Below are 144179 nucleotides of genomic sequence, written 5' to 3'. Positions count from 1 at the left end.
TGTAGACTTACTAACAGCTTTAGCTGAAACAACCAATTCCCACTCTTATTACTAAAACGATAAAAGCGAATTAAAATGCAAATTTAAGTACTCAGCCTTTGTTTGACAAACGAGGAAGAGGTGACTCGCAAATTTATCGAGAGTTTTTTTGCACCTAGACCCGTTCCGACAAAGAGCAATGATAAATTGTGAAAGGGCTCCGTTCGGAATTTTTCGATTATGCCAGAATACTGCTTATTTATCAAAAGATTAATATTTTAAAGCTATTTTTGAAGTTGGATTTTAAGCTTGGTAAATGGTTGAATTATTCAAATTATTGGTATTTTCAGTGACGTATTTCATTTCTATAAAATTCGTTATAAGTATCTACTTATGTATTTCCAAGTGATATAAGTTGTAATTACAACATATAACTACAAGTTATTTAATAAAACATATAATCTTTAAATGTATTTATTAAATTCATTAATTCAAATATAATCGCATATATTAAGTTGTTTGTGAATGTTTATGTGTCAAGACCTCAGTTGATCTGAACAGTCAAGAAAGTCAACCAATGTTAAATATACTGCTTTGGCTAAGATAAAGTAATAAAGGATCTTTGGAAATATATTATTCAAAGATAATTCTCGCCTTTTGCAATGAATTAAACGATTTAACTGTCTTACTTTTACATAGCTTTTACGCAATACATTTTTTTTTTGTAGAACGGGGTGCAATCGGGCAGGAGGCTCACCTGATGTTAAGTGATACCGCCGCCCATGGACACTCGCAATGCCAGAGGGCTCGCGAGTGCTTTGCCGGCCTTTTAAGAATTGGTACGCTCTTTTCTTGAAGGACCCTAAGTCGTACATACATATTTTATACATATTTATATATATTTTATACATATTTTAATTGTACTTATCTACAGAGACCGATTGATTTATTATATATAAGGCTGTACGTAAGTAGTGTGAATGAATAAGAAAATAATGTGTATAATAAATATGTCATACGTGTAATAATCATGAATTTTATGCATGCGATAGTAAATGTGGAAAATTTTAATTAGGTGTCCGACTGCGTTGGTCCTAATTTCAAAAATCCAAACCATTTCGGTAAAGCAATATCCAGAAATGAGAGAATTCTGTAAAGGTGCTCAAAACTAGATAACACGAAGTATAAATTAGGCTACATTAGTTGTGCAGCGAATAATAGTCCGTATTATTCGGATTTAAGGACTATTATCATATAGATCTGTTAGGGAATATGTTGATTTCTGGGTTTTAAGTGAGTTTCGTGGAATTCTTTACTAGTGTGAATATTTGTGGCTTTATTAAAGTAATTAATGAAAACGCAAATCCTTGCTAATCTTTTACATATGATGTATAATGTTAATTAAGCGTGAGGATGAATAAAATGGAATTTAAAGTGCGTAGATAATGGGTCTTTTTCGAAGCAAGATTAACTGACAAATTTTATTTAATACCTCCCAACTGAGCATGTAAATCTATTCAAACCAGAAACAACGATTTTTTTTCCTTTTTGGGGCTATGGCGGGTTTCCTCACTATGTTTTCCTTCACCGTTTGAACGAGTGTGTATGACGCACATAGAAAGTCCATTGGTACACTGACGGGAATCGAACCTACGACCTCAGGGATGAGAGTCGCACTAGTGAACGTCACTAGATCTATACTGCTCCACCGTTTTTATCTACTTTGGTTCGTTTCCATACTCCTCCGAAACAGCTCGACCGATTCTTATGAGTTTTTATATGCATATTCAGAAAGTCTGAGTCTGAGTGATACTATCTATCTTTCAAACCCCTAAGTGAAAAGGGGTGTCCACATCAAAAATTTTGTTTTGTTTTACAATATACATATACAAAATACATACAACCCTTAATTTTAATCTACGGTCTACGATCAACCCCTATTTTTTATTTGTTAGATAAGAAATTATATTTAGAACTCTGAGGTTTATATATACGTAGAGAAAAATTACAGAAAAACCTAAAAAGTTTTCATTCCGGAAAACCGAACAGTCCCGGGGGTAGCATAGCAAAATGTTCCATGTTGGTATGTACTAAAAAGGTAGGCTTGGCATTTAAGAGAAACGAAGTTCGCGGGGCCATCTAGTTATATCTAATAATAGATGTGCTCTTGTTCTTGTTCAGATATTTTTTTCTTACTTAACGGCCGATCGATATAGTATAAATAAGTGATCCTTTTAGCTTTCCTTAATGGATCCGAATGAAAGGATTCATTATTATTCAAATGTTTACTTAAATACTTAAGTACATTCATCCCATGAGTCTGAGCATGGCTGTATATATCTCTTAATTTAAGGGTCCTTTGGAAATGAACTTTAAAATAAAAAAGGTCGTTCCTAAACAATAATCAAGGAAAATTGGTACCCATATCAAGTCGTAAGACAGAATATCTAAAATTAACAGGGGTTTTCACGTAATTTAGGAAGGGTTTATGTACATCACTGTACAATAGTCCCTTTATTAACTTAGCCTCTGGATTATACGAAGGTCTTCGCAGCTATAAACTTAAGATGGAGTGTTGCTATTGATTTAATACTAAGTTGTACTATACAGAATTGCAAATTCGTGAGAACTTGTTACTAACTTTTGGTATATGTATTGGAGCATAATGGGAAAGTTGAAGGATTATATTACGTTCATAATTGATAAATAATGGAGAGCTTCATATTATGTTCTAAATAAGTTAAAGACCCGCTTTATCGTTTGCACATATTTGTTTGCGTGGAAATTTTAATGATGGGGTTGAAAAGAATTATGCGTTCAGCGGCTATCGCGAAATGCGCACCTACTCGTCACGGAGGTAGTAAATTATTATGTTATTTTTAAACTTCCACTAATAATATTTACTGCCCGAAGTAAGTACTAATACAAATAGTGGGTTTTACGAGCCATTAAACTGCGAAATAATACGGTTTTGAAGCTCAGTAAAATTATAATAAAGCCATTACTTTTATCTCGGAAATTCTAAATTATAACCCCTATTGTTGGTTTATTGTAATAAGTCCACTCCCCTTTATAACGGTCATTATGGCCATCGAAAAGTGTCGAGTCAGCACGTTTCTATTTAACTAACTCACACGCAAGTGTCTTGAAGATCGATTGCTGGGCATTTTTTGTGAACAGGCTTGGAAACAAAGGAGCGTTATAATACATTCGAAAGATATTTTGCGTAGTATTACGTTATCTTGTTACTTTTATTTACTTATCAAGGTGTTCATTAAACACTTTGTTGTAATAAAAGAACACTAGTAACTTAGATTAGAAAGTCAATTTTCAGGTACACTCCAGGCCTGTAATTAAATTAAAATCATAGTTATGTTTAATCGTAAGAAACACTATGTATACTAACTAACAGCTATGCTACTACTACTAACTGTGTTTTTTCATTTAGCCTGCCTTTTTAGTAGCTACATACCAACATTTTGTTATGCTACCCCATAGAAACTGTCTCCTTTTCCAGAATAAAAACCTTAAAACTAAATACAACTGTCTTCGAGTTCTGGGCTTAGCAACATAATTTGTTAATTCATATTTATATAGAACTGCCGTGTCAATTTATTGTAGTCAAAGCAAAATTAATTACAGACTTTTTACACTTTTTTTCATTAAATAAGAAATACATATACATAAACAAATGAGATGTCATAGATATGATACCGAAGTTTTAGGTGAAGATAAGCGGATTCTAAACAAATGTTTTCCACATCCAAATTGGTGTCTCCACCAAGCATCAATTTTCACATCAAATATACATCCATAGACAACCTATTATAATGGCAATCGTTAGCAGGTCTTCTACGACGACGCAAAACTGTTCAACAAACAATAGCTATTTATATATTAACAAGAATTAGACAAAGCAGTAATTAAGTTCAAACGAAGTATAGGGACGCTAAACAAATGATTTCACATCCAAATTGGTGTCTCCACCAAGCATGAATTTTGACTTGCTCAAAACTACATCCATAGACAACCTATTATAACGACAATCGTTAGCAGCTCTACTACGACGACGCAAAACTGTTGAACAAACAATAGCTTTTTTTTGTATTAACAAGAATTAGACAAAGCAATAATTAACGAAACATACTCAAGGTAACATGTAACCGATGTTAACAACAAAAGAACCGCTAAAGTCCATCAAAAGCGAACTGAAAACAATTTATTATCTGTGGAAATGCTACAACAGTTTACGCTGGTCACACCTGTCGTCTCGAGTTCGGCTTAGTCCGCACGGTACCCAATTTGCTTATGTAAATACAGTGTTTCCCGTTTTACCTTGAATTATTCATCGCCCAAAGCGGACGTTTGTCCTCCAGTTTTTTTCAAAATCAACAAAACTTCGATATAAACGCAATCAAGCGGGTATAATTGACCTGGAAATATGACTCTTGGAGGGTACTTATAATTTAAAGAAGTATTTCGTGTTTACGTTCAATTTTTTTATTAAATTTGTCATGGGAAAATTCGTGATTTAGTAGTCTTGAGATCGGAATAATCACGATCACTCGTTCTTAGTCTATTTTTTTTGTACCAGTTTATTCTATGGAGTAGATAGTTGATCGAATTGATCGATACACGAAGACCATATTATAAGAATAACTTTATAAAAATAAAAGTTTTAAAAATCAAATAAAAAACCCAGTAGCGTTACAACCTTTTACGTCTGGACCTCACATTTCTGCATCTATTTCGTGATCATTTATTTTTCTTAATGGACAAGTTGGTGATCAGCCTTGTGTGCCTGACACACGTTGTCGGCTTTTTTGGGTTTCCTCACGATAATTATCAACGCACATGCGAGTTATAAATGTATTACTTCACATAGATAGTGAAGTTCATTGGTGCATAGCCGGGAATCGAGCCTATGATTTCAGGGATGAAATTGCATCTTGGAACCACAAGCCTAACACTGCTCAAATATTCATCTGTGAACCTGAATTTGAGACCACCAAGATTTCGTATAAAACACGTTGATAATAATAATCTAAATATTTACGATACAAATAAACTTAATAATGTATCAAATTTAATATCCAATATTTCATATGTTATGAGAAAACTTAAATTGTACAATATGTAAGAAAACCACCCGCTGACACAAATGTACCCACAATTGAAATACTCGATTCCAAATTCTCCTAAGTTAGGAAACTTTCGAGAACATTCCAGATCACGTAGAACGATTTTGTTTGTTCCATTATACCACAAAATCTACTTCAGAATAGAAGTGAAATCTATGGTATGATGCACCAGCACACGGTCAAAGGTCAAACCTTTTTTGCAATGATAAAAGCATGAGATACTTTATTTGCGTTCTTAGAGGTCGGTCTAAGATGGTTTATCATATTAATACCATTGGAAATAGATTGTGGTTATTTTATTTGTTGAATTTTAATTTGAAAATCCCCTGACCAAACGAAAATAAATGTAACAGAGAAGTAATTAAATAAAGTCGGATATCAAAAGATTCTTTGTTTTGCTTGATTGTGATTGGCCTAGAGTATAAGAGACTCCAAAGTTTTGCAATTAACAGCACATTCGAAAGCCCCTACATTATTATCCAAGCAAATAACAGACACTGCTAAATCATTTTAGTCAAGGCGTAACTCTTTTGCATATGAGAATCTTGGAGAAAAGGCAAGGACTCTTTTCTTTCCCTAACTAAAAGTACAATAAAGATACATTACCGATACAGATTGGCAACATTCGCTCCAAATGTTCACACGTACGAAACCCTTTTGGGAAATAGCAATATGCTATACTGAAACGGAGGAAAATAAAATCGCTATAATATCCCTAGACGGTCCGACGTACCAAGGTGCCTCAAGTAAATAGGGATCCGAGGGCCGATGTTAATCGACTTTTTAACGCTACATTGTGGTTTAAGAATTTGACCTATAATAATATAATATATGATTGGATAATTCACACCAATTGACCTAGTCCCATGGTAAGCTGGTGAAGCTTGTGTTATGGGTACTAGGCAACAAATATAAATACATATTTAAACATCCAAGACCTAAGCACAACACCAAATGCTCATCACATCGATGTTTGTCTCAGCCGGGGATCGAACCCGGGACCCATGGATTCGCAGTCAGGGGTACTAACCACTAGACCAATGAGCCATTGAACCTATGTGTTGACAGTCAGTCCAGTTTCAAATTAGGCTAATATAATGGCTTCTATGCCGGCCGGTATGGGTAATTTGTTCTTAAATAAATTGTTCGTCATTGTTAAACTTTGGAATGAAGTCTTGCTTCGATATTTTTGTGGTTCTGTTTGATCTTAACAGCTGTTTAAATTGTAACATGGAAAGGTTTAAGAGGTCTGCGAACTTGGGGCTAAATAAAGTAACCGTTAGAATGCGGTGTACGAGCTCCTCTTAAATTGAATTTAGCTCTATTTCTTTCTAAAACTTTGATTTGTTTCGAATTTGTAGCAAAATAAAAAGTTATAGTAGAATTCTAATGGAATGGAATTTTAAGCGCTAAGTTTCGTGACCATTTTTGTCTGAGATACTAATAGAATTTTCCTATAAAATTTAAAATTTACAAATTAAAAAATATATATTCCAACTACGTCGACTTCACCAAATCCTGCTCTACCATTAGTATGAGACAGTTTTAAAGAAGCCAAAAATATAAAAAAAACGTGTACACGCCTTAGAAGTTATACTTCTTTGGGGCAACAAGATAAAAAAATTATTCTACTTTTGAAAAACTACACTAACAATAGAAAAAAACTAAAATGTTGACTATAGATAACTTCAGGGTGTCGGTTTTTTGTAACGGTGTGCGCGCGCCGAAAAATTTAGGCTCATCATTTTTCCTAACGCGTCGAAAGATGTATAACTTCAATATATAGATAGGAAAAATTTCGAATTCCCCTTTTTTTAATCGCTGACATAAAAGCTTTGACATTTTGCGACTGATTGTATCAATCAACTAAAATGTTGATTATGTACACAACAGTCTACACTGTATCTTGCTACGTAATGCTACGTGACTCCAAAGTGTGACGAGGTATCTACGAAAACACTGTTGACTACACTGCTACTAAAAGCGCTGTGTTTGATTGTCCTGTAACTGTTGGGCATAATTTTTGCATTTGTTTCATATGGGTTTGTATGTTAATTTTTCTTGCTCGTTGCTGTTTTATTTTACCGTATGAGGAACCATAACTATTTGTGCACAACTACTTCTTCCCGACTTATAAGTCTTGATAAATACTGTGTATACAAACTCAAACTCAAAATATCTTTATTCAAGTGGGTAACCAAGTACACTTTTGAATCGTCAAGTTAAATTAATCGTAAATTTACATTTACTACCAGTTCGCAAGTCAAGGGCGTAGAGCGGGTAAGAAGAACTGGCAAGAAACTTTCCGCCACTCTTTTTAATCGCCAAGTATTGTCATACAAATTGTTTGAACTGGAGCAATTCAATCCCAAGGATTAGGATCATTTAAGTAGTCCTCAAATTTATAAAAAGCTTTGTTGATTAATTTTCGTTTAACGAGGGCTTTGAATTTATTTAGTGATAATTCTCTAATTTCGCTTGGGAGTTTGTTGTAAAAACGAATACAATTTCCATATAAGATAGTGGTTTATCTGTTGGAGCCTGGTTGGTCGTACACTCAAATTAGCTCTATTTCGCGTATTATATAGAATAGATGTGGTCACTGCGGTATTTTCCTACGTTGGGTCGCAAAGGGCGTTATGAATCATGAATGGTACGTAACCCTTAACATTTTTCACTCGTTTTTTATGTGAACCCTTTGAAACATTAAAATTTGTCACCTTTTCGGTGAGAAAGCTTTGCATTTGTAACATGTCTTTATGCCAAAAAACTTTAACCTGTAACAGATTTTCTTTCTTCATTTCAGCCTGACACACATGAAATATATTAATCAAATCAGAGTCTAAAAATTAAAATAATACACTTTTTTAAAAAAAAAGTGTATTATTTTACTTTTATGTGTCTAAGTAGCTTTTAAATCTAAGCACAATTTACACAAGCTTTGTTTTCCTTTTACAGTTTTAGCTATTAGTTTATGTATATTTTAGATTATAAATTTTATTAAATTTTAATTTTATTTTGTTTTATTTTAGCCCATTAGTAGACCATTTTTAATAAGTAAGGATCATTGAGTTACCATAAAACATGTATATGTATAATGTATATACTTTACTTAGACTAAAGTACAAGCGAGGCAGCGATTAACTGCTTATAAGCTAACATTTTTTTAAGTAAAGTTCAACTCAGTCACATTATGACCATATTATTTACTTCCACTTTCCTGAATAATAAAAGAACAAATGAAATCCGATCAGTATACGAGTCACGCATAATAGAAATACATTATTGATAGTGTTGAAATGTGTAAATGTATACTTTGTTATTAAATAATTAAGCTGAACATTAATAGAATAATGGCTTTATTCATAGACAACTAATTTAACACGCCTTTTATCAGAAATTTCAGCATCAGATGTTTGTACAGCTTCATGTTTGAAATTCTCAGAATACGTTCCGAATTTTCAAATATTTCTAGTGTTAGACACGAATAAATTTGGAATGTCAAGTAAATTAATTGGGGAATGAGACAATTCGTTGTGTTGATAATATTCCTTAGCAGATCAGTCATCCAAGAATACTTGAATATATAAAGAAGCGGAGAAGTTATAGTCTTGTGGCCTACACGTGCGACTGCGTTCCCACATTCGTGTTACGGCTGAACTCTATTGAATATTTCTATCATGTATGCATTAACCGTTGCTACTGAAGTTACAACCATCGGTATGTGTTAAACTCTAAAATTTACTGCATCTGACACTTGTCAATTTGTCCTCAAAAATATCAAAGTAGTCAATCAGAGTACTCCGGTCAATTTAGACATTTGAAGTTACATAAAGTCCCAACAAGCTGAATTTCTGTGAAATTGTTCAAAACATAATTATAAACAATGTCTAGAAGTTCCCCATCATTCCCGTGTAAGGAAAAAATTTTATTCAGGGGCAAAGGTCAAAAAAATGAGTTTTACGCGATTTTCAGCAAAACGGTAAGTTTTATAATAAAAGTACCTTAGACAAAAATTGTAGATCATAAAATTATCTATAAAAAATGTATCAATACTTTTTTTCTTACGAGCCAACGTTTCTGAGATATAACGATTCAAAAAGTTATAAAAGTTGTTATCGTCATAATATGCACACGTCCACGCCACCTATGAGGTAGTGTATTTAGCGCGTTTTTTGCATGCTATGAATACAGTTTGTGACAAATTAGAAGATATCGCTAATGTTAGGATGGATACGACCGAGCAGCATGTTGATGCAAGTGATTCACGAGTAAAAAAAGATGCTAGACATACGAAGAGGTACACTCATAAAAATAACAAACCGTAACGCTTTTTACTTACTACTACTTAATATTGTTTTCCCAAAAGGATATTCTATGTTCTTTATTGCCGGGCGAAGCATTTTATTATATCGGCTATCATTGTTTGCACAGAACCTATAATGTTTGCGTTGCTCTTTTTAGATTAAACAGTTTATGAGACCGTTTCTGTGAAATATTATTGGAAACTATTTATCGGACATTTATTATGAAAATGTTACAGATGTCCTCTCTATTACAATAGAAATGTCAGGATAAATTTGAAGTTTATTTTAGCATTAACCCGTTGTTCAATAGTTCAAAACATAAAAATGCGACAAGATACACAAAATTGTTCCATGTGCCTCGTACGAACTCGAATTACCAGCATAATTCGTCAATGTTTCGGGTTTTATTCAACTATGACACCAATTATGAGGATATTGATATTTTCCACCTATCCAAAGATGTGAGAAAGTATTTGAAGAGGCGGGAAGACTCTGATTTTGTTTAAGCAGTAATTTGAAATATTAAATATTATTTGTTGTTTCAAATGTATATTTCAGTTTTCTTTAGTTTTTTTTAAACATATATGCAAGTGTTTTGTTTTATAATATGTATGTTAGCTGTAAGATTACTATATATATTAATAAATAAAACCTATATTAGGAGAAGATTATCAACTTTAAATCGTTGAAGTAAGACAAAAAGCAGATAAAGAATAAAACGTCCAAAAACAGAAGACAAATTAATATGACAATTTTTTTTATAACTTATGAAAACTTTCAGCGTAAGAAAGGCATCATGTAGTATTAAACACTTAATACTGAAAAACACACACTCAAGTAGGAGATTTCACACTTAGGGCTATAACTGTTCAGCTCATATAATATATATAGCTCATTAGTATAATATCATTGACTATTTCGTTGTATTAGTGTGCAAACCGATCAGGATTTATTTTCGATTCCGATTTATTCATTAATGGGGGAAAAAAGGCGGGGCAAGTGAAAACAATACGAAATATATTAAATAATAACAATAGTATACAGTAACGTATACGATACAAAATTAAGTAAGAACGTTATGTTTTGGTTATATTGTATTAATTGTTTGTATGTTGCAGTTTCTTGCTGTGTAGAATAAAATCGATGGATTTCCTTGAGATTGTATAAGGTAGGTATCGAGTCGATAAGTATTTTAGATTTCCATAACACTTAACTCAGGCATTAACCCTAGAAAGATAATCATATTTTGTAATACGGAAAAGATAATCATGCGTAAAATTTACGCAAGAATTTGAATTAGTTGTAGGTCTAGGTTTAATAGTTTATTTTAATGAACTGTATGTTATTATATATACACATATATTAGAATAATTAATACTGCAGATAATTTTTTAAACTCCTTTATTTTTACTTAAAAAAAAAGAAAACTTTAAACGTGGTCCGCTACTTCACTGTCGGTGTCCTCACACGGAAGCTCGTCATCACTTTGCATAAGAGCGGCCAGGATTTCATGTTGGTTTCAATTGATACTCCCCATTGTGATATATATTTGCCTCAATATCTTTAAAAATGAAATTATAATATTAGTTATAATATAAAGTATTAAAACAGTACTAAAACTGTCATATAAGCCAAAATCATAAAAGTCACGATAAAGATAATCATGCGTAATTTTGACTCACGCGGTCGTTATATTTCAAAATCGGTGGCACTTACCTTATTGACACTTACGTCACGCGGCAGCTCCCAACGACGAATGAGATGTCCTAAACGCACAGCTATGGATTCGCGCTAATTAGAAAGATAGAGCAATTATTCGAAAACGCATGCGTAAATTTTACGCAGACTATCTTTCCAGGGTTAAGGTTGACTTCTTGCTCTTTATGCTTTCATAACAGATTTAGACACAAGTATGCAAAAAAATCATTTCATTTAATTTTTTCAAAGAATAAACGTGTCTTATATCTTATTTTAAACATTTTTTAATTTTCAGAACATTTAAACACATTTATCAGTTGTAAACATGTAAACAGCGTTTCTGTTACAGACTTGTGTTATCAGCTTCAGTATTAAAATCAAGGAAATTTGATGTGAATTAAATAATTGGGTCACGACTCACGTGTAAGGTCGAAGTGTACGTAAGACACAAAGCACCCTAGCGTAATGATATAAAAGTAATTAATCAAGTGCACAGCCGCTAATTAAAGATTTAAGTTTGTGCCTGGTAGATAGTACAGGTAACCCCAGAGCTGGTCCTTTCCTCTATCAACGTATAAGTATCACAATACCTACTGCGAAATACTGCCTAGGGCATGAGATGATATGACCTTTTATGACAAAGCGAGCGACAAAATATTGATTTTTACTTTTGTAATTGATATGATATCTATTCCCTCCTATAGATATTTTCAATATACATAAAGTAAAAGAATTTGAATAGCGATATGAGGTTTATAGAAAAATAGATCCATTGTTCTTGTGAATCATTTCCGAGTCAACAAGAAGGCTGTGCATACTAAATTTTTGGGATCGTAAAGTTCGCGATGCGGCGGAATGAGAAATGAGACATGAGGGGAGCTTGCCATATTTTGATAACAACTTTATTTTTTAACAAAGGTACAAAGTTGGAGAAAAGCAAGAATTTACATTCTTCAAAATATCATAGATGATAATGACATGTATTTTGCATTTCGTTTATTGAATATAATAAGTTAGATAATAACCAAACATTTTGAGATCTTCAATGAAATCTAATTAACCTATTTAACATCTAAATTAATAATGCATTCTTACTCTGAGTTTTTATAATGATTAATGATAATAATCCAATATAGGCCACTATTGGGGCCAAAGCCAAATGTCATTGGATCGTAAATGCATCTTTTTTAATTTTTTTTTTTACAAGTAGGTGATCAGTCTTCTTTTCCTAGTACAAATCATAAACGGGTCTTCGTCGTAAGGTAAATTTTATGAGCTCACATAGAAGATGATGAACAGCTGGGATTAGAATACACCACCTATGAGGCGATGACGCTTAAGCTACTAAACCAACATTGCCCTTGTTGTTAATAGTTCTAGAAATATGTTCTTATAATTTTGATTAATGTTTTCCATTAAACAATAATTCTTATCGACCTCGGTCACTTCAAATCGACTTCCTAAAATAGCTTTGGCAACAATATTTCAGGTGAGAGTCTTTAACACGTTGGGATATTGGATTGAGAGAAAATCACGCTCCAATGAATCGCGTGGCTTGCGGAAATCCATATCAACGGAGACAGTCTATTGCGGATTTAGTGTTTCTTCAACTAATTCGAACAATAAAGGTATTGCTGGAGTGAATTTTCTTCGTTCTAGTGACGTGATAAGGAAAAAACATTATTTTCAAGATTAAACTTGTGTTACAGAAAGTAAACTTAAAATTATTTTGAACAAATATACTCGTATATGACAGAAACAGACTAGACTGAGAATTTGAAACCAAAGATCAAGCGTGACAAAGATAGGCATTGGTAAATCAAACAAACTTCCTGGTTTTAAAATTATTTATGAAAATCGTCTTATTACAATATGCGCCGGTCCTTCAATACGAGTGTTATGAGTGAATAATGAAACAGATATTGAATTGACGATTTGACAATGACATCTAAGATAATTTTGACATCAGCCCTGCGATTCTGTAACTCACTTCACGAACTCACACAGCGGTTTTCGCATCGGCGGTCTCTCTCAAATCAGTCGTGAAGCAGTCATTTTATAATTTGGCATTCTGATAAACAATAAAGTACAAGCTCCCACCTTTTCAGAATGACAAATCATAAAATGACTGCTTCACGACTGATTTGAGAGAGACCGCCGATGCGAAAACCGCTGTGTGAGTTCGTGAAGTGAGTTACAGAATCGCAGGGCTGACAGGTTTTTTTTTTTAAATGGCTCTGGCACGGTTTGTGCATTAGCCAGCGTCAAGTATAAGATTTTTATAATTCGTGCTTTTTGCCTTAGAAATTTGACCATGTCCTCCATGTACGGTTTTAGGCACACGCCCGGTACCGCACAACCCTCCCAAAGGCCGAGAACAAATTATAAATTAAATTAAAACTTGCTCTCGAACCGGGAATCGAACCCGGTACCCCTCACGTAGCTGCCACGTAATAAGACCGCTAGGCTATGAGGCCCCTGACAGGTTTGTTTAAGATTATTTAAGATGTTTAGGGCCTGTTTCACAATGTATGGATAAAGTACCAAATAGCTATGCAACACATAAATTATTTGGAAGATAAATTGTGCTATTTCACATTCACCGGACTCATAACCTTTGATGGACTTTATGTGACGAATAGCGCTATCTGACAGTCGTGAAACGCAACAATAGTATTTATCCTACCAATAAGTAATAAATAGCTAATTTGGAACTTATGTAGAACGTAGGTATGCGTACATTGTGAAACAGACCCATACTCTATATAATTACTTCGTTCTCTTCTACCTACATATTGATAAACTGATGCCATTTTTATTACATTTAAACATCTCGGGCTATAGAGAGCAAAATATGATTTTCTAATAATGCAAAAGTATTGCATGAAATGTAAAGTAATGAAATCCATAAATAACCGTCACCTTTATATTATTCTTAGAGGAAATAACGTTTTCTGAAATTGCGGAAATTAGTTTCGTAATTAATATTCATTTCTTTCTAATGGATGTGAATAAAATAAAATATTAGTTAAGTTATTATGAAATGAAGTCCGTGTCAACTCAAAAGGTAGACCTTTGTTATGCGGTTTTCATTCGTAGATAGTGTGAATGAATAAGGTGTATTTTATAGTTTTATGTGAACTGACTGAAATATAAAGGTTAATTTTACAAAACATCCTGCCAAAATCTGCGCGGTAAGCTAGTTTAAAAATAAGCTTTGACATACATTTTATAAAAGTTTTTCTTTGTTATAATATGGCAAAAATTTTATTATCAAAGAGTTTATGTTACAAATTATTTACAAATAAATTCGATAATATTGACCTTTTGAACTACAGAGAGTTTAACCTGAATAGCCAATATTTATTCTTGCATTTCCAAAACTCACTGAGCGATAACCGGGTTTAGAATGGATTTAAGCATTTCACAAACGACGTTAAAATCGGTAACTTTGTAAACTAAATTTTAACTCGACCACATTCTACACAATTCTTTGCTATGTAAAGCGAAAAAGAAAAATATGTCCAAAGCAAAACATATATAAACAAACCTACACTCCCATATTTTCAAATATGTAATAATTAAAAGCCACTCTTTCGTATCAACGGGTACAATACATATAGAACACGTACTATGTCGGACTTAAAAATCATTTTTATTTTAAATAATTTAATAAAATAAGCATGTATATGTCGAGCATACTTGTAATTCATACATGTTTCTGGGGTAATATTTGTGAGCGTCTGTAGCGTCGGCAAATAATAACACTGCTCTCAAAGACAAAAATATGTATATCATTCGCGTCGATCAAAAGCCTTACCCTTCATTAAATCGACAGATGGCGCTACATTTATAGTAAAGTGAGTTTGAAACTGCACTTCACGTCTGAATGGAGCGATGCAAGTTTGGCGGAAGTAAGTTAGTTATATGGAAACGGATATAAATAGGTTACTCTGCATAATGTATGTGTGAATAGATTTTGCTCAGCATTTATATAGAGGCAATACAACCGTATTATTAATCTCTAGTCCGGTTTGGTCGCAGTGGATAATTTCTGGCATATTACAGCTCATGTGTGTGCGCAGAGCCATATGTGGTTTATGTGCTCATCCGAGGTACGGCAACATATTATCTTACTTTCCTTAACGGTCTGTGAAGGCGACATCAGGAGTAAGGATCATAATCGTAACCAAAATATACCTATGGTAATGATTATATTCACAATTTTTTTGTCATTTACGTTTGATTTATTTTCCGATATCTCCTAGGTGCTTCGCCTCGTACCTCGGCCGCAATGAAGAGGATAAGAATGACTTTTACAGCATTCTGCAACCTATAAAATTTTATTCATAATTCATATATTATATTAATACATTTAAATCTATATAAATCAGCTTAATGTTTGTTTATAATAAAAAAAAACTTTAGAGGTGTCACGGGACACCCGGATGGAACGAAATTCCTTTCGATTAATTTATATGTTAATTGGTATCATAACAGTATGATAGATTTTCTCGACACCAATCTTACGACGAAAAAAAAAGCCAACATCACGAGGTGTTCTCAGGCGGTCACCCATCCAAGTACTGACCTCGCCCGACGTTGCTTAACTTCGGTGATCGGACGAGAACCGGTGTATTACAATAGCAAATAGCAAAAAATGTCGTGACAACTTTTCGTAAGAATTTTTTCCGTCTAGCCACCTTTCATAACGCGCGATAAGGAACTTCGTTCCAATAACGTTAATAATTTCTTTAGAATAAATAACTTAAATAAGAAAATATCTTGAGATTATTTTAATGTGACGGTAGTTTTAGAACGACTATTTGTTCGAGTAAATATGCATATTAAATATAAATAACATTGAAAAAATTTGCACATAAAATAATCCAATATGAAAAATCTAAATTTAATTTTATGCGCCTGTAAAATTATTCGCAGAATGAATTTTCTAATAAAACGTTATTTTCAAGAATGTTATAATGCTTCCATTAGCATTTCATCGTCTTGGGATTCGAAGTTTCTCTATAATGTTTGATGCTAGAGCCTGCTAATAAAGTATATGGCAAGTTTTATAAGCTGCCCAAGTGGAGTTTACTGTCGTTCTGTGACTTGTACATTAATAGCTTAATTACTCTACGTTAAGATAATATAAAGTACGTCATCTATGCTGCCATGACTGCCCTGCGATTCTGTAACTCACTTTTCGAACTCACACAGCGGTTTTCGCATCGGCGGTCGCTCTCAAATCAGTCGTGAAGCAGTCATTTTATGATTTGGCATTCTGATAAACTATAAACTACAAGCTCCTACCTTTTCAGAATGCCAAATCATAAAATGACTGCTTCACGACTGATTTGAGAGCGACCGCCGATGCGAAAACCGCTGTGTGAGTTCGAAAAGTGAGTTACAGAATCGCAGGGCTGAGTGGTAAACACAGAAATCTGAGTTCGATTTCTTAATACGGGTTTGTTACGATCACTTGCTTCAGAAAATGGTTAAAGAAACAGACGCACTTATTTGTCTGTACTGTATGATATGGAAGGCCAACGCTGATAGAGCAGTGTTGGCCTAGTGGCTTCAGCGTGTGACTCTCATCACTGAGGTCGTAGGTTCGATCCCCGGCTGTGCACCAATGGACTTTCTTTCTATGTGCGCATTTAGGTCTTAGGTCGTGCGTTATTATTATTATATTGTTAGTTATTTCGACTACGTATTTGCGTGTTGTTCCCACGAGAATGTAAGTGCGTGCTCCTATTTCACCATGCCTACTGCTGATAGAGGACAAATATTTGTTTCTATTTTTTTTTAATATTAATTACTTAAGATGTCACGTGGAACTCCTTACAAACATTCTGTATAACAAAAAAACTTGCCGATTAAAAAGAGTGGCGGAGAGTTCGTCCGTTCTACGCCCTTGATTTGAGAACTGGCAGTAAATGTAAAATTAGAAGCGTTTAGCATTTAATACGTATTTCTTAATTGACGTTCATAACTGTTCATTGTGTTAAAATAAATAAATGAATAAAATATTTTGACTTTTATTATGTTTAGAACGGTATATAATATAATACTGGCTACTACTGGCCAAACAAAAAATTAAAAGCCAGAAGGCTTATATATCTAGAAACAGCCTGGTGACTCGAACCCAACAGTTAAAGTTTATAAATGTCGTCTTCGACACTAATTTCCTTTCCAAATCGATAATAGCCCAAAGTCCACGCTCAATATCTACCTGTGCATATGAAGCGCATAGTTTCCCGATATTTGACATCACATACCACGTCAGGCTCGATAGAGTGTAACATAATCGGTATGCCTTGACGTCTTCCCTTATGGGTTCAATGAATTTATATTGTACATACCGAACGTGAATTCTGAAAGATTTTAAGTTCTGATTGAGATGCGCAAAATGTATTTAATGATTTTCCTTATGAGTTATGTATATGAGAATTTACATTTACTACAAGTTACCAAATCAAGAGCGTAGAGCGGGCTAGAAGAACTGGCAAAAAACTCTACGCCATTAATCTTTTTGGTGTATTACAAAATTGTAAGGGACTGCAACCATTACGCCATGCTTCATAAAAAAAAATCCGTTATTTGTAAACGTTAAAAATTAACCTCTTATTTCCGATCCGTTATATTAGTTAAATAATAGAAGTAATAATTATATTTATGCGGGTAATTTAATGTTATGTAATTTATAAAAATTATTGTATATAAGTCTGCATAATTGCTAATTATATGTAATAGTGTTTTTTCAAGCAGCGAGCAAAGCAGCGGCGCAGCGTGCGTGGCGCAGATTCGTAAAGGTGATATTCTTTAGGTAAAAAAGTATCTAACCTCGTCATGCCTCAATAACAAGAAACATTAATTCAAGGCTCAATGCCACAAACATTAATATGACAAATAATTTTCATTATCAGCGAAACAATATTCCATTAACATAAATGGTACATTAAACTCACCTGCATAGCTCGAAACGCATGTAACTTTCATAATTTCAATGGTGGAGATTAATGGACGAACCGAAATGCTGGCATTTAATTGAAACTACTGTCACTTTGTGGTCATCATTGTCCGTCTGTGAATAAATTTGTAATGTTACGTGAACGCTTTTACATTGTGTTTCAACAATTTTGTTTGTTTCTATTTGTTAATTTAAAGTTCGAATAACTTAATAGTATATGGTCATAAATTTTTGAAATCGTACAGAATTTTATTTTATTATTGTCTAAAAAGGTTTTATATTTACTGTCCTCCTTCCAATTGAAAAAGCATTAAGCTGGGGCCTCATAGCCTAGCGGTCTTATTAAGTGGCAGCTAGGTACCGGGTTCGATTCCCGGTTCAAGGGCAAGTTTTAATTTAATTAAAAAAATTTCTCGGCCTTTGGGAGGGTTGTGCGGTACCGGGTGAGTGCCTAAACTGTACATGGAGGACACGGTCGAATTTCTAAAGACAAGCACGATTTATAAAAAAATCCTATACTTGACGCTGGCCAATCGTGCCAGAGCCATAAAAAAAAAGAAAAAAGCATTAAGCTATTATGGGTGTTACTAAAATAAATAAAGAGTATTTATGGTAGATTACAGTTATTTGTGTTTTTTAAAACACAAGTAACTTTTTTTCACATTGAAATTAGATTTTCAATTGCTATTAGATCGAATTTTATAGAATTATTAAAGAAATTTTTAGAATTTATCAATAAGAAAGAAAAATAAACACTATACAGGAACAATAGGAAAGGTCAGATTGATAATATTATATATTCTTTCCCTTTAGCACAAATTCAAAAATTTACAGCACGCACAAAATACTGCTGAAATTATATAATATTGAAAAGGCTGGCAGCATTAAAAATATTAGTTTGAAAAATAATTTACTTACTGAAGCAATATCACGTATAGAGTTTTCCATTTAATAAAGAAACGTCATACCTTTCCGCAAAAAGGAAATAAGAGTTAATTTATTTCCGTAAAAGTGATTAATCATGAATATGTGAGATGATTTATTACGCTAACAGCTGTTCTTATAACTCTTTCTTTTACCAAGTTTCAGTACCTATTACAAGTTATAAGGGAAATATCGAAAGCGAAATTATTCTTTGTATAACCCTTAGTTAATATGTTGCACTATATTTTGTATTGGTATGTCCTTCTATGGTACTCAGTACACACCTATTTAATATCAATGTTGGTACAATACTCAATATGATATAAAGCTATTGTCATATAAATCAGCTGTAATCACATAAAATATAAATAAATAAATATAGCCTTTATTGACAATCTTGTAAGTTACATTTTATTTTATTTCTACTTAGTTATTAACGAAATTTAGTATAAGTAAATGTAAGTATTATCATATTATTTCCTATAAGACACCGGTTTCGTGATCGTTCTGTTTTTCAGAATAGGCCTCCCCAAGGAATAGGAGTGTATATTATAAGTGAGTAATAATAAGAATTTTAAAGAATGGTAAACATAAGTTTACCCATATTGGAAAAAAAATATGTTTATTATGAAACATAAGATACAGGCATCATTTATTCCACGTCATTAAATTTGAATTTGTAGGCATCCCTACTCACCGGCAAAGAATACAGAGTTTGTATTCAACTACATCAACCCACTTTAAATACTTAACAGACGCAAAATATGTATATGACGAACTATCACTTGTTGGTTAGGCCTATTTTATTTTCTTTTTTGTAGATGTTTCCTATGGTTATTAATATTATGTAGTTGTATGCACTGCACTGTGCTGTTAAAATTTAAGGTCATCAACCCCTTATTTTGTATATTGCAGGCGTTGTTTAATGGCAAAAAAGTTTTCTCTAGATCCGCCTAACGTCGTTATCGTAGCAAAGCCAGGGCGCTACGATAAAACAACTTGTCCATTAACATGATTGCGGCTAATTTTCCAACTAAGTTTGAATTTAATAAAACCAGCGTCACAGAAGCTGATTCGTGTCAAAAGTGATTTATTACGAGACTTTATTAAACCTAACATGTTATATCTATTTGTAATTTTCTGGCTAGTGTGTTTACTAACACTTACTGAATATATTTTTATTTAATTTATCGTCCAAAAATAAAATTAGAATTTGTAATTACGAATTTACGAATAAATTTCCTACGTTTCAAATTGATTTTTAAAGATTAAGATGGTTTTGACAAACCATTAAATTAATTTATATTAAGTTTGTTTCTAACATATACTTTTTACATATCACGTTGGAAAGTCTTTAAGAGTTTTGATTAGTGGAAATAAATGCTAGGTAAATTTTTATATTTAGAGATATTAAATTTAATAAGAATAATTAAAAAAAAGTATACGAAAATTATTATATTATCATACATGGTTTTACCCATCAAAATGGTCCTGTAAGGCAGGGCGTTTAATTGAAAAGTATTTTGGCCTTAAGTCGGTGTAGTAGTTTGACATTCCATGGACGGTTATATAACTTTACATCCTCCCTTCGGCGTTTATTTAATAATTGAAGCTCAAACGAAGCCACAAACAAAACGATTAAAACAGAACCCACAAAGATAAAGCTTATGCGAATACTAAGCCGGCGAAATCGCGGTAATTCGATCACTATATTAGTCACTAACAATCGAACAATGCTCCTATTATCTTAATAGAGCTCTATTTACCTCGGGCGAGGGTAACAAACACAATGCTATACGTAATTCAGTGACACGATGATTACAAAGCATAATTGTGTAGCGAAATGACTAGAATGTATAAAGATTTTAAAAGATCCTATTACGGATAGCGCATTTGAAGTGCTTGACTATATGAAGATTTTTGGAATACAGTTAATTACGTAAATAACTCCTTCCCCACATCAACTGCGTAGTATTTTTGGAGGTGAGTGATGACTCAGCTGCAACTAGAAGTGAATTTATATAGTGATATATTCGAAATCATTTATTCATACAGGTATATAGGCTATATAGGTATACACAATGTACACTTATGAACGTCAAAAAAGAAATACATATTAAATGCTTCTAATTTTACATTTACTGCCAGTTCTCAAATCAAGGGCGTAGAACGGACGAGAAGAACTGGCAATAAACTCTACGCCAGTCTTTTTAATCGCCAAGTTTGTTGTTTTACAAAATGTTTAAGTAATAATAAGTAACATGACATCTTTAAGTAATTAATAATGAAAAAAACAAAGATTTGTCCTCCATCAGCAGTAGGCATGGTGAAATAGGAGCACGCACTTACATTCTCGTCGTAAAATTTTTGTGTTAGCTTGCGTTACCAACAGATACAAATATTTATCACCACATTCATATAGTCATTAAAAGAATTTAAATAGAAATTGACAATTAATGTTAATATAACATTCGCTCGAACGGTGAAAGAAAACAACGTTACGAAACCGGCTTGCCTTAGTCCTAAAAAGTCAAGGGCGTGCGTCAGGCACAGGAGCTTGATCACCTACTTGCGTATTAGATTAACAAATGATAATAATGAAACACATACAGAAATCTTAGGCCCAGACCTAAAAAGGTTGTAGCGCCACTGATTTTTTTTTTTTAGAATAATTTTTAACGACCACGTTAAATACGGTAGATAGAATAAGCCATTCCGGTGAGCATAGCAGAAGGAAGGATTCTATATCATAAAATACACTTAGTTAAATATTAAAACTGTGGCGGTACATTCTTGGTTTTTGCACAGATAGTTAAGTTTATAAGTTCAACCTACGGCTGTCCATCCATGTGCAATTTAATATAAATTAATTTAATAATTATGTTGTGAAATGTAACACACTATATTTTTCTTTTGATTATACACTTTAACTTTACAGTATAACATAGTGTGTAATAATTTTAAATTTAACTAAACTAGTTTAAAAACAGGTTTAGACTTTTTTATATTTAAAAATAATCTCATTAAAAATATCTCATATAGAACTTCTATAATTGAAGAAATTTAAGTAATTTTGTCAACACATTTCGGATTAAAGAAAAGCGATTTGTTCGATAAAATTTGCTTATCCCTATTAAAACTTTTGCAGGTAGTAATTGGCGAAAGAATTTTTCACCTTCAAACAGATGGCTTTATTCGGTATAATTAAAAGTTGAACAAATTAGCCGAGAGGCTTTTAGGAACAGATTAAAATGTAAAAGCTTCGTTCCCAAATAAATTGTATTAACAGATACGAAATAATATAAATTCGCGTTATATTCACTTCCGTTCCCCCTTCCGTGCCCCGCGGCTTATCGCACGTCATAAATGCGCGTGTGGAATTTGCCAGTAATTTTATGGGTAATAATTATAACAATCTTCTAAGATTGCAGTAATCAAATGATTTCGAGGGCATTTATTTCAAAATTCAAAACTTGTGTTGAATAGCGTATTTATTTAGATAAGTTTAATATCATGTGACATCAGATAAGTTTATTTGTGATGACATTGTAGAACTAGCGTGGGGAAACTGGATGAATGTTGCTCAAGACAAAGAGAAATGGAAAAATATGGAGGAGGCTTTAAAAACTAGACCACTAAAAAATTAAATTAAATCAAACTTAAATTTTGTTTAAAACTCATACTAACTTAACTAATACTAATATTAAGGAATGTAAACTAACCAATTGTTGTATGGATTAATAAAGCTTTAATAATAATAATAATATCATGTTTATAAAAACATCTACCAAATTGATTACCCATAAGAAGGGTAAAGTAAGTAAGATAGAAAAAATTACCTTAACATTACAAATAAATACTTGTTGTTGAGTGATTGTCAATTGGAATCAATAGAATCTGAGATTCCGCATTCAAATTAATAAACAAATTGTTCAGCTTTATTAGGATTTAAAAAAAAAATTTAATACAAAAAAACACGTTGATCTACATTCAAAAAAAATAGAATGATTTAAGGACGAATGTTAAAATAATTTAAAATTTATTTCGGGGTCACTAATATAGCAAAGAAGAACGAATATAAAGGATTTACACAATTCTAGTAACAAAAAGGAATCTACGAATTTATGTAAACAATACAATTGATTGGTTTGTACCCGAGAGTTACGCAGTCAAATTTGATAGGCACTAGACCGATTTGGAGAATAGATATAAACTAACTTAGAACAAGACGAAATTAAACCACTATAATTAGGACAATATCGACTTGCACTTATTTTGTTAATTACTTATTCAAGATAAAAAAGCAGTGAGGTTTTGGAATTCACTTCCTGTCCCTATTCACTTAGCTCCTTCTCTATCTTCCTTTTAATCTCTATTGTACAAACATTACCTGTCCACATCGTATTCCTAACTTTCGTACTAACTGACGTGAGACTGATTTAGAATTGTCGTGATTCTCATGTGCACTTTTTATTTTTCATGTGTCCTTTTTTAGTTTAGTTTTTTTTTGTTCCTGTATTAGTTTTGAGTAAATAACTATATGTATTATGTATTTCGCACTTCTTGCTTACCTTATCTAATTTAATATATTTTCTTTTTTTTTCAACAGTGGTTGAGATTGCCGAAAGCAATAAGGCTGCCAGTTGCTCTCCTTTTCATTTAATTTTGTCAATTTTATTATTTTATTTCAACGAAGTGTTAATAAATAAAAAACTTTATAATCGTAAAGTGAAATTATAAAAAAACACGTTTTTGTTTGCAGTGTTAAACATTGCTGAAACATAAATATATTTCATTTAATTGTAAACGAGAAACACGAGGGTACTAAAACAATAAAACTTTACTATTTAAAACTGTTATAACACCCAAGAGTTGTAGAACGAAGTGTGTCGTTAGAAAATACAAACTTAAACGTAAAATCATTTATTTGTAGAGTGAAACCAATTTCGAATTCTTTCACTTGTTCCAACTCCCGATCGCAATTTTGCCTGAGATGTTTTAATAATCTTACAAAGGTAAAGGGCTCTTTTACCTTTAAAAGTGGATTTCAAATCATTCATCATTTCATCCCTTGATAAAAGCCTTTTAGAAGTCACTGATCGAAGTAATTGATTGATTATAATAATTTTCTCTTGAGGATTAAACTGGAGGCCGTGACTTTAGGTGTAGGATAAAATTTGATTACTTTTCTACTGGTAATTGATGATCTTCATATGTTTTTCTATTGAATACTAATTTACATAAGCATGACATTCAAGAAAGTAGAGATATCTGTTTTTTTATTTATTATCTTTTTACCCTAAAATATAATGCATGGTGGTATTTTAGGTCCAAATATGTTGATAGAAAAAATTACAAGTCGCTAAGGAACTTCCCAAGGAACAGCCCTGCGATTCTGTAACTCACTTTTCGAACTCACACGGCGGTTTTCGCATCGGCGGTCGCTGTGAAATCAGTCGTGAAGCAGTCATTTTATGATTTGGCATTCTAATAAACAATAAACTACAAGCTCCCACCTTTTCAGAATACCAAATCATAAAATGACTGCTTCACGACTGATTTGAGAGCGACCGCCGATGCGAAAACCGCTGTGTGAGTTCGAAAAGTGAGTTACAGAATCGCAGGGCAGATCACTTCTTGGTAAGGTGTCAAAGAGATTTTATACATTATACTACAATCAATTTAATTAATTGGAACGTAATAACATAGTAAAATTAATGCTTACTGTTACCAACATATTCATTAAGTAAAACTGATAATAATTATTTTTATGTATTAATTATGAGAAGTGTAAACGCAATATATTTACATAAGTCAACAGTGCCATAAGTCATAACTTCGCAGACACGAAAGCGACGATTCTTTGCAAAATTGTTCTTCCATTATATTCCGTAAATTCAATATTGCTCACACGAATGTTTATTACACACGAACACAGCAACACAAAATTAAATTAATCTCTAGCGATATATTGTCCCAGTTGCGATATTTTCATTACCGGTCCTCATTGGCTTTTTAAAAATGCAAAACTGTTTTCATTTAGAAAAGAAATGCCGGATTAAAACGCAATCAATTTTAAGATGAATCAAAGGGAAGTGGGATAAAAAATGTTCAATTAAATTGCATTGGTCCTCGCTCGTGAAATAAATGGCGATCGGCGAATGCAAAATGTTTTATTTTTCCCTGAATGTAGCTCAATTACCACTCCAATGAAATTTCGTGCATATTTCAATTATTAGATCAATTAGTAATATCTAGCGTACTGCACTTCCTGCTTTCTGTGTAATGGAAGCAAATAAGATGGACGTGACATAATTATGTACTTACTTAACTGGTAACCATGCGTAACAACTTTTGAGAGGCCAGTAAAGGCTGCCGCAGCTCATAGACACCCATGTTAGTTCCGGCATTTAAGAGAGGAGTATACTTTTAAAGTTTCAAGGTCGTCCTCCTAGGAAAAATCTCCAATATATTTTACTCAAGTAAAAAAGGTTCCTTCATCATATGACGACGTGAACTTCCAGGCCACCGAAGTTCAACTTTTCTTCCAAACCTATAAAATAAATAAATCAGTGGCGCTACAACCTCTTTAGGTCTTGTCCTCAGATTTCTGAAACTGTTTCATGATCATTTTGAAATCTGGTGATCAGCATCCAGTACCGCCACGCCGTGGACTTTATGGGTCTAAGACAATGTCGGTTTCCTCACGATGTTTTCCTTCACCGTTCGAGCTAATGTTAAATGCGCACATATAAAGAAATTCCATAGGTGCACAGCCAGGGATCGAACCTACGACCTCAGGTATGAGAGTCGCACGCTGAAGCCACTAGGCCAACACTGCTCTGCTGCTCTTCCAAGCCTATACTTACTATAAAAATGTTTTGCACATCTGCAATAGCATTTTTATTTGCCTCATCCGAAATTATAACCTAAGGAGTATTCGAAATAAATCACAACATCTAAATAATCAACATTAACTGTTACGGTATGCACAAAAGGCCTCATATCTAAATACCAAGAAACGAATAAAAATAAACGCATTTTAAATGAACATTACTGCTTTGTAAAAGCGATATTCATTTTCTTTTAAAAGAATCGCGAAACAAAGAAGGCTTGTTAACGAGTGTCGTTCCGTTTTACGAAGGATTTACGACACATGAAAAATAAAAAAGTAAGTTTCTACATTTTGTGCATACTTTATAAACATTGTCGCTTTATTTGTAAGATAAAAATGCTTTAATTCTTGTCGTAAATTTAAGCAGGTCGTTTTATACATGAATTATTCGGCTTTTTCGAGTTTTGCTTTGCCATATTCGTGTGAGTGGAATTGTTGATGTTATTGAATTGTGTTTTGGCCTGGAGTTTACTCATGATTATCATGTTCTATTTACTGTAGTATCATATTTTTTTTATTTTAATCAAAGGACCACAAACAAGGCGAAGCCAGACAGCATGGGTTACGTCCTGATTCCTGAGTCCTGACGTCCAAAAAAATATTAACGATTTTAAAACAAATGAAGTCACCATTTGTTTTAAAATCTTTATTTAATCTTTATTATAATTTCACCAGTATACGCGAAATAGAACTAATTTGAGTGTACGACCAACCAGGCTCCAAAAGATAAACCACTCCTTATATGGAAATTGTATTCGTTTTTACAACAAACTCCCAAGCGAAATTAGAGAATTATCACTAAATAAATTCAAAGCCCTCGTTAAACGAAAATTAATCAACAAAGCTTTTTATAAATTTGAGGAATACTTAAATGATCCTAATATTTGGGATTGATTTGCTCCAGTTCAAACAATTTGTATGACAATACTTGGCGATTAAAAAGAGTGGCGGAAAGTTGCCAGTTCTTCTTACCCGCTCTACGCCCTTGACTTGCGAACTTGTAGTAAATGTAAATTTACAATTAATTAAACTTCTTTCTGACAATTCATAAGTGTACTTGTTTACCTACATGAATAAAGATATTTTGAGTTTGATTTTTATTAATTCAAAATCTACTAAGGTACAATGGCAGATAATGAGTCAGGTTAATGGATAATTGTTTATTACATTTCCCCAGCTGAAGCTAGATCAGATTGAACTGTAATTACGCCTTGATCGTGTACATGCACGCTATTTTCTGTATTAACAATCAATTTCCTATACAAAGACTAACTGTTTGCGTTTATTGTAAACGAACTCTCTATTATAATGCTCGTTTTATTCATAAGAAAAATATAAGCTTAAAGTACTGCTGTCCGTATTTAATAGGTCTGGTCTGTTCTAATATAATATGTTTTATGATCATTTGTCTATCTAATAGGCAAGTAGGTGATAGGTCTCGTAGAACTCGTGTTTTTATAAAGCATTCATACAAAAATATCCGATAGTATTTCTTGCGCCGATAAAAAAGGCATATTTTCAGAATTAATTCGGCTAAAGGCCTACCAATGAAAGATTGAGCCAAATCTTAAAAGATGGCACTTCTGGAAAATTGAGTGTACGAGGTGGCGGCAGCTCTGAAAAAAAATTTGACCTTCTGAGTCTAACAACACGCGACAATAGAGTATCCATTACATACATATAAACACTACAGTGATATTTCTTTGCCGTAGCATTTTTCGTTTATAATATTTCTTTTAAAAATTAAAAATAATCATAAAATGTAAATTTTAAACTTGACCGAATTTTTGCTGCGTGACTAGACGCCGTTAGATTTTAATCGTAACCACTCTGACAGGAGTATTTACTGAGCGAGCTTCTAAAGCAGTCTATTGTGTTTTGGTCGTGATAACGATTTCTGTACACAAAAAATACAAATTACAGATGTCAAGAAATATATTTGATTTTCGGTGACCGTGTTACAAATTGCTTTAAATATTTCAAAAGCACTAATTTAGTATATACGAGGACAAGATATTTCTTTCTTGAATTTCTGGCTTAATCCCTTTTGATAACGACGGACTGCGTGTTTCGGCTGAGAAGGGAGAGACTTGCCGCAGATTGATAGTTGCGAGTTACGGAGGGAAAACAAATTATTAAATTTGCATTCCCTAATTGCCTCAAAGGCTGATTGCAGATGGTTAAAATTAATTAATGATTTATGTTTTTGTAATGTATTATGAGAAAAAAACGATTTGCCTCGTCTTAGACCTTAATTATCAAAGCCTATAACCGTGCAAGCTATAAGTAGAAATACAAAATGGCGTCGAATTGAGTCCTTTGAGTCCATCAGTTTTAAAAGCTCTGGACTAATTATACGAAGAAATTCCACCTTTCAATGATACAATTTTTTATTTTTATCCCCTGCGATTTCGTTTTCGTCGATATTTCGACGAGTTGTGGATATCACGATGATAATAAATTGTCAACACTTTATAAGCATTTCTATCGCTGACTCTTAAATTTTAAATCACTTGTGTGATTATAAGTTAAACAAAGTGAGGTTACGAATTCTTGCAGTTATATGTAAAGTGTACTTTTAAAATTGAAACGCGCGATGGAAATTGAATGTCAGGCGGAAACTATATGCGATTTTCGATACAAATGTTTCTTGAAATAAATGAAACAGTTACTCGCGGTCGTTACTTTATTCTATTGCATTTTCTATGTAACTTCCTATGGTTCGATGAATATGTTATTGTAATATTCAATACTGTTTAAAATCAGTTGAAAAGCTATTAATGTGCGTGGTATGTTATGATAATTATTATTGACAACTAGCTGGCCTGGCGAACATCGTACCGCCTAACAGTCGATTCTTTATATGTTTAAAATACATATTCTGCTATTCGGGACACAGGTCTAGCTAGTAAGATAAAAAAAAGAAAATTGATAAGACAACATACATTATGTCAAAAAATAAAAATTTACCTTCCCGGAACCCCTCCACTAACACTTGAACTTTATGCTGTGGTATTAAAGTTCAAATTGACTTTTAAGTATTATTACGAATATTTTGTATGGGAATATAGAAAAGTGTTGTTTTTAGACTTTTTCACTCAATTTTTTTTAATTTTTCTCCGTAAGAACCATCCTCGTTCTTCAAGGTATATTATTAAAAGAAAATCAGACAAATCGGTCAAGCCGTTTTCATGTTATGTCGTGACAACGGAAAACGGGTTTCATTTTTATATATATAGATAGGCTAATAAGAACAGTATTAAAACAGCCCAGCCGTGGGACTCTAATCGGCGTTGCAATTTCATGTTAATCAATAGTTATTCCTACGTAATATTTACCTGCTTAAATTAAAATTATCAATAAAACAGGCACAGGAATCTGAGGCAAATACCGAGGGTTGTCGCACTTACATAAGTACAAAACTAATATTATATATAGTCGTATTTGTATATATTACCTAAACTTTACTTTTCAGAAAGTACCATGTCCCCAAAGTATTAACTTAGCATTCTAAATGCACATTTTGAACCACAGGTATTTCTGAACAAAATTGAGGTAGTTTAAGACGCGTGTATCTTCCCGCCAGTCAGTTGATCCTCCTGTCCTCTTAGCATGGGCAGCGACAATGTTGTTCTTTACAAAAATACAAAATGATTGATGATTAAATGTATACATACCTAGTGACAAAAAAAACTTATTGTAAGATAGATGCTACAATACAACAAAATGGAAGTAAGTTTATCGTAACTGTATATAATTAAAGGTATGTATGGCGCTTGTCTCTGCACTAATTTTCAAAACTGAGTTACAGCAGAATCTGCACATAGACATAGACATAACATTTATTACGAACGAAAACACACACATACACACTTACATATACATTATGCACATTTTAATTTATCGTCAATCCATACAAATTTGACATTCGACGTAATTTTCCGTTACCCACAAATTCTCATTAGGTTACATGGATCGTAAAAGCCAAGAACTTAATTAACGTTCACAGTTCTTGCTCAACATTTATTTGGGCATGAATTCGTTTCTCGCAATAAAAATAAACAATGAAAGCCGCCCAGGTGTGTAGACTGTAGGTGTGGCTTACATAGGGAATATAAATTTGTCCTGTTTACTTATGCGTTTAGGAAACGGAAATAAATATAAAGTTTTGTGTAAGCTGCGAGATTGTTAGTAATCTTATAATTAACTTAAGAAGTGATTTTAAATGTAGGAATAGCTTCCAACATCTAAAATCTAAGCTCAGTCTTTAAATTTATTTAAAAAGCTTCTTTTTGATCATTTTTTTTCTACAATTAGCTACAATTACAAGGCAAAAAACATATTAATTATTGTGACTTAGATAACCTTTTGATTGGTTTTTGAATTTGTGTTTCTACATATTTTTATTTTTTCTTTAGATTTTACTCTATTTTATTTTAGTTATAGTTACGTGTTATTTTGATTTTTTTTGTCAATTCTTTATGCACTTCTTATACTTTACCCTCTGTAGGTGTTTCTTTTTTATTGTTCCATATAAGGGTTGTCTGGAAGAAATCGCTTGTTAGCGATAAGGCCGCCCGTTGCCTTATAACTTATGTAACCTGCTTTTTTTAATTTTTTATATGTATGTTTTCTTTTTGTTTTGTTTTTGTTACATCCTGTATATGTTTGTTTCTTAATAAATAAGTAATTATAAACGTTGAGTTGTTCGAAGAAAAACCATGATCAATATCTGGTACAGTCTATATTTATGGCACACAATGGCAATTAATATTTCACAGTATGAACAATAAACTGTTATTGAATGTAATCGGTATAAAACTTAGCTTTAACAAGCGTGATGGAGTAAAATAAAAATATAGATTTTTATACGTCAGTCACGTGACATAAAACGTTCACAGATTAGTAGAATCAACGGTGGCGTACCATACTAGGAATTAAAACCGATTCGATCTTTGATTTTAATTTCCTCCGAGACTGTTGATCGAAAAACAATACGTGTATTTGTATAATGAAAGAATTGTAATTAAACGTAGAAACCTTACTTTTGTTTACGTGTTTACTGCCATGGTACGTCATAGGGACTGGTGGACTGAACATTTGCCTAGAAAAACGTTATGGCGAGATTTTGAAATTGTGAATGTTTAATTACTTTAAAAATAAAATCAGTGGGGCCTCTTTAGGTATTGGCCTCAGATTTCTGAATCTGTTTCATGATCATTTTTAAATCAAATCGGCAAGTAGGTGATCAGCCTCCAGTGCCTGACACACGCCATCGTCTTTTTGGGTCTAAGACATGTCGGTTTCCTCACGATGTTTTTCGATGAGTTCGAGCAAATGTTAAATGCGCACATAAAGAAAGTCTGAAGCCACTAGGCCAACACTGCACTGTTCAATAATTATCACTTCACTCAATACTTATCAGTATTTTACTATTTTACTTACTTAATTAAGCCTATACTTAAACATATAAAAAAATCGTTGTATAGGTTCCATAGTCACTAATTATATATTATATGAAATGGTTTCTAACATCTAGTCAAATAGCCCTTTCTTTAATACTATAAAGCATTATTCACCAATAAAACTTATGAGTATATATTCACGTAAAAAAAAATTCTAAAACATTTATAATACTTAAAAAATTATAATAATTTTCTAAGATATCATACGAAATATAAATCTTATATATAATTTCGGCTATACACATAAAGATAACCGCAAGAGTATTTAGAACTAATATATTCCTTTCAGACATTCCTGTACGAGGTTTGAGCCAAATTATTAACATATTTCGCCATTACGATATTACAGATTTCATTACCATGCTGAATACTTCGAATATACTAGCAATGTATTTCTAATACTGCATCGTTCGTTTACAAGCTGAATATAATTATACCGATAACGTATACGTTATAGGTACAAGAATATTAGTATCATACTTTAGCTGTCATAAGCCTCTTGTAACGTGAATTAAGTTGCATACTAATATAAAATAAGTAATAGTTTAAAAAAACTAAAAAACACGCTTTTAAAGCACATCTAACTAAAAAGTGAAAAATAATTCCTAATTTAGGCTGAAAATGGTAATGAACAAAAAATACTGGTATTATTGTGAAAAAGCGTGGGGCGCTCTGTGCCATATTTTTCGTCTATCGAGCAACCCAATTTTTAAACTATTATTAATTTTTTAGTTATTTTTTTTTAATTTTTTTCATTTTTTTTTTCGGATTATTGCATTGTCATCGATCTTTGACAGGTGCGCAAAGTTTGAATTAAGTCTGTGCGTTAAAAGTGGGTCAAAATCGAGTCCGATGGAGTCGGTTACATACATACATACATACAGGTGAAGCTAATATAAAGCGTGTAAAAATGTACATTTCTTTAATTATGTAGAAATATTTTTTGTGATATCTAAATAAACTATATTTAACTAGACAATGCGTTACAATAAAACTTTCAATGTATTAAATTCGTTTTTTCTATTGTTTGTGTCGTTTTTTATACCAAGCCTAAGAAATATTTGAATGTGACAGAAACAAGGAACTCGTTAGACAAGAGGCAACTCATTAGACAAGTATATTGTATTTTGTATAAAAATGAGACGTCGAAACGCAAAAACCAATACTCAAAGATATATAAAATGTCCGAAATATAGATACTCTGAAAATATATTAAGTAGGAGTGACCTTTCAATACAAAGGTTTCAAACACATCCAATTGAAACTGTGCGATTGGCATAGATTTTCTGTATCCTAAATAAAAGGTTTAAATTGACTCCTTATATAATAGTCCAATCAGTCAGTTCTGTATGTCAAATCCGTTCCTGTAAAAAAGCTGATAGGGAAAGAGTAAATGTTTAACTAATATGATTTTTTAATCCGTATGTACGCAATTGTTTTTGAACGGATACGATTGATTAACAATTCATTATCAATATTATAAAGAGGAAATACTTGTTTGTTGGTTTACATTAAATAGGCTCACTAACACTAAAGTTCAACACTACTGGAATAGCAAAAAATATTTCACCTTTGGATACATTATCCCTGATGAACATCTAATATATACAATTCTCGTGTCAAAGTTTTCGTTGCCATACTCCTCCGAAACGGCTTGACCGATTTTGATGAAATTTTTTGTGCTTATCCGGTATCTATGAGAATTGGCCAACATCTATTTTTCATCCCCCTAAATGTTAAGGGTAGTCCACCCCTAAAAAAATTTTCTTTAATTTTAGATAAAAATTTATTTTTTATTTTTTTATGATACAACATTAAAAAATACATACAACCCTTAATTTTCACCCCTCCACGATTAACCCCTATTTTTTTATTATAAATGATATACATGGCATAACGACGTTTGCCCGGTCAGCTAGTAGGCTATAGAATATTGATGATGTACTACAGTTTTACAAGTCTAACAAAAAAAAATTAATTGTCCATTTACCGGGAAAAGCTGCATACCCTTAATTTTCACCCCTCCACGATTAATCCCTATTTTTTTATTATAAATGATATACATGGCAAAACGACGTTTGCCCGGTCAGCTAGTAGGCTATAGAATATTGATGATGTACTACAGTTTTACAAGTCTAACAAAAAAAAATTAATTGTCCATTTACCGGGAAAAGCTGCATACCCTTAATTTTCACCCCTCCACGATTAATCCCTATTTTTTTATTATAAATGATATACATGGCAAAACGACGTTTGCCCGGTCAGCTAGTAGGCTATAGAATATTGATGATGTACTACAGTTTTACAAGTCTAACAAAAAAAAATTAATTGTCCATTTACCGGGAAAAGCTGCATACCCTTAATTTTCACCCCTCCACGATTAATCCCTATTTTTTTATTATAAATGATATACATGGCAAAACGACGTTTGCCCGGTCAGCTAGTAGGCTATAGAATATTGATGATGTACTACAGTTTTACAAGTCTAACAAAAAAAAATTAATTGTCCATTTACCGGGAAAAGCTGCATACCCTTAATTTTCACCCCTCCACGATTAATCCCTATTTTTTTATTATAAATGATATACATGGCAAAACGACGTTTGCCCGGTCAGCTAGTAGGCTATAGAATATTGATGATGTACTACAGTTTTACAAGTCTAACAAAAAAAAATTAATTGTCCATTTACCGGGAAAAGCTGCATACCCTTAATTTTCACCCCTCCACGATTAATCCCTATTTTTTTATTATAAATGATATACATGGCAAAACGACGTTTGCCCGGTCAGCTAGTAGGCTATAGAATATTGATGATGTACTACAGTTTTACAAGTCTAACAAAAAAAAATTAATTGTCCATTTACCGTGAAAAGCTGCATACCCTTAATTTTCACCCCTCCACGATTAATCCCTATTTTTTTATTATAAATGATATACATGGCAAAACGACGTTTGCCCGGTCAGCTAGTAGGCTATAGAATATTGATGATGTACTACAGTTTTACAAGTCTAACAAAAAAAAATTAATTGTCCATTTACCGAGAAAGGCTGCATTACGATGCACATCATGCTACGATTGAATTCTGTAGATGGAGCCGCAGAGTATTACTAGAAAATAGATAAACCTTGAAGTAATACTTTATTATAAAGAAAAAGTTGTCACATTGTTGCATTTAAAGTTAACACATGCTTCTGTATCGCCTGTATAAAATTGCATAGCAAATGCCTCTAGAACTACCCGTCCATTTTTTTAGTAATAAAAATGTTTGAAACATGATAAAAGATAAATTTGTCACAGATCGCACATAGTACAATTTAATTTCACCGGGTAATTTTACAAAAATCATTGTTGATGCCTAAAACATCCAAAGACTTATTCGAAAATGTACCTAGAATAATTTCACGCAAGAACAAACTTGTTCATTCAAATCGATGGACCGACTAATGAACTAGTTTAAAAAACAACAAAACAATTCCCTCTAAACTGAAATCAAATCAAATGGTCCATTCGACGTGTGTAAATCGAGAGGAGCCATAGTAGTTTGTTCCTCACGCGTCCACGCAAATTGGATTACATCACGATGAAAGGGTTAAAATGTTGTCGCCAAACGAATTGCTAGTGTCAGCGCTTAATAGCCGAATGGTGAAAATATTGGATAGTCTATCGCAATAATAATAAAGCTTTGTTCCTTGTGACACTATTGCATAACAATAATATTTGAAATTCGAAAATACTTTCAACACAGAATATCGAAACTCTTGCATATATAATATTTAAAATTCGAATATACTTTAAACAAAATTAAAACTAAAGGTACGTGAATAACAATAATATTTGAAATTCGAACATACTATCACAGGAATTTAAAAAAATCAAACACCACTCCTATACCAGGAAAATGTTCAAAGGTCGATTCCATGAAGTTTATTTTGCTCGCAATTTCAAAATTTCTAGTATATGACAAATTAAAAAAAAGGATACGTTAAAACCCTTTATCATGCAACTACTCTCTTCGTATATATATATATATATATATATATATATACACAAAAAATTGTCTTACAGGAGGTCTCTAAGCTCAACCCCTGCAGAGTTATAATTTATTTTGCGTTTTATAAGAAAATTTACTTTTTTTTTACTAAATCATATGCAGAATTGGTGGAGAATAGTTTGTAAACTCCACTCAAACAGCAGGGTAAAAAAACACTCTTTAGGCAAAGGCTGTATGCCTAAGCGGTCTGTTCTACACCTCATATATTTAGTGCTAAGTATATTGCTGATTGCTAAAGCGCGGGATAAAAGATGGACACTAGAAATAAGAAAATGGACGACAAAAGAAAAGATGGACAGATGGCATTATAAACGAGGGGGTAAAAACTGGATGAACGTTGCTCAAGACAAAGAGAAATGGAAAAATATGGACGAGGCTTTTACCACTAAAAAAGAAAAAAGATATCTTAACTTAACTAATATTTTGTTTAAACTTATACTAACGCAACTTGTTACTAAGGAATGTGAACTAACCAAGAATTGTTGTATGGATAAGTTTTAATAATAATAATATTGCTGTCTCCATAGTTCAAATGTTTACGGACAAACATTTTAACGGGGTACGGGGGGGGACTGATAAATCACTTTGTATCAAAATAAATAGATCAAATTGTGCTTAAAAATTATATAACTAGGTATTTCTGTAACAAAATGTTCAACGCGGTAAACTTACAAATACATTCAGCCTCATTACAATATTATAACAAAAACAAGTTGTTCCAGAGTTATCAAAGAACATGATAGAGTAAAAGTTTCAGAGGAAAATATATTATCTTTGTGTAGTTGTTTTTGTACGAAATAATTTTGAAATTCACAGATTTTTTGCTTTCAGAGCTAGGCATATAATTTTGGCAAATATGCTTTGGCTTCAATATTACGGTGTAATATGCAAATTTTCTAAATATAGAATCTTGTAAGCAATTTTTAAAGCAAGTACGTATAATCCCAGAATGTAATCCATCGAAATTGTTTTTCAGCACGCAACCGAATGTTATAAAAACCGTTTATACAAGAACTTCTATTTACTTAGCGATTCGAATTTTTGTTTTTATTAGTGCTTTGCGATTTAGTAACAAGTATTTCGTTAAAACTTTATCTGAATAATTAAAATTTAATTATTTCCTCTAATTCTAAAATCGCTATTTAATATTTGATTTCAATTATTTATTATTCTTCTTATTTGCAATTACTGTATGCTATATAGATAGATAGAAGTGGAAAGGGCCTTCGTGTGAACGGGCTTTTCGGCGTAATTTTAATAAAACGTTTGATCTTCAGTGTTGATACTCTGTAACTTCTGTGGTTATTTAGTATTCTGACACTTATGCAATGATAGTTCCTTCACTATTCGTAGCTCTGATGTCGCATCTTTGGATCGCGCAGCCCTGCGATTCTATAACTCACTTTTCGAATTCACACAGCGGTTTTCGCATCGGCGGTCAAAAGGTGGGAGCTTGTAGTTGAGGTATTGTTTATCAGAATGCCAAATCATAAAATGACTGCTTCACGCCTGATTTCAGAGCGACCGCCGATGCGAAAACCGCTGTGTGAGTTCGAAAAGTGAGTTACAGAATCGCAGGGCTGTACAAAAAAATTATATTGGCTATTTTGCTTATGAGTTATATAGTACCAGAGCAGTTCTATTCATTGCGTCATTGCTTTTGTATAATAAAAACCTGGCCCGTCTTTTCATCAAACCTTAGGGTCCTTCAAGAAAAGAACATACCAATTCTTAAAAGGCCGACAACTCACTCGCGAACCCTCTGGCAATGGCGTATTATTTTACAATTTAACCAATAAATAATCTGTCGTCGTTAACACTATCGAAAATGTATGAAAGATTTACCTCCCACACAAAAAACCCTTTTCAGTGCTAACTTATGTTTCACTACGGGAAGTTGAGATTTTCAATCGATAAATAAACGTCAAACAGAAATTGTAAAGACTAAACGCACGAATAAATACGCACACATCAAAATCCAAATCCAAAGAAATATAGGAAAGTCAGAAAAGTTGCATCGGTTTTACATATACTTTTGACTACATATCATTACTACACATTATTAGTATTGTATTTAAACTATTAAAGGCAACAAGTTGTCATACGGCTTATCAGTGACAAGCGATCTGTCCCTGGCAAATAAATAGTATTAGTACATTTAAAATGACGTCAGTATTCCTTAAACTTAATAATTCTAAATTTAGTATTAAACATATTTTTTCTAATAATAGTAAGGTAAGTATCGTGAAAGGTTACCTTCGTGACAAATTGTTATAAAAGTAACAAGTCAAGATATTTAAATTTACAACTTCCTCGTCGTCTTTTTTAAGAATACGGTGAAATTTATAATTTACTTTACACATTTTAGTTAAACTATCACGAAATTAGAATTGTATGGAATAACTTAACTATGTAAATAACTTCAACGGGCTATTTATGAGTATGAAAAATAAAGTGTTATTGAGAGTAATTTGTATAAAAATGGCTTAAAAAGGTTTATGAAGTTTAATAACTTGTAAAATTTATATTATAACTAGCTGGCCTGGTGAACATCGTACCGCCTAACAGTCGATTCTTTTTTTTTTATTAAATACTTATTCTGCTATTCGGGACACCGGTCTAGCTAAGATAAAAAAAAGAAAGTTGATAAGACAACAAATACATTATGTCAAAAAATAAAAATTTACCTTCCCGGAACCCCTCCACTAACACTTGAACTTTATGATATGGTATTAAAGTTCAAATTGACTTTTAAGTATTACGAATCTTATGTATAGGAATATAGAAAAGTGTTGTTTTTAGACTTTTTCACTCAATTTTTTTAATTTTTCTCTCCGTAAGAACTATCCTCGTACTTCAAAGAATATTATAAAAACAGAATTAGCCAAATCGGCAAGCCGTTTTCATGTTATGTCGTGACAACGGAAAACGGGTTTCATTTTTATATATATAGATTTGTCATACATCCTAACAGTCATTGACATAACACAAAACAGTCACAGGACGATAAAGTAGCATGTAAATAAAGTCTTAGCCTGCCTAATCCTAATAGTCTTTTGATATTAATATTTGTGTATTTGTTTGTGTTTTGATATCATTATATGTGTATCTGTTTTATTTATTTTAAATACTACGAAAAAACTAAACGTGATTGCTGCGATGCTATCGCGCCTAAATCAAATTTTAAAACCAATATTTAACAGAATAAAAAAAAACATTTGTATAAGCTCTATAAACCTATCCTAGATTATGTTTAAGGTTCTGTAATTTTGAGGCACCAAGCGAAAAACATTAATTGTTACGTGGGAAGTCGAACACTTGGATAAACTATACTAAGAACGTTTTATAATAATATCCCCCGGGGAATAACTTGTCTACATCTGTTTAATCGATCAGTTTCAAGGCAACGCACGCTCCTAAGCGAAAAACAATTAAATTATCGCAAGGCTCGAACCGAGGTTTAAAAATATATAACAAAAGCAGGTAAAGTGAATCTTGTACCAGCCTTACTTCGCTGCATGTCTTGGTTTTGTCACGGGAATTGTCGGACTTGTCACAAAGTCAGCAAAAGCTCGGAACAAAAAGCAGCTTGCTCGGCATTTTCTATTATTTCTTTACAACTTATATTCTGTGTAAGATTATTATAAAAGCAAAGGTCGAGATCTTTATATTTATTAAAAGAGGCATTGCAAAAAAACAGTGTGTACTTATGTATACGCGTTAGAAGTACTTCTTTGGCGTAACAAGATAAAAATATTTTCAATAATTTTATTCTAGTTGTAGAAAAACCGACGCTAACAATAGAAAAAAAGGTATTTATTACATTGAAAGTTTTGTTATAACGCATTCTAGTTAAATAAAGTTTGTTTAAATATCTCAAAAAAAATATTTCTACATAATTAAAAAATGAATATTACATTACATTACATTATATATACTTATACATAATTATTAACTATTTAATTCACGTCCATTGGAGTTCATTAGACATGTGAGTTACAAGAGGCTTATGATAGCTAAAGTACGAAACAAATATTCTTGTAGGAACCTTGTCTAAAATCGGTAAAATACAGCATCAAATATATTGACTATAGCTAACTTCAGGGTTTCGGTTTTTTGTGACGGTGTGCGAGCGCATCGTAAAAATTTAGTTTTTCATCATTTTTCCCTAACGCGCCAAAAAAGTATAACTTCAAAAATATATACCTAGTGATAGCGGCTAATCTCTATTGAGACTGTGAATTTATATTATTATTTCCAAGAATTTGAGCAGAAGTACAGGTAGTCCCTACTCCCTACTTATATCACAGTTCCAAGCCACGGTGTCTTTGAAGGCCACTAACTTTATATTTTTATTGATGTATTATTTGGCTCCGTCTTAGGTAATAAGGTTTAAACAAAAGACATCAGACAGTCGAACCTACTAGTCGACCTTTGACAGTCGAGGAGTTATGCCAAAAACATAATAACCGGTACAGCAGTGTTACGAGCGACCATAGCAGTTTCCGATATGAAAAATTTTAATGAGAATTCGCCCACAATTTACAAGAATTATAAGTGTACGTGTTTAGGTAAAATAAATATTGACCGGTTGATTTTGGGAATTTTAATGAATAATATTTATAAAAGGGTATGTGAGTAATGAAATGTATGGGCGAAGCTCAATTCTGCGTATAATTAGAAAGAAAGTTAATTGCTTTTAGGTACTATATGTACGAGTTTTTAGAAGTATAATAATGTAGTAGTTAAGTAAAATTTGTTGAAGAATGAGTGAATATATTTTTGATATCTAAAGTCAGGTAACATAAAGCTACAGAACATCATTCACGATTGCTATGGCCTGTTTACCAATTGATATTAAAATATAGTTTTAAAAAAAAAATACCTAAGATTTTTGACTCGAGATAGGGATTGGAATATAAACGAGTGGGCCATGCAGTCGATTCAAGGTATATTATGAATAATTAAATGTTAACAGATACACATACAACTATGAAGATAAAGTCTTAAATATTTTTAATAACAGACCAAATATTTATTACGATATGACACCTACTGGTTGTTAATGTAAACTTTGGTATGCAAATTGTGATACAAAATAATAATAATAAATAATAAAGCCCGTTTTATGGAAATAAAACGGGATTGGAACAATCATGACAAAAACAAATTATAATACACAGCTTAGATTATTTTACATTTTTATACATATTTTTTTCTTTTGCTTGTTATTCTATATTCTAGCTTCTTTCAGTACTTTCTATCGGAAGCCCTTCACGGGTAAAGGCCTCCTCCAGCTTTTTCCAACTGACTCTGTCTATGGCTCTCTTTCTCCATTCCTTTCCTTTCACCTTTTTTTTTGGGTACAAAATAATAACAGGCTATTATTATTTCATATAAATCTGACCATATGTTTATATCAACATAAGCCAAACCGCTTGCAGCGTTAACATTCATTCGATTAGTGCGGTGGATAATGAACATAATATTTCAGTGTCAGCAGTCATTTTTATTCCAATTATTCTACTAAACTAAATTTCACAAACGAAACTTCCACAAAATTTGCTTATCAGCCAAAAATCATTCTCTTTAAAAGGGCATGCAATTATTATGAATTTGATAGCAGGATATTTCTCATACTTCGGCCTCAGAATATACCTTTAATTTTCCCCAAATCCCTTTTAATTTCACGACCGGCACGTTCTCCTTTACGTTCCGCCTCGGTTTTATAACGAAGATTAATATTTTAACGCCGTTTTTGTATAATCTGAACTTAATGCAGCTTTGTTTATTAATATTTTAGAAAATAGTTATTTAATATGGTTTGCTCATTTCTCATGTTCTTTTAGTGCCATTTCCTTTTTGGCGATCATCATGGCTACTACATTTTGGATACCGCGCTAAACGCTGACTTGGTGCTTTGTTCAAACTATTTTTTTTATGTAATAGGAGGCAAACGGGCAGGAGGCTCGACTGATGTTAAGTGATACCGCCCCGCCGCCCATGGACACTGTCATTGCCAGAAGGCTCGCAAGTGCGTTGCCGGCCTTTTAAGAATTGGTACGCTCTTTTCTTGAAGGAACCTAAGTCGAATTGGTTAGGAAATACTTCAGTGGGCAGCGGTTCCACATGCGTGCGCGGCAAAAACTGTCTTAGAAAACGCTCAAGGCGTCGAGGTGAGACGGTACCATCAACATTTTAGACACCTATAAAATAATGGGTTTCCTTACAACCTTTCTGGTGACGAAACAAGAAACCCTCTTAAAATATTGTCCAAATACCATCACAGAGTTTACTCAGTAAGCTCAATATTTAGAAAAAATAAAACCATTCACAGACCATTCGGACTGTTTTATAAATGATGATCACATTTTCCAATATGACTTAAATAATTAATTATTATTCAGTATATTTCTAAGTCATATTAATTAATTTAACCTGACCCAAATGTGAGTTTCATAAGGATATTTTGAATCAAAGGAATAGCGAAACGGACTCCCGGAATTCAAGCAAATTAATTCATATCAAGTCCTTTATAATTATTCTGATGGGTGCGGGATGGGTAATGAATCCAGTCCCTTATTCTATTTGTTCACCCTTTTAAATTGTAAATATGTTGTAAAAACTTCCCGCAAAAATGTCATTCTTTTATCTCAGTCCCTTGTTAAATTACAATTATTCGTCACTTTGAATAATTTAAAAGAAGCGGGTCAATGGTACGGGAATGTTTAATTTTTGCAAAAACCTTATAATGTAAAGAGCATATTTTTATGTGTAACCTTTTTGTTTAAATTAACATAATAAATGCAGGTATTCCTTTTTTTAAAAATAAACTGTTTACTATAGTGCGTTTCACGAGATAGTTCCCTTCGTCGTTATGTTGGCCCCACTGTTTGTCAAAACACCAAACAGTAAACACGGCTTGTCGAGTTCCATATTTTTTTCCGAATTTTTGAGAGTTTTGTGCGTTTAATCATGCCAAAAACACTAAAAAGTGGTGAAAGGGAGATGGTCTTGAAGGTGAAATCGTTTTGTGAAAAAAAAAATTAATCAAAGTAAGTATCTTTAAACCAAATGTGCCCCGTAATGACGAAATTTATCTGCAGTAGTATACCCCAGATTTTGGTGATTTGATTTCTTCAAACCGTAGCAACACTGATTTTAGTTCTACCAACCTAACGGCGACCTCGTGAAACGCACTATAGTAATCAGAACAATCAAATATGCAATATTTACAATTTTTTGAACCTACATAGTAATAATAAAATTAAATAAAGGTTTGGTCCATGTGGCAGTGTACCTGTAACGCTGGCAGGATTTCCTCGCCGTATTGCGATACTTATTCGTTGAGCGAGGAAAGCACCAGCTCTGGGGTCACCGGTACTATTTACCAGGCGCCAACCTAAATCTTTAATTAGCGCCTGTGCACTTGAATCCCACGGCCCAAGTCTCTACTCCAAAAGGAACAAAATCGAGTTAGAGAAAAGACTCTTATATTTGAGTTGAGTAGTCGTTTATTATTTTAAAATACATTTTACTTATATTATATTTCTCGGTGTTTTTCAAATATGAGATCTGTACCTTATTTCATCTCACCAATTCATTAATGATGTCTCTGACGATTTGTACGATAGTCGTAGCTATCTATTACATCGTTTAAAACATTATTTATCCAAACCTTGGCGAAATTCGGCATTTATTTTTGTATCGTGTCATAATTATTGAATTAAGATAACATTAATAAAAATAATTTCTCGGATATAACACATGATAAAATAATCATAACGATCAAGGTTAAAGCTTAATTCCACGGAGATCATATCACCAAGCAATTTCTATTATTTTGTCTAGAAATAGAATTTCTGTATTCAATACTATAACAATGTAATAGCCAATATTGGTGACATTCATACGTTTTATTATATTGCCAACCAAGTCAAGAAATTTGGAAGTACGTGAATTTTAATATGACTAAGGTATTTTTAGAAAAGATACAAGTTATGGTATGACTCTGAGCAAAAGCTAACTCAGACACAGAGCAGGCTTATAACAACTCTCAGCCACACAGTCATTCACATACTCGTACCCCACGCACTTAAGGTGTTACTCGATTTTTTTTCCATACGTAACTTGTATTCCTTTTGTTTTAAACATACACCATGAACCACGTAAGTGCCATCCAGCTACCCGGGCTCCATAGTATGGAAACTAGCTTTACATACATTTTGTCACAACCATATTTTGTTAGGAATAAAGTTTGTTATTATTATTATTAAATGACGACGACGAACGATGATGTAAAATTAAAATAAGATATATAGAAAATCCGTGTTATAAATATAGGAATGATAATCTAGATATATTGTTCCCAAGAACAAGGTTTTGATATTAATGATAGCGTGTATATATAAAATAATAAGCCACCTGTTTAATAATGTATTTTATTTCGAAAACAATACATAATACGTCTAGAATTTTAACAAAGATTTAGTTACAGAAAAGCAATTAAATCAAATTCAATAAACTAAAATTATTTTAATAACAACACCAAAGATGCTCACACTATCTTTTAATAACAATTTTCTTAATTAAGATTTTACAAATTATTTTAAAATAACACATTTAAGGTAATATTTCGTAATAAATGCAATTTAAGTTATATTTACAATGATACGGTTAATCAAGTGATTTGAAAATTTTGGATAACTTTCAAGTCTCTTATAAGAAACCACAAAATTCATTATTACCTAAATACAATGTAAACAATCCCAATTACCAGAGCGTATCAATTTTAATGATTGGTTTAATTAGTTAAATAATTAATGGTATCTTAATAATGATAGTCGCGATTGCTTACAAGGACACCTCAAAGGTGAAAGTTAATTAAAGCGACCTTTTTACAATGACTATAATATAAATGGGAGAACTCGGTTCCGACTACAGATTTACTTTGCTTCAGCTATCGTATTTACAGATTTTAACATCGGAATTGGCGTTTAAACACAATTTCGATTTATTGACTTTAAATTTTATTTTGCGGAGTAAAGTCTTTTAAGTTGACAGTTTTGAACTTATTCATGGATTCCTGTTTGGAAACACACATCAATAAAATGAACATGCTCTCTGTAGACCATTCAACGTAGTATCATTAGACAACTACAAGGGAAGAAATATAGTTAAACGTGTGTTCGTTTTCATAGAAATACAAAGGTTTCATTGCTGTAATGATGTCGATGACCACACAACATAAACATTTTTATTCTATTTCAGTGAAAAACTTAAGACACATCCTTACATACAAGCCGAACTAACCGATGTTTTTAAGTATACCCCGATACTCCGCTCTAAGCAGCAAAAAGCCTAGAGTGAGTCGGGTCCCACATCATGTGATTAGGCGTTATTCCCCGTCACGCATATTCAAAGCAATATTATGCCTAAGGCAGTTTAATTAAGACAAAACAATAAATGTTCAAACTGTGTCTATAAGCCTCTATAGGCTTTGATACAATTCCTCTGACAGCCTGAATTTCTTCACAAAACTTATTAAGGAATACCGTAGACATAAAACAATTGAATTATGCGCAAAGTTCAAAGCGTTTTGTAGCATTAAAATAAATCGCTTGATATATTAGGAACATTCATTTAGTAGTTTTCAACAACACGAGTCCGCGGAGACAAAACAAGACCTTAAAGTTACACGAAATCTAGAGCTATAAGTCTCAAACTTTCAACTCGAATGCTAGTTTCTTGTAATTAATAATTGTCTGAAAAATAACTTAAAAGTTACATGAATTTTCGTTGCAAATAGTGAATGAAACGAACGCTAAAGATGAAATGAGGAAAAAGATAAATTAAGTGGAGTTTTACTTGAAAAGCGATTCACAGCTTATTCAAAATTCAATGTAACATTACTTATAGTTTTCCAAACAAACAAAATTGGAAATATAAATCAATTTGGAATAAATGAAGCGCACTTATCTTAGATTATAGAAAAACTTCTACATTTTAATTGATTTTTTATCATTACTTTTACATAAAGTATTTTTACATTAACAGCAGAAATAAATTAAAATTTCTGTAGTCGGAGGCCGTGTTAATAAATTAAAGAGCGATTCGTATTGTCGATATGCTCCACCGGATTTGCTGGTACCTGCTACAATATAAAATATTTACAGTCTTCACAAATATTCACTGTTGTGATTATAGAAAGAGTAATACACCAAATTCTTATAATTCGAGCTTTCCTCTATATCATATTCTAATAAGTGATATAAACAAAATTTATTTATTTGTTTTTTTTGTTTTAAGGTTTGTTATTTCAGCACATCTTTCCTTAAACACAACAATGTAATAAAGAAAAATTCAACATCTATATATTTCTAGTTTCGTTCCGTTGTTCGATGTCTTTCAGAAAATGCAATTTGTCTGTGCGATACCTGTCAGAGAGAAAGAATTTCATTATTTCCTTGGAAATGAATTATGCTAATGGTGAACCGGAAGTAATGCATTGTGTATCGTTTCCTCTATATTACTCGTTTTAGTATTATTGTTTGCGAAACAAAAGATGAATGACAGCCATGTTTTTCATGATTGTCATTTGTTTTTTCAGCACTTATTGAAATAAAAGCGTTTTTTTACAGTGGCCTCACTGAGGCCATAGATACAGAACTACGTAACACTAAATTTTTAATTGCTGATAGTATAGTATATTAAATACAACAGCGTAATAGAAATAAAGATACACAAAAACTTATTAATTAGTACATTACATACTTGGATCGTTTTTTTCTTCTTGCTGTGTCAACGGGCGTGGCTTCGATACATAATACGATGAGCCTTGAACTACACGTATATCTGGAGAAATATAAAAAATAAAAAGGGTGCGTGTACTTATGTACGCGCGTAAGAAGTTATACTTCTTTGGCATTATTAAAAATAGTTTTTGATTGCATGCAAATAATTAATTACAATGAAATAATCCAAGACTGGAAAAGGAGTCATTATAGTCAATAAAGTTCAGTTTACATTTGAAAAATTAACGAAATAAATATTTATTATTATTCTCTTACATTAAGTGTAACATAAATTATATTATTATTCGAATGTTGTTTTTAAATTATATTAACACTAACTTCATTCTGTTAATTTGGTGTTACGCGTAAAATTTCACTCTCATCAATTTTTCATAACGCGCCTAAAGAAGCATAACTTCAAAAATCTATTCGAAGTCTTCGTTTTCTCTTTGTGATAATTTTGTATAACTCTACCAACTTCTCTTTATTCAAGAATTCAAATGTGTATATGAAGTAATCGATTAAACATTAACTTTATATTAAAACGAAATAATATTTTTTATTTATTTAATAAATTTATTCTTATCTACTAATGAAGTGTAATAGACATCCCATCCAAAAGCTCTTTTTACTTTTAATATAAGAGCTCGTTACGGAAAATAGTCCACAAATGAAAATACTTTTCTCCAACATACCGAGTAAAAATCGATATAAATGTAATACTCACGTCTCTTGATCTAGCAATTTATTGGAGCGCAGTGAGGAGGCAAGGCCGAACTTCTCTGGGTTGCTACTGTGCCACGCGTCACAGTAGGCATCCATCGCTGGCTCACCGTTCGGACTTGCGCCGTGCCATACTGCTTTTTGTGTCCTGTGGACCGTGTATAACTTGTTCAAGCACTTTTCTTTCAAATCACATTAACAACCCTTCTCTTATATAACGTATTAATCTAAATATGAGTTAATATCATTCTACAAGTAATGTGTAACTAGGGTAATACGTCTAATTATTAAATTATAATGTTTAATATTCTAGGATGCACTAATTAGAAAAACAAAATTTAGTATCAAAATGCTGCTTATATAAGCCAAAATTATTGTAATACAAAATTATAAAATATAAAATTGGTTATAAATATGTAGGTAAACTACCCTTCCTATGTTACATATTATAACGGTTTAAGGTTTTTTTTTGTTGTTTTGTTTTTGTATATTTATATGTTCTTAGTTTATTTTTATATTAGTTATAAGTTTTATATTGCATATGTATTAAGTTACTGTAAGAATTCAAATAAAACACCGAAAATAGAAGTGGATATCTGCCTTGCGATTTTGTAACTCACTTTTCTGATAAGGAAGGAGCTTGTAATTTATTGTTTATCAAAATGCCAAATCGTAAAATGACTGCTTCACGCCTGATTTGAGCGCGACCGCCGCTGCGAAAACCGCTGTGCGAGTTCGAAAAGTGAGTTACAGAATCGCAAAGCTGGACTGGAATCCCCGTTAGCTGGATTAAATAGATTTGGCAACAAAACATCATTGCAGAGGTAAAAGAAATTGAATTCGTAGAGTCAAAAGATCGATCAGGCTAGTGTTTTAAGCCTTAACTTATGGTCAAGTAAGTCATGATTACAAAATAAGGAAATAAACAAATATTATTATGGAACCACACACGATTTGTGTTGACCCGCCGAAGAAATACAATCCCGTAAAAGACTGGTATTTTATTTATAATGAGTTTATTACATCTACACACTTCATTGAATATAAACCTAACAAATGAACCTCAAAACCTATATTTAGTTGTGTAATTCCACAACAATCTCCTATCAACGCACGCAATATTTCAAAGTACGCTTTGAATAATGTCACACATTACACGTACCACATAAGTCATAACTTCTATAACATGTAATCAAAGTAGAAATTATACTGGTACAATGTTTACTTTACAAAATTGGGTCATCATAAAATTGTAAGCGAAATTCGCCTTCATGAATATAATAATACGTACGCCAGTCTGGGATTTTGGTCGGGTTAGGGGTATAAAATGGAATGAGTAATGAAAAATAGTTACTCTCAGCGCATCATAATTTGTATAATTTTCAAACGTTCGGTACTTAATTTTTATATGAAGTATCTTTTAGATTCTCTTTGCTGTAGATTTTTCTCTAAAAAATTAAATAAATTGCTGTGGTCTCTGGCAGAATGACCAGCGCTGTGGAACAGTCTGCTCCTCAGCATAATGCTGAGCCAGGGCCAATTACAACCACAATTACAGCACACACGCATTACATACATGAAACGATCCGAATGGGAGAAGAGAAAATACATTTTTTTTTTGATTATTGTTATTTTGTGTGTTTATGTGTGTGTGTTTTTATTAGTAATAAATGTTACGTCTATGTCTTTCCTTAAAAATAGCCAACGAAACTATGATTATAATTTTTCTATGACTCATTAATTTTGGACGCCGTAACAAAAGCAAAAACTGAATTTATACTTATTAAAAAGTTGAAAATGTTATTTACATTGCTTTGGAATGTGAAAGCTTTCAAACGTATATGTTTTCAATTAAGCATAAATTCGTAATTATAGTTAATTTTCCATCTATTTCCGCTCAACGCTAAATTAATAGTAACGTCAGTCAACCTTAATCCCCAACAGAGAATTAATTACAAAACACCTTTGCTTTCACGTCAAACATCCTTTGAAACGGATGATGAAATAAATTACAGTATGCCTCTTAGAAGCAAGAAGCCATTCCGTTAGAAATTGGGTTACATGAACAGTTTTCAAGTCTAGCTATTATGAGATCAATCATTTAATCCGTTGGTTTAATTTAGACTTTAACCAATCTGTAATAGTAAAATACCCACGTTAACAGAGTTTAACCCAATAACGTTTGAGTATCTAAAAGCTTAGTGTGTGTATCGCATAGAATTAAATTAATGAGATGTTATTCGGGCACATATACGAGTAACAACCCTTATTCATAAACACTAATTAAGCCTAAACGACTTTTGACTAAAGTTAAAGTACTTTTTTTATCTGTAAAGTTAAACTGTCTCTTATAGATGAATATTTCAGTTAAACGAGTAAAAAGATTATTTTATGAATAATACGGTATATAATTACCGTAACCTTACAATACCATACGTTAACATACTCTGAAATATTAACACATATTCTATATCTATATCTGTAAAAATCGTAAAAGTTCAATATAAATTAATGGAATAAATATGTAATTACAAAACATCAAAAAGGCAATTCTTGCATTTATTTATGTCTGTGAACGAGCGTCTAAGAAATTATTACTATTCATTAGTCACATAATGCCTGGTGTAACATCGATGCGATCTACCTGCACTTTTGTAAAAACTATTGTACATATTGTTAGACACTAATATTTTTATTTTATACAGCTTATTTTCAAATAATTTCATAACACGATGTACATAATTAACTTACTCTAAATTTTCTCGCTAAGTAAATATAATTCTTTGAGAAATAAAGTATATTTGAACAGAAATATGTTTTCGATCTTCTATTATATTATCTTTTCTGTTCTTAATCTGGTTAATGCCATTTTAATGACGACACAAGAAGAGACAATGACCCTAAGATAATCGTAATTAATGTTGTTTTGCTTAGAAAATAAAACATCAAACATACCAAAATCACTACCGATGTCAATGTAAATTTTCGACAACTTACCAGCCAGGGTCAGTCAACACATTTTTCCCACTAAAACTGTAAATTCGCGGTGCATGTGCAAACAATGCACCGGATCCGTCGAACATCTCTCCCCAAGAGTTGAACAGCACGTCACCGCGTATGTTCACAACTGGTATTTCACGATCAACCCAGCTCACTATTGAATCTATGTTTTGGACCCTAAAAAGAACAGATACACACTAAACCTCTATATTACTACCAACGAAGTATTTAGTATACCTGAATGTGATCGGTAATCTGTGGTTACTAATTTATGGAAAGTTGTTCAATTTATTTTTTTCCAGCTAAAGATATAAAAATAAACACAACAAAACCTAATTTAATACGGAAAATGAATAATCAAATATCCAATTTCATTTGCAAATTATAAACTTTCAGGAAACAATTTTCTATAACTCTGTTATGAATTTTTGCACATATTATCATAAATTATAAATAAAACTGTATATAAAAGAAAAAGAACAGGGCGGTATAAAGCCTAAAGTAATGAATATGTATTGGTGTTCAAGGACGGATTCCACATTCATTAAATCTTCGACTTTGTTTGCTCTCCGTCGGTGTAGTATGTAGAGGTAATTTACTCGCTAAGACAAAGTAATACTGGCGAGTTTACCTTGAAGAGATGAAAGCACGGAAAGTGCCATCGAGGCCGGCTCTCTGTGCTTGTCTGTGGCACTCGTAATTGGTACTGCTTACTCCGTGCATGTCACCCGTGTGAGGTTCATTCAACGCAGCTAGACGAAGCTATACAAACATAAAATAACAATGTCGGTCTTGTAATAAGCTTGTATTATTGTGATTAAAGCAGTTATTATTAACGTGTAAAATATTACAACCTTTGGTACTGCCTTGCGATTCTGTAACTCACTTTTCGAACTCGCACAGCGGTTTTCGCAGCGGTGGTCGCGCTCAAATCAGTGGTGAAGCAGTCATTTTACGATTTGGCATTCTGATAAACAATAAACTACAAGCTCCCTCCTTATCATAGAGTTACAGAATTGCAAGGTTGTTACTTAAAAGATAAACAAAATTTCATGTTGAAAACTACAGCCTTAAACTTAAAAATTTTGCTAACCTATTTTTAAAATCTAATTCTGCTTTCAAATAACATACCACGGGGCCTTCTCCCACGGGACTCTTGTGATGCACTAAACTAGAAGTTTCTAGAATATTCTGTAGCGGCGTTCGAGTGGGCCCGTTGCCAGGTGAGTTGTGTACAGCCAACAGGGACCCCATCTGTTTGAACCAAGATCGAAATGTAATCACATTTACGATATTAACTTTTGAAGTTACATAAAATATTCAATGGTATTTGGAATTCTATCGGAGTTATGTGTTTTTGGGAGACCAAAATTGCTTTATAATAGGCCAATATAGATTCTACACTGGGATTTTTAACATTAGCGGCGATGGATAACTGGTTTTCGGTGATTTGATCACGGTTGAAATTTTGACTTATTAGGAGTATACAAATGTAGCTCATATACAAATTACTGAGGTATTACGTAAACATTTTAAACATTACTACTGCAATAATGAATATTTAAGAGTTGGCGTAGGATTTTTCTTAAACTTCGCTAAGCTCGAAACCAGGTAAGCATTACCAAATTACATAATTCTTCGGGACAAATTTAATTATAATCCTTTCATTACCTGAGAAATGTGATTAAATAATATTATACGAGCCTAACGCTTGATATAATTGTCTGTATTGCTCGTGTATATCTATAAGTTTGTTTAGTAGTTTCGTAGAAATAGTGTAATGTTTCTGCACAGTTACTTATATATTTATCTGATTTGATTATTATCAGCCATGGCCGAATCCTTGAGAAAATTTCATTTGCATGCATGCTCGTGTATACACTATTTATCACGTAAGATCTTCTGTGTGCAATATTCCTATATCAATGCGTACGCCATATTGTTATGTTAAAACAGAAAGATAAAATGTAAACTCCTTTGGGGACTGTTTCGATTTGGATTTATTGTAGGAAAAACCTTTGTTTATTCTCAAGTGATTTCTTGAGTTACGTAACGGTGATGACTACGGATTTTTTATAATATTCATATAATCTTTATTACTGTCTATAGCTTTTCAAACGAACTAAGTATGTGTAACCGGCCGAGTGAACGGCTCAAATATAAGAGACTTTCCACCAACTTCGATGTTGTTCTCTTTGGAGTAGAGACTCTTGGGCCGTGGGGTTCATGTGCAGAGTCGTTAATTAAAGATTTATGTTGGCGCCTGGTAGATAGTACCGGTGACACCAGAGCTGGTGCTTTCCTCGCTCAACGAATAAGTATCGCAATACAGCGAGGAAATGCTGCCAGCGTTTAAGATACACAGTCACAGGGCCTATACTTTTAAAATTTGATTTAATTTTTTGTTGATTAATTTTTTTTATGTAGATTCACTTCTTGTATATGTATATCATAAAAATATTTGTTTTTTACCAGGTTTTAAACTACCAATGTTATTAGATAGTTACAGAACTACCAAAAAAAAACATTTTTATTTCAAATCTGCTAATACAGTTAAAAAAAACGCTACTAAATAATGTATATAATTTATTCTAGCTACTTTTACGTTCTAACAAATTAAAAGGTGAAAATTTTTGCAACGATAGTCGTAATTTGCATCGCTAAAGACGCCATTATTTAGTCGATTCTTCCGGGAAGTTTTCCTTAATGTAAAGTTTTTGAAATTGGGTTATTTTAAAAACTAATCTTAAATATGTAAATAACAGTCATAAGATAAAGGATTCCCCTGTTTTTGAAATCCCCTATTGGTGGATAAAACATTTCTACATCTATTTTGTTTACTTTTAGTTTCGCCGGGTATAGAACCCATAGAATCAAGTGATACGACACGCTCGTAAACTAGTTAGGGAACCCAAATTGCACAATTGTGTATTTTAATAATTAAAATATTTAATCAACGTTTCTCAGGCAGACTGATGCTAAGCTGGGAAATGGTCTAATAATCCCGGGCCAATCTGACCAGTGTAGTAAACTGAACTCCCTCTGCCCATCTAGGGTACATATAAGACCTAAGCTCAAATATTCAACAATAATATATCTTCTTAATATATATAAATTACGTCAAGTTGTTTGTCCGCTATGGACTCCTAAACTACTGAACTGATTTCAATCAAATTTGCACACCATGTGCAGTTTGATCAAACTTAAAAGATAGGATAGCTTACATCTCAATTTGTACCCGCAATATTATTTAATTGCAAAATATTTGTTTATTATTTGATAGTCACAATTCTAACAGATGGCGCTTTGTTGAAAGTACCAACGGTTCACAAAAGCTACAATTTAATCGCATTACCACCAAAAAGGCATAGTGGTCCCCATGTCTGGTGTTTTCCTACCGTTTCCCTTGAATAGTTTACTACTCTGTAATATAACAAAAACCTTAGCCACAGCAACGCTTGGCCGGTCTGCTAGATATAAAATAAAATTATCTAAACATCGTATTTAACATTTGGATACAGTACTTGCCACAGAAATATTCACGGTCACAAATCAATTTTAAATAACGCTAATACACATTTATAAATGGCGTAAATATATTTTTCTTGTTGCTCCTAAGACTTGGATTGTGGGCCGTGTAGGTTGAATTATTATTTATTCATAATAAGCTTTCCAGCTATAATCTAAACAAGGGCAATAAAGCTTTGAAACTCACGTATTTTCTAAGAATGGTGGATGTGTTCATAAAATATGCCTTCGTCTTCAGAAAATTCATTTCAAGGATCAGCCCGTTATCGTAAGAAAAATCCTTAAGTTTAAAATTCAGCTCGGCTTTGTTGGATGATACTGGAGTAATAGCGAGGCTTACAAACTTTATCGGTACTGTGAAATATCTATTGAGTCCTTTATAATTTATGTGGAAAATGTATTATTTTCATGAACTAAAACACTAACAGGAAAGCCCTATGTCAGTAGAGAACCTGACCATAAAAAATGTTTAATGTTTAAAGAACTTTATTTCTCATTACAAAAATCATTTTTTATTTACATGAGAAATTTAATATTAAGTATATACGAACGAGATACACGTCGCCATCAGCTAGCCCAATTTTAGTCTAATGGGCCCATTCTGATGTGTATCTTTAATGCCCTTTTGAACTGATCAATCACGCTAATGTTACGAACCTTAGACGGCAACCGATTAAACAATTGCACACCCTCATACCTAATAGATGTTTTTAAATAATTTGTGCGCGGCTTTGGCAAGATAAGCAAACTCGCTCGGCGAGTATTGCGTGAAGTGGTGTATTTGATTTTATTAAATGATAAGTTACTATGTAGAGAGTTATTTAATTTTTTTTTAATAAGGATACAGGTGCTATAAACATATAGTTGTTTAATCGTCATAATTTTAGTTTCTTGGTAGATTTTATTAGTAGGTGTTAAAAAATTGTATCTGAATAGTGCTTTTATTAATTTATTTTGTAGTGTTTGTATTTTAGAAATTTTGTTTTTGCATGCTGTACCCCATATTTCAATTAGGTATATGAAATGTGGCTTGACTAAACAATTATAGATCAAATGACGTACAGATTTCGGAATGCATTTAGATATTGACCAAAATCGGCCTATAAGTTATTTTAGTTTGTAAAAGCGGTTGCTGAAGCTAAACTGGAAGCTGATTAATATAATATAGTAGTAATATATAAGAGAATAAAGTAATTTAAATACAGTATTAAATGTGTATAGCTTTGAATTGTTTTGTTTTGTACTGTTTCAAAATTGAAGAGTTGAAGAGGCTATATGTTAGTTAGTATTAGAACTCACACTAATAAATGAGAGCATGCTTTTAATTTAATTACAAATGGATTTTTTATGTCACATTAGCACATGACAAAAAAGGTAAGTAAGTAAAAACCACGGACTCAACCAGTCAAATGGTTAAAAAATATATCCAGCTACGCTTCATAGTAGCGTTTTTAAAAGATATATTGTATATATACTATACTTTTTTTCTATAGAACATGGGCAAACGGGCAGGAGGCTCACCTGATGTTCAGTTATACCGCCGCCCATGGACACTCAATGCCAGAGGGCTCGCGAGTGCTTTGCTAGCCTTTTAAGAATTGGTATACGAGTATATAAATATCTGACAGATGTATTACAATTAACTTTAATTGATAAACACAAAGCAAAAGCCGTTTATATCACTTTCTCGTTATTACAAAATGCCACTTCAATTATCTAGCCACGGTTCCAATTAACTATATATTGAAACCACATAAACCAGTCGAGTTAGAAGCGGAAATTACGAAAATTGTACAACATTACGAGTCGCGTGCGGTTTACGCCAAATTCACAGATTTAAATTAAATTAGTAGTTTGTTCTTATTATTCATATCAGCTTTGAAACTAAGAGTTATTAGTTAATACGTCTAAAACTAATTTCGCTGGTAATTTCATTTACATGTTACGGAGAACGTGATGGATTTAAAGGGTTGTTTATTATATATATGTCATAGTGTAATAAGAGAATACGGTGTCATTTATTTTATTAGTATTTGGCAACACCACGCAATATGATAGACATCTCCCAGGTTGTAAATTGTCAATGTGTCAAAGTCAATTTGTCAGTAGTACGTTGGATCGATCTATTAAGCCGGAATAAGAAAAGGCCTTTTTATAAAATAAAACTTTATTCAAGGAAGGCAACCGCTCTCTAATAATCTTAACAGCAGACTGACTGTTGTTGACTCGCGATCATCTTCCTACTTTCTATAGCTGATGTATAATTATGAAAAGGACTTACACTTGATATTTTAGGGATGTAATAGATCGTTGAGTTTAGTTGTTCTCAGGCCCTGCGCCAGACGTGCGAACCGACCTTGTTTTTAAAAATTAAAGAAAAATGTCTGACGATGATAATTATTTACTTTTGATTAATTAATTACTTAAGATGTCATGGTGTAATGGTTACAGCCCCTTACAAACGTTGTGTAAAAAAAAACAAGCGATTAAAAAGAGTGGCGGAGAGTTTATTGCCAGTTCTTCTCTTCCGTTCTACGCCCTTGAAAACTGGTGCTAAATGTAAAATTAGAAGCATTAATATGTATTTCTTTACTAATGAGTCATAAGTGTACAATGTGTTAGCTATATGATTAAATGATTTTTTAATTTGTATTTGAATTTAGTGATAACATCTTGGCTAATACTAATCGTTACGAATCTGCGATGTATATAAGTCTTTGATCTCTCTCCCATGGTTGGTATAAATAATCCCGTGGCTTAAATTGCATTTGTTTCTTTCATATTTTTATAAGAAGGTAGGTGTTCAGTTTTCTGTACGTGACGCACATCCCCGATTGTTGGGTCTAACATGGTACGAGTAAAATCAATTTGTGTTCGCGAATTTTGAAACCACTGAGATTCTGGCTTGAAGAGTGAACCAATAGGGTACAGATAATATTAAAATTCGATCTTTTTTACATTAAAAGCTTAAATTGATATTTATACTTTATGCTATTCAGAGCGACAAATACGACTTTTCGTATATATAGAAAATCGATCTGAGTGCTTATTTTAATGTATAGATTTTAAACCTTAATCGAAACATAAATAAGTTACTTACTGAAACATATTGCCATCCATTGTTTACGCGAATAAGCAGTGCTTGCTCTTGAATGACATAATATGCCAGAGTGCCTCGGGGGTTCTTTGCACCTAACTGTAAGAAAAAAATTAAAACGACTTAAATTTAGTACTCAAATATAAACGTTCAAAAAAGGTCAATTTGATACATTTTTACTGTTGTATTAATATATAACCATCAGTCATCTTCACATATAATTATCAAATCAATGAATACAAAATATTGTAAAAACTTCTTTAAAGTATGGACTTTCTTGCCCATTCTTTTTTAAATGTTTGGAACTTGTTATCTTGACCTTCAAAAGTGCTTTTTGTATGAATTCGTTCTGTAAAAAACTAACGGTTACAACAAAGGTTAGGTGATATAAGTGAAACATATTTTGAATTTACTTCTAAAGTTGTAGTAGTAGTTATAGACAAATAAGGCTAACAAGTGAAATTCCTATTTCGAACGAAACGTAATTTTTTCTTACTTAGGTAATTACTTTTGTATCGTTTATTTTGGCGTCCTATCATTATTAATATTTACGTATATATCAAAGTTGTTGGTTACAATTAATTATTTTGAAAAGCTTAAAATGATCAGAGAAACCAATACCAACGTGAAACGTTGTCACAACCAAATTTATACATTTAATTTTACTCATTACGTCGCTTTAATAACAGAAATTGTCGTTCGTTTAGACATGAAACATTTTCATATACTTCAAAGTCCTTTCATAATTTATTTACAGTTTCATTTCCACTTGTGTTAGGCTCATTACAAACATCAAAGCATTTTTTACGAAATTAAACAAAGGGCTTTGTTAATAAATAATAAAAAAAGTCTCTAATTAATATTTAGTAACGGAAAAATACTGTAGCCTCCCAGGAGGCTCTGTAATTATACAAATAAAAAAAAGAAAATGACGTGCAATTTCTTCAATATTCAAAAACATGTTGAAAAAACTTAAATAATTTAAAAATTCTTCCTTTTTATTAAATATATATTATAATGAATATTTCTATTAATACATATATTCTTTGTATATTTTTTGTAGTTGTATAGGTGAAACTGTGCTTTGTAGGAATACCATTGAGCAAATAAATAAATAAATAAATCATTACGTGGTAATAATGTTTAACTCACCCGTAATAATGAATCCGTGGTTTTGAATAAGACAGTTCCAATAATAGTCCTTCCATCCTCTTCATCGTCATAATCACCACTTTCACTGAGGGAATCTAAAGGTTCCGCAAAATCTAATCAAAATGAAATAAAAATGTAAAAATATGAGGAAAATTCGCGTAGATTTAGCGAAATGAAGGCATGATTAAGAGGCAAAAATTAAATTGGCAATTATTATAATTACATATTTGTTGATACTAAATATAAGCGTGAGTTGTTTGTGTAATTATAATCTATATCTAGTAAACAGCATGGATAGGTTATTTGATTATAATTTTGTTGTATCTACAATTCATAAATTACGTGAGGTGTTTTTTTTTAATTTTCTGTGACTCCCTTCCCCCCTGGTGAGATGTCGTGAGATTTTTTTCAACCCCCTCCCCCATCCCCCAATCTCACGTGAGATTTTTGAAAATGTGGGTTTCTTACGTAAACGCGTAAGAAGCTATCTTTTTGAGCTCGGAGAACTCAAAATAACACAGTTCGTACTATTGAGCTCGAAGAGCTCAAAAACAAAATAATTGAAATGTTGAGCGTTTAGGTTTGGAGTTAGCGGGAAGTTGCAGAGATGGTCTTAAGGGTCAACCATTCTCTTAATTTTTTTTATCAATCAGAAAAAAATTGCGTGATATTTGCGGAGACCGCCCCTCTCTCCAACGTAAGATTAAATGAGATTTGACTGGACCCCCTCCCCCCCTTAAACACCTCACGTAATTTATGGACGCCCCCATAGAACATAGTGCTTTAATAACATACTTAAAATAATGTATATGAGTTATATAATTAATAGTTTACTAATAAGTAAAGGATAGTAAACTCATTTAGCTTTCGATATGAACCAATTTAAATCTTTTTCAAACAGATATAATTGTACTAAGTCTGAGATAGATTTAATCCTTTTAAAGTAGTATACGTTCGAATATGTGATGTGATGAATATGTTAGTGTTAAAAGACATTATTTTTAAGATAATATTCACTGAAAATAGAGTATTTAATACATACATATACTACGCAAAAAAGGGGTTGATTATTAACAATAAAGGTTGCAATATTACTTAGAAACTTACGGTATGCTCCTTGTCGGTACTGCATCAAATTATTTAAATTTCGAAGTATTTGCAGTGCGTCACGCGATTTTCCTAAAATATTTTAATATTTTAAGTTGCTTCTGTCCCTGACATATGCTATCGGTTTTTGGGTCCAATACCTCGTACTTTTTTTATCAAAGATATGCTTAACCGTTAGACTTAAGCTGCGCTTCAACATCTTAAGCCATTTACAAAGTCCCCTTATTAAGATACCAAGTGTAGCCGCTACGTATACGCTACGAATGCTTGGGTGCTACGAATACAACGCACGAAGCCACCCGTTATTAACGCTACGACTACGTGTCCCCCACGTTTCTTTTTGCTAAAATGAGTTGGCAGTATGAACATTTTTCTACCTGAACAATCTTAATCCTAATCCTGACCTATATTATAAAGGTAAAGTAGGTGAGGTTTTTATGCAAATTTTGCTATTAGCTCAGTTACAGGGCAGTCAGTAAATACATTCATTTTTAAACTAAGCTTTATACCTACTTCGATTTTTGACTCATATAATTGAACAACTATCTTTAATTATAGCGTAGGCTGATGTATAGGCCGTGTATGTTATTTTTTAACTTTTACTGTATATTAAGAATAATAAACCAACAAAGCATTGGTAATACGACTCAAAACTGACCTTCCGTAGTTTCAAGACGATTAATTCCCGGGCTATCTGTCAAAGTGTCCAATGGAAGTTCGTTTGTTGTACTTGTTCCTGGTGGTCCCGGGGGTCCGGGCGGACCCGGCACAGGGATGTACTGAACGTTTGAAGAGGTACCTGGAGGTCCAGGTGGACCTCGGGGCCCATCCTTCCCATTTGTACCTGGAGTTCCATCTAAACCACGTTCACCCTTATCACCTTTCAACTGAAGAAAATATAACGTTATGATTTATGTAAAAAGGAAATACTAATACCTACATATAAAGTATTAACAGCTCAAAAACAGTTTTATATTTTCTTAGGTTTAATAATTTATTATAAGGAAACCGTAATTATAACCACCCTTCCCCAAATTTCGCTTAACAAAACACCATATTCGAATTATAAAAAATGAGGCACGCCTCGGTCTAAAAAGGCGATAATTAATGGAGTAGTCTAATTTATTCGTTTCCGCTCAATAACCGTGTTTGAATTTCAGATTTACCTTTTCAAGGTCCGCTAAAGCAATTCCCGGCTCCCCTTTTTCACCTTTTGGACCCTGAGTGCCCGGAGGGCCGGCGATCCCAGGTGGACCCTATTAAATACGATTTCATAGGATTTACGAGATATACTAAATAAGTACTTAAATTAATGGATTATCCGATCATGATTCTTGATGCAAACTCGATAATTTATCCTGACAGTATCTTTATTCATGTTACTATGTTGTAATGAGCAGTGTTGGCCTAGTGGCTTCAGCGTGCGACTCTCATACCTGAGGTCGTAGGTTCAATCCCCGGCTGTGCACCATATATGTGCGAATTTAACATTTGCTCGAACGGTGAAAGAAAACATCGTGAGGAAACCGACAACACTTACACCCAAAAAGTCGACGGCGTGTGTCTGGCACTGGAGGCTGATCTTACTTGCTTAGATTTAAAAATGATCATGAAACAGATTCAGAAATCTGAGGCCAAGACCTAAAGAGGTTGTAGCGCCACTGATTTATTTTATTTAATATGCCGTAAAACTTTTTATTTAAAATTTAATGAAACATGTACGTATAAAAAATATAATAATGTTCTTAAATGATATGAATTCCAATTTTGAATAACGGACGAAGTAAAACATATAGTAAGTTACATAATTGATGTAATTAAGGATAGTATTTAAAAGCGTAGCATTACGCTTACGTCAGCAGAAAAAATATTAGCCTAGTTAAAATTGTTATAATAATTTGATAAGTTTTTCTACGCCAGAACTACGCATTCTACAATGATAATACTCACAGTCCACCCAGGTAGTCCAATGTCTCCAGATACTCCATTAGTACCAGGAATGCCAGGGGGTCCAGGCAGACCCGGCGCTCCTCTTGGTCCAGGAGCTCCAGGGTGACCTCTTTTTCCCCTAGGACCTGTTTCACCTTTATCACCCTAGTAAAAATTACATACAGATAAAATATATTCCAACAAACTTAGCAAGGGCAACGACCCTTAAAAGCTGTCACACGGATAACAAAAGAAATTTTATGACATCCTACTAAAGTAGGTACATTAAACAACTACGTGTCATTGTATTAGACATATACACCTTATACAAGGAAGAATGTACCTTTATGTTATGATATGAATTTGACTTTAAAATAAATCTAATATATATAATTCTCGTGTCACAATGTTCGTTCCCATACTCCTCCGAAACGGCTCTACCGATTCTTATGAATTTTTTTATGCATATTCAGTAAGTCTGAGAATCGGCTACTCTCTCTAATCTATCTTTCAAACCCCTAAGTGATAAGAAATGTGCACCCCAATATTTTTTTTGTTTTTATGATAAAATACATACAACCCTTAATTTTCATCTACCCTCTACGATCAATCCCTATTTTTTATTTGTTAGTACCTTATTACTCTGAAGTTTATATAGAGAAATATCACAGAAAAACCTAAAAGTTTTCATTCAGAAAACCGTACAGTCTCTAGGGTAGCATAGTAAAATGTTCCATGTTGGTATGTACTAAAAAGGTAGGCTAGGCATTAAGGAGAAACGAAGTTCGCGGGAGCAGCTAGTATTATATAGAAAAAAATGTTTACTGCCGCTTTCCTTATATAAGAATAAAATGACGTTCTTCATATTTCTATATCGAAATCACTCGTAATTGCTACGAGTCTAATTAATTTTAAAACAGTTGGATTGGATTGGATATATTTAATCCAGTTCTGCAGGTGAATTAAGAATTATTATTTTAAATGCTAATTTCTCTATAGTACCTTGGTCATAATAACAGCTTCTTCTCTCGATATAGCAACAGGACCGGGTGGTCCAGAATCTCCTTTATCACCTTTGGGCCCAGTTAATCCTGTAGCACCTTGCGCTCCAGGGAGTCCTGACGGACCAATATCTCCGCGGTCCCCAGCCTTTCCATCGTTACCCGGAAATCCTTGTGGACCTTCAATACCTCGCGTTCCTTTTTCGCCCTGTTTTTAATAATTTAATATTCATTTTAATTACTTCAAGATAAAGATCCTAATTAATGGCGCTTAGCCAGTATCTATATCACAAAAAGATTTTAATTATTCAACTAATCAGAAATTAATTACTATTTTTTTAATACACGTATACATAGTATTTAAAACTCAACGAGAATTCACAGAGTAAAGTAATTAATGGATTCGTGTTTCAGTTATTTAAAAAAGTTTTATTTAAATATAATAAGCCAAACAATACAGTCTTATTAAATATCTTGACAGCATTTTATTATTATTTATGAAACAATTTAGAACAAAATATCTTACAATACAAAAGAACACAGTAAGCTATTAGTCACATCTGGCTTATAATTACCTTTTCGCCTCGTTCTCCCTTATCGCCCTTGAGTTTAGCGATGTCTCGTGGACCTACATAACAATATCATATATCACATAACCAAATTCACGGAAGAGAGATTTTGATGTCATTATAGAAAAAAAATACGAAAGAAAACTTCTATTGTTGGCATTCACTTCAAATTATGTAATTAAAAATCCTTATTTGTAACTAAAAAATCCTTATTTGTTTGTTGTTTTGTTCGTTTAATCAGAACCATGGGTAAATGTGTTTTTAATTAACATATTAAAAACAATTACTGAACGGCAGCTTTGTATTTAAAATACATAAACGAAGCCACTCCGGCTTACGATATCAATATCATTATTAATACAATTAAAAGTGGACAAGAAAGATGGACCAAATAGCAAATATGATTTTAGAATGTAGTGAATGAATTTGCGAGATTTCACATACATTTATATTCCGTTTACGTTATGGGAAAGTCATAAACAATGAGTTATTAGTGAGCGCCAACAAAATGGATTTAGGGTAGGGTGTTCCTCGAATACGTTTAGTGCCGCTTAAATGTCTGTGGTTCTACGTCAAGTTTCTCATGAATATTGAGTGAGTGTATTGTTTGAGAATCTATATACCATTTCACACATATATTTATATACTTATAAGCATTGATTTTCTCAGATATAACAGTGGTCGCAACATAAGTTTAAGATACAATTTTAAATAAACGCGAATATTGTAGACGATCTTATGTTTAAATACATAGTTAATAATTAATAAAACTATAAAGTTATATCAATTAATGATAAAGATTACGTTACCTTAAACATGTTTCCAATAGTATATACAATGTCAGTTCTTGTACCAATAAAAAAACTCTTAAGTTTTCATATTTATTACATAAGATCGCGTAATACTAATAAAAAAATTGTCTGCCCAACATGCCAAATCCATGAATATCTAAATATTTTTTATATGCCTGGAGATGCGTACAACTCTTTGTTTTTAATTTATGTTATTATTATTAATTACTTAAGATGTCATGTGGAACATGGTTTAATGGTTGCAGCTCCTTACAAACGATGTGTAAAAAAAAAAACAACATGGCGATTAAAAAGAGTGGCGGTGAGTTTATTGCCAGTTCTTCTCTTCTGTTCTACGCCATTGATTTGAGAACTGGCACTAAATGTAAAATTAGAAGCATTAATATGTATTTCTTTACTGACAAGTCATAAGTGTACAATGTGTTACCTATATGATTAAATGATTTTTGAATTTTGATGCGTGAAATATTAGCAATTTATTTTTCATGTATATTAAGATTATCTTTTATCTTCTGAAGATCTTAATTTATTTAAAAACCTGGTTTCCTCAAAAGTACTACTCAGGGACTTCTATACTGGTATTTCTGAGTGAAAATTTGTGTTAAATATTTATAAATGGATGATATGTTTTGCGCCTTACAATTTCTTTCAAAGGATTAAGTGAAAAATCTCTTACGCGGCGAAGTTTCGTATCCGGCGCGAATCCGGGTCGTAAGTTGTTAATATTGGGTTAACTAATTCTATTATTTGGTAAAGTAGGTCGCTGGATTATAACTTAGGCTCCAATGGCTGATTGAATGTGATGTCGTGTTATCGGTACATTGGGTTATATTAAGAAATGGGTCTATATTTTCTATAAAATATCATTACTTACAATGAATACTGGTTTCAGATATAAGAAATATTATCGTGTGTTTTATAATAAGGAAATAAAATATGTTAGGGTGCGTACAGACTATGTAACATATTATATAACTTGTGTTTTATAACACGTCCACATTATGTAACCTTGTTATTCAACATTATAACATAAAACAATACTGTACACATTAGAATAACAATGCAATATAATAATGTTATATAACCATTTTAAATAACAAAAGAAAAACAAAAAAACGTAGATGCTGGGTTCGTCCTAGCATACATATCAATAACATGTTATTATAACATGTTTTATAACATTCAGTGTCCACATTATCTGAAACATGTTGTATAGCAATGTTGTATAACATGTTATGTAATATAGTCTGTACGCACCTTTAGATTTTTTTTTTAGAATTAGCGCATGATTATTTATGTGTGGTCTAGGTATAAAGTTTATCTGCATTAAGGCTGGCATTTAATTTGCGACCTTTTTCGAATAAATTTATACAATTTATAGAGTTTTTTATATGGCAGAATATTATATAATGAACCCATGAGTTGTTCGTTGATTTAACTAATATTTTAGGCATACATTTTCAAAGTCGTGTCGGTCCAGTTCCAATGTCATGAAAATTTAATTGTGTATGAGCGCGTATATTTGACATTGAGAGTAAACTTTGAAAACTAGTTTTCGAAGCCATTACGGAAACACTAGCAATCAAAACTTTTGCGACTTGAGAACTTTTCAAAAGATTTCTTGACTTTAGATTTTGTTTTAGACATTGTAAGTGAAAGTTTGGGTTAAACGTGGTATCTCGAAAGGTTTTATTGAATTATTCAAAATCAATATAGAATTACAGCCTAGTAGCTAGGCATAACTTTCAAACTTTAGGCTTTATGGTGGTAGCGCCAGTGATTTTATTATATAATTAAAGTTGACTTTTAATTTTTCAATAATTAAATGCATTTTGTTACCTCACTAATGCAATGCAACTGGTTTATTTAATAATATTTTTTCCTTGTAATAACTTATTTTTGGGTAACGGAAAGGTTATATAACATACGTAAAAGTATAATTTGGTTTTAACTATATAGATGTCTGAATATGAAGAAACTACTCGTAGCAATACGACCGCCCATTAATCGTTAATGGTAATAATTCTTAGTGTTTTGTTTGTATGGTTGTTTATTTATCAATCCTATAGTAATTCCATTACATAAGATCATTAATATTGAATTTCGTTTATCCTCACGGACCTGATCATCGTAATGACTGCAATTGTCATTCAATTGACACATTATCTGTGGCGTAATTCCTTGGGCTATACGGAGTTTACGCTATGAAATGGTTGGGTTATAAGGAAACATATTTGCACAAACGATAATCTATGATGCGAAATAAATCTATGGTTTTGCGCATAGCCTTTGAGAATTATAATGTGTCCAGGTGTCTGAGTCTTGGGTTCAAACCCTGACGATGGACTTCTCTACAAAGTAACGTGTGCTACTAACTAGATCCCGCGATGAAAGAACCATTGAGAGAAAATAGATATAACTATATAATAAAGTACCAACGCAACGAGTTCAATTTAGTAACAACTCCGATTATTTTTCATAAACATAGAATAATTATTTTTGTAATTACAATCACACATTACATTGCACCCAATTATCTAATGATTTATTTATTTTTTTGGCCCTACAGCAATTTGTGCATTGTATGCAGAAATACAATTTCAAAAATACACCGGAAATAATAGTGATCGCGGGCACGTAGTGTTTGATAAATATTTGGAACATTGTTTTTATTCATATCAGATCGTACTAAAAACTCTTTAGTAAGTGGAGTACACATTGTTAAATACAATTTTTATACATTTCAGTAGACAAAATTGTATTTTTATAAATAAGTTATACGGTTGATTTAATTTAATAAACAGTAATGTGAATTGAAATCTCAGGAGACTAGCTTTTATACAATAGTAGTTACCATAATCCCTAACATAATTAGCATAACGCATTACATTTCTGGTCTATGTAATGTAATTAATATGATAATGACGAAGTGCTATTAGATTAATGTGATTTTATGAGTAATTATTTTCTTAGCTGTGTATAAAACAATATGGTTTTTCGTTTAACTTGCAGTTAGACATTTAACTAACTTTATTTAAATTAATTGTTAACTATCGACAAAAATGTATTCAATATAGAATCAAGTACAAAAACTGAAGTATGTGTCACCATTACTAATTTTTAAAAATACGTAATACCATACCTGTTCTTGCAAGATCTCCTAGAACAGAATTTTCAGAAACCGCAGTCAAAGAAGGCCCCGGCGGCCCAGGTAGACCTCGAACACCTAAATGTAATAAAAACATAAGCCACTTAACCTTACGAACGAGCATATTGGGTATAAAATATTCAAAGCAACAATTACGACCTGCCTACATCCATCTCAAATCGCATGAAAGCAAGATAAAAGACGTTTATATTGCTATAAAGACAGAAATATCCCAAACAATGGAAAAAAAACTCTTTGAAGCTAAAATGAAACAAGCGGTACAATTGAAGATTTAAAACGACGTATAACAATAAATAATGCGTAGGCACTGTTACGGAATCCTATCTCAAGGGTCCGGTTGTGAAATAAAGATTTTCCGAATCGTTGCAATAAAGCCTTAAAATCTTGCGAACGCGTTTCACTCGCATAAATAAAAGGCATAGTGAAACATAAAATTTGATGGTTGAGTTAGTTTGTTACCTTTCTCGCCTTTTTCCGCCGGTCGGCCGTGCGAGCCTGGGAGACCGGGCAGGCCGTCTTTTCCGGGTTGGCCGCGCTCGCCCTTCGCGCCGTGTGGGCCTCGCGCTCCCGTATAACCCTATAACATAGCCATGACGAATATCGCATTTACAGGGTTATAACGTAGTTATAATCTTCGCTCCTAGTCACATAATGTTACGAGGGTCAAACGGTACGTTATTGCGTTTTCGCGAAGTTTATTTCCGGATTTCGTCCGTGAATTTGAGTTTATATGAGTTTCTATATAACTTTGTAGGATTAAATAATGCCTCGATCACTATCAAGGAACTATTAACATTATATTTTTCGAATGTTTATGAAATATACTGCGTTATAAAATATAATACAAAAAAAAATTTTTGAAAATTTTATTCAGACTTAAAAAGTCTCAACTCAGCTACCAAAGATCAAAGTTAGAGCAATTAAAAGTGAACGGATATTTGCACTTTGATCAAAGTAAAGGATGAAAGAGTTGAAATTAATTAATCACTAGTTTTACGCTTGGGTTCCGATCACCAAATGCTCCCAAATTAAATTACATAAGGAATCTAACGATTTCATTAACTCTCCTGATAAATACCCATTTTAAAGCTATTACTGAATAATTAAAATCAAAGTAAATAAAACCATGAAATAAACACGAAACAGGATTCAATCATTAATTTCATGTAAAGCGTCACTCGGTGTCGTAATGATAAATTGCTCACCCTTTCCCCTTTGTCCCCTTTGGATCCGTGTAATCCTTTCTCCCCTTTATTGCCGGTATATCCTCTTTCGCCGGGCGGACCTGCGAGACCCATCGGACCTCTGTCCCCCGGAGGGCCAGGGATCCTATCAGCCCCGTATAATCCCGTTGATTCCTGTCAGAATAGTGAGAACTATTATGTTAAAGGTGTTTAGCCGAGATGGATTGTTGTAACGTTTGTGAACTACTGTACAATTAAACTTAAATTTTGTAGCCACTTATGGAAACATACTATATGTATATTTGAATATACTATAATCACTATATAAAACAAAAAATAATATATTAATCAGACATGCTGTATTCGAATGATTCTCGTCGAAAACAGGTTTCTTGCATCGGCGATCTTGAAGCGTCGATGTTTCAATGGGTGTTGTGCCGTTTTTCAAAATTCAAAAATCATTTATTCACGTAGGTAACAATGTACACTTGTGATTCGTCATTAAAGAAATAGATATTAATGCTTCTAATTTTACATTTACTGCCAGTTCTCAAATCAAGGGCGTAGAACGTAAGAGAAGAACTGGCAATAAACTCTCCGCCACTCTTTTTAATCGCCGTGTTTCTTTTTTTTACGCGCAATTGGTATATAAATTGTCTGTCTGTCGTAAACTTTTTTTTTTCTTTGTGATTATGTATACTATAAATAAATTATTTTTTTTGTCTGAAATAGGAATGGTTTTGCCCTGTACCTGAAGACTCAAAACCAAATAGAATCGATTAATTTGTTTCATTGATTTAATGATTTCTACCAATTAAAGGCTTTTGCCGTATACCCCTGAGCTACACAACCTACGCGTTAGGCTCAGTTAATACACACAATTATATGTTTATACAAAACACTATTTGATCTGATTAAAAATCATCACCTTGAACATCTTTTAAAAATTAAATAAAGGTAACTAAACTCAAAGATTTGTTGAAGTTATATCAGTTTTTGGAACGAAGTTCCTTATCGCGCGTTGTGAAAGGGGGCTAGACGGAAAAAATTCTTACGAAAAGTTGTCACGACACTTTTTTGCTATTTGCTATTGTAATACACCACCGAAGTTAAGCAACGTCGGGCGAGGTCAGTACTTGGATGGGTGACCGCCTGGGAACACCTCGTGATGTTGGCTTTTCTTTTCGTCGTAAGATTGGTGTCGAGAAAATCTATCATACTGTTATGATACCAATTAACATATAAATTAATCGAAAGCAATTTCGTTCCATCCGGGTGTCCCTTGACACCTCTAAAGTTTTTTTATATAATAATACTTTCTTCTCCCCCCGCCCTGCCATTTATTTATTTTTTCCTCCCCTGCCATTGTGTCCAGGGACTTTTTCTATCTCATACATTTTTACTGAAAATATACATAAACTAATTACTCATTCGTGTTACGCGTCTCGCGATAAACGCCCCGGCTACATCGGTAATGCAATTTTTATGGTGAGCCGGGGCGCAATTGCTTGAGAGACACGTTCTTCATTTTTGTTTGCCTCCTTTAGATATTTAATAATTTTTTCGCAGAACCATTCCAGGCATGGTCTGTGCTTTGTTAACATGTCCTGTAGGCCGTTACGGTCTATTAATATACATCCTAAGTAAACATATGCGTTTACTTTTAGCTAAAAACATGAAAGCAAAGTAAAGTTTAATTACCAATACACGGTATTTGAAAGATATTTTAGAGAGATAGAGGAAGTTTGTTGGGAAGATTCAGTCATGAATAATTCAAATAAAACGTTCACATCAATTTTCTTTGATTTCTAAGCAAAGAAGTATAATGCTCAATTATTCAAATATACTTTTTCGTTTGAGTGGAAACAAAGTTTCATTTAGGCCACAAAATGTATAATTTAGTTTCTCTCTCAACTTTAACATTCAATTTAAGGGTAGTTTGATAATAAGTTGATAAAACAACAGTATACCTGCTCATTTACATTATCTTATTATTGTGTGTTTCTTTTGGAGTACGTAATTATTATTATTATTTGAAGCAATAACAGCTGAACTGATTGGCAGAAGCTATTAAGATCTGTTTACTCACCAATAGCATTGGAGTGATAGATCCAGGAGGTCCAGGAGGGCCAGATGGGCCCTGAAGACCAGGAGTACCATCAGATCCAGGTTCCCCTTTTGAACCTGGTTGTCCTTCAACCCCTGGCATACCGGATTCACCTCTATCTCCTCTGTCACCTTTTGGTCCTGCTGGACCAGGTGGCCCTTGTTCTCCCATTTGTCCCTGTTTAGTGAAAAGGTTTTTACACTCTTAAATTTAAATGACTATAAATTGTCTTAACAAATTACCTTGGCTACTGTCTGTCTATGAAAAAAATCACATTTTATTCAACTGCCCAGGCCCGTCCTTACTTGTTTATTTATACAACATATTGTCGAGTAGATTTCTTCAAATGTTGTACTATATATGTGACATTGGTAATTTTTAATTCGAGTGTTAAATTTGCGGTAGCAGAACGTGCGTAGGCGTGGTTGAGTCGGGGCGAAGAGAGCAAGGTTTTTATTCAAAGCATATGCGGCCACGGATTGTGGCTAGTTCGAGTCAGTGTTGCAAGGTGAAATAAGTTAAAGGCATATATATATGTATATTTTTTAAATTGGCGTTAAAAACAAGCGACGAAGCGTAACATCATTGTTAAAAACTATCACTCAGTCAAATGATTGTCGATTATAAAAAGGAAGCTAAAATAAGTAGGAATTTAGAGTTTTAGTATTAAAATAAATTGTGTTTTATGAAACTAAGAAACAGTTTGCGTGGGTAGAATGATTGGTAAAATTAAAGGGATTCCACCCACATCTATTACTCGAAATAGGCACTGCGGTAATTATAATATATTTAAACCTTGGAGGAAAGTTATATATGTATATAATTTATCGATTGCGGTAATTGATAATTATTGTATATCAAAAACCAACTTAAAAATAATTGACACGGAATCTACCTAGGGTAGGGTTAGATCAAATATATATTTAGCCCTATTAATATTGAGACTTGGAGAAAATTAATTTCTGTCTGTTTAGTGGATATTTTTGTGTATATTTTAAAAGCGAGTTGTTGACGCGCTGACATTTTCTTTGAGCCATCGTGCCGTGCGGACACACATTTGATGACAGTAATAATATCTTAGATTATTTAGCGATAACGTGGTTTAAATAAGTAAAGTTAGCAAAATAAGGTTTCCTTAATTTATTTTAGAAACAAAAGAAAAAAATTATACGTACCGTTTTTCCAGGTGCGCCGGTAGTACCATCTGCGCCAGTGGGTCCCTGAGGTCCTGGAGGGCCACGTATACTTGGTATGTTCGTCAGCATTACTGATATGTCGTTGATGCTGCATTTGCATTGAGATGATATCTGTGGATAGAACAAATGTGACATTAATAAAAGGTAAGAACAAAATCAGTTGAACTTGGACATCAATAGAGTCGAATTACAGCTTCATAAAAATAGCATGAGGAAGTTTTGAAACAAACTCAATGTACTCCTCGATATAAATTCCAAGATACACTTTCAAACAAACACTTATGCAAATTCAAATTTCGAACAAGGCCGGAAGTTAAATCCAAGAATAAATAGAATATAAACATACATTAGTATTAGGCCGTTCCGGTTTTCCCGCTCCGGAAGGTCCCAAATCTCCGTCCTCGGCTAATCTCTGAACAATACAAAGTTTCAAAATGATATCATCTTTTCTATTATACATACGGACAAGGAGTCTGTTATCGCATGAATTTATTGAGACAGTTCCGGTTGTTTTGTTTTAATGTGTTTTATTTCGCCACGCCATAGTTTATAATTATTCTTCATCGTACTTTTTCTAAATACCAGAGCAACGAGATTTTTCTACAAACCGCGCATTTAATAAGTGATTTCGTAAAAGTGTTTTATAAATTTACACATCTTAATATATATAAATTATGTGTCACGTTGTTTGTCCGCTATGGACTCCTAAACTACTGAACCGATTTCAATCAAATTTGCACACCGTGTGCAGTTTGATCTAACTTAAAGGATAGGATAGCTTACATCTCAATTTATACCCGCAATATTATTTTACAGCAAAATATTTGTTTATTATTTGATAGTCACAATTCTAACAGATGGCGCTGTGTTGAAAGTACCAAGGTTTCTCATAAGCTACAATTTAATGTCATAACCACCAAAAAAGCGTGGTGGTCCCCATGACTGGTGTTCCCCTACCGTTTCCCTTGAATAGTTTGCTACTATGTAATATAACAAAAACCTTAGCCACATCAACGCTTGGCCGGTCTGCTAGTACATAATATATGTTTGTAAAACACGTTATGGAGAATACAATAATATAAAACTTCAAAATCTTTGAGTGGCAATACCATACCTTCGCATTTGTTTTATTAAAGTCTTCTTGTAAATATTTTGTACCTTATAACCCGCAATATTGTTTATCCAGGCAGAGATCGGATATTCTGACCTGAACGTATTAAAATAATCTAGAGAGAAACAATTCAGTCCTCTAGGCAATTAAAACGGTAATAATATACAAAGAAAAATCAAAAGCATATCTATACTAATAGTTTCAAGCTGTTGTGGTGTAAATCTTAAGGTTAGAATTGAAATTATTGAAGTCTAGCAGCTAGATAAATACTATAAAATATACTTACATCGCCTTTCTGTCCTTTGTGAACAACTATAAACAGAAATATAGTTATAAAAGATAATATTAAATTGACAATATTAATCTAATATATAAAATTCTCGTATCGCGGTGTTTGTAGTTAAACTCCTCCGAAACGGCTTGACCGATTCTCATGAAATTTTGTGTGCATATTGGATATGTCTGAGAATCGGACAACATCTATTTTTCATCCCCTAAATGTTAAGGGTAGTCCACCCCTAAATTTTTATTTTTAGATATTTTATTTTTATTTTACAGCATTAAAAATACATACAACCCCTAATTTTCACCCCTCTACGATCAATCCCTATTTTTTATTATAAATGATATACATGGCAAAACGACGTTTGCCGGATCAGCTAGTAAAAATATAACATTAAAGCTTTGTTGTAACTTTAGGACCTGAAAATCAATGAATTTTATTAATGTTCCAAAGTAACCAAACAAAACATCCAAATGTAATCATAGATTAACCTCTATATGATATTTTTTACCTTTAAACTAACCAACTAGTAAAATTTACGAATATTCAAACTATACAAAAACGAACTAAAACATTCTAAATTCAAAATAACCGTTTTAAAAACGAGCGCTCGTAAAACACTTGTCAATTTCAGTTTGGCGAATACTCACATGGCGAAGAGTGGGATACGATGGGTAATCGGTTTTCATCTGGATTCACCTGAAATAAATAAAGCGCCATTAACCATTGTTGAACGATTCCATTTTGTTTTGTTACTGCAGCTATTGCGGCGTAATATTGAAGTGGACTCAGTGAGATTGATCAAAAATATTTTAACATAAATACACTGTAGTGTAATGAGCGTTTAAATTTTGTTTTTGAATTGAAATTGTTATTATTTTCGTTCTCTATATATATTTAACTAGCAGACCGGCCAAGCGTTGCTGTGGCTAAGGTTTTAGTTATATTACATAGTAGTAACCTTTTCAAGGGAAACGGTAGGAGAACACCAGTCATGGGGACTACCATGCTTTTTTGGTGGTAATGCCATTAAATTGTAGTTTATTTGAAACGTTGGTACTTTCAACACAGCGCCATCTGTTAGAATTGTGACTATTAAATAACAAACTAATATTTTGCAAAAAAATAATATTGCGGGTATAAATTGAGATATAAGCTTTCCTATCTTTTAAGTTAGATCAAACTGCACACGGTGTGCAAATTTGATTGATATCGGTTCGGTGGTTTAGGAGTCCATAGCGGACAAACAACGTGACACGTAATTTATATATATTAAGATTATACTAGATGCGATTCAGACATATAGACTATAGAGATTCAGCGCTTACTACTACTTACAACCACACGCAATCTTAAAACTATTGCGAAGTTTGTAGCAAGATTTGACGAGAGACACTTTGATAACCATTCCGTTGATTACATTTAAACTTAGATCCATTTCGCATTAATGACCTTGAAGTCGTGCTTTGAGTCGTTAATAGAATAATAATTATATATATGTAAGGAAAACATAATATATTTTCCTATACAAACTCTTGTCTATATTGTATTTTATATAAACTCTTTTGTAATGTTGTCTTTGCCGTCTGATCGACGATGTTTAATTTATGCGACTTGACATAATATATGTAAGATATTTTTAATTTTTTTATTATATTATTATACTTTATAAAACCTAGAATATAGGCTTTAAATGTTGTTTCTTTTGTATTCACAGATAAACGCAGTTGCGCCTTATTTATTCCCAGTATAAGCGATTGATACTATTATATATATATATATATATATATATATAAAGGTGCAGGTGCAGAAGAACAGACTTATTAACATATAGTAAACACTTTTTATACTTTCCGTCGGATTTATTTTTTAATCATCATAATGAACATTCAGAAGATAAATTTTTAAATTACGGTATAGAATAATTTAGCTAAAATTATTACAATTTTACGTCATTCAAACTGAGTTATTGCCGAGAACGTACGCTGCGAATCACGACATTTCCCTGGGGATAAAATTTAAGAATGTCAACGTAAGTAATGCCGCATGTAATATAATGGTCTTAATAAGGTCATATCGCTATTGTCATGCTCTGTAACGCATGTAATAATAATTCATAATGTTGGTAATTTATGAAGAAGAAAATCTCATAACGTTGGAGTGCGATATTTTCACAATATACTCTTTGTAACCAAGGTATTTTAAATGTAAAAATCGTAATAAATTACGGCACTTTCACTAGTAAGCCTTAAGCAAACTTTTAGTAAATAACAGAAAATATGAAGAACTGAAGAGGTTTAGAAGAAAAAATATTTTAGTTTAAGTTACAATTCATTTTAATTTTCGCTTTGATGGCGTGTTATTAAAAGAAAATCGCTGTATCTATCAATATTTATCAAGCATTAGACAAAAAAAATCTTTTTATATTATTTAAGTAATACATTTCTATTCACGGTCGACTGACAAATGTGACGTAACTAGATCTGTAGTATAGTAGATGAAAATATTTATAAAAACACCGAATAACATTACTTTCTTTTCATATTTATATCAATGACCATCCACATTAAATATTGTTATTACATTATTAATGTACAGAGTATAACATCCATCATAGTGAAGTCTTAAAAAGCATCATCAAATTATCGTGGACACTGACCTGGTCACTAATGGGTGTATTTCGTGATACAAAACACTCAGTTTTGGTGTTCGTTTTATACGAAAGATAAGTTGGCGAAATTTGTTTTGTCATCGTAATTTATACACATTGCTTTAATTCGTCATCCATTTGAAATGGGTTCATAAATGACAATTAGGAAATACCATTAATTATAATGACCATTCGTGACTCATAAATATTTAATTTGTTATCTTTGCAATTGGTTTTATGGGGCGATTCCAATAAAGAACATTTGGTTATTAACTTCTATGATCCTTAGTGATATTAATCACTTATTTTCGTCGGATCCTTTGTCTTTGTAGGCAAGTGTACGGCATTCTACGGCTTTCTTATTTGTGTTTTACTAGGAATAGGATCCATAACATTTATAACAGAAGTTATATGATTGTTAACTAAGCTACGGAAGTGATTAAAAATTATGTATTAAAGATGCATTGTTCCAAATTTATTCTGAACTTATAAAATATTGTGATTCTAATTATTTGTATTCTACTAGGAATTGGATCCAGAACATTTATAACAGACGTTATATGATTGTTAACTAAGCTACGGAAGTGATTATAAATTATGTATTAAAGATGCATTGTTCCAAATTTATTCTGAACTTATAAATTTTGTAATTTACAATAAAAAAATTGCTACAGTATTAGTACAACGAAATTTCGTGGAATTTTATTAATTTGCTTTCGAAAATACAATTTTCAATAAATTAGAAACATAATGAAACCGGTAAATAAAGTGAGTATTTCCCAGAAAGCTTTCCATTACATTTTCAACACTGACACAAGATTAATGAACTGAGACATGCGATATTAGAAGAAAAATATTTACTTAAAGGCAAGTCACGCCCAACTTCGGAACTTAGATAAATATAAATAATTCATATACCCGCTTAGAATCGGTATTGAAACAATCTGAATTCGAATGTCTTAGAGTTTTGTTTTGCTGAAAGTTTTAGGAACAAATGTGGAACCGAATACTTTGCGTTTTTCTCTTAAGAACATTCGCCTGAATATTTGTATGCTACACTAGTTTATGGTAATGTACAAAGGCAAAAATTCAAACTGGAAAATTGTTGGAATTTTCAATAGTAACGAGTAAATTCAGACCATATTCTCAGATTGAAATATTTTTGGTAGAGCACTAGAATATTTTTAGTAAGCAAAATATTGATTTATGTACTAATCTTTTATTTAAATAGGAACGTTGTAGTAATAAAACGATTTGCAATGCATTGCATTTACACAATTGACGGATCATTGGTCTAGTGGTTAGTACCCCTGACTGCGAATCCATGGGTCCCGGGTTCGATCCCCGGCTGAGACAAACATCGATGTGATGAGCATTTGATGTTGTGCTTAGGTCTTGGGTGTTTAAATATGTATATATATGTCTATCTATCTAAAATATGTATGTATATCCGTTGCCTAGTACCCATAACACTTCACCAGCTTAGCATGGGACTAGGTCAATTGGTGCGAATTGTCCAAAAAAAAAAAACAATGAGGTGCCAATTGACAGGTCTAAAAAACGCCGAAATTGGAAATGGGTGGGTCATACGCGCCAAGTCACATTGCCAAGCAAGCCTTCGACTGGAACTCTCAAGGCAAAACAGACCTGGAAACGAAGCATCATTGCTGAGGCGAAGGAAGCTTGAATAACGTGGAGTGAAATTAAGGGAGCTGCCCAGGACTGCAGGCTGGTTTCTGCCCCACTTGGATGACAGGACTTCAAGTATGTAAGTCAACAAAATGATTTATGCTGTATAGAGGGTAGCTGGAGAAAAATTACTTGAACCACCTCAGGGTATATACTCCGGTAGGGATATCCCTACTATATGTCAAATCAAAAAAGAAATCTCATCAACGATTATAAGTCTTTGGTCATAGATCAGACAATGGTACATTTATTCATATATCCAGTGTTTCATATTTTAATAGTGCCTTTAAGATTTCTTAATAATTTAATTGCTTGTTCTGTAATGAAATTGCATTTATCATATTCTGACCAATGGCCACAGAAATATATTCTTCGCTTACGAGTGTTAATTTTGTTTTGTTAAACCTAATTCAGTGTATTTAGGTTTTTTCAGCCAATTTGACCTAAGTCTCACTCCGGAAATTAAGTTATGAAAATAGGCCGAACGTAATGGTACTATAATATACCTGGTACTGATAGATTACTATCCGTCATAATTTGAAATTATATTTATAAAACAAACTTGTTACTTATAATAATATTGAAAACTACTTATATAATATATATTGATAATTTGGGAATAGCAGTTTTGACTTCAGCCCTGCGATTCTGTAACTCACTTCACAAACTCACACAGCGGTTTTCGCATCGGCGGTCTCTCTCAAATCAGTCGTGAAGCAGTCATTTTATGATTTGGCATTCTGATAAACAATAAAGTACAAGCTCCCACCTTTTCAGAATGCCAAATCATAAAATGACTGCTTCACTACTGATTTGAGAGCGACCGCCGATGCGAAAACCGCTGTGTGAGTTCGTGAAGTGAGTTACAGAATCGCAGGGCTGGCACCCTGTCGTATGTGTTGGTTTTAATAAATATAACAGTGTGTTTTTTCCATTAAACACCTTATAATTAATTTAATAGTGATGTCACTATAATTAACAGACAATTATAGTAACGTGTCTGTTTAGATTATTATTAAGATTCTTAGAAAAAAACGGCGCTACATTTAAAGTCTAGCCCTAAGACTTATGTATATATTTCGTGATCTAAAGTATAGTATTATATAAGTATTCTTGATTTAAAGTAGGTGATCTGCCTTTTGTGTCTGTGTCAGGCCGTCACGACTTTTTGGGGCTACGGCATGCTGGTTTTATTCACGACATTTTCCTTCATCTTACAAACGAGTATTAAATGCGTACATAGACAAAAAGTTAATTGGTGCACTGTTAGGCTCAAACCTAAGACCTCGGGGATGACAGTCTCATGTTATTTATTTATTAAGGAAACTAAACAGATACATCTCTATACAATAAAAATAAAATAAAAGTAAAACATAAAATAAACACATTGGACACATCCACAAAAAGTTTCACTGATAAAAAATACAATACGAAGTAAAACAAGACAAAACATGACAGCACAAAATGTATAAATTAGGAGAACGACAAACAAACTAGCAGCTATAACAACAAGGAAGATACAAGGCTAAAGACATTAAGAGTTTTAACTTATTCTTAAATGAAGCAGTAGAGGAGTGCTAAAAAGGGTCAATAGTAGTGGCAGAATCCATGGTAGAACACATCCTGTGAAGAGGCTCACGGAACCCAATGTTGGTTCTGGGATTCGGAAGGTAAAAAGTTCCAAGTTGTTGAATCCACTAGGCCAACACTGCTCACGTATTAGATTATTTGAGTAATTATAATTATCTGATACGTACGTGTTTCATTCCAATATCGCATTGGAAGAGAATAAAAAATACATTGTAAAGAGAAATCGTCAGTTCTCCCTAACAATATTTAGGTATAAACACCTGGGATTTAACGAAACACACACGTTTGGAGGGCGATCTTTCTGAATAGCATTATCCTTTCCATTTTCAGTCGCAGTCTTGTTTTGTGAATATTGTTAACAGGGAATCACATTACCTTTGAAGACTTCGTAATGTTTTAAACTTCTGAGTGTAGAGCCAATAACTGCCTACAGTATATGTATGAAAATGCTTTGTATTAATATATTTTATTAAAATCCACTATGGTAACTTACGGGGTGACAATGTAATCTAATCTATATATATAAAAATGAAACCCGTTTTCCGTTGTCATGACATAACATTAAAACTGCTTGACCGATTTGTCTGATTTTTTTATAATATTCCTTGAAGTACGAGGATGGTTCTTACGTAGAGAAAAATTAAAAAAATTGAGTGAAAAAGTCTAAAAACAACACTTTTCTATATTCCCATACAAAATATTCGTAATAATATTTAAAGGCAATTTGAACTTTAATACCATATCATAAAGTTCAAGAGTTTATAACATATTGGAGGGGTTCCGGGAAGGTAATTTTTTATTTTTTGACATAATGTATTTGTTGTATTATCAACTTTCTTTTTTTTATCTTACTAGCTAGACCGGTGTCCCGAATAGCAGAATAAGTATTTAAAAAAATAAAGAATCGACTGATAGGCGGTACGATGTTCGCCAGGCCAGCTAGTTAGCAATATAGAGATTTACGAAACATATGAAATAAATTGTTACCAAGACGTTCTTCTTAGATTTTAGAAATGGCAAGTATCTACAATTTTACTATATTATTTATAAAGTAATCATTTACTTCTAAATATAAACAGATATATTATAGGTATTAGTTATTATTGGTAGAGATTATTATGAAGAAAATAAGGCAATTGAAATGGCGCTGGACCAGGCACATGATGAGAGATAGCAGGTTGAAATGGACAAAAATAATTACAGAATGGCAACCACTCGGTGGAAAAAGAAAAAGAGGTAGTCAGAGCAAGAGATAGGCAGATATAAAGAGAACAGGAGGCACGACTTGGACAAGAAGAGCTAACATCAGAAATGAATGGAAGCAGCTGGAAGAGGCCTATGTGTCACAGGACACGCTAATTACCAAAAACGGCTCATATAATGTATTAGATTAAGTAAGGTTTTATAACTTAAATAAGTGTTAATATATTATACTGGGTGTCAGCAATAAAGGCTTAATAATAATAAAGTATTGGTATATAACAAGATTGTGTCTAGAACACCTTACCAGGGCTTATTTACTCCTGCTAAGCATATTCACAATACCTAGCCAGGGCAACTCTCTGGAGGTTCAATTTCTTATCTTGAAACTTGGATATAAATATAGATTGCCTTGTTTCGAGTTTCAGATGCAAGGAGTGATATGAAACAAATACTTCGCGTCATAGCACTCGGAATAGGCTTTGTAAATAAAAACGTGACGAAAACTTGGCGACTAGGCAGCAGCATAGTCGCGAGGAGAGGTCTTCAAAACAGTTAAGCCCTGCGATTCTGTAACTCACTTTTCGAACTCGCACAGTGGTTTTCGCATAAACAATAAACTACAAGCTTCCACCTTTTCAGAATGCCAAATCATAAAATGACTGCTTCACGACTGATTTGAGAGCGACCGCCGATGCGAAAACCGCTGTGTGAGTTCGAAAAGTGAGTTACAGAATCGCAGGGCTGATACAGCAGTCACAGGTAATACTACTAAAACCCTGACAATTAGATCCGTTCAGTGTTAAGTGTTGATCGTTGATTTTTAGTGATTCGGGCTCATTGTTCCTTATTTATAATTAATTGATCTATTAATTTCAGGTCAAAATAACTTCTCTATCCTCGGCTGTCGACACCTGGCACTTTTATTCCCAGCGGAGTTGAATAGTTCGCATTTGATCTATCACTAAAAAATCTGAATGAACGCGCCACTGTCTGCTGCTGCTGTGATCGGTCAAATTGCGATTGAGACTCGAGGATTTGGCTATGGTAAGGCACTATAAATTCAAAAATCATACCCATACTCCTCCGAAACGGCTCGACCGATTCTTATGAAATTTTTAATGAATTTTTTTTTTAATTTTTAGTAAATAAAGTTTGTTTTTATTTTTTTATGATGCAACATACAACCCTTAGTTTTCACCCCTCTACAATCAACCCCTATTTTTTTTTATTATAGCAGATAGTTATTTTTATTGAACTAAAAGTTTGCGAGTGCGTTGCCGGCCTTTTTTCTTAAAAGGCCGGCAACGTACTCGAATACGGTTAGACTGTTCGTTGAAATAAAAATGGTATTTCGATGGCATCCACATCTATATCAAATACAAAAATAGTTACATTATTTACGAGTCATTGCAGACAAAGATTTTTTCATTTAATTTTTGAAGGATCTACGTACTAATGACGCCTGTCACGAACGTTTCCTATTCATTCATCATCAAAATGTCTCGTTCTAGCATAATTTATTGTTTCGATACATATTTAACAGCTACAAACGTTAATTTTGATTAAATGCCTTTTCAACACAATCAATTCTCATTTGCTGAAACCTTTGTTTGTACAATTTAACTATGCGTGTTTGTATAATATTATCAATCATAACTTTTTGAATTATTAGATTTTTTAAGTAATACTTCTTTAGGCGCGTTATGAAAAATTGATGAGAGTGAAATTTTACGATGCGCGCGCACCGTGACACAAAATTAACAGAATGAAGTTGCCCACGGAAGATGCTACGGCATTGGACATAATTTAAAAACAACATTCGAATAATAATAGAATTTATGTTACACTTAATGTAAGAGAAATAATAAATATTTATTTATTTAATTTTTGAAATGTAAACTGAACTTTATTTACTCCTTTTCCAGTCTTTGATTATTTAATTGTAATTAATTATTCGCATGCAATCAAAAACTATTTTTAATAACGCCAAAGAAGTATAACTTCTTACGCGCGTACTTAAGTACACGCACCCTTTTTTTTATTGTAAAAAGCATTTCTCACTGCACAACCACATCTTTTACTATACATTATAATCTAAAAAATAGCACAATCAAAATTTAATTCAAATATTCTGAACTAGTCCTAAGTCTCCAAGTTCTACTTCGCCAAATTTTGCTATCTAAAAGCATATTTTATTAATGTTATTTACACAAAATCTTCCCAACGCTCGGTACACTGATACATTGGTAGATAACGAAAAACAATACAAGTTTTAATATGAAATATACGAATTAATAAATTGCCTGCATCACTTAATCCTATCTTATTTTATGTGGGCAATTAACTTGCTCTTACAGTAAAACTTCCGACATATCTTCAATTCAGAAATCGACTTTGTGTACAACTTATCAATATTCACACAATATAAGATCAAAGGATGAATCTACTTTCTACGAATAAATATACAAACAAAAGATAAAATTTAAAAGAAGAAACAATCAGTAATCATTGTGTTTCTAAATAAAATTTATTAACTAGTGATTATTTTCAGTGTTAAAACCACTTTATATAAGAAAATTGAATGGATATTCGCTGTTAATATTAATTATTTGATTGTAATTTTAGGACCAGCGATGTTTTACAAATTTTAACAAACACATTTACAATGCAATTAAGTAAATCATAAATTTAGATTATAAAGAAATATCAGCAACAGCAATTTTAAAACAAACGTATGTGAGTGTCGTTTCATTGTTTAAAAGTAGGTCACTGTGTCGAAAAACTTTCAAACGGTTCATATATACAATTAAATTATAACGAAACATTTTTTAAAACAAGTCCATTATTTCGTAATAAAATATTTTATAATATAATAAACTCGATGGGCTGAAAAATAGAAAATTTAAAGGGAAAATTATTTTATAGGCTGGATTTCGTGCGCTCATTTTAAATTCAAAAATATACAGATGACGTAATTGCTAAATTACTTGAAAGCTTACAGCGGCTCTTATCTTTACAGTCTACGATAATCGTGCACTGAACATTTTAAATTATTTTTGCCATTTTTAAAAGTAATATTTATACAAAAACGTTAAATAATATAATAACAATCAAGTTCCTGGGCAATTAAACAGTTTAAGCTATGTTTGTATATATATAATAGTTCTTATCATCTACCATAGAACAATGTTGGCCTAGTGGCTTCAGCGTGCGACTCTCATCCCTGAGGTCGTAGGTTTGATTCCTGGCTGTGCACCATTGGTGAAGAAAAACTTGGTGAAGAAAAATCGGCTTGCCTTAGACCCAAAGGCACAGAAGGCTGATCAGGTGATTACTTGCCTATTAGATTGACAAATGATCATGAAACAGATACAGAAATCTGAGGCCCAGACCTAAAAATATAATTATCGAGTACCAAGCGATCGATTACGAAAAATTGGGAAAATTAACAACAACTCTTGGACTTGACGAAGATAATGATGACTACAAGATACTGGAAAATTCTATTATAGATCACGTAAACAACTGTAAAATAATCAAAAAGAAAATACTTAATGAACCTCAAAAGGATTGGATTAATAATGATTTAATCAGCGAAATAAACCAAAGAAATAAACTATGGATAAAATTAAAAAACATGCGTGACTGTGAAACTACAAAGCAAGAATTCGAAGACTATAAAAACTATGTTTGTAAACGCATTAGGGATACCAAAGATGCCTATTACTTTCAAAAATTCATAAAATTAAAAAATAATCCGAAAAAAATGTGGAACCTTGTAAATGACCTAGCAAAAAATAAAACAAATACTAGCTGTGGGCCTTCGAAAATTATAATAAATTCTATCGAAATTACTAAAAAAAACAATATTTGTGAGGAATTTAACCGATACTTCACTGGAATAGGTAAAATTCTGGCTGACGAAATACCAAAAACCTATCATGATAATTTTTCAAAAGCTTTACCTTCAACTAAACAGTCTACAAACTTGATGATACTAGAACCATGTAGTGGTGACGAAATTTTAAAAGTAATAAATAATTTGGATACACATTGTAGTGCAGGCCTGGACGGTATTAGCACAAAATCTATAAAATGTATAAAAGATCATATTGCTAAAAACCTATCTAAATGTTTTAACAAATTATTAGAAATTGGAGAATTCCCAGACTCTCTAAAAATAGCTAAAGTTACTCCCATTTTTAAATCTGGATCTAAAACTAACACTGGAAACTATAGACCAATCTCGGTGCTACCCATAATAAGTAAAATACTTGAAAAGATACTATATAACCGTCTTACAAAGTATCTAACGTCTATAAATTTTTTATTTGAACGACAGTATGGTTTTAGACCAAAAAGTAATACTTTAACTGCAACTATTGACTTAATTACTAAAATTAGGACCAACATAGATAATAAAAACATTACGTTAGGTGTATTAATTGATTTAAAAAAAGCATTTGATACTGTAAGCCATAAACTATTACTACAAAAGCTTGAATGCATTGGAATCAAAGGCACAGCTCTCAAAATTATTCAATCATATTTAAAAAATCGATTTCAGGTAGTTAAAATAGATAATACTCAGAGTAAACCGTTGCCTATCGAATACGGCGTTCCACAGGGTTCTATTTTGGGTCCATTACTCTTTCTTATTTATATAAATAACTTGCATGAAATTGGATTAAACGGTCACCTTACTTTATATGCAGATGATACGTGTTTATTTTACTTTGGCAGTTCAATCAAAGATATCTTCAGCAGAGCCCAAGAAGACCTTAATCTACTCTTCACTTGGTTTCAATATAATTTACTCACTGTCAACGCGTCGAAATCATGCTACATTATATTTAAATCTAAAAATAAAAAAGTTTTACCTCATGATCCATTACAAATAAATAACACGGTCATAGAAGAAAAAAGTACAGAAAAATATCTCGGTCTTAGAATGGATAGCGGTTTGTCGTGGAATACACAAATTGAGCACATCAGATCTAAGCTCTGTTCACTTATGGGATCACTTCGACACATTGCTCGGTGTATCCCACGTCAGGTATGTTACACCATCTACAACTCGTTGGTCAAGCCACATCTACTTTATTTAATTGAAGTATGGGGCAGCGCCGCTAAAACTAAATTAATAAATATTCAAGTATTACAAAATAATATTATAAAAATACTGTTCCACTATAATTATCTTGCACCTACCATAAATATATATCGAGACACAAACATAATGAATCTAAAACAACTTTATATTTATCACACATGTATTCTTGTATAAAAATTTATAACAAGTTCTCTCCATACTAGTTTAGCTTTCTCCAAACCGCCACGTGTACGAAGTATGCGTCGAACGAGTTATCTTGCATTACCTAAAGTACGTACGAACTACGGCAAAAAAATGTTTACCTACGAAGGCGCACAGCTGTATAATAAACTACCCACATATATAAAAAATATTACTTCTATCAATTCATTCAAATCGAAGCTAAGTGAATATGTTAAACAAAATTACTTTTAAATTCATTTCTTATTACTTACTTATTACTTACTTTTAATTCATATTTCTTTGTTTACTTTTATTTTTTAAATTTATTGCATGTACGGCTATATTTTATTGTGATTATTTTAAGAACGACTACAATGTTATGTTATCTAGAGTATTATTCTCATGTAAGTGACATTTGTTGTCTTTTTTGAGAAATAAAGTCTTTAAACCTAAACCTAAAAAAGGTTGTAGCGCCATGTATTTATTTTTTATCATCTACCATATAATTAACGCGCAAAAAAAACTTCAAAATCTAAATACTTAGATTGAAATCGTTTTTATAAAGGAAAGAGTTATTATATTCATTAGGTTGTTGCAATTGTTTCGAGTTAGTGAAGCGACGATGTACGTCGAACAATTAAAGTAACTTAAATAAAATATCTCCAACGGAACACAATAGTTTCGAGATAATTAGGTTAACTTCAGTGTCTATGATTCCTTATTGTTAATATCTGGTTTAGGGTCATAACTAACTGCCGGTTAAAAAATATACCGATCTAAGAATCGTTTCTAAGCATTTAGCAATCTTGAAAATCATACTAACAAATTTACGACCATGTTACACGATATTTTTACGTTATCTTACAATACCGGTACACCGCCTCATTTATATTTATACTTTCAAACTGAAAAGTTTGCTATTGTAAGTATATTCTTCCGTTATGTTTTAGTACCTACATACCAATTGCTTTAGCAAAAACCTAGAAAAAAAGAATCAAAATTTCGGATCAGTAACTTATATTTTTCGGTCATATATTTACGTATGATATTTTTTTAAACGGGTTTACTGAAAAATTTCCGGGTCCATAGGAGTTTCAAAGGAGGTCAAAACTTCTCCATTCTATATTCAAAATATCACTCTTAACTGTTACGAGTCATAAGTTATCCATGGAAAGTATAATGAATATCATTTCCGCTGACAAGAGTTTGAAATTCGAATCAGGGTATAAATGGGGCACGAAATTATTAATTATTTTCCAACTTATCGGAGATACGCAAATGATATTTTCCTGTAGGTTCTAAATAGGTTCGAGACTGTCCCCATTAAAGCGCTTTTGTGGCTTTGTATGTATGGGTGACTCGAGACATACTTAATGATAGATAAGCTCGACTAGACTTGTCAATGAGTATTTGACCCATGATGTCTTGACCTGTGCTTACATTGGAAATTTTTACTAAAATGTGAACGAACTGTGCCATCTATCAACATTTCGTACCATTATTCTATTGCAATAATGAGTTATGTAAATATGATTGTAAAAAAATGGTTACTACTTGGCTGAAGACGTTATGATGAAACAGAAGATTTAATAACTGTAACACACCCACTCCCCCACACATATACACACATCCACGCACGCACACACACTTAGAGAGAGAGACTCACACACGCGCGCGCACACACACACTCACACACACACACACACACACAAACACACACCAAATTTATTTTTACGACTCCGTTTGCAAAGTTTTCTTTTAGCACTTAATACTTATTTTCTTCTATTGTATCTTATGACAATGACCTGTTTGTACGTGTTCCGGTCCGGTGGTGGAGAGGCTGGCTCTCTGTCACTCAGGTCTCCTGTTACAGAGACCAGTCTCTCACATACACTTCCTAATGTAATCATCTTAGTTTAATCATAATAACCTTGTATGTATATGCGAGAGAAGAAATAAAGATTATTGTTAACATAAACTAAATAAGTAGACGTTGGCTTCTCCATGGAATATATAGTTATAGAAATTGAAAACAATCAAATATAACTTCAAAAATCTGATAAAATGTTAAAAATATATTTCTTTATTTCAGGGTAATCCAACCACACACTTCTAACCATATTGGGGTGTATGACGTACAGAGTTAGAAAATGTATATAACACACGGAAATTGTAATAATTAAAAATGTAAATGAATGATTATGTTAATGTTAATGAATACTTTGACGACTCATTGGTCTAGTGGTTAGTACCCCTGACTGCGAATCCATGGGTCCCGGGTTCGATCCCCGGCTGAGACGAACATCGATGTGATGAGCATTTGGTGTTCTGCTTAGGTCTTGGGTGTTTAAATATGTATTTATATGTCTATATATCTATAATATGTATGTATATCCGTTGCCTAGTATCCATAACACAAGGTTTACCAGCTTAGCATGGGACTAGGTCAATTGGTGAGAATTGTCTTAAAAAAAATATATATATACTTACGGCTCGATGCGTAACATATGAAGTTCGGCCTTGAAGCCGCGCGCTGATTTTCGCTGGCGTATCCTCATCCTCCCTCTTTGGATCGAACCATCCAAATGCTGCCCCCACAACAAGTACAGCCCCCAATATCATCAAAGCTAAAAATCCTCCAATTGCCGCCTTAGTAGTCTGAGATATCACCATCGCCATTTTGATCACCAATTATCATCTATGCCACATTTTTATTATCACAACTGTCAATCGCATTTACGAATAATTTCTGTGAATACAAATCACTTTGTTATGTTAAAGCCGGCTGATTGTGCTTTTGTTTAAAGTTTGAGTATGATAAGTAAATAGGATGTATTAAATTATTACATCACGTAGAGGCTGGCTATTGGATTTTTATCTATGGTAAGGTAACGACCAAGTGAGAATGACCAAGTGAGACTAAATCTTCACTAAGAATTTAATCATATTGGTTATTTATATCGTTTTTTTCACATTTTTAAATCAAAATAGTGTATAAACAATACGCATTTTTTAACAGAAAAGGGCTTTACTTTATTATATAAACATTTTCTTTATGTCTGCTAAAGTTACATTTAAAATAAAGTTAAGGATTATTAAATATAGGTATATAATCATGTAATAGCTCAATCAATATCTGATCTCACACCATATTATATATATTAAGCTATGGTGAATTGTTTAATGAACTATACTTCTTTTTTCCTATTTTACTATTATATCTTTGGAATTTCCATGTGAATCAAATCAAGAAAATTTTAATACCGTGTATCTTTCGTTTTCTAAGATATTTATTATCTACTTATCCGTAACTTTTACTTGATATTTTGAATAACAAAACACATATTGCCGTAATAATATATTACCATTTTTCATGTGCTAGTACATATGCTATAATTGCATTGTTTTCTCAATTGTCTATCTTATTTATTTGTGCACTAATTGCGCTCACCATATTAAATTCTTTTTTTTCCTTACAGTGGTTGCCTGGAAGAGATCGCTGGAAAGCGATAAAGATGCTTAAGTTTTTACTTATTAGCTTATAGAAAAATTATGAATAAAACAGACGCAGAAATCTGATCACAACACAATACTTTACCACTGTAGTCGGTATCGAAAATGGGCGCTTAATAAAGTTTTTATGCTTCGCTTTTCCATAAAATAAGCTGCACCTGACTTGTATTATGCACTTTCTACAGAACAAACAGTAAAATAAGGCATAAAACACACGGTATATGTCAAAGTTGAAGGCTAAAAACACCTTTACGAACGGAACTTGAGTAAACGTGAGGCCGGAAGTGAGGGACACTCTACGTCGAACTATTGTACTATGCAACGCGATAACCTACATTGATTGAGGGGAAAATTGTTGGAAAATATATAATATATACTCTAAACTTTAACGTTATTTCTTTTTCATACAAAGACACTTGTTAAAATGAATAATGAATTAAATAATAGGACTAAAGGTTCGTCTTCATTAAATTAATCATGTGATTTTAAAACGATCTATATTATTCCTGCAATATCAAAGTATTGATTCCCGCAATTGTAACATTCCAAAGAGGAATACGAAAAGCTCAACAAACACCCCGCAGTTCATAAGGAAAACGAGAAAACAGCAAAAACAAATGAGTGGGGCGAACCGGCACAAAATGAGACTTATCACAAACGATTGCCCGATACAGTCGTATTTTACAATTTTCCTCTCCAATGTAGGTTAGTATGTTGCCTGAAATGTGTAGATATTGAAATTACATTATAAAGAAATAATTGATATTGTATCATAATTGTATAATGCCGCAAAATGCTAGTGAATACAGTTTAGTTTTATATGAAACTAGCTGACCTGGCTAACTTCGTTCCACCCTACAACCTTATAATATCGTTGTTACTTTAATTTAACTTATTTTAGGATTTCATTAATGTTAAGTATTACATTAATACAACTTTTTTGCAAATACAGAAATGTTTTATTGCTTGCCATTGCGAAAGAAGAATGGCAGTTTTACACATTAGGCATCTTCTCTCTAGCGTCAATATGGCGATACTGCATGTTAAGCACTTTCTGATATCCAACATCTTTTGATCAGGATCAAAGCATGGTTATGCATCTCCTTATTCACCGCAAGATCGGAATTTCTTGAACTGACACGAATTCGACGTGAAATGATGCGTAGTTTTGTCAACAGATGGCACCATATGGTTTTTGCATTCGTAAAATTAATTAATTAATTTATTGTTATTCGATAACTTATCCGATATTTTATTGCTTATTCTGCTATTCGGGACGGAAACAAATTCAACAAATCAAAAACCATGGCAATCGGTCCAGCCGTTCTCGAGTTATAAGTGTTGTAACAAACACGACTTTCTTTTATATATATAGATTATTAAACCTTTGAAAAGATGACGGCAATTTGATGGTGTCGATGACAATGCCTATATAATATTGTTAGAATTTAAGTGGAATTCAATGACAAGAGCATCAAGCATTCCTTGTTAATCTTGGCGTTGTGTAGGTATGTGGGGTCTCTCTGCATCTTCGGAGGAGTTGTTCAGTCTAATACCTGCAGCTGAGTTGTATTATCGGACGTCAAGGCAAAGTACAAAAAGACAGATGTCGAGGTGATATGGTGTGGTCGTTCCACAACAGAGCGTTAACAAAGGCAGTTTTTGCCGCGCACTACCACTATGCGGAACCATCTGCCCACTGAAGTATTTCCGAACAAACTCCAGGGTCCTTCAAGAAAAGAGCGTACCAATTCTTGAAAGGCTGGCAACGCACTTTGAGCTTTCTAACAGTGTGAGTGTCCATGGGCGGCGGTATCTCTTCATTAGGTGAGCCTCCTGCCCGTTTGGCTCCTATTACATAAAAAAAAGGAGTGAAAAGTTCATAAACAAGTTATTACCAAAATATGTACAAATTATTAGTTTAATCGTGATAAACGGATTAACCTATTTAAAAGCATCTGTTATTACTCGTCTAACAAATACTATCTGGTCCCTTTAAGCATTATTATCAGATTCCTAACTCTATTAATTTATTAAGACGTATCCAATAAAGTCCTCGAAACTTATTAAGCATAAGATAATTGTATTTACATTGGCCTCTGTTTCGAATTAATATTTTAATAATGAAAACTTAGTATCCGACGAAATATTTTAATTAAAGCATAAAAGGGATTAACAAGATTGACAAAGTAATAAAATATTATATTTAGAGTGAACTAAAATATAAATCAAGGTTTATAATAAAATTATTATGATATAACCTTTTTTTTCAGCGAAGCATAGATCTATCTGGTAATATTTAGCTTTGAAAACACAATTTATCTAAAAAAAAAAAAGGTTAGTCGACATCACAGGAGACCGAAGATCTGGCAGCTACCTCGGACAAAGAATTAGTCTAGCTATTCAAAGGGGGAACGCTGCCAGTATTTTCGGAACCTTGCCTAATGGAACTTCTTTTAATAATGTATTTTAGTTTATGTTAAGTTTAGTTATTTATTTCAATGTATATTATTTTTTTATTATAAGTATCAAGTTATATCTGTCTTTATAGTATTAAAGTATTTATTATTAAAACTTCTATAACGATAAATCAAATTCTAAAAAATCTGTGTGTGAAATATTATTATTATATACATGTCTCAAAAATTTAACCGATAAACAAGACTGATATACAATTTTGAAAGCCTCGTACGGTACATACAGTATAAGTACGTGATGCCAAAATGGACGCTGCAGTAAAGTTCTGCAACAGTGATTCTGAAAGAACCAAAATTTTGCCGAATCGCGATCTGAATTTTAGCAACCGAATATGAGCGTATTGTTTCCGTGTTTCGTTATCAAAAGGGGAAACTAGAGTGAATCGTTTATCTTAGTCTCTTATTTAGGGTTGCTGCTTCCAAAAAATACTGCATTTTAAAAAACCGGAAATGAATTTAATGTTAACTGAGAAATGCATACTTAATCTAAATTTACTCTTCGTAGAATTTTATCACAAAAGGCTGCCTTATTTTTTTTTTATTTTTTTTTTTACAATTCACACCAATTGACCGAGTCCCATGTTAAGCTGGTGAAGCTTGTGTTATGGGTACTAGGCAACGGATATACATACATATTATAGATAGATAGACATATAAATACATATTTAAACACCCAAGACCTAAGCACAACACCAAATGCTCATCACATTCACACACATCAATTGTCTCAGCCGGGCATCGAACCCGGGACCCATGGATTCGCAGTCATGGGTACTAACCACTAGACCAATGAGCCGTCAGAATTTAAATTTTAACAAATATATACAATATAAAATAAAAACAATCTTTAAGCAACCTTTATATATATATACTGCGTTAGCAAATAGATTATTTAAAAATAAAAACGATTGCAACTTGACACTACAGTTACCGTAACAACAGGATGTAAAAAGATAAAAATATATAAAAGATAAAAGTTTGCCTACCCTAGTTCTAATACCGACATTAGGCGCAAGCGTTTTTGCCGCCTTTTTTATCGCAACGTTCGTGTCTACGCCGTAGCAATGGCGTAGCGTTCAGGTGGGGCTGGCTCATTTTCTTTTCTTATAAGAAATGAATGATGACGTATTGTTTAACTGAGCTCTAGGATTGCCATTGTCGAGAAAACAAAATGCTCGGAAAAGACAAACTATTACTTTCGTCTTTAAACGTTCATTTTTCAAAAGAATGCTTCCCAATGTATGGTTTGTGTCTTTTATATCTTTGCTTCTATTTGTTTAATTATCTTGGAAATATTGGAAGCGATAAGATCAACCAAACTTATAAATTTTTAACTGTAATATGTATTGAAGATTATGAAAATAAATTAAAAAAACAAAAATATATACGGATTTTAATAAAATAAGTAACATGGGCTATTATGTAAATATCAAATTATTAGAAGAGATGTCAATATATTATGATAATAATGTGATATTAGAATGTCTACGTTCGAAGAAACATTTTAGGGTATTTTCCAAGAATTTGTAAGATTAACGATTTTCATAAGTTAACTATTAACTATTTATTATTCATAAATACAAATTTATTGGCGGGTTTTTTTGAGACATGAAAATGTTTGAGAAGCTTTGCAATTGTTCAGATTTTAAGGGTAATATTCTCTTTATTAGTTATTATTATAATTCCTGCTTAATTTTAGTCTAATATTCGGGTTAGAAATATCTAAAATATTTTTGTCTATATTTTACAATAATACAATATTTACTCGCATGTCTTTAATAATCAAAGTTTAGACTTTGATTATTAAAGACATGCAGAGGTCCAGTCTTTTGTGTCTGACACGCGTCGTCGATTTTTCGGTAGATTATCGAAAAAAAAACTATTGTTGCAAAGTTGTAATTAGAACCGGCCAACACTATTATTTTATTCAATTCAATACTTTATTTCAGTTTATTTTGTACTAAATAATAATAATTGTATATTTCATATTCAATTGCTATCAAGACAGGCAATTCGCCACTTAAAAGTGGAGAATATGTAGGTTCTATATAACTAAATTTTCTTTGTTTCATATTATTTTTCGTTGTATTTATATTTAAGTATTATTTTTTTTAACAGAAATAAATGTGAATTTATTACATATTAACATGTAGATAATGTAATAATTTCGCGTTTATAACCGTTGAAGAAGTAAAATGAAGAACACGAAACGGAGGGCGTTGTGTGGACTCTGAAAGATCTGTTTGTTACCACGGTGGATATTGTGTAGTAAAAATACAGCCATTACAATAGAGCACTCACTTAGTAACGGTACAGCCGTTTTAGAAGTGTGACTTTTGGCTTTAAGTTATGGTTTATGTTATATTTTGGTAAATCGTTTGAATATAAAAGGATTATAATATGATATAACAATGTGGCCTGTGGTTTCACGGACGTGATTTATTCGTAGCGTGATGTTATATGTTATATAGCGGAAACAAAACCACTTTCTATTAACAAAAATACTAACCAACAGTAATCAGGAGTCCTATCCGGTCGTTAATAATGTTGTTTTTTTATATTTGTGTTGTTATCTCCCCATTCTTGGTAAGTTTATCGGTTGTCTGTAGTATATTTAAGTTTTATTAATAATTGTTTTGCATTTACTGGAAGACATTTTCAGGATTAGCAGCCATTAGGCCGCGTAAGTGAAACTTCTTTAGGTCTAAAATTTTTACGGAACGTCACGAAGATGTGCAGCGTTTTTGTCGAAGAAAAGGGAGAGAGCAATTAAGACCGATTGAGAGAGAGTGAGAAGATATTATGGTAGGGGAGCCCAAGAGGGGATTTCGGGATTTACTAAAGCGCGGCAGATTAATATATAGGGGGATACCTTGTACCCGGTTAAGTACCTCCACAAAATATGAGGCCCATATATAAGGCCGCACGTGAAGGAGACAGGATCAGTTTAGTAAAAAAAAAATGACCATCAGAAATTCCCGAGCGCGTCAGATTAAGGTAGGGTGAGTTAATTACATCCTAAAAAGTGTATATTCCACTAATCTGACAATTTGAGAGTGACGGAAAAAAAGGGGAGGGCAACAAAGTTGTAAAAAAAAAACGTCATCTCGACATTCTCGAGCGTAGCTAATTTTTTTTTTATTTTGAAGGAAATAATTCAAGAATAATGAAAAATATATAATCTGACGATTTCCGCAAGCCGAAATAACAAAAATTCGTCGATAAAGTTAAATGCGTGCAGCTGCGTGATGCCTACATTTCCTTAAACCGATCGGAATCTACTAAACGGCGTTCTAAATATTTCCCTCAAAATTACATTTCCTGTGAATTTGAACCGATTCGGACCGATAGATTTTGAGAAATTTTGAAAAATCTTAAAAAAATAAGAAATATTTTTTTTTAAGTGGTTTCTTTATCGATCAACTTCAAAAACTAATCCGCCTTTGAGCTTAAAAAACCACGTCGATCGCCACCAAGCTGGTCAAAAGCGGTTGATTCGTTCGAGAGATATCGTACACGAAAGAAACCCGAAAAAGTGCTTTTTCGGGATTACTCCAAAATTTGTGGTTCGATCAATTAAAATTGCAAAATGACTTATGAGGATGATAAAACTGCGTCGAATGCCGCCAACCGCGTGAAAATTGCTTGATCCATTCAAAAGTTATTGCGGTTTGAAAATTCCAAAAATAGTGTTCTATGAAACTTCTATCAGACTTTCGAGCTTGGAGAGCTCAAATGCATAGAAATGTTATTTCTTTGAACTCAGCGAGCTCAAAATATCAATTTTAAGCGCCCAGGAATGGAATTAGCGGGAAGTTGCAGGGATGGCCCTTTAGGTGAACCGTTTTTCTATTTTTTTTTTGTCAGATCAGGCGAATCCCTCTAGATAATCGTCAGATTATGAGACAGTACGTTTAGAACATAAAGATGAACCACATATATCTTAATCTGACGCGCTTGAGTATTTCAAAATTGCGATTTTTTTTTGCAAATTAAGAAAATGGCTGTGGGTTTGCGTCCCATCGAAATCGTCAGATTAGTGAATGAGAGCTTTTTTTTGGTGCACTTAACACTCCCTTAGAAAATCTGACGCGCTCGATAAAAAATTTTTTTTTTAATTTTCAACCCTTAAATACAACCACCCGCATCATGCAAACGATCAGATTAACATACGTACATTATTAAAAATACGTAGGGCATAGATGCTATCAATATCTGACGCGCTCGAGGATGTCCATGCAACAGTTTTTTTTTACATATTTAACTATCTATAGCCGCTTCCCCCACCGATGAAAAGGAATTTATCATATAACATTTTTTTCTTCTTTTTATCTAAGCTTTGCATCCCAATAGGTCTCTACGACGCTCGAGTAAATCCCCATTTAGCATCGTGGGCTCCCCTACCATTAGCTTACCTTAAGAATTACCTTATATAAATTCTATTTTTAAAATTAAAATTTTGTAAAGAGAATTTTTAGAAATATTAGTACGACTATTTTATATTTTATGCAAAATAATTTATTGAAATCTCAAAATAATTTATTGTAAATTAAAATGCCACGTGTTTTAATTATAGAAGAAATAAATTTAAAAAATTAAATGTGTAATATGTATTAATTTTGACACTTTTAATATTTTAATGACAATTAAATTCGTACATACATCTAATCTAAAGTTGTAGATTTGTATAAATATGAACAAGAGTTAAAAATTAGTTTGCCAAAGAAGTTTCACTTCTGACATGTGTACTTTGTACTCACGTAATTTTTTATTTTTTATTTTAATGTTACTATTCGTAAATGTTCTTTTTGTCAAAAATACTTTGAAATGATCGAATTAAAACTAAAAGCTCCTTGGAGTATAATATAAGTATAAATAGTATGTATATCTCGAACAGAAACGTATGGTTTCAATCGATGCCCTTATATTGTCGAAGCCGGTCAACATTGGGTAATAATTTACTTTTTATCACAAGATCCGATCAGCGGAGTCAGATTCGTACAAACTATTCCAACTATGTATATTCTAAGGACGATTTCGGTCTGATCGATGCAAATGTAATTCGAGTGACGCGAACGATTTTTTGTCCCTGATTTGATCTTTGAAGCGTTTGAACCTTGAAATACTTTGGCTTTGCTTAGATAATGTTACTTAAAACGAACGAAACGAAAATTATATATAAAATAAAATAAATCAGTGGTGCTACAAGCATTTTTTCTGGGCCTCAGATTTCTGTATCTGTTGCATGATAATTTGTCAATCTAATAGGCAAGGTGATCAGCCTCCTATGCCTGACACACGCCGTCACGACACCATATTTTATCTTCATGGATTTGCATATATAGAAACGTTTAATGTGCGAGTAATGTCGCTTTTCTTTTTGACTCTCCTCTCACTTTCTGACACTCTCAATCATGGATCAAATATTTCTAACAAACGTGGGTAAGAACACCAAAATCTTCATCAAATCGAATATAAGTATTCTAATAGCATGGATAGATCTGTGTATAATAAACTCATGAGACACTCCGTGGGCGTATTTAGTATCAAACGGCAGAAACATACATAGTTTGAGAAGAAAAATATATAAAATTACAAAGCGTTAAGGTATACGACAATACATTATAGCTCAAATGTATTGTCGTATACCCTTGACGAAACTATTGTAAAGTTTGATGGTGTGAAATAATACCAATAATACCTATAACGTTAGTTTACAAATCTATGCGACCATAGCCCGCTTAGTACTTCACAAATGGTTAGTTCAATTATATCGGTTAAGGAAGCCTATTGAAGAACGACAAACGATTTAACAAAGTACTTTACATTCTAGAGCGGTTTTCCTTAACGAGTTCATGTTATGCATCTAGCGGTTTTGTTTGTACTAGAAATGCAACGAATAGAACTTTATTTCCGATAAAACCTTGTATTTTCTTCTTAATGGGTTAGAATTGTACAAATGTAGGAGATTTTCTTTACCGTGACGTCTCTTATTTTTTACGCAAGTAGTTTTATCAACATCAGAGCTTGACGTCAATACATTTTTTACATCTTTCTCTTTCTTCACAATTTTTCCCTTTACCGCGCAAGCTACACTTGTGTACAAGCAGACAAATCTACACAAGTGTGGTTTCAAATGGATGATCATGTAGTACATGGGTAGTGTAGGAAACGTGCTTAACCACAATGTTAGCTACTATCGTTACCCTAAGACATTTCTGGAGAAAAAATCTTTCAAGCTGACGTAATATTCAGACTACACGTGAGGCGCTTTTATAACTATATATGCTACTAGGCATATCATGATATATGTGAATATTTAAAAGTTACAATCCTATAGATATATAGAGGTAGTACCCGCCTTCATAAATCGGGTTAAAAGTGGTTTGTGGTTAAAGGTGAATGCCGGAGATTCTTGATTAGATTCCTGGCAAAATACCTGAAACAACTATTGGGGTTTAGGATGTTACAAGATATCCATTAATAGTACGGGAGGTAGCAACGTTTTCGAGAAAGAATTTCAGGTCAGCTGATTTTGTGATATGTCTTCCTTCTTGCACTTCCGGTTAGAGTCTGGGCAATCTGGCTGGCGGTAGTGGTTGCGTTCATTAGTGCGCATCCTATCTGTCCAGGTAAAAATCCTGGATTTTAAAAGCATTTTAAGAAGCGTAATTTTTAATTTTTCGTTTTTAAATACGTCTACCTGACATACTTTTTTTATTGCCAGACATTTTTCACGTTGCTAACTATGTGCCAGACGCGATTTTAAGTTTTATTTTTATGAAAATTTCAAAGCATTTTAGAATGTCTGTAATTTTAATATTATGTTATTTAAATATAAGGAAAACTGAAAATGAATTTGCCAGACATTAATTCGGTTGTTAAGTCTTGAATTAAAATGATAAAGTATTGCAGTATGATGAAGCATTGCATTTTAAGAAGCGTAATTTTTGATTTTTCCTTTTTAAATATGTCTACCTGACATACTTTTTTTATTGCCAGACATTTTGCACGTTGCTAACTATGTGCCAGACGCGATTTTAAGTTTTATTTTTATGAAAATTTCAAAGCATTTTAGAATGTCTGTAATTTTAATATTATGTTATTTAAATATAATAAAGACTGAAAATGAATTTGCCAGACATTAATTCGATTGTTAAGTCTTGAATTAAAATGATAAAGTATTGCAGTATAATGAAGCATTGCATTTTAAGAAGCGTAATTTTTGATTTTTCCTTTTTAAATACGTCTACCTGACATACTTTTTTTATTGCCAGACATTTTTCACGTTGCTAACTATGTGCCAGACGCGATTTTAAGTTTTATTTTTATAAAAATTTCAAAGCATTTTAGAATGTCTGTAATTTTAATATTATGTTATTTAAATATAATAAAAACTGAAAATGAATTTGCCAGACATTAATTCGATTGTTAAGAGATAGAGATATAGTTTTAGAAGATAACGAAAGTTCCCAAGAAGATGATATGAATGACACCGACAAAGACAGCGACGATGATGATGATGATTATGAAGATGCCTCTTTTTTGTGACGTCACTATACGCTAAAAAAACTTGAAAACTTAATATTAATTATTCATAACTTACATTTAGTAATTAGGACAATTTAAATAAAGTGTTGATTATTAATTTTAATCAAATTTTATATTCCTTTTTATGCTCGTACTACAAGCATTATACTGCAATACTTTTCATGACTTTTACATTTTAATTCAAGGCTTAACAATCGAATTAATGTCTGGCAAATTCATTTTCAGTTTTTCTTATATTTAAATAACATAATATTAAAATTACAGACATTCTAAAATGCTTTGAAATTTTTATAAAAAAAAACTAAAAATCGCGTCTGGTACATAGTTAGCAACGTGAAAATTTTCTGGCAATAAAAAAAGTATGTCAGGTAGACGTATTTAAAAAGGAAAAATCAAAAATTACGCTTCTTAAAATGCAATGCTTCATCATACTGCAATACTTTATCATTTTAATTCAAGACTTAACAACCGAATTAATGTCTGGCAAATTCATTTTCAGTTTTCCTTATATTTAAATAACATAATATTAAAATTACAGACATTCTAAAATGCTTTGAAATTTTCATAAAAATAAAACTTAAAATCGCGTCTGGCACATAGTTAACAATGGGAAAAATGTCTGGCAATAAAAAAAGTATGTCAGGTAGACGTATTTAAAAAGGAAAAATCAAAAATTACGCTTCTTAAAATGCAATGCTTCATCATACTGCAATACTTTATCATTTTAATTCAAGACTTAACAACCGAATTAATGTCTGGCAAATTCATTTTCAGTTTTTCTTATATTTAAGTAACATAATATTAAAATTACAGACATTCTAAAATGCTTTGAAATTTTCATAAAAATAAAACTTAAAATCTCGTCTGGCACATAGTTAGCAACGTGAAAAATGTCTGGCAATAAAAAAAGTATGTCAGGTAGACGTATTTAAAAAGGAAAAATCAAAAATTACGCTTCTTAAAATGCAATGCTTCATCATACTGCAATACTTTATCATTTTAATTCAAGACTTAACAATCGAATTAATGTCTGGCAAATTCATTTTCAGTTTTTATTATATTTAAATAACATAATATTAAAATTACAGACATTCTAAAATGCTTTGAAATTTTTATAAAAATAAAACTTAAAATCGCGTCTGGCACATAGTTAGCAACGTGAAAAATGTCTGGCAATAAAAAAAGTATGTCAGGTAGACGTATTTAAAAAGGAAAAATCAAAAATTACGCTTCTTAAAATGCAATGCTTCATTATACTGCAATACTTTATCATTTTAATTCAAGACTTAACAACCGAATTAATGTCTGGCAAATTCATTTTCAGTTTTCCTTATATTTAAATAACATAATATTAAAATTACAGACATTCTAAAATGCTTTGAAATTTTTATGAAAATAAAACTTAAAATCGCGTCTGGCACATAGTTAGCAACGTGAAAAATGTCTGGCAATAAAAAAAGTATGTCAGGTAGACGTATTTAAAAAGGAAAAATCAAAAATTACGCTTCTTAAAATGCAATGCTTCATCATACTGCAATACTTTATCATTTTAATTCAAGACTTAACAATCGAATTAATGTCTGGCAAATTCATTTTCAGTTTTTATTATATTTAAATAACATAATATTAAAATTACAGACATTCTAAAATGCTTTGAAATTTTTATAAAAATAAAACTTAAAATCGCGTCTGGCACATAGTTAGCAACGTGAAAAATGTCTGGCAATAAAAAAAGTATGTCAGGTAGACGTATTTAAAAGGGAAAAATCAAAAATTACGCTTCTTAAAATGCAATGCTTCATCATACTGCAATACTTTATCATTTTAATTCAAGACTTAACAATCGAATTAATGTCTGGCAAATTCATTTTCAGTTTTTCTTATATTTAAATAACATAATATTAAAATTACAGACATTCTAAAATGCTTTGAAATTTTCATAAAAATAAAACTTAAAATCGCGTCTGGCACATAGTTAACAATGGGAAAAATGTCTGGCAATAAAAAAAGTATGTCAGGTAGACGTATTTAAAAAGGAAAAATCAAAAATTACGCTTCTTAAAATGCAATGCTTCATCATACTGCAATACTTTATCATTTTAATTCAAGACTTAACAACCGAATTAATGTCTGGCAAATTCATTTTCAGTTTTTCTTATATTTAAGTAACATAATATTAAAATTACAGACATTCTAAAATGCTTTGAAATTTTCATAAAAATAAAACTTAAAATCTCGTCTGGCACATAGTTAGCAACGTGAAAAATGTCTGGCAATAAAAAAAGTATGTCAGGTAGACGTATTTAAAAAGGAAAAATCAAAAATTACGCTTCTTAAAATGCAATGCTTCATCATACTGCAATACTTTATCATTTTAATTCAAGACTTAACAATCGAATTAATGTCTGGCAAATTCATTTTCAGTTTTTATTATATTTAAATAACATAATATTAAAATTACAGACATTCTAAAATGCTTTGAAATTTTTATAAAAATAAAACTTAAAATCGCGTCTGGCACATAGTTAGCAACGTGAAAAATGTCTGGCAATAAAAAAAGTATGTCAGGTAGACGTATTTAAAAAGGAAAAATCAAAAATTACGCTTCTTAAAATGCAATGCTTCATTATACTGCAATACTTTATCATTTTAATTCAAGACTTAACAACCGAATTAATGTCTGGCAAATTCATTTTCAGTTTTCCTTATATTTAAATAACATAATATTAAAATTACAGACATTCTAAAATGCTTTGAAATTTTTATGAAAATAAAACTTAAAATCGCGTCTGGCACATAGTTAGCAACGTGAAAAATGTCTGGCAATAAAAAAAGTATGTCAGGTAGACGTATTTAAAAAGGAAAAATCAAAAATTACGCTTCTTAAAATGCAATGCTTCATCATACTGCAATACTTTATCATTTTAATTCAAGACTTAACAATCGAATTAATGTCTGGCAAATTCATTTTCAGTTTTTATTATATTTAAATAACATAATATTAAAATTACAGACATTCTAAAATGCTTTGAAATTTTTATAAAAATAAAACTTAAAATCGCGTCTGGCACATAGTTAGCAACGTGAAAAATGTCTGGCAATAAAAAAAGTATGTCAGGTAGACGTATTTAAAAGGGAAAAATCAAAAATTACGCTTCTTAAAATGCAATGCTTCATCATACTGCAATACTTTATCATTTTAATTCAAGACTTAACAATCGAATTAATGTCTGGCAAATTCATTTTCAGTTTTTCTTATATTTAAATAACATAATATTAAAATTACAGACATTCTAAAATGCTTTGAAATTTTTATAAAAATAAGACTTAAAATCGCGTCTGGCACATAGTTAGCAACGTGAAAAATGTCTGGCAATAAAAAAAGTATGTCAGGTAGACGTATTTAAAAAGGAAAAATCAAAAATTACGCTTCTTAAAATGCAATGCTTCATCATACTGCAAAACTTTATCATTTTAATTCAAGACTTAACAACCGAATTAATGTCTGGCAAATTCATTTTCAGTTTTCCTTATATTTAAATAACATAATATTAAAATTACAGACATTCTAAAATGCTTTGAAATTTTCATAAAAATAAAACTTAAAATCGCGTCTGGCACATAGTTAGCAACGTGCAAAATGTCTGGCAATAAAAAAAGTATGTCAGGTAGACGTATTTAAAAAGGAAAAATCAAAAATTACGCTTCTTAAAATGCAATGCTTCATCATACTGCAATACTTTATCATTTTAATTCAAGACTTAACAATCGAATTAATGTCTGGCAAATTCATTTTCAGTTTTCCTTATATTTAAATAACATAATATTAAAATTACAGACATTCTAAAATGCTTTGAAATTTTCATAAAAATAAAACTTAAAATCGCGTCTGGCACATAGTTAGCAACGTGCAAAATGTCTGGCAATAAAAAAAGTATGTCAGGTAGACGTATTTAAAAAGGAAAAATCAAAAATTACGCTTCTTAAAATGCAATGCTTCATCATACTGCAATACTTTATCATTTTAATTCAAGACTTAACAATCGAATTAATGTCTGGCAAATTCATTTTCAGTTTTCCTTATATTTAAATAACATAATATTAAAATTACAGACATTCTAAAATGCTTTGAAATTTTCATAAAAATAAAACTTAAAATCGCGTCTGGCACATAGTTAGCAACGTGAAAAATGTCTGGCAATAAAAAAAGTATGTCAGGTAGACGTATTTAAAAACGAAAAATTAAAAATTACGCTTCTTAAAATGCTTTTAAAATCCAGGATTTTTACCTGGACAGATAGGATGCGCACTAATGAACGCAACCACTACCGCCAGCCAGATTGCCCAGACTCTAACCGGAAGTGCAAGAAGGAAGACATATCACAAAATCAGCTGACCTAAAATTCTTTTTTTTCAAACGTTGCTACCTCCCGTACTATAATACTACATAATATAACTTGCACAATATTTTTTAAAATCAGGAAATCACATTTGTGAGTACAAAAATTCATTTATTTTCTGTTCTTACAGTAACTAAATACTAAAGCAATAGAGACCTTATTAATAAAAATATTACTCAGAACAAAATATCACGTAACTATAAACAAAACAAGAAAACATAAAACCTAAACCTTTTTATAGTAAATTATGAATAATGCAATCTATGTGAACTCAGACTGTGCAATTAAATAAATCAGTCTCACAAATAAGTCAAAATCAGTCTAATGGCCATATACATAGCGTAAATAATACGAAAAACCCAGCTTTTTCCTTAAACTTGGGACGTTAAGAACGGTTTAGAAAATTTTGTTCGAGTTTTGTACAAGCATGTCCATTGTAAACTTTCGAGCTATAATAATAAGGACTTGAAAAACTTCTCAACCGCAAACTAAATTTAATATAAAGATTAAAGAAGATTGCTGAAGATTTTGGAGAAAGAAATCAAATTGACCTTGCTGAGATCCTCGTAATAACGCCGACCCTAATTGAATAAGCCGGAGTACAAATTATAGTCAACGTAAAGTAACTCTTATGTACTATAATTAAGGACTCTTTTTGTGGTCACAAATTTAACCAAGTTCGTGTATTGTTTCAAAATGAAGCACAAATGTGATGATAAAGCAATTGTGGGTAAAAATCTTTCTTGTATCAAGATAAGAAATTTATCACTTTTAACAGCTTATTTTGTTATTTAATGCCATATTGTTTAAGATATTCTCTACATATTAGACTTTTTTTTTTTTTTTTATGTAATAGGAGGCAAACGGGCAGGAGGCTCACCTGATGTTAAGTGATACCGCCGCCCATGGACACTCACAATGCCAGAAGGCTCGCAAGTGCGTTGCCGGCCTTTCAGGAATTGGTACGCTCTTTTCTTGAAGGACCCTAAGACTAGACTAGACTAGACTTATTTAAATAATTAGTACCTTACTACTGGGCCATTTCTATATCAGATTTTTTCATTTGTAAGCGCGCTGCCGGCCTTTAAAGAATTGGTATGCTCTTTTCTTGAAGTCGAATTGGTTCGGATATACTTCACTGTACAGCTGGTTCCACATGGTGGTGCGTGGCAGAAATTGCCTTAAGAAACGCTCAGTTGTGGAACGACGGACGTCAAGATGATACGGATGGTATTCTGTATTCTGTCTTGACGTCCGATGATGAAATCCGAAAAAATGAGAGTTTAGTTCGAGTTGAGAATCTCACGCTAAGCTAATAGTCGAGGTTTAGCGTTAAGTATGTTTATCAAAAAAAAATTGATTTCTTAGCCTGAAACAACTTATACAGTGTTGTTCTTTTGAGTCACATTTCTCTACCGTTGATGTGCCTAAGAGCTATTTCCTACAAATAATGTCTTCAAATCTCGCATATTGAATTGACCATTAAGAAACACTAAATCTCTCGGTAAAACGATACTTGTATATTTTACAGCTTTGCTTCACCTACGCAAAAAGCGCAGCGTCGTTTTAAGATGAAACTTTAATCTTAATTATTTAAAAACAAGACGTAGCTGACCATATAATTATATGAAATAGTCAATCTCGCCGTTAATAATGCGAGCGGTACAATTTAGATGAAATTCACTGACTGATCAATTAATAACTAATTTATATTGCTTCCAATTAAGTCAATTATGAACTTATAAATATAATCAATGGTTTAAATGACCATTTACTCTTAATGTGTAACTAAAAGCACGACTGTTAATGTTTTACTATTAATATTCAAAAACTATCTAATAGATTTCTATCTGCCGTCACCACTAATTCACACAAGTAACCACTTGCCTTTTGTTAACTTACGGCGTATTACTCTAAGATCTTTGTTTCTTCTGTCATACTTTTTAGTTAGTAAGCGTAAAAACCACCTTAAAACCTACTCTTCCGTATATTATAGATATTAATTGACCATCAACCGTGCAATGTATAACAACTTGATTACAGGTGTTTGAACTAGTTTTTAATTACATTATGCCTTGCATGCAAAACCTAATACCGAGTCACTTGCAGGTTTACGACTCCAGGGTATAGGTTTTCCGCCCCACTAATCTGTAAAAGGTTTTATAAGAATTAAGGCCAGTTTCAAAGGAATATTAAGTTATAACACCAATGTGTGCGTATGACGTAATTCTTTTTATTACAAACGGAACTTAGCGTGAAATTTCCACTTACCTAATCCGTTTATGGCTTTTACACTTTATAAGCCTAATTAATAAACAAATGTATGCTATTTATATAGTTGAATACTGTAGGTTTTTTTTAATGTAATAGAAGGCAAACGGGCAGGAGGCTCACCTGATGTTAAGTGATACCGCCGCCCATGGACACTCACAATGCCAGAAGGCTCGCAAGAGCGTTGCCTGCCTTTCAAGAGTTGGTACGCTGTTTTCTTGAACGACCCTCAGTCGAATTGGTTCGGAAATACTTCAGTGGGCAGCAGTGCGCGGCAAAAACTGCCTTAGAAAACGCTCAGTGCGTATATCATAGCTTATACATTTGAATTACACTAATTAATAATAAAAGTAAGATGGTTAGGATTTTATAATCATTTTTTGTCTATATGTAAAAATATCCCTTGGATATCAAATGAATATAGCATAGTGCAAAGATCTATAGTGGCAATGGACGATGACATATTTACTTTATTTAGTATGTAAAGTTATATGTTGCTGTATGTAAGGTTATGAAAAATGCATTTATTACTCGAAAATAAATGAAATGCATTCCAATTTCAGATTTATCAATAAAAATATCCATTTGCTAGAATGCCAGTTTGTTAGTTGTAAGCATTATAAACGTGCTTCATAATGGATCACAAATGTATATCTACGCTAAAAGAATGATTTTAAAATAAAAGCTGAAAGGTTGAACGTTATAACATAAAACTCTAAAACGAGAATTTAATATGCACTCAAACAAACATTAGCACAAGGAAGAATACTGATGCACTGCACCCTGAATGGTGAAACTGCACCAGATAATACATCAAAACTTTGCAGCGTAGATTTTTCATGTACAATATATTCAGAATACCGGATGTATAAATAATGTGTGAATTTATACATCCGGTATTCTGAAATTACAGTAGTGTACATAGTATAATTTTGTTTTTTTAAGACAATTCACACCAATTGACCGATTCCCATGCTAAGCTGGTGAAGCTTGTGTAATGGGTACTAGGCAACGGATATACAAACATATTATAGATAGATAGACATATAAATACATATTTAAACACCCAAGACCTAAGCACAACACCAAATGCTCATCACATCGATGTTCGTCTCAGCCGGGGATCGAACCCGGGACCCATGTATTCGCAGTCAGGGGTACTAACCACTAGACCAATGAGTCGTCAATGAATTGTGTTAAGCCTAGTGCTTATGAGTGCAATACTTAGAATTGTATTGTTCAGAATTTTGTTTCTATATCCGTAAATAAATTTAATCGGTCTGATGGGAAAATGGTATTCACTGGTCGACCAAAAAAAATACAATATATTTCAGATAGGGAAAGCTAAACATCTACTTGCCTACAAATATAAATAATTGTTAGCTGACTAAGCGCTAAGTCAAGGACAAATTGTATTTTGACTTAGATTTCTACTGCTGATAAGATAATTTTCATAAGACATTCCCCTCAATTGTAATTAAAATAAGAATATAAATAATAATCTGTTATTTGAAAATGTATAATATTAATTGCCAAACACTTGCAATGTCACAAAATAATAGTGTTGTTTTAAAATGTACAGAAGATCACTTGATTATAAATAACCACGGTTTGGTTACTACTATTAAATTACAAATTTACAATCTTATCGATATTATCAATCATCATTACGATATAAAATACAAATAAAAGAAAAATTAACAACTTCGTTTTCGTTTCCTTTGGAGTAGACTCTTGGGCCGTAGGGTTCAAGTGGACAGGCGCTAATTAAAGATTTAAGTTGTTGTCGAGTATATAGTACCGGTGACACCAGAGCTGCTGCTTTCTTCGCTCAACGAATAAGTATTGCAATACAGCGAGGAAATGCTTCCACCGTTAATGGTGTAATTAATAATTAATTTAAATATTATTACTATTATTATATTATTTTTTTATATTATTAATTTTGTATTTAGGATTCTCAAAATCTCTCAGTCATATAATATTCAGTAAAACAATAATATTTATTTTTCACCAATTATATTCATGAGTAAAATGTATTATTATTGTTGAAAATAAGTACAATAAGTTATTCAAATATATGTATTTATACATTTCTATTTTTGAATCGATTATTTATAATCGTTGTTATCGCCTTTTTTTGTATATTACAATATTTAATTCTGATAATAGTTCTATATGTGAAAATAATAAGAGGTAGTTTATCTTGAAGACCAAATTTGTTATGGTTTTCAATTTTAATTAAATTGAAAAACTAATTATATTATTTAACTATTATTTTTAATAATTGTTTTTTAAAGTTTCGTTTTTTCGATATTATAACGTTACTGTTACTCGTATTATTTACGCTTTCAATTCTTGTTATTAAATTCCAGACACAGTTAAATCTTAAATCCGTAAATTATTTGAAGTTAATTTTTAAAGGCTGGCAGCCTAAGCTGTAACTGTTAAATATGAAATTATTTTTAAGGATACATAAGCCATGTTATGCAGGGATAGAGTCCCCTTTGTTTAATTATAAATAGATAAAATCACGCTTCTTGCTTATATAACATAAATTAACAGAATTACACGAGACTTAGAGAGTTAGCCGCATGAATACTGCAGTACACTTTTGAAAGATAAATAATAATTTATTTATAAAATATCGATATCACTGTTAATGTACTGTATTACCAGTGACCAAAATAATAATGAAAATTAATTAAAATCTCATTATAATTTTATTATGGAACATCTGCATCAAAATCTTATTGCATTTCGGAAAAACTTTTAAGCTATCATATTATTATTCTGAAATAATTTTAAACAAGCTAAAACGTATTATTATAAAGTATTAAGAATGTTCGTTTGTGATTATTAATTGTATAAGGTGAGAGCAGTTTCAATATTTAAATTATACAATGTCCATAATGTGAATAAGTATATCATTCTCCTAACACAATGTTAATTAATATATATAGTGTGCTGAGTACGAACGAACAATATAATCAAGGAAGACAATCAGCCGACTTAAACTTAACAGACCATTAAGATGTGAGTACCGTTTTTCGAAACGAAATAAACATTTTAAGTAGTTTTCAACATAGAACGAGCACTTTACGATCACAATTACCTGAGATTATAATCACAACAATTCACACTAATCACTACACACTTTATTTACACAACTATTATAATTAATATTACACGTAGTTTCAGATTTTCAGGCGTGAACCGCGACCGTCGTAGAGCACGCGTCCGAACTGCTACGCCGATGCGACCGTACTGGCTACGGTATGCTACAATCTGCTACGATTCCGAGTATTCCCTGAGATTTGGGAACTGATAACTTTTTGGTCTATTAATTAACGTTATGTTTGTATAATTTATTCAATCATGTAGATTACCAACACTTACCTTTATATGTTTTGAATTTAAACAAAATATATATTTTAACCTAATATGTATATTTAAAAATTCTACTGAATCTAATAATGCCTTTATTATATCACAATTAAAAATTAAATTACATTAAGGTATTTTTTAAATTAACTTTTTAGTACTTCGATGTGTATGATCACGTCAAGTATTATATTAGTATTAAGTATAAGTATTAGTACTGTATTTTATAGTCCAATTATTCATATATTTAACAAATATCAGCTAACGCTGTAAGCGTTAATAAGGCTATAACAAGGCTCAATAAAGAAAGTTACAAAAATAAAACAAATCAAGACCCACACAGAATAAGATTACGATGAAGGTCCGATAACATATTTTAAAGACTATTTACTCAACGATACTGATTTTATGGTTTATTCTATCTCCCTTTATCAAAATACAATAGACGTCGCTAAAACGATTTTCGTGTTAGCGATCTAAGTGATCGATATTAAAAAGCTTCAATTACCTAGTTCACTTCCGAAAACAATTAACCGACTGACAACTCCGACTGCATCAAACGTTAAGCCAGTTTCAAATTTCCTTTACCGAGAATCAATTGGGTCGGGTTTCAATATAGCTAGAAGCTTTAGAAGCCTGTTATGTAATATTGGCTTTGTCATTATCTCGCTCTCATATTTTTATTATTTTATCACTTGTTTATCTTTTGCGTATTTTCAGTTTATTTGTTCTATGAATTTTCAAAATCAATTTTTGTTTATTTGACTAATATTACTCAAATATATGATTGTTGTTTTTGTAAGGTAAGCAAGCAGGCCTGGCAAGTTATAAAAACTGCACTAGAAGTTTTAAATAATATATTTTCATATGAAAATATTCATATAAAAATTTCATGAAAATATCATTTATCATATGTATTTATTTATATATTAAGATATAAATATCCTTGAGGCTAATGTTTGGTCAGGGTTATTAGTCCTTTCATATTGATGATGCTGCATGAGGTGTCAAATTAATCGATCATTTGGCACTTCAATCATTCAAAGCCGTCCACAGACAAGCTATGTTTTTGATCTCGATAAAAAATAATATCATCTTAATATAACATGATTTATGCATTTTTGTTGGGTATAGGTGCTACCATCACAATATATATCTGATCGTTTGGAAACATGGGAATTTATTTTACACGAATTTCAAGTGATTTGATAAAGACTTTTCTATACAGATAGTTAAGTTTCATTGGTTATATCTAAACCTAATTATTACAAGATACAGTTGTATTAAGCGTGCAACCCTCATCCCGGAAGTCATGCATTCATATCACGACTGTGAGCAATGGAATTTTCAATGTAAGAATTTAGCACTTACACTGTGAAGACAAACATCGCAAAAAAACCAGCTTATGTCAAAAATTTATGACATGTGTGTGCTGATCACTTGTCTTTAAAACCATAGTGAAATTTTTGTTAAACTTCTATGTTAAAATACACGCATTAACAATATAAGTACGTTAGGATTACTAAGGATAACTATACCAGAGATTGCCAATAGCCGGCTTAACCAGCGCTAACGCCAAAGCTGGTTTGTCGCCTGTCATTGTGACAACGTTGTCATAATAACTAATGCATGACTTTAGTGACTGCACATTACCCGTTTGAAGCTTAAGTACCATTAACTACGAGTGTCTAGTTTTGGGACCTTTGTATATAGTTTGACGACCAATTAAGTATAAACGATATATTTTTTACGAGTTATATGGTAGTAGTTTCAGCATTGTAATATATAGACTTTAAGATAGAATCACATTATTTCGTAATTCATAAAATATGTTGTAAGCTGAAATCTATAGTTAAGTTACGGATGAGATCAAATATTTTTATTTCAATTTTCCAACTGTTTAGTCTTCTGTAGATACATTTTTCTAAATGTCTTTAATATTATTTGTTTTAAAGTAATCTTACAGCTAACAGACATATTATAAAATAAAACACTTAGACAATATACAAAGCCAAATCATATTATATAGATAAACAATATATATGAAACAGAAAACATAAGTAAGTACGTTAATATACAAAAAGATACAAATAAAAACGAAATTTAACATTAAACAAACGACAATTAATGCTAAATATTTCAAAGAAAATACTAAATTATAACTGCTAAGCAACTGCTTATGCTGGTAGTTTGTGTTCGCACGAGGTACATGGAACAACTATTGTATCTTGTCGCAACAAATATTAATACATAAGAATAATATATAACTATATAATAATTTAGTTCCAAATATCTTATCATACCATTACATAGGATAGACTGCTACTGCTAAAAACTAAAACAACTTTATAACACTATCAAATATCTCTTTAATAGATAAGTTTTATTATAATATTGTAACTATACATCAAAAGTAATATGACAAAAATAAATATATTACAGGAGTAAAAATATTTATGTTTCTTTTTCTGCCTTATAAAATAGAATTTATTACACACGGTTTCCATAAAGAAAAATTGCTATTCTATATGCACTAATCACGTCACGGCTCACCCGAAAAAACTCACGTTATACGAAAATGATAGATGTGACAGATAATAACACCTCAATCTACATGTCTCCGGAAGTCAATGGAGATTTATTTACGGATATCGCTGTAATTCACGTACTGAATAAACGTCGGTAATACTTCACACGAAAACCACGGTGCTTGAATTTTAAAATATTTTTGTATTGTGAATATAGGTGTATATTTTATAAAGTATTGTTTATGAGTATATTTCCAATACGATATTAAACTTAGGATAAATTAACTTTAAGTTGGCGTTTGGTAAATAGTACCGGTGGCTCCAGAGCTGGTGCTTTCATCGCTCAACCTTTTGCAATACATCGAGGAAATGCTGCCAGCATTAAAGGTACACCCAAACACAGCCACAGAACCAAACTTTTTAAATTTGTCAATTTTTATTATTATTATGTAGGCTAAGAATATTATAAATACTGTATATTTGTGTGTTGGAAATAAATATAACTTGGTATTGACCTTGATGTACTCCACGCACTAAGCCACGAAGATGGTGTTAAATTTCGACGAAATGAAAAGAAGACAAAGACAATTCACACCAATTGACCGAGTCCCATGCTAAGCTGGTGAAGCTTGTGTTATGGGTACTAGGAAACGGATATACATAGATAGATAGATAGACATATAAATACATATTTAAACACCCAAGACCTAAGCACAACACCAAATGCTCATCACATTGATGTTCGTCTCAGCCGGGGATCGAACCCGGGACCCATTGATTCGCAGTCAGGGGTACTAACCACTAGACCAATGAGTCGTCAAAAAAAAAGGAATGTTTTTTAAAAAAACACCTACAAAAATTTTTAAAATAACAAACAAGATGAATATTTAATATAAAGAATTATAGTTTTACATAATTTATGTAATTAAGTGTCAATAAAGGCCCAACAGCTTATGTAAACTGACAGAGAATAAATTATTTAACTTATTCAGTTTGTCATCACATTCAAATTTAGAATTTAATGTCATATGGTTTCGGTTCCATATAATTAACAAACTAAAAGTGTAACACGTTTATTGTTCGTATCTTTCTATGAAATGATATTTGTACTATTATGAATACCGATCAGTACAGTACTACAGTACTTTAGTTAAAACATAATGAGTGGGTGAGTTTTAATAATAATTTTATTCATAGTAATATTATAACGAAAAAAGATTTGCTTTTCTGAATAAACTCAAACTGGGTTTTGTGTTATTTCCATTAGAATGTTACATTGTCCCTGAGTACAAAAACTATATTATTTGTTTGTTTTTCGTATCTTTCCTTCAAATTGTGATTAGTCTGCGATAGAAAGGGACAGCTGAGTACTTATTTATTGTTATGATCAAGCCGAGATAGGCCAATATATTATATTATAATTCATTTACAAATGATATATTAATTATTATTTACATATAATATTTTATATTAACGAACAAAAACAAGGAAATGTAAGGTTATTAGGAAAAACGTTCTCCTTCGTCCTTATGTAATCTAACTAAGGTTCTATTGAGGGATCATGTTATTATCGTAGAATTAATCGAGTTTTCTCAACCTCTTATTAATTTTATATATAGGTTATATTTTCGATTAAAAGACAGAACATTTATGTAATAGTTATATAAATATAATGAGTCCCGTGCAAATATATAATTATAAATAAAAAAAAACGACGGGTTGCACTCCAGCCTTGCGATTCTGTAACTCACTTTGAGGGAGCTTGTAGTTTATTGTTTATCAGCGCGACCGCCGCTGTGAAAGCCGCTGTGTGAGTTCGAAAAGTAAGTTACAGAATCGCAAGGCAGGAGTGCCGGCAGAAGTGAAAACTTGAATATTAACGTTGTGCATTTTTGATATTTTGGAATGGTTAGGGAACGATTTTGCACGAATTGCTTATCAGTATAAAAATACTTTAATTTATGTGGTAGAATACAATATTTATTTAATGCGCTATCGTACACAAACATGACAATTTATATTACATTAAATACGCCGCGCCAGCTGTCTACTCTACATCCGTCTTACGAATTTTCGATCAGGTCACGTGTCCTGACGCGAGTTCAAATTTTTTTACCCATTCCAAAAAGTGTACAACGCCGCTAAAGAAGTTTTCACTTCAAAAAGTGCATTACAGTAGTAAATTGTCCCTTAATTTATGCCCGCTCATAACTGACGTATTACTTTTGAAATTGGTAAAATAATACTGACAGCCTACAAATTGTAACATCGGAGCAATAATTGCAATAATCAACTACAATGATATAAATGCGGTTATTTTGCAAAATTCCAATACGCAGTATATTATTGGGGACAGCTCAATTGGTGGCCTGCGGTCCTTTTAATTCTTTATTAAGTGCGGCAATCCACAAGCTTTTGTGATTAAAAATATTCGTGCGATCTCAACTTTCAATTCTGAATTCTATTTGTATTCGAGCCCGGGTATTAAGTGATCAGAGTGGCTCTGTGTGTAATAACAAACAAATTAATTAAGGAATGGGGTTTTCAGTATTTCGCTACTATATTTGACTGACTTCATTTGTTTTATTGTGACGTAATTGATGATATTTCGAGTGTATTTTCTACTGAAAATATGGGACATCTGAATTTAGCGGGTGGTAGTACAGGAAGCACCAAATTTACGTTAACAAAAAGCAGAGGCTTAAGTATTAAAATGATCAATTAAGAGCTGTGAAACCGTCAGCAAATATATGTTTTAAGGATAAAATACACTAAATAATAATATATTAGGTCTTTGGTTCAATCAAATGTAATGTAAAGCTTGTAAATGTATGTATTTTACAAGCTCGCAAGTTCCGGCCTTTTAAGAATTACTACGCTCTTTCCTTGAGTCCCTAGTGGAATTTATGTAGTTCATATTAGCGATATAATCGGCTGTTGCCATCAACGCTCATATATCTGTGTTTTATGTTCACTGGTTACCTGTGTGTAGATAAATAAATGGAAGTACTTTAAACCTCATAAACTATGCCAATATAAAAGAAACACTACTACCAGTAATAGTAGTAATACTACTCCTTAAAGAAAATAGGGAAAGATCGATGTACAACTAAGCGTATCTCCGACCTATCGCGTATCGCTGGAATGACGCGCGCCGTGGAGAAAAATCTATGCGAGCAATTGTCAGGTGATTGTGCCATCACCGACGGAGGCGTTCTTTGCTGTCAGAGGCAATGGATCACTTGATTTCTTGTACCCCGATATCGAATATATAATAATACTAGCTGACCCGGGAAACGTTGTTTTGCCATGTATATTCTAGGAAATGTTTTATTTGTTCAATAAAAATAACTATCTACTATAATAAAAATTACGGGTTGATCGTAGAGGGGTGAAAATTCATGTATGTATTTGTGTATGCTGTATGATAAAAAAATTTTTTATCAAAAAAAAAAAAAATATTGGGGTGGACCCCCCTTATTACTTAGGGATTTGAAAGATAGATAGTAGCCGATTCTCAGACTTACTCAATATGCATTAAAAAATCATAAGAATCGGTCGAGCCGTTTCGGAGGAGTTTAAATACAAACACCGCGACACGAGAATTTTATATACATATTAGATAGATATAATATAATCAGCTTACTCCGCAGCATTTATATAAAACTATTTCAAACATGTATTATAGACAATGTTACTAACTTTAATCCATGTTATTGATAAAAGTTGGAAAATGAAGAGTGTGTATCTCGTTTGCATAGGATAAAGAAAAACGGGAAAAACTTGAAGCAGGGCGCTATAACAAATTTAATGAAACCGTTCTAAGACTTCAAATATTCCAGTAAAAATGCAAATCACTAAAAAGAAGTTTTAATCTTCTTGAATAATGAAATTTTAATTATTGCCTCGATAGCGATGCAGCGATGGAAAGCTGTTCGGAAATTAGTTAAGTCATTTGAGCTTAATAAAGTTCACGTATGGTGTATGCTATAAAAGGCTTTTAAAATTGATAAATTAACTTAACTTGACTTAATAATATATACTTTTCAGATGCGGTGAATATCAAACGAATATTATTCTAACTTAACAATGACTAAAAGGTGATTGGTCTTAGAACTTAATGGTTAATACATAGGCATATAACAAAGAGGTCCTGGATTCGCTTTTCAATGAAAACATAATTGTTACGTATCAGGTGTTACCTCTAGTCTTAAATAAATGACACGCGTGGTGAAACTTGTCCCATCCCATATTTGGTGTAATAATAATAATATTAAAAATAAAAAGTGCGTGCGTACAAAGTACACATGTCAGAAGTGAAACTTCTTTGGCAAACTAATTTTTAAGTCTTGTTCATATTTATACAAATCTTAAACTTTAGATTTCAGAGATTTTAGAGGGAGGGAATAAGGAAAATAATATGTTAGGGTTAAAAGTGTCAGAAGTTAACAAAAAATTATAGATATGATATTTTTATTTCTCCATGGCTATTTGCTTCATGCTACGTTCGCCCTTTCTCACTCTCTCAATCGGTCTCAATCGAACTCTCCCTTTTCTTCGACAAAAACGCTGCACATCTTCGTGGCGCTAACATTATTATTATTGCGTTTCATCCGTAAAAATTTTACCCTCATACGCGTAAAGAAGTTTCAGTTCAAAATACTGTGTTCACTTGGTTGAGGCCCGTGGGCAATAGTGTATCAGGCTTGATTAATTCAATCCTGAGCTAAAGTAAACAATTACCAAACACAATAATAATAATAATAGCACTTTATTTTCATCACAGTAACACAAACCAGGAGAAAAATAAAATTAATAAAATTAAAACTAAAGATGCACAAGCAGTTTCCAGTCAAACAAAACAAAACTGGTATTAAAAATATTCTCGGCTTGTACTTTATACACATTAAATTTTGAAAATTGGTGATAGAAAATAATAAGAACTCTTTTATATATTTATAGAAAGAGTAATGGCCAACGTATTACAAATTAATTTTAAAAGCTATCAGAAATTCTTGAGCTCTCTCAACTTTGACAAAAACTAATTAAATACTTAATCCGTATAAAATAAAGTTCAATGAGACAGGTCCCACGTCAAGGTGCGGTTACAACCGGGATTTTAATTAAATTGGCAAAGGTTGAGGATTAAAAATGGAAGTCATATAACTATTACAGTTTTAAACCCCGATATGACTTATGAACCATTAATTAATTACGCCAAGGCAGAATACAATATCAGTATGACCTCGAACCAACGTTTCTAATGGCAGTTTTTTGCCACGCACCACTACTATGTGGTTCATGCTGCCCACTGAAGTATTTCCGAACCAATTCGACTTAGGGTCCTTCAAGAAGAGAGCGTACCAATTCTTAAAAGGCTGTCAACGCACTTGCGAGCCTTCTAGCAGTGTGAGTGTCCACGGGCGTTATCACTTAACATCAGCTTAGACTCCTGCCTATTTGCCTCCTATATCATAAAAAACAACAATTTATTTCACCTAACACGGTTTGTGGTCGCTGCTGACGTACTAAGGTATAAGGCATGTTCAAAAATGCGTCCACAAAATAACTTGCAGTGGCGCTGAATAAAGGTTATGATTACGCATTTTTTGGTATATTATTAAATATGTTATTGTTAAAATAATGACATGCTTATGGTCAAAGCTTATTTATAAGTAAAATTTAAGTTATATACCATAATATACTTGGTGTTTACGATATATTTACGATTATTATTATTAGAGATTTATTAATGAACCCATACAAAAATTGTTTAGTCAACATTTCTTAGTATGAGTATTAGTTGTTAATTAGTTTTTTTTTTTGTGGTCTTGTATCGTATTGCCCCTTTTAGGGTAAAATACTCCGTGTTTTTCCATTTCTCTTTTTTTTTGCTCCGATTTTCTCAGTGGATGGAAGTGCATAATTTTAATTGTTGTGATGTGGAGCGCCTGTTTTTTTATTTTTATTATTGTCCTGTTCTTCGTTTTTCATATGTAATGGAGGGTGGTGGTCGCATTCCCCACGGGGACCAGCCGGTATGGGGAGTATTTTGCTAACGTTTTGCTAACGTGGTAATTCTACATGAAAATGGATCCAAATTAGGTTTTCACATTTTGATTATGTAGTATGTTTTTATTTTTGTCTATTACCATGTATAAAGTTATAATAGTATTTTTTTAACAAATTATTATTGTTTGCCCTATTACAGTAATAAACCCTTTAAACTTTTTTTGTATAATTTTAGTTTTAAATATATTATTCTGTACTGAGACTCCACGTTATATTGGACGTCAAATATTTGTTAAATTTATATCACTTGCACATTTAAATATAAATCACAACAATTACAAAACTTGTATCAATTTTCAAATTAGAAACTTTTGTCTATGTGGCAAACTACAAAGATGCAAGGAGCGAAGAAGGTATAAAATAGCCACTTCTTCCTTTCCTATCCTTGAAGAAGTAACCATTTGTGTATCATTTTTGTTTAGCTTATAAGCCTTGTAAAACATTCACAACAAAAACCACTAAGAATAAAATAAGGTAAAAAAGAATGTAGATACTGTTATTGTTGTATTATCTTTGTATTCCGTTATACAGTTTTATTTTCTTTTTTAGTTGATAGATTCTCCAGGTCCAGAATTTAATGGTAAATAATAAAATGCAGTATAGGGCTTTATCATTATTGTTATGCGTTTAATAGCTGTGTGTTTTCTTACGTTCTGTCTCCACCCAGGTATGATCAGTACAAGCACTGCTATATGCAATAGTGCTTGACACACATTACATATGACCAGTATTATAATGTAACCTTTATAAATACTTATAAAATTATTATTTATTTAATATCATTTCAACATTTAAAAGGTAAGTCTTTAGAGATTTGTAATAATACTTTTAGCTTCGTTAATAAAAATCACATCGCGATTAAATGACAAAGAAGCGAAAAATTTCATTACATTCTTAAAATCATGTCTTATCTTAATGTTCCGTGGACTTATCCTATCATTATTCAAAATTTTCGGTACATTAATCACAAATTATGGTCTCAAAGGCTCACAATATAATTGAAGGGAAAATCGCGGTTGTCAGTTACGCCAATTTCTTTGAGGGTTTGTCAACGAATTGACACCGCTGTGATTGATGTATTGTTGAGTTCATTGCGGTATGGGACAAATGTTTTGCAGTTGATCAAATACTATCGTGTATACGAGAGCCATTGCGATACAATAGCAACTTCTATAATTAATTTATATATAGCTGTATCCTTGTAGATTTGATTGAGGCCTTTTTTATTGATAAAAAGCTTGAGAACGCTCGGCACACTGATACATTGGTAAAAACACAAAATACAATTTTTAATGTGACAAGTACTTAAAGGCAAACATGACATACATGTACAGATCATACAAATATCAATTAAAACAAACATTACAAAAAAAACAATTACTAATCAAAAAAAATAATATTGCAAAAAACTAAACAAAAATCGATTATATAGTGAGAGGCGAGCAAATACAATATCCAGACCTAGCTCGTTTATCTGGACATCGGTGAGCTTTGACCAAAACGCGTTCTACGAAAAAGAGGGACAAAATATGGAATAATGGGATGACTGGGAAACAACCCCAAAAATATATCATAAAATTTCTTGTTCCTGTAAAAATTTAATCCCAAATGAAGCTTAAGCACAGCATATAGGTACTGCAGCTTAAAGATTTATGAAAGATTTTTAAACAAGTTGATTAACACCTTATGTCGCTTTTAATTTGAGCGTATTAAAGATTAATTTTTCCTTATTAGATTTAATTAAAGGAATAATTTATCTATTTCAATCACATCTTCTTCAGTATATCCGTTGATTTTTCATTATAGACTTTAATTAAAAAATATTTCAAAAGTATCACATTAGAAAAAACAACCAATGGCGAGCGGTTCATCTACAGGTGTCAGTCGCAGATATCTGTATCGATATATTTTTTTATTAATACGAAAGTTTTTAATTAAATCGCGCACAAAAATCCCTTGGTGCACCATGGTGATTCGAACGCAAAACCTCGGGGTTTAAGGGGTTTAGAAAACCCCTGACAAACAGTAATGATCACTGTAAGCAAACGAATCAAGTCTAAAACTGTGATAATAAACTCGATAAATCAACGTTAAATATAACTATCGTAAATCATATTAGCTCTGTGTGAAATAATTTTAATTAATTTTAATCATGAGTGACGTAAGTGACTTTTTGTGTTTTATAAATTGCTCGTTCCAGATAAAATAACTATGGGCTTTATGTAAATTGATCGTGTTATATATTCTGCAAGTCATTAAATACTCTATTTATCTATAACTAAATCTTTAATACACAAAGCAAAACCATCCAAGTTTAAATTAAATTCCATCAAAGTGTAAATACAATTTGATAGAAAGAAACAAATGAGTCCTATTGTTTTATTTCAGGCACTCAAGTTAAATCCTTAGAAATTTTAAGTGCCTGAGGCAATTTTGTACTTATGTTCATTTAAAATATGACCATGTTAAAAAGTAAAAGTAATTTAGTTTTTAAGAACGGTGTGGCGAATAAATGCTAGCCGAGTTTATCCAATCTTCTACATTATTTATACTATACAACGTTTTCGACGATGCATTTTGTAATATTCAGGTGTTTCCCAACGTAGCCTTTGCCAAAACGTTGTAAATGCAACCACAGCTTAGTGACACAAATCTTTGGAATTGATCGTTGGTAGAGGCTTAATTGCTTTTACATTTTTGATTACGGCCTATGCAAAAAAATACTACTGATTATATCTGTGCAAACATAGAATGACAAAGCAATGTAAGAAATATTACGTAAGGTCGAACTAAAATCCTTTATCTTTTATTAAAAAAAATAATGAGTACTAAATTATTTACTTTGAAATCTCTTACGCATATTTGTTAGTTAAATGGTTTTGATAGTAAACGATATCAAATTGTTAAAATCTAGCTACTGATAGTAATTTCAGTAACTAATCTATAGTAGTTTTGTGATTTATTTCCAGGTGGTGTTGAAAACTGTACGTGATTTTTGTTTTGGTTCACAATTCGATTCAAATATTATTAAGCCTATGGATTACGTGGGTACATTCTATTGTACCAATTATTAATATTGGAATGGCAATATACCCAAATTAAGCATGTCGCAATAACTTGAGATTTATTGTGCTATATAAAGTGATTAATCAATTTGAAATTATATTCATAATGAAGGTTTTCAGTAATAATGTTTGTAATAAGAGGATTGTTGAGGATATTCTAGGCAACTGGCTAGACGCGCGATTCCAAATCCTGACTACCATTCAAACCCTAGTTGGGCACTAATGCATATTTCTATGTTTTCTACGAAACATCGCAAGGCGATTCCCTTGCTGATGATGTTTATAAGACCTAAAAATCGACGGCGTCTGTCAGTTATAGAAAGTTGTCAGAAAACGAGATCCAAAGCACAACCAAGGGTTGGAGTGCCACTTTTTAGTACGATTAAATATTACTACTTACATAATGAATTAATAATGTATAGTGTGTCAGTTACATAAAAAAATATTCATTACGAAAACATTAAACATTTATCTTATATATAAAATTCTCGTGTTAGTTACCAAACTCCTCCGAAACGGCTTGACCGATTTATATGCATATTCAGTAGGTCTGAGAATCGGCTACTATCTATTTTTCATGCCCCTAAGTGATAAGGGTTGTCCACCCCTAACATTTTATTTTTATTTTTTAGACAATTTTTTTTTGTTTTCATTTTTTTATGATACAGCATACAAAGGTATTCTAATTTTCACCCCTCCTATTTTTTATTATTGTAGATAAGTTGTTTTTATTGAACTAGAAAATAAATCCTAGAAATAATATACATGGCAATGGCACGTTTGGCGGGTCAGCTAACTACATATAAAACTAATATTACCAACCATTAATTGCGATTATAACATGTCATTCAAACTGTATATTAAAATATATTTTCAGGTTTTATATTGAACTACGAACGTTATATCTAAAATAGGCCTAATGTCTGGCTTCATTCTAGTGAAAACTTAATTTGATGACTTCGATACTTGATTATTTTATTAATATGGGTTTAAAATTGAATCTAATGTAATGAAATAATTCAGTAGTTAAATAATAGATTTTATGTATTTTCGATGAAATGCGCGGTTTTTTAACTAATTAATTGAACACGTATTGGTGTATCAAATCTCGATATAAAAACGTCAATTATTGTCAGTACAACCTTGTGGTTGACTAGATACTCATCCGAAGTACATTTTAAGGGTTTAAACGGTAAATTGGTTCAAAACAAGATTAGGAATATAAATAAAAAAGTGTAATACTAAAAAGTTAAAGAAATAAGGTCTTAAACGTTGTGTGTGTTTGTGTGTGTGTGTGTGTCCGCTTTGTTTAAATATACAATTGAAAAATCAATGCGTTTAAACTGTCTAAAATGACATTATTGTATTGAATTACATGACTAAACTAAAGTACCACTACCATACACAACATTTCTGTATGTTCCTTTACACAAGTGCTCTTAATATTGTTAATACGAAAATTCTACCAAATCCAAACTAAAACATCTGAACAAGTAGGCTATATAAACTATCCAACAATACCTCAGCAGTCAGCACTGGATCCGTTTTGAAACTACAACTGTCCAACTACTTCCGATCTCCAATTGGATAGTTGGGATGAACAAAACTGTTAGAACCTGCATGTTGTAGTTCGACTTAATCTTGTTTGTACGTTCAACTACAGATGCGATTTGGCTTTAAATATCAACTCTATTAAATGTTGGTTGGGTTAGTAAGTCTTCCTGTTTAGAATTAAATTGATTTTTCTTTCTTTACATTCTAAATACCGTATACATAACTATAATTAATTATCAGTGAGTGAGCTTAAATTAAATCTGCAAACTTTTGATTTATTTTGTGTTTGAAGTTTGACCTTTAATAATTGAATTTTGGCTGTTTCAGTATTTTACGGAATGTTATTGTATGAATTATAAAGTAAAGAAACAGAAATAATTTATCTAAAATAATTGGCGGGCAGATACAGATACCGGCAAACTTCTTGAGCATTTAACAAGGGAGTGGGGTAAGTTTGCGCATCTGGGATACAAACGTCAACTGATTTACCAATCACGCGATCTCACGTCACTCTCCCGCCGCCGCGCACCACCGCCCGCCGCCCCCCAAGTGATACCTAAAAATCGCTTCTGCGCAGGCAAGGACATTTGTTCAAGATGTTTGCCGGTGTCTGTAGGTATTAGGGGTAAAAAAAGGGAAGCTAAAAAGTGAGAAATCACATATTTTCTAGAATAACTAAGGAGACAGATGTTCTAGATAGAATTAATTATAAAATATAAATTCTTTGTTTGGTTACTTCCACATTAGGTTTTAAAATTAATTGTTATACAATATCTTAATTTATTTTGCCATAACATAGCAGAAATACAATACGCGCGTGCCTTGGCTATAATTTACTGTGAATTATTACACCAGCTAATAGTAATCTAAAAACAGACTAAATAATATTCACACATATGCTCGTTGTTTATTGTTCCGAGAACAATAAAAGCAAATGTAATTTTCAGCAACTGTTGAGCGTAATTTCAATATAACTTGTAGTGTAATTCGGTGAGAATATTAGTAAGATAAAAATGACATTTCAATTACTAAAAGCCGTACTGAGACTTGACCATTAAATTATCTCTAATGGTAGGTAGTTACATAATATATATAAAAAATGCGCAAATTGATTTTTTTGAAGTAAAACGGCCTAGAGAATAGGCCGTAGGCGCGACTAGAGAGTAATTCTGATTTTTTTCTGACGGAATCCGCTATTCAAAAATCGGTTTCCACTATTTAAAAATAACAACGATAGCGCGTTTTATAAGTCCGTCAGTGCCATCTAGTGGTGCATTATTTGAACTGATTTAAGTCAGTTTCTTGGTAGTGTTTATTTAGGATAGCATTCACTCGTTTTATTTGATACTGATTCTTGTAATTATGTTATTATTAGTATATTTATATTTAAAATGAAAATCCATACTACATGTGACCAAATTAAAATTCCACTAAAGACGGAAGGTTCCCATCCTAGCTTGCTTTTCTTTTGTTATATATACGGCCAGGTTTTTCGCTTAATTTCGTATTTTACCATTTTGGAAGGAGTGAATTAATACCAAATTAATTATCCTAAAAATCTGGTCTATTTTATATAAAAATAACAAAGATGTATAAGAGAATAGCAAAGTGAATAAAAAAATTCAACAGTTTTAAAAAAAAATATTTTAAATTGCAAAGTTTTTTGAAAATCTCTAAATATATTTATTGATTTATTAATTTTAAAATAAGTAAATTAATAATAAATTTTCTGACGATTGCGACATTCTATAATATTCAATAACAAGGTTATATTAACATGTGCTGAATATGATATTTATTATTTAAGTTAATATTTAATCATTTCAGTGATATATAGATATATAGATATATTTTGTTTGTTGTTTTGTTTGTTTTTGTTATATATGCCGTCAACGCCAAAGAAGTTTTACTTCAATCGCGCGTAAAGGTTACACGTACACACTTTTTTTTATTTAATTGTAATAGTTGCAGTTGCTAATATTTGTAACATATGTAAAGAAACACATAAAACACTGTATACGGTAAAAATAAACTTCGTAACAATTTTTGAAATACCTTGCAATGAACTTTGTTATTTTGTTAGTCGTAATATGCATCCAATATTTATAAGTTGTTCCAAGCAGACGCCTCGTAAGTAGCAATTTTCATCACAATATGGGTGATTTGACTTCGTTCCCGCAGGTGTACTCAACAATCTTGAGAATTACGAATGTTTACCGCGAACTCCCAGACGCAAGCTGGCAACATTTGTTCATAATACACTGTGCGAGATAGGGTTGCTTGATTGAAATTTTAAGTATTTAAAATATTATTCATTTATGAATTGTTCATGTCTGAATGTGAGGCAGACATATTTCAACTTATGTTTTATTAGTATTATTTCTTGGCAAGAGATAAACAGCCCTTTATACGACAGACTCATGATAATAATTTCCTTGGACGTACACATGTCAAGTCGTCTAAAAAAAAGGGTGTGTGTAAAAAAAAAAACATTGCAGACATAAGACATAGACGACACACAAAATCAGCAGTCTGTGAACACATACTAGATAGGCCTAATCACTACATACGCTTTGACCAACCGAAAATACTTGCGAAAGAGAAAAGATTCTTCCCAAGATTGGTACGCGAAGCCATTGAAATCAAAAAACACCCCAATTTCAATAGAGAAGACGGCCTAAAATTGTCAAACACCTGGGATCCAATAATATCCAAATTAAAATCTCAAAAAGAAAAACAATCCGCGAAAATAGAGGACACCGTGAGCCATTTTTGCCAAAACCCTCCATCTTTTAGTCGATACCAACTCCGGGGAAATAAATACAGATAAAGCAACTTTCTCTGCAGCTGTGATACTTTTTGACATTCAACATCTTTTGTCTTCAGTCACCGTGACCACGCACGCTGTAAAGCACGCGAAACGTCGGATAAATTTAAAATTATGTCAAATAGTTGTAAATTTATAATAATACATAACTTTAATCCGGTAAAAAGCGTTTTTCTTTTAATGTTATGAGTTATGTTAATCAAAGACAATACCAGGGTGTGTGTACTTATGTACGCGCGTAAGAAGTTATACTTCTTTGGCTTATATATTTTTTTAAAATATTAAATAATTAATAACAAATATTTAACGTTAATAATTTAATAATATTTAATATTTAGTATATTATTCAATTATTAATTAATATTAATAATAATAAATATTATTATTTGTTATTTTATTCATTAAATTTAATAACTACGTATGTTTCATAACCTTTTAACTAAGTAACAATAGGTCTTTGTGAAAAAGCATTGCTAAATTGCTTTGAAAAAATAATTAAAACTCCTTTATTTGTTTAAAAGGTAAATGTCATTATGTTCATTCAAAATTCTTGGCATAGCTGCTAACTTCACGCATATTCTATTTATTTTTACTTGTAGATTGTCTTATTCCCATCTCGCTCGCGCACGCTGTAATCACACTGACAACTTTGTGTCTCAGGTGCGCGCGCATCGTAAAATTACACTCTCATAAATTTTTCATAACGCGCCTAAAGAAGTATAACTTCAAAAAACATTCCATAAGAGTTGTTAAATGCCACGGTAGCTGTTTAAATATCTATGAAATAAGAAATTGAATTATGAATCAGAAGCAATAGAGTAAAGTAATGGAAACAATTGCTTTAGGTTTTAATAATAATATAGTGATGTCAACCCTAAGATCACCCCACCTTGAAATTGCCGTGTAATACTAGTTTCAAATAAAAGCAGTCTTTATAAAAGTTATCATAAATATTAAAATGGCCTGCCACTGATACTTGTTAGAGGGATCATAGATCTTCCAGACAGCTGTTGAAAGCTCCACACAAGCAAGTGAATGAACTTTTCAAAGCTAGACAAGTATCGTAAATCAGAATTTTGCATGCCGCGTAAAATGCGAAGATAATTTTTTACCGTCGCTTCGCTATAAAAATCGAATAAACCTTTGATAAGTATCGTCTGCTGATCAAAGTGACGTTTGTATCGAGGATCAGAGGTTATACATAGTACTTTGATGAAATTTAAAATTATACGTCTGGTGATAAACATCGAGGGTTTGAAGTAAAATTAGTCTAGTAATAAATATAAATACAATGAAATCACAACGACGTGATATAGATATGAATAAATGTTTAATAAATAAATAATACAAAATTTACATTTACTGCGAGTTCTCAAATCTGGGGCGTAGAACGGTTGACTCGAACTGGTAAAAAAGTCTCTGCTATTTTTGATAATTGCCAAGTTTTTTTCTTGTCAAGATTCTCGTACCTACTACCTTTACATTAAACTCAATAAAAAAAATTGAAACAATTAATAAAAAAAAATACAATTAATCATAATATTAAAAAAAACATCGTTTAGAAACTAAAAAAAATGCCGACAACATAAGGCAAAGTCAAAATCGTTTATTCATAGATAACACAATGGACACTTATGAACGTCAAAAAAGAAATATATTATATTAAATGCTTCTAATTTTACATTTACTGCCAGTTCACAAATCAAGGGCGTAGAGCGGAAGAGAATAACTGGCAATAAGCTCTCCGCCAATCTTTCTATTCGCCAATTATTTTACCATACATGTTTTAAAAGCATTGTTGGTGTTATCAAACGTGTGCAATTAGGACTTGCTCCTAGCGAAGAAATATCGCGAGGAAACGGCATGTTTGATTAAAAAATCGCATGTCAGTCAGAGAAGGCTATTTCTGTATAAAGCACAATACCTTAATAATAGACCCCGTTACTCAAAGACGCCTGGTCAGATTCAGACATCGTATGACCATGAGGTCAAAATCTAGTGACGAACTTAAAAACTACTTAGATGTTATAGGAACAATTGAACAAATTTTGATTTATTTTGTGATTTTTTTTTTGTTTTAACGGAGTAACTGATTATGTCTACCAATGGTTTAGGTGTAAAACGCCTGTTTAGTCGCTAGCTTCTTCAAAACGTATCTTATATTATTTCGACCGACGAATTCTCAACACGATTCCAAGACACAAGAATCATTTATCTCCTATTCGTGTACCAGAATTCGAATAAGCAAATAGCTTTTTTATTTCCTTTTTTCATTCCAACCAAAGTCCGTAGTTTGGCGAAGATAATGGTCTTGTAGGTAATAAATCTTGTGTAATAGCGTAAAAATAAACATTTGTGAGAACTTAGCCATTTCCATTTCGATTTTAGTTTTAGTATTTTGTTGAAATTTGCTTACCAAATGAAGTAATTTAGTCAGAAATTGCTTCATTCCGCGAGTGCTGTAATGGAACTATAATACTCTCGATAAATAATACTAAACTTATTACAGTATTATTCGGAGATTTGAATATTTTTTTTCGAGAAATTTTAGTTATGTGTACAGACAACAAATCAAACATGTTTTCTTCAAACTCAAACTCAAAATATCTTTATTCAAGTGGGTAACCAAGTACACTTATGAATTGTCAAGTAAAATTAATTGTAAATTTACATTTACTACCAGTATATATATATATTCCGAGGCTATATAAACTTAACTATTTTTCATTCGTTGTGGAAGATACAGATGGTTTGCATGGATACGAAAGTATGAATCTGAAACACAACCATTAATAGCTCGAATGTAAAAAATATTTTATCACACATTACTATTAATCTAAACTACGATTAGGTGATTTTTGTGTTTCAGTTAGTAATTACTCCGATAAACAACAGAGTCTGCAATAGTCAAATATAATTGAAATTGTTTACCTACATGATTTACTTGACTGAAATATCATTTATTTATTTATTTGCTGAACGTTATTCCTACAGCTACTTACTAAACAATATTCAAACAATTACACTGTACATAAAAGCCAAAAACGGAATACACATTTAAACATAAACAAAGCACAGTTTCACCTATACAAATACAAAGAATATATATATATGTATTTATAATAAATTCTAAATTCATTGTTCATTATAATATATATTTAATATAAAGGAAGAATAACCAAGCCATTCAATTAAGTTAAAAATTAAATTAAATTATATGTATAATATGTCCCTTGGCTAGGACAGAGAAAAAACACCTTTATTTTTTTTATTTTTAACAATTTCGCGGTTGGATAATAAACCTACGTACATACTATAGTTAACCTTTGTTACTAAGCAAATAACTACACAGAGTTACAATCTAATATCATAGCATTAGAATTCTAACATTACAAAACACCAGCTAAGTGTTGATTCAAACCGAAAATTCGTCACGCGATCTTACACCTCGCAACCGAACACGAAAACATTATTCCGATATTATCAAGAGTATACATCAAGTAGTTAGGCAACGAGCCTAGTTTCACTGCAATCTATTAAGTTTGTGACAGTTTACATTAGTTATCTTGCTTGATTCGCGTAAAAATTGTCGTATTGCAAAATGGTTGTAACCGTCTTCAAAAACCGTAAGATATATATTTTTTTTGTTATTACATATGCTCTTCTTCTATAAGTGTTAGTGCATGTCAGTACTAAATACACAGTGAGAGAAAGAAAAAAATAGAACATAAGAAAAGAGTCTCTTCCCCTTAATAGAGACTGTAAGTAGTGTTATTGGACACTTTCTTATGTAAAATTCCTTATTAGTAAATTAGGTTAGACTTACATTACTTATTAGTCTTAAGTTAGGCTACATTGTAATGTTCCATAATGTCTTAGTAAAGACACATGTATATATATAAAAAAAAAATGCTCTTCTAGCTATAAACCGATCTGGATGATTAATTAAATGGTCAAATGAGCGGACCAAGAGGCATGGGAGGTGATGTAAAACAAAAGACGAAACAGCGCGTTTAGTTTGAGAGAGATTAGTCAACACCATCTCTTGTCTGGAAGGCGTTGACACACCCCAAGATACACGATTTCGTCTATCGTTTTACATTCTACTGGAGTTTTTGTGAAGCTTAATGCTTTAAACTGAAACGGCAGCAAATACATTACAATGTAAATTAATCAATAAAGCTTTTTATAAATTTGACGAATACTTAAATGATCCTAATCCTTGGGATTGATTTACTCCAGTTCAAACAATTTGTATGACTCAATACTTCGCAATTAAAAAGAGTGGCGGAAAGTTTCTTGCCAGTTCTTCTTAGCCGCTCTTCGCCCTTGTCTTGCAAACTGGTAGTGAATGTTAATTTACAATTAATTTAACTTCTTTTTGACGTTCATAAGTGTACTTGTTTACCTACATGAATAAAGATATTTTGAGTTTGAGTTTGAATTATTGATCGAACAACATTCTCGGCAATTCAAACTTAGGGGTGTAAGGTGAAAAATATACTTTTAAACATATAATACAAATTTTAAATTTTACCAAATAAATTTAACATTGTTAGTACCTATAAGGTCGATGTTATTTTACAATTTTAAATGAATTTCAACAAATTATTGAGCTGTATGATAAAGACACTAATCTTGAAAATAAAAATCAGTAAAAAATAAGGCCAGATTAGTTTATTACATTATTTGCGAAGACGTTGAAAATCTAAAAGCTTAATGCAAAGAAATAAAACGCTAAGTACTGATTTCTTATATTCCGACCATTCACGTAGAAACGGCATAAAATGCATTGAATCTAGTAGTTATGCGCTGTTTCATATACTTTATGTATTCTCATAAATTAAACAATTACTGAAGGTCAATATGATAAAATGACGCCACAGATTAGTGAATATTTGGTACTATAAACTGTATAAATGGCGCGCTTCTTTGCGAAAAATTATCTACAGGTATTGGATTGTGGCAATATTTTATAATATGTTGTGATAGTTTACAAATAGTCACATTTAATTACCATTTATGGACTAACATAGATGTCTAAAAGTAATTAAGTCAATGATTAATTTAACCCTAAGACCGCAATAACATTAAATCACAATAAAAGTTACGCTGTCAGTAATAAAAGAACTCATTATACCCCAAGTTTCATCTGATCCGAAGTTTTTCTTGCAAGTTGCATAAGGAAGTTGGCGGCAGCCGGCGTACTTGGCAAGTAATTATACGTATTTCGATGTTGGCGTCCGTAAAAAGACGGAAAGTTTGCTGTTACGTAAACGGGTAAGTGAAAAGTTAGTGCCTTGTGTGATGTTAGTGCCTGAACTAATACTTTTCTAAACCTAATCCAAGAGTATTTTTTTAAATTTTTTTTGGTTCAAGAATCATGAAGATATATTATTGAAGTTATACTTCTTTAGGCACGTTATGAAAAGTTGATGAGAGTGAAATTTTACGATGCGCGCGCACCGTGACACAAAATTAACAGAATGAAGTTGCCCACGGAAGATGCTACGGCAGTGGACATAATTTAAAAACAACATTCGAATAATAATAGAATTTATGTTACACTTAATGTAAGAGAATAATAGTAAATATTTATTTATTTAATTTTTCAAATGAAAACTGAACTTTATTGACTATAATGACTCCTTTTCCAGTCTTTGATTATTTAATTGTAATTAATTATTTGCATGCAATCAAAAACTATTTTTAATAATGCCAAAGAAGTATAACTTCTTACGCGCGTACATAAGTACACGCACACTTTTTTTAATTCTGACGGGGAAATATGGAACCAATAAAACTGAACAAACCTTCAATGGAAAAAATGATGTTTATAAATATGAGGACCACTCAAACATAAAACAAATGAACAACATAAGTTAATTTTTATCGTCCGCAAGAAACTCGTAATAATGAGATTATTTTATATTTAAATACATTTTGAGTAAATTGTTAATCTGTTTCATAATTACTATTATGAGAACAAAAGTTTGATGGCATGTCGACTTCGTCTGTTATCGGGGCAGATTATCGGGCATGTTTATATAAGCACCGCGTAATTCAAAAGAAATCGAAACACAAAGCAGCTAATTAGATCCATTATGTTTAAAAGGTCAAATATTTAATTTAAATACAATAGATTAAACATACAACGTCCAGTTTCCGCAGGCTGTTTTCACATGAACACATGAATTCGCTATAATAAGCAAAACCGCTTAAACCTTGTACTTTTAAAACCGTCTAAATGTTTAAACCGAACAAAGTCTTTAGATTAAAATATAACTAGTCCCAAAAAGGTTAATTTAAATTGCTTTCTTAGGAAGCGTGTAAAATTAATTAGCCAAGAACGTGTTCCTGCTAATTACCTGTTCTACGCGAAAGTTTTCGAGTTATTTTAGATAGTTTTCGGGAACTTAGATAACGAAGCAGCACTAAATTTAAAACGAACTTACAGAGGGCTCGATTTTAGTAGGGACAATTCCAGCAACTAAAAGAAAAAAATATGTGCATACGTGGTAGTGAGTGAAACATAGATAAATGAAAAGGAGGGCAATTGGCGACCTTATCGCTTTCGAGCAATCTCTTCCAGGCAACCAATGTGAGAAACAATAAATTAGATAAGGCAAGCGCTACAAGTGCAAAAACACATAAGACATATAGACAAAATGAATGGAACAAAACAAAGCAATTAAAACACATGTAAACAGTGAACAAGACAAGATTTGTACTAATTAATATTAATTAGTCAGTGAATTGCAACAAAGGTTTTCTATTTAATCATGAAGCAAATAGGACCCTTGGAGGAATTTTAGTATCACATTAAGTTGTACTAAAATTATATTCAAATACAACTTTACGTTATCAAACAAGATGTTAAACATATGACCAAAGACGGACATTGTTTAACGTCTTGTTTGACTTTAGATTCAGTGGTGGCCTAGTGGTTTCAGCGTGTGACTCTGAACCCTAAGGTCGTAGGCTCGATCTCCGTCTGCGCATCAATTGACTTTCTTGCTATGCGTGCATTTAACACTCACTCGTATGGTGAAGGAAAACATCGAGAAAAATCCAGCAAGCCTTAGACTCAAAACTCGACGGCTAGTGTTAGGCACTGAAGGCTGATCACTATCCTTTTAGAAAAATGGTTCAAGAAACAGATACAGAAATCTGAAGCCCAGACCTAAAATATTGCAGCGCAACAGATTTCTTTTTAAGCTATTGCATAGATTTTATCGCGGGCTTTGAGCGCGGCGACCGAATCAAGAAATTCCGTAACGAAATAAACCTAACACACGATGACGTAATATAGGTGCGGCCAATACGCGTTAGAGCGGGACAGAACGCATACCGCGTCTCATATCGGTTTAGCGTGATCGGATAGTCGTGTTAGTCTGAGTCTGGTAGAGTGGTAGATTGAATTAATATCAAAGAAAAAAATACTGCAAAAAATAAATAAATAATTATATTGCATAAGTTTATAAAAAATTCTATGCTATAGCTTCACCGCAGCAGTCCCCGAGTGCCACATGTATTTTTTTATTTGCGTATGTTCAATTCAAAATGTTATTGTCATATTAATCGTGCAAACAATTGTTAAATGATACAAGTTCCTATAATCCCAATTAAAATACAATGATTCAGAATAACACGGTTTAAATTATTAATGTCAAATTCGGCGATAATTACTGACGCCGTATCAGCATTTCAGTCATTCATAATGACAAGAAGACGTTTAATTACGGGTACAATATAGTTCCATAATAAATACATTTTATAGAGTTTAAATTTCGATACTAGTTCTGTTAGTTACCACTACTAAATTTTTTTAGATGAGCCTGCTGCCCCTTGCCATATTGTGATTGGTTCGCAAGAGTTTCAAGGTACGCCATTTGCCTAAGTTAAGGCGGAGAAATATATTATATGGTAATTAATTTATCTTAGTGACCGTGTTGTGTAGAACGGTGATGAAGAATAAAAAATCAATAGTGTTAGGTTAGTTTATAATGTTTTTTTTTTATAAAATATAAATCATTTATATCTATTGGAATAAATTGATAGGAACCTATGCAAATTAAAAACTTTCTAATAAATTTCAAAGAAAGAATTTACACTTATTTTTTAAAGAAGTTATTATTGTCAGAAAATCGTATAATCTGATTGATTTCTAAGTATAATTTTTAGTTTATTAGTTATGTTTAGTTACTAAACGTTTTGACGGAATAACTCACATTTTTTATTATAGTTTGGTGTGCATATCTAATAAGCCTTAATGTTAATAAATAAATACCATTCACATTCTACCTAGACAAACTCACAAGCTTCATGATGAACGTGAAGTAAGCTCAGATAATGATATTCATAAGACGATGTTAAAATTAATTACGCCGCAGATTTAATTATGGATTGAAATTGGTTTCATAGCAAAGTGCCTTTTCTTGACTAACATTTGAAATTAGTTCAAAGCCATAGACCGGGTCTATTCTAAAAGCATTAGTATGTTAGACACGTAGCGGGACGGAGGTCAATTTCCTTTGGAGAAGTTGAGAATAGGACCCCGAGACGATTACGAGGAAGTGAGTACATGTCAACAGAAGTTGAAAAGAGATTCCTTTCGAGATTTTAACGCTAAAGGATAACTAAATCCGTGTTAGGGATTATTCTGTGCTGTGATTACGAAATGAGTTTTGTTTACGCCTTGTCGGATTTAGCCTGTTTTATTATATAAAACTAATAGATTTATTTCTAAATAGATTCGATTTTAATTTTTTATGTAGGTGATAGTAGAAACCGTTTAGTTCTCGTTAGTCACCTTCACTTTTAAGTGACTTCTAATAAAGTAGAAAGCTAGATTTGCATACATAAAATAGTTTTAGCTACTTTTTACTTTTAATGTTTAGGTTCAGAAACTCATGGATGAAAGATTAACATAAAAGCTCCCCCAGTTACGGACAATCAGCATACACACATAGTAATCAATCTACCTGAAATTAACGTTAGCCAAAACTAAGAACTATAGTTACTTGTAAAAATAAACATATAGGATACAAAAATAACATACAAAGTTACGTTGACGTACTTGAGTTCTTGTGTACAGCCTCCATTTGGCCTGGAAACTGAACGATAAGTCGTAAAAAATTGAATATGCTCAGCATCTCAGTCTTTTCGGTCTTAAGACGGTCACTATATGAAGAGTATTTGCCTGCGCGTTTTGAACGATAGTGAGGTAGTTGAGGGAGTGAAATCTCTGCCCATGCCCATCTATGGGATTTAAGGGTGAGTGAAGCGGAATACATGACATTTAACATCTCCGTCAAATAGCCTTACCAACCTACACGTCGTTGAGCCCTAAGACGTGATACCTGCGACATTAGTGAGTCAAGCAGACGGGAGATATCGGACCCTGAAATCATAAACAGCGGTACAGAAGGCATGGGGAAACCACTGCACCATATTCTCTAGAAATAAGTGGAGTTGAGGGTGAAAAAAAAAACGGAAGAAAAACTTAGGAAATAGGAAGGTATTAAAAGTTCACTTATCACTTCTAATAACATACCCATTAAGAAACTGGAGCGTATGGCATTTTAAATGAAAATAGTTTTTCTTAAGGACCTATCATTGTTTCTTTCCATTTTTCGTCATCGTTTCTTTAAGTAGAGCGAATGGAAAAAATATATTGTGGTTATGTATCCATTTTGAAAGATTGAAAAAAATAAAATATATATAATAATATAATATTGATTGAATTTTTCGTGTATCAACACGATTTAAATAACCTCGCTGTATAGAAAAAAAATCCAAACATAAACGTCCAGTTTTTGACACTTTGATTTCATTTTATGACGAAAATGTTATATATAGAACACGATTTTAGATAAAAAGTGTGAATAAAAAAAACTTAAAACAAGTAGGTGCAAGCATTTGAAAAGGTTGTTAATATAAATTGGAACTTTTCAGTTGTAAAAACTGTATAAAACATTCACAAAGTCCTAAACATTTTAATGATGACAATAAAAAGCGGCATTCAATTGTACTTGCTAACTTTGACTCGAGAACTTTGTTTATTTTTTTTAAATTCTCGCAATAATTTGCTAAATATGAAACTTGCTCTCAAATTGGCAATTCTTGTTTATAAAGAGATTCCGTTTGCCATTTAGCGATGACAAGGCTTTTATACTGGATTGATATGAAATGGAAATAAAAACCTTTTTATCCAAGTAACTATATGGTCACCTAACTCCAAAAAAGTACATTGTTTCTTTCCACATTTCGTCATCATTTCTTGAAGTATGCACAATCGAAAAAAATTATGGTGGAGTTGAGTAGTTTATGTATCCATTTTGAAAGATCGATACACGATTTAAATAACTTCGCTTGATAGAAAAAAAAACCAAACATAGACAATTTTTGCCAATTTGAATTCATTTTATGACGAAAATGTATGTAGAACATGATTTTAAAAATTTACACGATATTTTTTATCGCCAAGTAATCAATTTCAGAAAAAAAAATGATGAAATTACATTATTGTAATGTTTTACATAACTAATTGTTATTACAGGCCGGCGCGCCTCAGCGCTCCAGCTCTCAACTCTCCCCGCAGTCCACCCCGAGACACTGACACAGAAATTCGTGCTGGGATAGGGCCTTAAACGGCTACCGTTTTGGTAAATGTAAAATAATAATTTAATGATCATATTAATTATTCTATGGTATTCAGTAAGGATCAAGTAAGTAAGTAAGTAGAAGGGAGGGGTAGGGAGGCGCTAGGTACTACTATATGTATTCACACGTGTGGTGTTCATACATGCTACAGTTGCAAGTTGAGCCAATAAAAAGAGCATGTTAATCATTATTATAAATCTAACTTTGGGTAGTTTGATTTAAATGTCTAGTACTCATGTGAATCATTAAATTTCCAATGCCATCATGGTTCAATAAATTAATACAAATTGTTGACTTGACGTAATAAATAATTTGACATCAAAGCAATAGGAAGTATTCATTTTTTGAACGCACGAAAGTAAGAAGAAAAATTATGTTCGGGGGTAACGCGACTTGAATGCTTGGACTATTAGTCATCGTGTCATCTTGAAGGAGTGTTTCAAAGGGAATAAGTAAAATTCTTTTAAGATTAAATATAATGGTTTGGAACAAAATTGATTTACGTTGTAAACTCTTTTTAATTGTAAATTGTAAAACAATAAATTTGGTATTGATTGTCAGCTCAGAGAGGTATGAAAATATTAAAATTATTTTAATATTTAATATACAATTTTGACAAATTTGCTTTTAGTTTCATTTAAATCTCTTAATCAATGAAACACAGCTAGATTACAGTACAATTTAAGTAAAAAATTAAACAAAAACCAATAATATATACCTCTTAGCAATTGACACAAATGTTTACGATGGATGTCAGAAGCTATATTAGAATTACAAATATTAACGTAATAATAATTCGAAATGTTTGGAAAACCGCCGCGAGATATCTATGCGATGCCTAAGCGAGATTGCTTATCTTTGAAAAGTGACTACAAGATGCAAGTATGTATGTGCAAATGTATAAATTATAGATTGAAAAACTTAAAGATTTTTCAATAATTCAAAAGCAAACCCCCAAATATACGTAAGATATTACAATTATTGGTACTTACGTAGCTGGTCAGTGTAAATAAATTCATAAAATGGGAATACTATTCATAATGGTCCTAATTATAACTCATATTATTACGTTACTTTGTATACTGTTAGATCGTGGTAAATAACAATATTATTAGTAAATAAATTGATGATCGCCATGATACCAATATTTAGTTTCGACATTTTGACGTCCGAACTTTCTACAATGCCATTCTCATAGAATAGAAACCACATAAAACAGATGTTGCAATGTTTGTAGCTTAAACATTCTTTGTCAAAAATAAGTTGCTTAGTTTGAAAGTGTCGAAGAGTAAAGAAAATTAATTTATCGATTTTAAGTAAAAATGACGCAACGTTAAAAATAAGGCTTGTTTGTATGAACACTGTATATCCTAACGTTTCCATTATTACTCCATATGTGAAATCTGCAAAGTACTTTAAGAGCAATAAAGGAAGAGCGAAGGATAGAGATCAATCAATCAAATATCATAGTTTATTGTATATTGGAACGAAGTTCCTTATCGCGCGTTGTGAAAGGGGGCTAGACGGAATAAATTCTTACGAAAAGTTGTCACGACACTTTTTTGCTATTTGCTATTGTAGTCCGTCCGATCACCGAAGTTAAGCAACGTCGGGCGAGGTCAGTACTTGGATGGGTGACCGCCTGAGAACACCTCCTCCTGTTTTTTTTTTCGTCGTAAGATTGGTGTCGAGAAAATCTATCATACTGTTATGATACCAATTAACATATAAATTAATCGAAAGGAATTTCGTTCCATTCGGGTGTCCCTTGACACCTCTAAAGTTTTTTTTGTAATAATGGTAACCAAGAGTTATTTTATTTTATTTACAAAGCCAACGCTCGGCATAGTGACACAAAAAAATACAATATTTAATGTGACAAAAAATTAAAGCCAGCCAAGAATAGACAAAATTATAAAAACTATATGAAAAGTATGAGGGGAGCAATTATGGATATCCAAACTAGGTGGTTTATCACAATGGATCTGGATATCGGTGAGTTTTGGCCAAATGCGTTCTTATGAAAGGACAAATGGGATGATGGGATGTCTAGGATATCATGAAGGAAGCGAAATTTAAATTTAGTTAAAAGGTAAGGGTAAACACCCTTATCCATAAAATATTTATACTAACCTATAAAATAGAAATTACTTTCATTGTATATAATTTCTTGTTTAAAGCGCTCCTGGGCATGTTGATTATAAAACTTGAATACTAATTAAAACCTGTCCGATATATGATAAAAACGTTATTAAAATGAAATATTAATTGAAAGGCTCCGTAAAATAATGTTCATTACAAGAGGCGTTTGCCCTATAAAACTGATAAATAATTATTTCTTATATTATTTTTATTACATTCTTAATTAATACTAGCTCGAGACTTTTGTTTTATTTGATTACTTGAGCCGTACCGTAAGATGACACACAATTAATATTAAGCTAAATTGCTGTCTGTCATGGTGCGTAACAATTTTGAATTTGATGTGCAATAGTCAAAAGTAGCAGCTACCACTAGAATGTTGTTTGATGATTTGCTATTTTAAAAGAGTACCGAGAGTTTTTTACGCCGGCTTTTTCTCTCGGCCTACACCCTCTGTCTTCTTTGTCGATTAGTAGGGATGCCTACAAATTCAAATTTAATGACGTGGAATAAGTGATACAATGTATCTTATGTTCCATAATAAACATATTTTATTTTTTATTTTAACTTCACTGTGAGCATTTCTATGGTCTAGTATACGACGTTTATAACCATAGATTAAAGTGTGCGTGCAGGTCCCGAATGATCAGGATATATTTTCGGACCACCCATTTTATTATAGGAAGAAAAATCTTTTGCTATTATTTAAAGAAAAAACTTTTTAACCGGATTAAAGTTATGTTTTATTATAAATTTACAACTATTTAACATAATTTTAAATTTATCCGACGTTTCGCGTGCTTTACAGCGTGCGTGGTCACGGTAAATAATACATAACTTTAATCCGGTTAAAAAGTATTTTCTTTAAATGTGAAAAGGTTATGTCAATCAAAGACAATACTTTGGTATTATTTCAAAAATTTGGTCTATTTTTGTCAATTTTCATTTATGGAAATTTATTACCTATATGTACGTATATATTATAAGCATTATGTTTCTGCAAACAGTCTGCACCTATTATTGAGGCCACGCATTGGTTCTTGTTTAAGACACATTTTTGACCATTTGCACTATTTTCATAGGAGTCAGAATAGACAACAGATCTGGTCTCTAGTGTCTAAATGGAAAGTTCTGCTGTTCATGCGAGGAGCTAGTGGAGTGAGTGAAATGTACAATTAAATACGGAAAATTCCCTTTCGTAGATCGTTTCCAGTATTTAATATAAAAAGTTTTAATTTTCCAAAACGTTTTTCAAATCATAATATACAAAGTTATTGTTCCAAAGTAATATCACAATCCAAAAAACTAGGCTATCGCATTGCGCTCTGATAATTTTGTACTTCGCAAATTATTGTTTCAAATTTGGATGAATATTTTTGTATATAATATTTTATTGAGTCTTTGTTTATGATAAAAAAGTATATATTTCAAACAAAATACTCAATTTATTTATTATTATTTTTCCAAATAAAATATCATTATTTTTTAAATTGGTACAGTGTAGTTGAAGCTTGTGTAGTGTAGTTCTAACTACAAAGACTTTAGAACATCCAGCAATCTCCACGGTCCCTAGATAATCGATCGAGGCCGCACTCAAAAGTTATATACACGTTTTTGCTTATTTCAATCTGATTTTCGCTGTTGGTAATCTGTTTCCCATTAAATATTTACTGTCTCGTCAATAATAAAACTGTCAGAGATAAAAACATTCAATAATAATTGTGCTTGATGTAAAAATATATTTTACATAACATTTTTATTGTTAAAATGACCTATACTTGATCATATGACTAATCAATTCAAGATTCCGATACAAAGAATCGTTAAGCTACACCAAGAGGAAAAGAGAACTTGGACTTTTGATTACAAAAACCACTGTGCTACAAATTTATAAGAGTCTACGAAATGCTACGTCAAATTTTTCTATGAAACGGCTACGATTGTTCAAATAAGCTTTCAAGAAAGAAAAGCGATAGAATATTTTCCATCACTAATGATTTAGAAGTAATTGCAGTAACTGCATTTTCATCCTTAGTAATTAATACTTGCAAGATTTGACGAATTAAAAGAACAACCAAGTTTGTGAAATACTATAGCATTTTTAATATAGCAAGTTATTATAAAGTAATTAAAAGCCAAAGCCTGCGTACCGTCAGCATTTTTCTTATAAAAACTAATATAAACAGCTCGAGTTAATATTAAAAAACTTATTGTGAAAAGTGCAAAACGTTAACAATGGAACAATCTCACGTGTAATTCGCGTGCTGTATTATTTTTCTTGTTAATAATAACGGTCATGAAACAAAAGCTGCATTGTCGCCGTATAGGAGCGTTTTTCGGGGTCACAAAATGCATTCATACATATCTTTTTTAAATGATCTAATTTCGATGCTTAAATATAAAATTATAGTTTATGAATGTTGCCAAGTGGTTCAGTGGTTTAGCGAGTGGATCCTCCGTAACCGAGTACAAAGATTTTTTCTAACTTGCGCACACACTTCGTTGTCTGGTGAAAGAAATTATCGGTAATCAACTGGCAGGTAAGGTAAGATTCAGAATCGAGTCAGCGTAAACTATGATTCCTGTGTGCGCTTTATTTTATTTAAACTCTCCATAGTTAGTAAAAAAACGATTAATGTTATAATACTATTATTCTATGTATATTAAGAAGTGATTAACTCATTTTAATACATATAAGTACCACTATATAGTAAGTTGTAAATATGGAACAATATTGGCCGGCCCAGGTATCGGTTGACAGAGTGGAGTCCTGCTGTAGCTGAAAGCCAGCAATTAGCGGATGTGACACAGGGCAGGGAGCACAGGAATTTCTACTGTACAAATATTACCTGTCCACATCGTATCTCTAACTTTCGTACTAACTACTAATTGACATGAGACTGATTTTAAATGAAATTATCATGATTCATGTGCACTTTTACTTCTTATTTTTCAAGTATCCTTTATTAATTTAGTTTTTTTTGTTCCTGTTTACAGTTTTTTTTCTTAATAACTATATGTTATATGTATTAATGCACTTCTTGCCTACCTTATCTAATTTAATTTTTCTTCTTTTCTCACAGTTGTTGCCTGGAAGAGATCGCTCGAAAGCGATAAGGGATAAGTTGCCTTCCTTTACATTTAATTATGGTTTTTTTTGTTGTAATGCAACGAAGTGTTAATAAATAATAAATAAATAGTTGAAAAATACAACTCAATTTAAAGAATGAACCATAGATTTCCTAGCTTGCTAATATCCTGTCATTACCCCAATCGGTACATTCTTGTACTGCCAGTTTAACTGTAATTTTAGCGTAATTTAGTTTAAATGACTTTATAAAGGTAATAACTCTATCGTGTTCGCTGCGATTTCAAAATTCATACCATAATAAGCACTTTTTTCATGGATATAAAACAAAATGCGAATTAACCCCCGTAACTTATTCGAAAAGTTATAACATTGGGACTGAAATGAATTTCATGAATCAAATCACAGTACTGATCTTCCAAGTGACTGGCTTAATGGTATTTTTTTCTTTTATACTAATTTACTTGCCTGATTTATGCGGAATATCGCTCAATTTTATTATTTTCCCAGACATTTCTCGGAGGGTGAAATATTGTACGATCTTCTTTCATAACTAATTAAAAATGTAAGATTTGTAATGAGTCGTTCTTAATGTTTTCATTATATCGGTAAATTATGTTTCCAATTAAATATTTTGTAGAAGGCTTTTGTAGGTGTAATTAATTTATTACTATCCCAACCTTCATTAACCATTTTATGTAAAACTAATTGTATTACGAAAATAAATATTTAACATTTTAATAAAGAATAATTTAAGTAATTGAATTATATATTGAATGTTAAATATTTTTTATTATATGGTCTCTAATACAAATGATGGTTCCATTTGGCATGAAAAGATCTTTTATTTGGCAAAGTGACATTCTTCCTATATGTATATTTTAAAATCAGTTATCTACTTATATCTTATTTTATTTTATTTATTAATATTTGTGTTGCAGATTATGTATACAATAGTTTACATAATCTGCAACACAAAGTGGACACAGCTTTTCTGTCCACCAGCTTCGTGATTCTGTAACTCACTTTTCGAACTCACACAGCAGTTTTCGCAGCGGCGGTCGCGCTCATATCAGTCGCGAAGCAGTCATTTTATGATTTGGCATTCTGATAAGGAGTGAGCTTGTAGTTTATTGTTTATGGACGTCGAACAGATTTGAATAATTAACTTTATACTAAGTCCAATGAAATACACATCATACAATATAGCCTTTAAATTGCGCCATTAAAACGTCACAAACCAATGGAAACAATGACGCTCCATAGATAGCCGATGCAGGGAACATGCTCTGGACGAGAATACTCATTCGGAAGTATTCCTGCCTTGCGATTCTGTAACTCACTTTTCGAACTCTCTCTCACAGCGGATTTCGCAGCGGCGGCTGTCTTCAAGTCACCTCTAGCTTTTGTATAATTTCGTTTGTATTCAATCATGGCGGTTTATTATGAAACCAGATATTTCATTAAAAGTGTAGCCCGTGTAGAGGCATCTTTATATTCACCATTTTTAGTCCTCATTTTTCAAGTGGACATTTTTGAGAATGAGAATGACAGAACGTAGCTGCTATTTAACGTATTATAATAATCGCATTTTAAGTTAACTTCTAAGTATAATACCTACTCTAGAAGCTCTTAAAATCTATAGTAATAAAAAGAAATATTCAGCATTTTTACAGTAAAACAATTCGATCCGAGCACTTTACTGCGAACGTAAAACAGTCACTGTGTCACAGGAATTAAATTTTTATGTCACTCATAAAATTAGAATTAGAAACTTTGTAAGTGAAATAAAAATACATTGTCAAGATGTATTATGTAAATTGACATTTTATTCTTTCATATGTATGATGCTAGCGAAAGCTACAATACAATACATATAATTCACATCGCAATGGGAATTATATGTGTTGTACATTTTGGTAATAACATTATTTAAAAGGTATGAGAAATATTATTTCTTCCGATTACGACTGTGATATTTCTTTTTATTAGTGTTTGCATAGTAACTACCGTGCTACCGATTCCAGAGGTGCGTTTGAATCACTGCTGTTCACCAAAGGGTTTCTTTTATTCCTACGGTTACCGCAAACATCGTGAGGAAATCGACATGTCTCAGACCCAAAAATCTATGACATGTGTCAAAGATGGCTGATCTCCCAATTGTCTATAAAATAAAATCATCGAAGAAACGGATGCAATCTGAGGCCAAGAAGCACTGGATATGTATTATTAGTAGGTAGACTGTCTTAGTAATATAATTAACTGGCAAATTATTAATTTTTTGTATTGATACTGAAAATTAATAATTCTAATGTATAGATTCCAATATTTTGATTAGAGTATTGATTGAACAGAAAATAGAATATAAGCACTTATTGCTGTGTAGGTTTACAAAGACGTTTACATGACGCTTGTTTTAAGATTTAACAACTTTTATTACTATTTATAAATCGCATTTTTAAATAAATTTCTTAATCGGGACGGTTTAATGGCATGTTTTACTACTCGCGAAACGTAAACGTATGAAATTTGAAATAGGTGAGTATTTTAAACCGACTCCAAAAAGACGTTATTTTTTTCTCGTGTATATAAGCACAGCTCCGCCAACCGATACGGAACGATCGAGGTTTCAAGTCAGATTTCCGAATAGGTGCTATAGACAAAAAAATTTTTTATCAAACTGAAACTTTTCAGGATTTGTCTATATAATAGGTTGGGGAAAAAGTTTCTTCGCATTTTTTAAGAAAATTCAATTTTTTTTTTAATATAGTTTATTTACATTTAACTAAAGTATGTAGGTACCATTTTGTTCGATAACTTTTTGCCATTAATTAGGTAGGGACATGATCCCATTGCTATAGAAATTTTGGGGCTTCTGATCAAAATACCGCGATAATTGGTTTTGGCAGTCCTCTCGTGATGATAACCTGACACTGCCTAAAGAATTCTGAAGAGACTGAAACAGGTGGAAATCTGAAGGTGCAAGGTCAGGACTATACGTCGGATGCATTTTCACCTCCCAGCCAAGCTCTCTTAATTTTTGCTGAGTGGCCAAAAATGTGTGAGGTCTAGCGTTATCATGATGAAAAACCACACCCCTTCTGGTGATTAATTCCGGCCGCTTTCTCTCAACTTCTTGCTTTAATCTCATCAGTTGTTAGCAGTAGAGTTCAGAATCGATGGTCCTGCCTGGTGGTAACAGCTCATACTGAATAATGCCCTTCCAATCGCACCACACACACAGCATCACCTTGTTGCGAGTTATCCCGGGTTTCGCCACAGTCTGTGAAGCCTGACCGGTGTTTGACCACGACCTTTTTCGCACGTTCTTGTCGTACGTGATCCACTTTTCATCACCAGTTATCAGCTTCTTCAAAAATGGTTCGGTTTCATTAAGTCGTAATAAAGAATCAAAAATGAGTACACAGTTCATTAGGTTTCTTACAGTGAGGTGGTGAGGTACCCAAGTATTGAGCTTTTTTGTGTACCCAGTTTTTTTCAAATGCGCCAAAACTGTTTTGTGGTCAATTCCCCGTTCTTCAGCTACGTCGTAACTACTGATATGCCGATCTTGCTCCACTTTTTCAAAAATTGCATCCATTTTATCTGTCATAGGGCGACCACAGCGACTTGGATCTTTGACATCAAAATTTCCGGATTGAAAATGCTTGAACCAAATTTGTGCTACTCTCACAGACACTGCACTAGGTCCATAAACATCGCAAAAAAATTTCGCGGCTTGTGTTGCATTTTGACCTTTTTTGTAGTAAAATTTTAAAATGTATCGAATTTCTTCATTCGATTCACTCATCTTGACGGTACGAAAAATAAATAAAAAACAGTCATTATCCTAATTTGATTTTGGAATTATCTTCTTTAAAATCTCAACTTTCCTTGATAACAAAACCAGCCAGATACATATAGTATAGCCAAAGAGATTTTTTTACAAGTTCATACATACTATAATGCGAAAAGACTTTTTCCCCAACCTAATATAAAGATGTCTCATGAAAAATCCAAAACTCTCGCCGCGGCGTCG

At 32.0% G+C, this 144179-nt stretch overlaps 2 protein-coding genes across 4 annotated transcripts; both read right to left on the bottom strand.

Annotated features, from left to right (window-relative positions):
- Positions 1-43862: 43862 nt before the first annotated feature.
- LOC125049124 (collagen alpha-1(V) chain-like) lies at positions 43863-108072 on the bottom strand. Of its 3 annotated transcripts, none has more exons than XM_047648241.1 (24): positions 107931-108072; positions 87094-87368; positions 72847-72895; positions 72200-72225; positions 71149-71214; positions 70782-70913; positions 69589-69783; positions 67521-67673; positions 66775-66892; positions 66289-66372; positions 62341-62393; positions 61767-61973; positions 60786-60929; positions 60002-60091; positions 59494-59722; positions 58836-58907; positions 57729-57841; positions 56580-56675; positions 51083-51205; positions 50583-50713; positions 49949-50128; positions 46956-47099; positions 46209-46289; positions 43863-45871 (listed from the first exon to the last, which is right to left on the bottom strand). In XM_047648241.1, the coding sequence occupies exons 2-24, from the start codon at positions 87280-87282 to the stop codon at positions 45805-45807; spliced, it is 2742 nt and encodes a 913-aa protein (XP_047504197.1). In that variant the 5' UTR covers positions 87283-87368; positions 107931-108072; the 3' UTR covers positions 43863-45804. The 3 variants fall into 3 exon arrangements, with proteins under 3 accessions (XP_047504197.1, XP_047504198.1, XP_047504200.1); XM_047648242.1 differs by having other exon boundaries at positions 87094-87352; XM_047648244.1 differs by lacking the exon at positions 71149-71214.
- A 35225-nt stretch (positions 108073-143297) lies between these two features.
- LOC125048879 (histone-lysine N-methyltransferase SETMAR-like) lies at positions 143298-143951 on the bottom strand. The gene has a single exon (XM_047647834.1). It carries the CDS (start codon positions 143949-143951, stop codon positions 143298-143300), a length of 654 nt encoding a protein of 217 aa, XP_047503790.1.
- Positions 143952-144179: the final 228 nt, after the last annotated feature.

This window comes from Pieris napi, chromosome 4, assembly GCF_905475465.1.
Source record: "Pieris napi chromosome 4, ilPieNapi1.2, whole genome shotgun sequence".
NCBI classification, from domain to species: Eukaryota; Metazoa; Arthropoda; class Insecta; order Lepidoptera; family Pieridae; genus Pieris; species Pieris napi.
The sequence above is the reverse complement of the archived record's forward strand: the minus strand, read 5'-3'. Positions and strand labels throughout refer to the sequence as shown.

Coding starts and splice junctions, on each gene's coding strand:
- LOC125048879 (XM_047647834.1), bottom strand. CDS start 143,951: ATGAGTGAATCGAATGAAGAAATTCGATACATTTTAAAATTTTACTAC.
- LOC125049124 (XM_047648241.1), bottom strand. CDS start 87,282: ATGGCGATGGTGATATCTCAGACTACTAAGGCGGCAATTGGAGGATTT. Junction 61,974..62,340: donor AGGGAGAACGAGGCGAAAAG/GTAATTATAAGC, acceptor TATTAAAAACAG/GGCGAAAAAGGAACGCGAGG. Junction 56,676..57,728: donor CCACGGATTCATTATTACGG/GTGAGTTAAACA, acceptor TTTTTCTTACAG/TTAGGTGCAAAGAACCCCCG.